Source organism: Nomascus leucogenys, chromosome 15 (genome assembly GCF_006542625.1).
Source record: "Nomascus leucogenys isolate Asia chromosome 15, Asia_NLE_v1, whole genome shotgun sequence".
Lineage (NCBI taxonomy): Eukaryota > Metazoa > Chordata > Mammalia > Primates > Hylobatidae > Nomascus > Nomascus leucogenys.
This window is the reverse complement of record NC_044395.1, coordinates 79,922,174-80,066,352: the sequence shown is the minus strand read 5'-3', so window position 1 is coordinate 80,066,352 and position 144,179 is coordinate 79,922,174. Positions and strand designations below refer to the sequence as shown.

Sequence of the window (144,179 nt, the reverse complement as noted above, 5' to 3'; positions counted from 1 at the left end):
TTGAGCCATCGGGATTTGGGGAGGAACTCCAGATTTGTCATTTTTAAACTCTAAATGTATGAGGAATTTACAGAATGGAGAACGAAAAGGTACTTTATAACTTCAGTATTCATCATTGCAATTTTAAATTCAGTATCATCCTGATTTAACTCCATGATTTTTCCCTATCCAATATATCTTCTTAATGCCACATCCTTTGTTAGCCTCTGTAAAAACCTGGAAAAAATGAACTTTATCTTATAGTTTCAAAAATATATAGTTTAAAATATATACTAATTTAATTAATATAGTTTAAAAAATGAAAATTATCTTAGAAAGAAATTCAGTCTCCAATCATGTCAAATGCCCTTTCTGAATTCCAGTTGTTCAAGAATCCTCAGAAATGTTGTAATGAAACTAACAAATTTTATTGTTCTTAAAAATACCTTTTCTCTGTTTATGTCTGAGACAGCTACCAAATCATTAAAAACTAGAAAGATTGTAAAGGGGCAAACCTACCCCTCTTCAAAAATTCCTTAGTTTCATTACAACATTTCTGAGGATTCTTGAACAACTGGAATTCAGAAAGGGCATTTGACATGATTGGAGACTGAATTTCTTTTTAAGATAACTTTTTACCAAATTGGCAGCTTATTTATGGGATCTGCAAAATGCTCTGTTTAGGGGGCAAACATTTTGTAAAATTACAAAAGAATTGTCTGTGGGGGGTGTCCAACTACTGATAGGTTAAAAAAAGTGAACTTACATGCACATTTCCTAATAGTTTTAGATGTTAGTCAAATAAGAGAATTACTATTGCTTCTGATAATCTGAGGCAAAGAAAAAGCCTATTCTCAGATCAGCACATCTCAGATGCACATACTGGCAAGGAGCTCCTGTTGGGTCCACCACACTGACTTCCATGTAAGAAGAGCACCATACTTGGAGTAAAAATATCTGGGTTCCACTCCTGTGTGACCTCTCTCAGCCTGCATCTTCTCTTCTGCAAGCTAGGAATGCAGGATTCCGTGAACATACAAATGGAAATGCACTTGATAAACCCAAGATGTCACAACATGTCCCATTAATCCATGTTCTTAAAGTTATTTGGTCTGCCTATTATTTTACTTATTGCTGTTCCAAGCATTTTCTTTAAAATAGATAAAGATGGGAGTAGTGTGTGAAGTCCCTGGTGTCCAAAACTGGAAGGAACATAGTCCCCATTAGCCTTATTTATGAACTGCTGTTAATTTACCCTTTTGTCTCAGTGGCTATCCTGCTTCTGCCAGGATCTAGCTTTGTGGTCTTAGGTAGCTGTTAGGTTGGTGCAAACATAATTGCTGTTTTTGCCATTACTTTCAATAGCAAAAGCCACAATTACTTTGCAGCAACCTAATCATTTTACTTCTCTGAGCCCCATTTTCTCTATCTGTAAAATGAGGGAGTGGATGTTCAAAGAGCAGACTTTTCTGGTCAGAAATCCTGCTGTTGGACACTCTAGATTTCCCTGATAAATCTGACCATATGCTATCCGTCACTCTTGTCTCCTTGTCTCTCTGACTCTTCAGTGGTATTTTATTTAGCACCCACTGCATGCAGCCATTATGCTAGGTGGATAAGAATTTCTGCACTGTAGGCCTTTACTTATTACAGTGCCATGAGTAAACAAAAGTCATTTCTAGGAGTTTGATCATTTAACATTGTCAGTCCAATTAGGGGAAGCTGAGTGAAGGGCATTTGGGAACTCTATACTGTCTTTGCTTCTCTTCTCTAAATCTAAAACTATTTCAAAATACAATTAAAATTATAAGTCCTAACTAAAGTTGTTTTTTCAGTGGTTGAAACATAAGGTGAAAATATTTATCCCTTATTGCAAAATTAAAAATGGGAAATGTAATTATTAGAATTGACAATACATATCACATGACCATTAGAATACAGTTATTAATTTCCTCAACTCTGCAATCTCATTAGACATTTTTTCCTTGGCATGATTCTATTCGTTATGCAATTTCTAGAATCCAAGCTGTCTGATAAATCCAGTTTTACCATGGATTTAATTATTTACATTTTTTAAACCAGGAAAATCTCTTTTGTGAGCCACATAAAAGGGGACTAATGAAAACACCTCTGAAAGAATCCACCACAGCAAATATCGTGTTGGCAGCGATCCAGCCTGACTTTGGCCCTTTAACCACACCCACCAAGCCCAAGGAAGGCTCTCAGGGAGAGCCGTGGACACCGACAGCCAACCTGAAAATGCTCATCAGTGCTGTGAGCCCTGAGATCCGCAACAGAGATCAGAAAAGGGGTTTGTTTGACAACAGAAGTGGATTACCTGAGGCCAAAGACTGTATACACGTAGGTTTTCAGAGGACTGGTTAGAGGCTGGGGAATTTGTTGCGGGGGGTTGTAGCTATTACAGAAGTGCCAGCAATTTAAAGCATCACCACCCGAAGGCTGTTACTAATTTCCTTCAGAGCACCAGAAAGGTTTGGACCCCAAGAAATACAGCACTGGGAATTCTGAACCTTTGCGTTATTTTCGTTTCAGGCTTTCCTTTCAGGTTTGCCAAGCATTTTGTACTGGCCCCCCCAACCTTTTCTCCCATCCAGACTTTGCAGCTGTTGAAGCTAAGCGTGTGTAAGTTGGTGTTAGTCATCAAGCACAGATGCCCCTAATAAATCTGTCAAACTTTATTTTAGAATAAGACATTGTTTACCTTTTCCTTTGTAGGAACACCTATCTGGAGATGAATTTGAGAAATCCCAACCAAGTCGAAAAGAGAAAAGTTTAGGATTATTGTGTCATAAGTTCTTAGCACGGTATCCTAATTATCCCAACCCTGCTGTGAATAATGACATCTGCCTTGACGAAGTGGCAGAGGAACTTAGTAAGTATGCAAAGAACTCACTGAAAGAATTAATAATTAAAGTGGCTTTATGGACTTAACTCTTTCAGACCCCCACTCATCTAGCCAGTGTTTGTAAACGACACAAATAAGGCGACATGGAAATTTTTTATCTCCAAAGCCCTCTTCTAATGTAAGAATGAAGGCAAGTAGTTGCAAATTTCAGCAAATCTTGGAGGCAGAAAAGTCACAATGGAGGTTGCTTCTGACTACAGTTGTCTCTGAAGCTTTAAAGAAAGGCAATATTGTCTTATGACTTGTTTCACAAAGTTACAACTGTGAACTTTTGCCTCATTGCTCTCCCTTGCTGTTCTTGAAGAATCAGGCTAATGAATGGTTATCTTCCTAGCTGACGCTGAGGATCAGCTTCTGTGAGTGGGAACAAGACCTATGCGCTCCTGGACCTTCAGCACTATTCTGAGGACTAGTTTTCTGAGTGTTTTGTGTGGGGCATAAGTTATTCCTCCTGCCCCTTTTTTACTCCTCTGTTCAAAGACCTGAATGTATTTGGAGCTAAAAAGGGGCCTGTGGCAAATTTGGGGTACTTTCGGAGTCATGTGGGTATCTTAATCTAAACCTGTGAAGTGATGTGCTGTGCAAGACAATACATTTTAATACAAAGCAATCACCCCATGAAGAAAAGTTGCCCTTCTAATACATTTGTAAATATCAACTTTATTTCACATTTTAAGAATATGCCATTTAGTTTCATCTACTTTTCATATGTGCTTAATGGTAGCTGGGTAGGATGTACCTGTTAATTCAGCAAATATCTATTAATCTTCTACTACTATGTGTCAGGCAATGTTGTAGGAGCCTGGGATACATCCATAAACAAAAAGGGCAAAATCTCTTCTCTCTTAGAACCTGTATTCTAGTGGGGCAACAGATACTGAGTAAAGGATATAGGAAGTAAGTAAGGATAATACATGCTAGAAGGTAACGCGCATAGTGGAAAAATAAATTGTAGATCAGGATCAAGGGATCAGGAGTGCTGGGGAGGTGCTTTGCCATAAGTGGTCAGATCAGGCTTTGTTGAGAAGGTGACATCTGGGCAAGGACTTGAAAGAAGCAAGGTAGGGAGCTGTAAGGACATCAGGGAGAGGGGGTTCCAGGCAGAAGAACAGCCAGTACAAAGCAAGTGCATATCTGGCAGGTTCCAGGAACCACAAGAGGTCAGTAGGATGCACCCTTATTAAAATAGTGTTTTATTGATCACTTTTCCAGAAAGGCTGATCTCATCAAATATTTAAATTGAAATTAAGTTTCTTGAACGAAGAGAATTCTAACATTACAGAATATTGAAAACCCAATTTAAATAGATAGATGACAGTCACAGAATTACTAATATCACATTGTTAATGATAGCAAGAAAGTAAGCAAAATTAGACCCAAAAAGGCATATTTTATTTTTATGTAAGTTTTTAAAAACTACATCATGGTTTTTGTACTTTCCTGAAATCTCAGCATTTTGTTTCTATCGTATGATCATTATATGGGTGTGTGTGTACGTGTATGTATTGGAAGTGGTTGGAAAGTGTGAGATGTAGAGTTTTAAAGACTTGGTTTGCTACTTGCTAGCTCTTTTGGGGTGAGCTACTTAGCTGGTCTGAGCCTCTGTTTTCTCATCTTTTTTTTTTTTTTTTTTTTTTTGAGACGGAGTCTCGCTCTTTCGCCCAGGCTGGAGTGCAGTGGCGCGATCTCGGCTCACTGCAAGCTCCGCCTCCCAGGTTCACGCCATTCTCCTGCCTCAGCCTCTCCGAGTAGCTGGGACTACAGGCGCCCGCCACCACGCCCAGCTAATTTTTTGTATTTTTAGTAGAGACGGGGTTTCACCGTGTTAGCCAGGATGGTCGCCATCTCCTGACCTTGTGATCCGCCCGCCTCGGCCTCCCAAAGTGCTGGGATTACAGGCGTGAGCCACCGCGCCCAGCCTTTCTCATCCTTTTTAAAGTGCAGATCATAATACCTACTTCACAAGTTTAGGGTGAAAACTTCCTAAAGCTGTGTAGCACGTCTTACGCCCTCATTAAATGTTGCCTTTCTAATTCATATGATTTGTACCCTTGGAAAGCAAGGACATGTCTTTCTCACCTTCACAGTATTTGTTGAGTATGTGCACTTGCAGTTAGGAAAGTGATATTATCCAGGACCTACTGACTAATAAACCATGGAAGAAAAAGCTATTCAATTCTAAACATGTTACAAAAATCTGTAACACACAATTGCACTTTCTTTGTAGATGTTGAACGTCGACGCATTTACGATATCGTGAACGTCCTAGAGAGTTTACATATGGTGAGCCGCCTCGCCAAAAACAGGTACACTTGGCACGGGCGACACAATCTCAACAAAACCCTTGGCACCTTGAAGAGCGTCGGGGAGGAGAATAAGTACGCCGAGCAGATTATGATGATCAAAAAGAAAGAATATGAGCAAGAGTTTGACTTTATTAAGAGTTATGGTATAGAGGATCATATCATCAAATCAAACACTGGCCCAAATGGACACCCAGACATGTGTTTTGTGGAACTCCCTGGAGTGGAATTTCGGGCAGGTGAGAGATGGTAGTGAAAACCCCAGGCAGCATGGCATTTGTCCTCTGTCTAAGGAAAAGGTTCTCTGGAGAACACGGCTCTAAAGCTACTGCTGCCTTTAATGTTCAGATGCCACAGTTGTCAGCTGTATGATCAGGTGGTGGTATTTTTAGCCTTGTTACTTTAGAAGTCACTTGTCCCTTTATGAATTTTAATTCTCTAATCCTCATCCTTCTCTAAAGCTTCTGTAAACAGCCGCAAAGACAAGTCTTTAAGGGTAATGAGCCAGAAATTTGTGATGCTGTTTTTGGTGTCAACGCCTCAGATAGTAAGCCTAGAAGTTGCTGCCAAGATTTTAATTGGGGAGGACCATGTGGAAGATTTGGATAAAAGCAAGTTTAAAAGTAAGTGTCATGACTGCCATGGATTTTTGAACCTATTCTTAAACAATAAAATCTGTCATAAACTCATTTACAAATTAGGAAACATAGGTGCATAAACAGATCTTCTCTAATTATGTTTTATGTTTTTATATCTTCACTTCTCCCCAGAAGCCATGATAATTATTGATTTAGCTAACTTGTTATGATACATAAGTATCACTACTCTTTTTTTTTAGACGGAGTCTCACTCTTTTGCTAGGCTGGAGTGCAGTGGCGAGATCTAGGCTCACTGCAACATCCGCCTCCCGGGTTCCAGCGATTCTCCTGCCTTGGCCTCCAGAGTAGCTGGGATTACAGGCGCACGCCACCATGCCCGGCTAATTTTTATATTTTTGGTAGAGACGGGGTTTCACCATGTTGGCCAGGAGGATCTCGATCTCTTGACCTCGTGATCCATCCACCTCGGCCTCCCAAAGTGCTGGAATTACAGGCCTGAGCTACCGCGCCTGGCCAAGTATCACTACTCTTATTTGACACATTGCTTCATTTGATATTGTAACATTGTTCTCAGAAGTAAGCACGGCCAGGTGCGGTGGCCGAAGCCTGTAATCTCAGCACTTTGGGAGGCCGAGGAGGGCGGATCATGAGGTCAGGAGATCCAGACCATCCTGGCTAACGCAGTGAAACACCGTCTCTACTAAAAATACAAAAAAATTAGCCGGGCGTGGTGGCGGGCACCTGTAGTCCCAGCTACTCAGGAGGCTGAGGCAGGAGAATGGCGTGAACCTGGGAGGCGGAGCTTGCAGTGAGCCGAGATCGCGCCACTGCACTCCAGCCTGGGGGACAGAGCAAGACTCCGTCTCAAAAAAAAAAAAAAAAAAAAAAAAAAGTAAACACTAGAAGAATCTGTTCTGTGTAAGCTCTAAATGAGAGTAAATTGTAAAGTGGGTCTGCACCCCGGTCTCCTTCCACTGATGCTGATATAGAGGGTTTCTAAATGACTCATAAAATTGTCCCCAGAAGTGACCTGCAGCACAGGTAGTCTGCCATTTTGAAAGAATGGTTTTAGCTAGATTACCTGCTCAAAATTGGGAAGGGACTGTAGATTGGATTCCTAACAAAAGAGCTATGCCCTCACCATTACACCAGACTTTGCAGGAAGGGTGTGGAAAGAAGTACTCGGAGGATAGGGAGGGGCACTTGGTTCGGGAGATCGGGAGATCCGCAGTTTCAGAAAACACGTCCTGATACTACTGAGGGGTTACTTGCCTTTTGTGAGTCACCGGATAGTTTTCATCTTTGTTTCACTGGTTAGTCATAGCCTTGAAAACTATTCCAGGAACTGCAGAGGTGTAAGTTACTGAATCCCCAGGGAATTCAGAACCTTCTGGTATGGCTAGGAAGGAGACTCGATTTGTAATTTGTACTATCAAGATGGCAGTAAAAAACAGACTTTTTGTAACAAAACTCTTTAAGACATGTGAGGTTTGTCAAGTTCACAGATCTATGTTTTGCATGTTACATAAAGACAATATTAAAAAATTACACATGTTGATGGGGTACAGAATTTTCTATGCTGCGATAGTAAATAAATTTTGTTATAAGCTATTATAAGCAGAAAAGCAAGACATTTATCACAGATACTTTTATTTCTCTGTTCATAAAATTCTTCTGAATCCTCATTAGAAGATACCCAGGAATGGTGACTTTTTATTTTTGAAACAGTCTGTAACATAGTTTCAGATAGGGTGATCTCATCAAGTCGTTTTTCCTTTGTCAACATATGCTATTGTCATTTTAACACTGAGTACTAGCAGTAATTGAGTCTTTTAAATGTTTAAAACTTTTTTATCTTAATTAAAGCTGTATCACCAGAAGAACTTAAAAGGAGGCAGATGTTTGTCTGTCTGACATTGATGGTTAAGACAGCTCTTAGAATATACATGAAGTCCTTCTGAAGGAAAATTCTTTGATCTTTTCATTATTCCATTAAGTGGTATATATACTTTTTTTCCCAGCAAAAATTAGGAGGTTGTATGATATAGCTAATGTTCTGAGTAGCCTGGATCTTATCAAGAAAGTTCATGTTACAGAGGAAAGAGGCCGAAAACCAGCTTTTAAATGGACCGGCCCAGAAATCAGTCCAAATACCAGTGGTATGTATTTTTTTCTTTCACCCTTTGCTTTATTATTTATGTGTGTGTGTGTTTTTAATTTTTAATTTCCAGTGTGTGTTATTCCCCTCCCTGTGTCCGTGTGTTCTCATTGTTCAACTCCCACTTATGAGTGAGAACATGTGGTGTTCGGTTTTCTGTTCCTATGTTAGTTTGCTGAGGATGATGGCTTCCAGCTCCGTCCATGTCCCGCAGAGGATATGATCTCATTTCTTTTTATGGCTGCATAGTATTCCATGGTGTATATGTACCACATTTTCTTTATCCTGCTTTATTATTTTGAATTAATGCACATTGGGAGATATTTTCCCTTCCCCTTCCTACTCACAACCCCACATGGAAAAGATATATATGATTGAAAAGATGATTCAAGATGAATGGCAATATAGAATGTTTGGCTACTGGCTCCATCAGCAAACCAAGATCCATAACAACCTCCCACCCTGTGTTCAAGAAGTAGAATCTGTATGTGAAAGGATTCGGAAAGTTGAAAGCACCACAAAGCATAAAACACTGTTGCTGCTATGCGGCACAGTGACCACAACAGAACCTGTGCCCACTGAGAATATGAAATGAGTTCACTCTGGTTTCAAAGTAGATATTTCTAGTCTTCATCTTAACTCTGCAATGCTGACATTTTGCATTCTACCAAAGATCCCCACCCAGAATCATTGAAAATGACAAGAACGTGGGCCATGGAGACAGAGGGAAACTTAAGTTCCATTCCCAGCCCTGCCACTCTGGCTTTGCAGCCTGAGACAAGCTACTTCTTTGAGGATTAGTTTTCTCATTGGTGAAACGGGAAGAACAATAGCACCTCAGTGGAGTTACTGTGATTTTGGTATAATCTCAGAGAGAGGTCCTTTGATGCAGGAATTTGGAGTGAAAGTTCTGGGGCCATATTGACCAGGTTCATATCCCAGGCCCACATGCTCCCAGTTGAGAGAACTTGAACCAGTAGGTTAATGTCTGTGTGGGTCAGAGCTCTCATCTCCGACACAGGGCTGCATGTCTTGAGGAACAGTTACTTCATGGAGCTGTGAGGATCACCCATATTTCATCAGATCTAAGACTCCACTGATTGTAAGATGCACAATTCTTTCTATATCACTAAGAAAGAAAAATCACTAATAACTACACTCTAGCACACCACTGATTATCAGATATAGTGCAGTTTCAGAAATGCTAATGTAGGAAATATTGTGTCTCAGAATTCATTTAATAAGATAAACAAGGCTTTCTCTATAAAGCCCTTAGAACAGTGATAGGCACATGGTCGGTGCTCTGTAGCTTGTCACTTTTATTCCTAAAATTGTTTTATTTCATATCCCAAAAGCAAACTGAGCCATCCAGGTTTTAATACACAGACATTTTCTGTTTCAGGCTCCAGCCCAGTCATTCCTTTTACTCCCTCTGATTTGGAGGTGAGACGGTCTTCAAAAGAGAACTGTGCCAAAAACCTCTTTTCCACACGTGGGAAACCAAACTTTACTCGACACCCATCTCTTATCAAATTGGTAAAGAGTATAGAAAGTGATCGGAGAAAGATAAATTCTGCGCCCAGTAGCCCTATCAAGACCAACAAAGGTATGTTTTCAGGAATGTCAGGGATCTGCTAGGCAGAATTCCCTTTTATCTCATTTTTTCAGCTTACTTGATCCTTGCAATAGTTGTCAGAGAATTATTTCAATATCTATATACCCAAACCCTCTTGAAGCCTAACTAATGTATAAATTTAAAAAGTCATTTGTGGGGTTTATTGTTTAATCGCTATGCAACTTTGAGCAGAGGTGCACTCTCTGTTCCTCTGACTTCAGTGAGGTTTCATCTGTGTGAACATTTGTTCTTTAGCTTTGACCGATGCTCTCTTCCTTTCTATTTTACCAGCTGAGAGTTCTCAGAATTCTGCACCCTTCCCAAGTAAAATGGCTCAGCTCGCAGCTATTTGTAAAATGCAGTTAGAAGAGCAATCAAGGTAGGTTGGCAATGCTCTTTAATAACAGGATGAATTACTTTTACATTACATTATTAGGATTACTTATTTTATGTGAGAAGAAGCACTAGCCTTGAACTGGAGAGCTAATCTTTTCTGTATCTCATACTCCCTCATTATAGAAATTATCTGCATGTTCCATAAAAGCATGGCTTCAATATGAGGCTTAAAGCGGTAGAACAGTTCAGAAAAAATGTATATCCATCATGTCGTGTATTAAATCTTGTCTTTTAGTGAATCCGGACAGAAAGTGAAAGTACAGCTGGCAAGATCTGGACCCTGCAAACCAGTAGCCCCTCTGGACCCCCCAGCGAATGCTGAGATGGAGCTGACAGCACCATCCCTCATCCAGCCCCTGGGAGTGGTTCCCCTGATCCCCAGCCCATTGTCATCAGCAGTGCCCCTGATCCTACCTCAGGCCCCTTCAGGCCCATCCTATGCCATCTACCTGCAGCCTGCTCAAGCCCACCAAAGTGTGACGCCACCCCAAGGCCTGAGCCCAACGGTGTGCACCACCAACTCTTCTAAAGCTACTGGATCAAAAGACTCCACAGATGCCACCACTGAGAAGGCAGCCAATGATACCTCAAAGGCCAGTGCCTCTACCAGGCCTGGAAGCTTGCTGCCAGCACCAGAGAGGCAAGGGGCAAAGAGCCGAACCAGGGAGCCAGCTGGAGAAAGAGGCTCAAAGAGGGCAAGCGTGCTCGAGGACAGTGGTTCCAAAAAGAAATTTAAAGAGGACCTAAAAGGACTTGAAAATGTCTCCACAGTAAGTACAGCCTTGATCTGCACAAAGCTTTAGGAATTCCCTAGTCTATTACAGGAAGATTGGTGGCTTGTGAAATTTACCGAAGAGCGTTCTCTCAGAAGACAAGGAACTGTTCCTTAGCATCCCATAATCCAAATGAGGCCCTCAACAGCTAATCCCCTGGCTAGGATGACGGCAGGGACATTTTTAACCTTTGGAGGAAGGGATTATATGCTTTTTAAAGTACCACGGGTGGTTGTCCTTAAGTCCATTTCTCCGTCACACACTGGAATGCAAACACCTGTCACGAAAGTCTTAAATAATTTACAAGCAGACGTAACCCCAAATGAACGTGTGGATGCATAGGGTTCCTGTAACTCCTGCTTTCTGAGTCATTACCCAATGTTTGTTTGATGTCATGTAACAGGCATCTGTTGCCTAGAAGATAAATTGCTCCCCGTTTTTACTTTATACCTAAAATTTAAATCAAAATTTCTATTTTATGTAAATAGAAAAATCAAACTGATCTTGGCAAATTGTAGATATAGTTCATGTATTGGTTTCTAGAGATTTTGACATGCTAGATAAATTTTTTTCCTAAGTGGAGATTAGTTCAGGAAGGAATTAATATTTATTGGATGCCTACCCACATATAGCAGACATAATAGATATTAGTCACTTTTACATACAGTATCTCATTTTTCTCCCTTAGGACAATTATATATGAGAGACATTACTGTATCATCCAATAAATACCACTAAATGTGCAAGTAAAAGTTAATCTCTCATTTTGCCCCTGCTCTTGATACAAGCTATTTTATTTCTCTATGTCTTATCTTTCCACATCGGTAAAGATTTTATTCCATCAGTTTTTCCTCATCACCTACTGGATATAAAGCACTGTGCTCTGGATCAAATCTAACCCAGCACCTGCCTTTGGTGGCAATTGCTTTTGGGTACTTGCCTGTGGGCATATTATAGCTTTTGTGGGGTTAAGTGAATTTATTCCATGATGATACACATAAAAGGGTTTGATCCTTTTAAAACATGTTATAAGCTGAAAGGTATTATCTGTTACTGTTGTTATTAAAGAGGAAGCTTAGAGTTTGTCAAATTTTCCCATGAGGATGGCCTCATGGTAACCATTCAAAACATCTATCATCTTACATAGTATCCTTTTGTATTTAATGTATATGCTAAGTGGGAAATCACAAGGTTTCAATATTCTGGGAGGTCCATGACTTCTTTTGGCCAATGGGTATGATTTAATAATGGTCTCCTGTTGCTGACATAGTTATTCAGGATTAGAGTTTTCAGTGGATAGATTTTCCATATACTCCTGCTTCTTTTTTATATCTCTGAAACTTTAACCATTTCTTTTTCCTTTTGAGACAGGGTCTTACTCTGTCACCCAGAATGGAGTGCATGATTTTAGCTCACTGCAGACTTGACCTCCAAGGCTTAAATGATCCTCCCACCTCAGTCTCCCAAGTAGCTTAGACTACAGGTGTGCTGCCATGCCCGGCTAGTTTTTTATTTTTTTGTGGAGACAGGGTTTTGCCATGTTGCTCAGGCTGGTCTCAAACTCCTAAGCTCAAGCAGTCTGCCCACCTTGGCCTCCCAAAGTGCTGAGATCACAGGCATTTGCCATCATGCCCAGCCCACTTTAACCATTTCTTTTTAGTATGGCCTGAGCAAAACAAAAACGATGAGAGATTCATGTGTTAATTCATTCAACAAATTTTTACTGAGAATTTATACTTCTAGGGGTGGAAAGAAGATAAGTATGCAAATAAACACAAACATATCAGGTAGCGAATGATAGGAATGAAGATGACATGATAGGAGGAAGGGGTGGGAGGGCTACTGTAGGCTAGAAGAGTTCAAGTTCAAATATGTCAGATTCATTCTGCAATTTAATAGTTCTAATTATTTTATAAAAAGGGGAATTGGCATTATCGGTTAAAAGATTTTATAATGAATATAGTTTGTTGGAAATTTAAAAATTATTATTCTATTACTATGGGTTTTACTGAAGACTTGAAAGAGTTAAACCAGCAATCAGAATAATTTGTACCATGAGAGAATGTAACTAAAGCTAATAGAGAGCAGGTCTTCATAAAGCACCTAAATTTGCCCCTTAAAAATTCTCTCTTCCTGCAGTTTTCAAGGCACCTACTAGTAGAGATTTTGAGTGGGACCAAGTACCTAAGAAACAAAATTAAAAGCTTGTAGTATACTTTTAGTTTTGTGGATTCTGAATTTCCTGGTTCCCAAGGAAAAGACCTATTAACAACTAGATTAAACTTGTTTTGACAATGGAGAGAAGAAAGGTCTGAAGGAAGATAAAAGGAGGTCCCTAGTTTGTAAGAGCAGTTTTTAGCTTTTGCCAGTCCCACTCATGGTAAGGCTAAAGCAGACTTTTCATGCAGTTCAGCCACCCATGTAAACCTTTTCTGTTTGGAAAAGTACAGTGACCTAACAGGCATGTTGGGAGGTACATGCAACCCTACCCTTGGGCCTTTTCTAGTTGCGATATAACTTTATTGCCTAAAGCTTTTGCTCAATGGCATGTGCATCTCTAAAATGAATTAATCAGTTCTCTTATTTGTAATTTTTTTAACTCTGGTGTACTTTGCATATTTTAAGACTGCTTGTTTCATTAGAGCAAGCAGTACTAGAAAGAACTCTTTACTTATATAATTTCTGTTTTAAATCAGGGGCCAGGAAACATTCTTTAAAGGGCCAGGTAGTAGACATTTTTTGGGTTTTAAGGCCATATGGGCTCTGTTGCACCTATCAACTCTGCCATTGTAGCAGGAAAGTTGCTATAGGCAGTACATAAATGAATGAGTATGATTGTTTTCCAATAAAACTTTATTTATAAAAACAGGCAGGGAGTGGGTATTGGCCCATGGCCAATAGTTTAGCCCCCTTTCTCTAAATCAATGTCAGTTAAAGTGTTTCCTTAGAATACTAGTCCTCCTTAATTGCCTACTGAAAATATAGTTGCCAAATAGTTTGGGAAATGCTACCTGCTGTGCACCCCACTTGGAGATTTTTAAGGCATGACACCGTTAAAGTCTCTTGGAAATTCTCTAGTAAAGACACCATTTGACTTTGTTTAATTCAGTATTTTCCAATTATATTTGACCAAGAATCAGGTAATGCCTGTTTGCAACCCATGGACCTCAGGTCCCTCAGAATGCCCTTTGGGAAATACCGTTCTATGTAATTCAAGAACCATCAATTACTACTACATCATACCAAGGAGTCCAGTAACAAGAGTTAGGTTATCAGTGTAAGAGTGGTGTGCTGGATGAATCCTTACCCCTAAGCAGGGTCAGTGCCAGCATCCAAAGGTATCCTAAGACCACAGGTGGCATTTAAGAAACATGTTCTGTATTATTTGGGGCAAGCATTGGAAAGGGTGGGAGGGTATTCTCCTCTAGGAGCCAGGTGGCCAGCCTGCCTGCAGCCCACACCGCTGGAGGCTTTGGTCCAATGAGGCAACCACCAAGGGATATTTAGTCCTGAAAGAAGCACGTGGCCATTTTTCTTCCTGCATTTGTGTGTAAAATAAACTCTTCCTCCTTGTTTTCTAGACCTTGTTCCCATCAGGATACCTAATCCCTCTCACCCAGTGCTCATCCCTGGGGGCAGAGTCCATTTTGTCTAGTAAAGAAAACTCAGGTGCTCTTTCCCCAAACCACAGGATTTACAGCTCCCCAATTGCAGGTGAGTGCACATAAAACGCTAACCAGATGTGGGCCGGTCTCAAGTTCACTTAAGCCTTGTCAACTTCTTGGATAAATGCCTGTGCTTTTAAGATATCTTCCCCCTTTTCTTTCCAGGTGTTATTCCAGTGACATCATCTGAACTCACTGCTGTTAATTTTCCCTCTTTTCATGTAACACCTTTGAAGCTAATGGTCTCACCAACTTCCGTGGCAGCCGTACCTGTCGGGAACGGCCCGGCTCTCACTTCAAGCCACCCTGTTCCCATCCAGAACCCAAGCTCAGCCATTGTAAACTTCACCCTGCAGCACTTGGGACTCATCTCACCCAGTGTGCAGATGTCTGCCAGCCCTGGGCCTGGAATCGTTCCTGTGTCTCCAAGAATAGAGTCTGTTAATATCATACCAGAAAATGCAGGCACTCAGCAAGGAAGGGCCACCAACTATGACTCACCAGTCCCAGGCCAGAGCCAGCCAAATGGACAATCAGTTGCTGTGACAGGGGCACAACAGGTGAGAGGCTTTCTACTTAATTTAATTTTTCCTGGAATTATTAAGCCCCAAGTATCTGTGTCGTAAGAGATTTGCTTTTGCTTTTCCTCTTTGGAGAGGGAAAGGATGGGAGAGTCAGGAGATTGAAGGCCTACGTTTCTTCCAGAACCCAGGAAGAGTGTCCAAGGCATCCATATTATTGGGTTATCATGAGATTTTTGTCTCTCCTCTAACAAAAATAATTGAGAATGTAAAACTCACCAAAGCTTCCCTCGCCAATTTCAAGATACACCAGTTTCCCAATGTGCAATACATTCATCCAGCCCAATCTTCCAAGTCTGGTAAGACTATGTATCTGTTGACTTCTTTTGTCCATTCTTCTCTTTCCAATCAGCCTGTTCCTGTGACACCCAAAGGGTCACAATTAGTGGCCGAAAGTTTCTTCCGTACCCCAGGTGGACCCACCAAGACAACCAGCTCATCCTGCATGGATTTTGAGGGTGCTAATAAAACCTCCTTTGGAACTCTCTTTGTCCCACAGCGAAAACTGGAAGTCTCAACAGAGGATGTCCATTAATCAACAGATGTTGACTTAGTTTAATTTTCTAAAGAGTTGTTTAATGGAGAAAATGTACACAGACTGATTTGGAGAACACATTCTCTGAAAATACTGTAAATACGTTGGGGATTTGCTCAATGTGAAATCAGATACTTGTTTTCATACATATATATATATATACACACACACACATATATTTGTATAAAGCTAAGTTTAGCTTTCAGTCCTACAAAATAAAAGTAAAATGTTGAACTCTAAGATATATTAACTTCTAGGGGGAAAAATCCATTATTTTAGCTGTGCCTATACTATTATGCAAAGTAACTGTATTAAAGTTTACTTCCCTCTAAGTAAATATGTTTGTCATGCCTAACACAGCATTCCCTTAAACATTTTGCACAAAGAAAACGCTGTGTGATGTATAATGTTGTGTTTTTAAATAGGGGTGTAGCTATATTTTTTGTAATTTCTTTCATCTGTTGTTGCAGTGTATCTTTTTGTAAAGTTTGCAACAATCCTCAATCAAGTCTATGGGAAAATTATTTATAAAATGTATTTTTAATCATAAGTTGTTCAAATTAAAACTTTTCTAAAATATAGTTTGCATTTTCATTTGGCCAGTTAGGGCACTGTTGGGAGAAAATTAAAATTTACCTAATCACAGAGGCAAATTCTTAGTAAAGATTATCCATGCTGGGTTCCGTTAGATATGCAAAGTTTATAGAATGTTTCTACATTCCATCCCCCATTTTGACCCTTGAGATTGCTCCACTTTTGCAGAAGTAAAATTGGCTTTGGAGAGGCTGTTGCTTGGCCAAGAACACCTAGCTAAGTCCCATGTGCTTCCTACCACACTCCAGGAGATTAGAAATGAAAGGTAGGCACCTAGGGGCCCTGGTGTGACCAGCATCTGTCCCACGCTTCCTGCTCTACGCAGAGGTGGGTCTGTACCAGCTCTCTTAACATACTTCTTGGATGGCCCAGCTCCAGGGATGGGAAAACAGCAGTAAGGATTCTAATGTCCTCCACACCTGGAGAACTACTGTACCAAACCCCCAGGAGCTCCAAGAGAAGGGACGAGTTCCAGTGTGTTAAGTATGCATCTCTTTGACCCGTTTGTTATGGGAAGAATTGCACCTTGAGAATTGACAAGTGCTTTCCCTGGTGAGGGTCTTAAAGGAGCATCATAGTATCTATTTACTTCATGTTTACTATATGTAGACGGGGTTACACATTTTAAATGTATCATATCTATGAGCTACAACTGAGGCTCACAGGGATTAAAGCAACAAGTCCATGGTCACACTGCTAGCGTATGCAAGTACTCAGCTCATGTCTATTGGACCTCATTATCCATTGCCCATTTACTTCTAGAGACATGCCTAGCAGCTCTAGTAGGAATCAAGCACATTGATTCAGGGTAATCTAAGCATTAATAAAGTCAGCCCTTTCAAATACACATGTTTTGTTTGCACAACCAAGTACAGCTAGGAGAGGGCAGATTTTCACCTTGACCTAGAAACCCCTCTTCACCACTAGAGAACCAATATGAACTATTTCCTCCAAAGTACCTTTGCCTTTGTTTTTATCCTTCTTGGAGAACAGGTGAATGGTCTCTGATTTAAGAAATGGCCCCTGCCTTCAAGGTGCTTATAGTTGAGAAAGATAGTATGTACACATGAATAAATAAAGCATTTCCATGCAATAAAGAGAAAAGATAAGTTGCCAAGTGGTAGATATAGACAAAATATATAGTTCTGTAGAGGCTACTAGATTTAATTGCTTACACAGAACTATGAGAGAAACACCAAGACAGACAGCTGCTGTGTCTCTGAGGAGGTTCTTACATCTCCCTCCCACTTCTCTGTGGCTGAGCTAGAGATTGGAAGCCAAGGTTTTGTTTTGTTCCCCTCATCAATTCTCCAACATAAAGAATTATCTTCCTGGGGAAATCAGATGCATAGGAAGAAAGGAGGTGTTGGATTTCCAGGCAGCTCTGGACACTGTCCCACCCAGTACTGCTTCTCTGACAGGTTTGTGAGGTTGCCCCTTGATCCCCACCTCCTGGTGTTCACACCCTTGTGTTCTCCCCTCCCCTTGAGTATGGTTGGGACCTGTAACTTGCTTCTAACCAACAGGATACCGTAAAGGTGATGGGGTGTGTGATTGTGTGTGTGGTTATGTGGTCACATGTCATAAGACTGTGGTGCTCATCTTGCTGTAGTCTCTCCCCCTTGCTGGCTTTGAGGAATCAAAGCAGCCATGTCAGTGGGCCCAAAGTGGCAAGGACCTGTGGGCAGCCTTTGAGCAAAAGGCAGGCTGTAGCCAACAACCAGCAAAAAACAAATCAGTCCTGCATATGGCCACAAATTCCACAAACAACCTGAGTGAGCTCAGAGTGGTTCTTTCCCTAGTCAAGCCTCAGATGAGACCACAGCTCCCAGTTCCACTTTGATTGCAGCCTTATAAGACCCTACAGAGGACCCAGACTAAGCCATGTATGGTTTCCCAACACACAGAAACTATGAGACAATAAACACGTATTTTAAGATATAAGTTTGTGGTAATACTGTTATACAACAATAGGTAACTATTATAGCCACATAAACCCCCATTGTTCACAAAAGTCTTCCAGTTTGTCCTATTATTGTTCATTGGTTTCATAGGCATTCATAGACGGAAACATCCCTAAGACGTGGTAATTCCAACGGCTTTAATGGGAGAAGCACTCTCCATTTGTTTTCAAAGCTGGAAGCAACTTTAAAGATACTAGGTAGTAGCACAGTAGTGGACAAAGTTATCTGGCCAGCATGCAATGGGAAAAGTTTCTTTTCCCAAACTGCCTCCTTATTTCCTCTAAGGAATGACATTTTCCATGTTGGATGGAGCCCAGTGGACTGTAATTGGGAACCCCACACACATCTAGCAAGAGTGGATTTGTCATCCAGGCTGGGCCAGCCCCCCGGGATTGGATGTTCCATCTCATCCTAGCAGTGTTGTTCTTGCTGTCTGTCCCTGCTGCAACTGTTGCTGAGGCTCCTGCTTCCCAGCCTCTGAAGTGGCCATGGCACCAGCCCGTCTTCAAACCAGATTTTCAGCCATCCGCTGAGTCTGTGGGCCTTTGCTATCCTTCCAAAAGTTTCTTTTGCTTAATGTTGCCAGTCATTTCTGTGGCTGGTAGCCAAAGGGCTCTTACCAGATCACAGAAGGAAACCCAGAGCAAAGGCTTCCTAGTTCTCAGACTAGATTTTCCCTGTTCCCTGGGCCTGGCAAAATTCAGCCAAACAATGAATAGAAAAGGCCTTCAGAAATGCTTATCTCACCAGAAAATGCAAGCAACTCACCTATGCTCAAGTGGATGTGAAGTACAATTTCAGATACCAGAAAGGGAAGTAGTTGAACTAATAATAGATTCAAGAAACCTAGGAAACTCAAGCAGTAGAATTTGATGAAAAAAAATTTTTTTAATCGACTTTAAAACAAGTTCTCTCAGTCTTGTCCTTCCCAAGTAATTAGTGTTTCTGAAGATAAAGGACAAAGAGATTTTCAGAACTTAAAACAGATAAGCTGCCTGAGCAATCCTACTAATTATATAAAAGAATGTGAGTTGACTGCAGATTCTTTACAGTACTTATCAGTAGTAGTTTTCATATCTTGAGGGCTTAAAATAAGAGATAAGCTCAAAGGAAATGTATTATTATTTTAGGTTGACAAAAGGTATCAATCTCTTAGTCAACTTTTTAAAAAGTAGTTTTACATTGTAGTATCCCATTTGAGTGAAGGCAGGCCAGTGACTTACTCAATCAAATCAGCAGCTAAATGAGAACTTGTTATGATTGTCAACATTTTGTAGAAAAATGTAGGTAAGGAATATATTATCGTGTCCTCCACAGTCAAGTAATCAGGTGCATTTTTAAAAGGCCCTGTATATACTGAATTCTTTTTCAAGTATTTACCAGTTTTTACCATATGCTCAGCACTGTGTTGTGCAAAACAATGCCTATGTTATCCTACTTTGTTTAATAAAAATATCCTCTATGTGTGAATCTTCTAGAAGTTCATCCTGAATAAGAACAATTTTGTTACTACGAATTAAAATCTTTCTAAAATGATAATATAGCTCCCCATTTCCTAAATAGAGCACTGTACTTTGACTACAATTTAAACTTTTCTTCACATTTCAGAAATTCATGAGCACTGTTGCTTTGTTAAATTCAAATTCAACAAACACAGTTTAAGCCACCTATGATACTGTAATGCCTTCAGGGGCTAATAAATGTATAGGTCCACATTTTTTTCAAATTAATGGCTCCAGAATATTTTCCTTTCCAAGTTCTTTTTTTTTTTTTTTTGTGGTTGTCTGTCTCCAACTTTGATATCAACTTCTACTTGTCTCACCCCTCTATCCTACCTTATGTATTATTTATATCTCAGATAGACATGTATATGTATATATGTTTTTATATGACTTTAAGTACATATATCTAAAAATATTATACATAGTATCTCTTTTGCTTTATATGAATATATACAGATATGTATTTATATGTAGAGATTCATGAATACATATATATATGTTTGCTTCCCTCCCATATGGCAAAATACCTTTATGGAATGGTAATTTATCTCTTCTGACCCAGGAAAATTGAAGGATCCCCAGGGAACTCATGTCACCAAACTCACTTGTCTAAACCAATAGATCTTGCACGTCCAAGTCAATAGATTTTAGTCTAACTGCCTAAGAAGCACTCCATACCTCTCCTGCAGGAAAAGGCTATAAATTGATGGCAGATGTTTCCCTTGCCAATCAGTGTTTTTTATCACTATCCAACAAACTGGAACTTGTTGATACTTGCAATCTAGGACCACGATGAAATGCCAGGAATGCTAAATATAAATTACATACCTACATTCATTATCAAAATTCAACACTTCCAGCGGTGTCCAAGGGAGAGAACACACTCATGGGCCCTTAGTTTCTATTTCTAGTTGAACCAGTAAAGCCCCTTTCTCACCCCTCTTTTCTGCTTATCACTAGAGACAGAAACTAAAAACCATAGCTTCAGGCTGCTAAAAGCCTAAAACTAAACAAAACAGAACAACAGCAAAATAAGGCGGGTTGAACAAGTTGGAGTTTGATAAAGTCATTTATACCTGGAGACATTCTGAGAAACAGGACAGGTCCTATACGACCCAGGGGAACAAGTGGCACTTGGAAGAGAAAAGGAATAATTTTTATTGAGCATCTACTATTATATCTACTTCCAAAGAATATTGTGAGGTAGTTATTACTGGCCCTGTTTTGAGGAAGTTAATTTCAGAAAGCTTGAGGGACAGACCCTGTGCAGCGCCAGCGTGTGCGTGCAGCTGTGCCTGGAGCTGAGGCCCACACTCCAGAGCTCGGGCCGCCTGGCACCGTCATGCGTGTTCAGACTGTGGTGAGGCAGGCTGATTCCAGATTGTTCATGGCAAATGAGAACAGTGCTTCCATGGCATTAGTCCCAAGGCGTGACCGCTGTTGCTATTTCAAGCTCTATACTTGAGGTGATTTATTCCGTATCAAGTTGCTTAAGCCAGAACATTTCACAAAAACCCCTTCATGTTACGGTTGTGATTTTGAGCACCAAAGAGGAGTTTGCACACCATGTTGGAGGGAGAAAGGAAACAACCACCATTCCTCTCAGAAGGCCAGGGCAATGTGATGCAGTGACGACACAAAAGTGCCCCTGACTCCAGCTGCCTGGCTGTCCTCCAGGTTTTGTCCACCGCCTCCTCCTGAGGGCGGGTCCTGCTGATGAGCAGCGGCTCCAGCGCTGTCACCAGAAGCTTCAATGCAGACCCACAGAGGCACCAAACCCCATACATTCATCTACCACAAGCTCCTCCCACACAGTCCCTCTGTGGTGGCTGGACCTGCTCAGCTTCTCAGATTGTCCGGTTTGTGACTCCGATCTTCCAACGAGCCCTTTCCAACCTTTACTCCCCCAGTTTCTCTCACAATTGTGTAAGATCTGATTTCTATAAGAAATCATGTACTTCATAACTCATAGAGATTCTGCTTCACCTGATTAAACCCTGGCTATAAATACCATGTAGCACTTTTGAGAGGAAATGGGGCGAAAAAATTTCCAGAGAGAGCCAAGGGCCATCCACTTCCCAGTGCCCAGAGAATAGGATGTGCCAGCAAGTTGGCACTTTGCAAGTTCTGAGCCATTTTAGTTGCCGGTATTTTCATAGCTGCAAATCCAGGAGCTGAAACATTTTAGGTCAAAGCACCCTTTACAAATGCCTTGCATGGAGCTCAGCCACTGCCAACTGCAGCTATCTGACCTGTTATTGTTAACATGCTAAGAGGCTCTGCATCCAACATCTCACTTGACTCAACTCAGAGAAGTAAGACATGCACATCCTAGGAGCCAAAATCCGGCTTCAAGCCCCAGTTCAGACTCGCTAATAAGGCACTCCTAATAAGGCACTTAACCTGTCAGGGCTGGTTTCCTCTTCCATCCTTATAGAAGTGATCCCAAGGAGATGATTTCTGAGGTCCTTAGAAATAAATTTTTATGAAAAGCAAATTCAAACTCTCTGGTGATTCCTAGCACATAAGCAGAACCTGTGCTCAACCAAAAGAATTTTGTCAAATGTACGGGAAAGAGCTGATCCTAGGGAGGAAAGGAGGCTCTTAATGAAACCACTAATCTTCAGACTTGAGCACACATGATATTCCTTTTGGCAAACACTATATAAGGCAGATTTAAATTTTATTGCCGCTATTATTGCAAGAAGTTGTTATTTCCATGAAACTAATCTTATACAGATTGGGAGTCCATCCATTCTCCTGTCAGTTTTAATATCTTGACCTTGCTATCAGTTACATACTTTTAATCTTCTCTGGGACCTTTGTCAAGATGACCTATGTGATCTATAGCTTCAGCTGAAATTTTGAGAGAAATGAATAGAATGGCACCTCATTAACAAGCATCTTTGTGAATGGGATATTCTGAATAACATACAGCCTAAGGATCTCAGGGTTGGAAAGGACCCTGGAGATCATCTTATCCAGGGGTTCACGAACTTCCAAGCTTAACCCTAACTTTGGGCCCCCAAATCAGTCCCAGGTTGGCTGTATTAGAAACACCAGAAAGCATCTTTGACAGATTCTTGGGCTTCTAATGGAGATGGGTCTAGGGTGGAACCCTTAAATCTATATTATTTCAAGCTTCCCAGGAAGCCAGTCATGATAGCTTACACCTGTAATACCAGCATTTTTTGTGTCCGAGGCAGGAAGATCACTTGAGCCCAGGAATTTGAGACCAGCCTGAGCAACATAGTGAGACCCCATTTCTGCAAAAAATATTTTAAAAATTACCTGGTCATGGTGGTGCATGCCTGTAATCCCAACTACTCAGAAGGCTGAGGTGGGAGGGTCACTTAAACCTAGAAGGTAGAGGATACAGTGAACCACGATTATACCATGGCACTCCAGCCTGGGTGACAGAGTAAGATCCTGTCTCAAAAATAAATATGTAAATAAACAAAGTGTCTCTGGTAATTCTGACTTGTTGCTAGGTTTGACGACTAATGATCTGGGAAAATCACTATCCAATATTTAAATTGCCATTACAGAACTAGTGCTAAACAAGACAAAGTAAGCCCATTACAGCCTATCTCCTCCACTGATTATAACTAAAATCTCTGGGCAGAATACAAACACTATTACCTGAGAGAAGAATAGCTTGTATGCCAGGGAGCTTACTGGGTTTTTCTTTCCTTCTTTACCTCTTGGCTTTGACATTGGAACTACCATCCTCAGAAGGCAAGACACAACTTGTGGTATGAACTTAACCAGCCTGGTTGCCTACCAAAATAAACAAAAGTCAACATTCTCCAGATGATTTTAACAGCACCTTTGACTTGTTTCCAGAACATACAACAAACTCTCAAAACTCTACAATAAGAAAACAATCCAATTTTTTAGATGGATAAAAGATTTGAACAGTCACTTCATTGAAGAGGATGTATGGTTAGCAAAAAAGCACATTAAAAAATGCTCAACATCAGCCGGGCGCTGTGGCTCACGCCTGTAATCCCAGCACTCTGGGAGGCTGAAGCGGGCTGATCACAATGTCATGAGATCGAGACCATCCTGGCTAACACAGTGAAACCCCGTCTCTACTAAAAATACAAAAATTAGCTGGACGTGGTGGCGTATGCCTGTAATCCCAGCTACTTGGGAGGCTGAGGCAGGAGAATCACTTGAACCAGGGAGTCAGAGGTTGCAGTGAGCTGGGATAGCGCCACTGCACTCCAGCCTGGCGACAGAGAGAGAGAGACCCTGTCTAAAAAAAAAAAAAAAAAAAAAAAAAAAAAAAAAAAAAAAAAAAAGCTCAACATCATTATTTGAGAAATGCAAATTAACATCACACTGAAATACCACTACACATCTGTTAAAATGGCTAAAACTTAAGAAACAGCTAAATAAGATTGATCACAGCAAATGCTGGTGAAGATGCAGAGCAACTGGACGTGGTTGGTGGGAAGCCACAGGCACTTTGAAACATGATTTGGGAGTTTCTTATGAATTTGCACATAGACTTACCACATGACCCAGAAATTCCACTCAGATATTTACCTTCAAAAATGAAGAGTTATGTTTACAAAAAACAATGCTGTGTATTAATATTTGTAGCATATTTATTCATAATTGCCCCCAAACTGGAAACAAACCAAATAACAGCCCTTTATCCTGCGTGGTGTTCTCTGAGCTTCCTGTATTTGCAGTTTGGTGTCTGACATTAATTTTGGGAACTTTTCAGTCTTGATTGCTTCAAGTATTTCTTCTGTTTCTTTTTCTCTCTTCATCTGGTATTCTCATTGTATGTTTTTTAAATCTTCTATAATTGTCCTATAGTTCTTGGGTATTATGTTCCACTTATCGTAAGTCTTTTTTTCCTTTGCTTTTCAGTTTGGGTAGTTTCTACTGACATAAGCCTCAAGCGCACTGATCCTTTCATCAGCTGTGTCCAGTTGGCTAATAAGCCCATCAAAGTCCTTCATTTTGATTACAGAGTTGATTTCTAACATTTATTTTATATTCTTTCTTAGTATTTTCATCTCTCTGCTTACAGGACCTATCTGTTCTTGCATAGTGTGTACTTTTTCCACTAGACTCCTTAATATATTAATCATAATTGTTTAAAATTCCTGTTCTAATAATTCAAACATCCCTGTCATTTCTGAGTCTGCTACTGATGCTTGCTCTGTCTCTTCAAACTCTGCTTTTTGCTTATTAGCATGTTCTTGTAATTTTTTGTTTAAATCCAGCTATAATGTACTGGTTAAATTAACTCAACACTAGTTCCCACTGAGATTTCTGCTCCAGTAAATTGTGGGTTCTTTGATCCACTGTCTGCCCAAATTGTGGAGAGCGGTTTGTTCTGTGATTTCAATTGTTTCATGGAGCTAAGAAGAACTGTTAGTTTTCAGTTCAGCTTTTTACTTGTTAGGATAAAGTGATGACTTCTTTTTTTTTTTTTTTTTTTTTTTTTGACAGAGTTTCGCTCTGTGGCCTTGGCTGGAGTGCAGTGGCAGGAGCTCAGCTCACTGCAAGCTCCATCTCCTGGGTTCACACCATTCTCCTGCCTCAGCCTCCCAAGTAGCTGGAACTACAGGTGCTTGCCACCACGCCCAGCTTTTTTCATTTTATTTTATTTTATTTTTATTTATTGATTTTTTTTAGTACAGACGGGGTTTCACGGTGTTAGCCAGGATGGTCTTGATCTCCTGACCTCGTGATCTGCCCACCTTGGCCTCCCAAAGTGCTGGGATTGCAGGCATGAGCCACCACACCTGGCCTAAAGTGATGACTTCTAATCTCCTAAAATGTTGGGCTAGAAGCAAGAAGTCCCCTGAGTATTCTTCAGCTGGTGAATGAATGGGCGTGATGGCACAACCATACAATCCACTACTACTCAGCAACAAAAAGGAACAAATCACGGATGAGTCAACAGTGTGGATGAATCTCAAATGCACTAAGCTAAGTGAAAGGAACCTTATTCAAAAGGCTAGATACTGTGTGATTTCACTTATATGGCCTTCTGGAAAAGGCAAAACTATAGGGATAGAGAGCAGATCAGTGGTTGCAAGAGCTTAGGAATGGGAATAGGTGTGACTACAAAAGAGTAGCTCAAAATAATTTTGGGGTGATGGTAGAACTGTTCTGTGTGTTGATCACAGTGGTGATTATGTGAATCTGTGCATTTGTCAAAACTTACGAAACTGTAATAAAAAGTACATACATTTAAAGGCATTTTAAAATTGCCATTACAACACCCCCATCCAGGTTGTTTCCAGGCTCTACTTGAAGGATTCCTAAGGTGGGGAATTTACTATTTTCAGAGACCAGCAATCCCATCAATGCAGAGCTTCCCAATCACTGTGCTGGGAATCGGCTACAGGTTGGCAAGATATTAATCATCTCAGCCCTTAGGCAGGTGGGAACCGTTGTGCTACTCTTTTTCACCATGGGCTGTAAACATTATTTCATTTTCCAATTGCTGTAAATTGAAAAAGGATGCACTACCTTCTCAGACACTAATTTTCCTTTACATTGAAACAATATCAGTCTATCTATCTGCAATGTCTATTGGTCCTAGTTTTTCCCTTTCTTGGAACAAATTTCTTCCCTCCTAATATATATGACAGTTCATTAGATATTTCAAAGTTTTCTATAAGTTTTCATATTCCTACCATCACCAATTCATCTCTGAATAAATATGCCTGGTCCTTTGGACTATTTCTCACATGGCGTGTATTTAAGATTATCAATCCCTGGAACATGATCTTCATTTTCAATATTTCTGCCAATTGCCATAATAGAACATGATATTCAATTTTCCTAGCCTATGCTGGGAAAATTTTTTAATGAAGGTTATTTCATGATTTCTGCTTTCACAGGTCTAGGAGAGTATGCATAATACAATCTTTCTTTACAGACCGAAAATATTATAGGGTCTGATGGTTATCAAGTTTTGTGGTCTACCTGTACTGGCCCTATAGCTTCTGGAACTTCTTATTGTGCTTTCAAATTCTAGCATTTGGAGACAACTCACTAGAAGAAACTCATAGAGAAACATCACCAAACAAGTCAACAATAACTATAACACAGCCTCCAGCACCATATCTCAGCCTCTATAAAAGGGACCACATATATAAAAAGATCCACAGTTGTCATACTCTATACTTGGCCCCTTCCCAGCACCATGTCATCCTGTGACCAGAGCTCCTTATTGCCTTAACCACTTTCTCACAAATACTCATGAGGCAAAATCCTCCCATCTTCTAGGAGACAGGAAACCTTTCTTAGGTTCCAGCTAATCTTCTCAGGAAAGTGTTCCTCACTCACACACACACACACTTAGTTCCTCCGACTAAGGACCTCACCATCTACTTAGTCTACATTCCAGCTGGCGAACGTTGCCGTAACAGTAGGTATGCTCGGTGAGAAATAAATGTCATATCCTATACATTTATGGGATATTAGTTGAAGTCCCTTAACCTATGGCATCAGATATAGCAAAATTTAGGAAACAGGGTTGAAGTCTGCCACCCCAAGACATTCCCTCAATGAATATTTGAAATGCACATTCAAAGTTATAACTCAAATTTGAACACAGCTGATTTTTCTAACTTCTATTTCTACTAATTCATAAGTTCAGGAAATACAAATAAAACAAATCCTATTTCTGTGGACTGGGAAGATATTTCTGGATAGTTAATATTTCTGCTAAAGCAATTTAAAAGTGGAATTTAGCTTGAAAAGGTATATTTTAAAAAGGAAGAACATTTTTGCAGTATTATGCAAAAAAACCTGTAAGAGATGCTGTCAAGAGAATGGGAAGACAAGCTACAGACTGGAGAAAATATGAAAATATGCAAAAGGCACATCTGATAAAGGACTGTTATGCAAAATATAAAAAGTACTCTTAAAACTGAAGAATAAGAAAATGAACAACCCACTTTTAAAAATGGTCAAAAGACCTGAACAGACACCTTACCAAACACATACAGGGAGGAAAGAAGTAAACGAAAAGATGCTCGATATCATATGTGATTAGGAAATTGCAAATTAGAACAACAATGAGATACCACTACACATGTATTAGAATGGCATCATATGTGATTAGGAAATTGCAAATTAGAACAACAATGAGATACCACTACACATGTATTAGAATGGCATCATATGTGATTAGGAAATTGCAAATTAGAACAACAATGAGATACCACTACACATGTATTAGAATGGCATCATATGTGATTAGGAAATTGCAAATTAGAACAACAATGAGATACCACTACACATGTATTAGAATGGCCAAAATTCAAAACACTGACAACACCAAACGCTGGTGAGGATGCGGAGCAACAAGGGCTTTCATTTATTGCTGATGGAAATGCAAAATGGTACAGGCACGTTGGAAGACAGTTTGGCAGTTTCTTACAAAACTAAATGTACTTTTATCTTATAATCCAGCAATCAAACTATTTGGTATTTACCCAAATGAGTAATGTCTGCACAAGAACTATGTCCTCATGAAAATCTGCACACAAATGTTTATGGCAGCTTTATTCATAATTGTCAAAACTTGGAAGCAACCAAGATGGTCATCAGTAGTTGAATAGACAGATAAACTGTGGCACATCCAGGCAGGGGAATATTATTCAATGCTAAAAAGAAATGCACTCTCAAGCCATGAAAAGACATGGAAGAACCTTAAGTGCACATTGGTAAGTGAAAGAAGCCAATCTGAAAAGGCTACAATCCTATGTGGTTTCAACTATATGCTACTTGGAAAAGGCAAAACTATGGAGACTGTAAAAAGATCAGTAGCTGACAGAGGCTAGTGGAGAAGAAGAGATGAATAGATGGAGCACAAAGGATTTTTAAGGCAGTGAAATTATTCTGTATGATGATACAATGGTGGATATGTGTCATTATACATTTGTCCAAGCCCACAGAATGAACAGCCATAGGAGTGAACTCTAATGTCAACTATAGACTTTGGGAGATAATGATGTAACATTGCAGGCTCATTGATTGCAACAAATGTACCACTCCCGCGCAGGGTGTGGATAGTGGGCGGGGCAATGCTTGTGTGGAGGCAGGGGATATATGGAAACTCTGTATCGTCCACTCAGTTTTGCTGTGAACCTAAAATTGCTCTAAAATATAAAGACTATCTTTTTGTTTTTGTTTTGTTTTGTTTTTTGAGATGGACTTTCACTCTTGTCACCCAGGCTGGAGTGCAATGGCATGATCTCTGCTCACTGCAGCCTCCGCCTCCTGGGTTCAAGCGATTCTCCTGCGTCAGCCTCCTGAGTAGCTGGGATTACATGCATGTGCCACCATACCCGGCTAATTCTGTATTTTTAGTAGACACCGGGTTTCTCCATGTCGGTCGGGCTGGTCTCAAACTCCCCACCTCAGGTGATCCACCCGCCTCGGCCTCCCAGAATGCTGGGATTACAGGTGTGAGACATCATGCCCGACCAAGACTATCTTTAAGAAATTGGAATACAGCACTTCAGAATATTGGGGGGCTCTCAGATTTCTGCTTATATAAAGGGTAATTGTCACAGCATCCATTAAGGGGCAGTGACACTGCTGCACACACCACCTTGAAGATTCTGATTTTCTTTGGACCTGTGTCACTTTGTAGAATGCATTCCCTGAGGACCCGAGTTTTAAACTCGACATGCAAGCATCTTCTCCTTTTACTCCAAACCATCTTTCGGGGGGGCTTGACCACTTTATTCTCTCCTTCATCTTTGTGAATACAAAAGATCAACTAATCTTTCTGAGGTCTTTTTCTCCTGATGTGAGGCCTTCTAACTTTAAAGGAGCAGAACTCTGATGTTTTAGCAATAAGGAATTTTTTTGTTTGTTAGCTGTGTCTGCCTTTTTCTGTTTTTGTTTTTCCCCATATCAGGAGTTCTCACTTCATAAAATACCTTGTACAATTTCTAATACCCACATTTTTTGGTAATAGGGTCATAGTAGGACAAAGATGTTTTTATGACAATGTAGAAAGTTTACTCTTTGTTGGTTAAGGTCCACCATGCTCAAAGGGAAGTAAAGACTTAGTTTTCCTAACTGGAAAACAAGAATTATCAAATTAGAAAGCACCGGCCGGGCGTGGTGGCTCACACCTGTAATCCCAGCACTTTGGGAGGCCGAGGCGGGCGGATCACGAGGTCAGGAGATCGAGAACATCCTGGCTAACACGGTAAAACCCCGTCTCTACTAAAAATTAGCCGGACATGGCAGAGTGTGCCTGTGGTCCCAGCTACTCGGGAGGCTAAGGCAGGAGAATGGCATGAACCCGGGAGGCGGAGCTTGCAGTGAGCCGAGATCACACCATTGCACTACAGCCTGGGCGGCAGAGCGAGACTCCATCTCAAGAAAAAAAAGAGAGCACCTTAGGAATCATTTGCCTCACACGAATATTCTATAAGTAAGGAACTAGAAAGGAGAACTGACTTGTCAGAGGGCACACAGCTAATTAATAGAAAAGTTAAGACTAGAAACCCATAACTATTCATTCTAATCCAGTGTTATTACACTATAGACACAGCACAAACTTATCGGGAAAGCCAAAAAAAAAAGGCTCCCAGCTATTATAAAAATGCATCCAATCTTTATATTTAGATGGAGTGGCTATAGACTTAAGTAAGTAAATGTTTTTTGCTGAATTTGTGCTTTATCTCTTGCAGCTTATCTCAGGTACGGTAGGAATTTAGCCCTTTCAAGACCTCTCAAAATTATTCAGCTACATGAATAAATTCAACTTCAACTTCCAAATGCCTACTAGGTGCTAACATTGAGGACCCAAAGACAAATAAGATGCTCTCTTTTTCACAGAGGAGTTCACCATCTAATGATCCAAAAAGACACACGTACAACCAAAGTTCCCCATAATGAGAGAGTGTTTTAAGGTCCCAGTGCAGAGTATCACATCCTACCTGGAAAGGTTAGGGATGGGGGCTTCCCCTGAAGAGGCCATCTAGGCTGTTCATTGAAGGATGAGGAAGATTCCACCAGAGGGAGGAGGTGAAGGAGGTGGAGGACATTCCAGGCAGAGGAGGGAGCATGAGCAAAGCATAGAGGCATGAAAGTACTGGCTATTTTTGGAGAACAGTGATTAGACTGAAGAGGTTGGTAGATAGGATAAAGGAAAGTGGGATGGTGGGAGAAGAAGTGGGAAAGTTAATTTGGAGCAAGGTGAAGAAATTTGAAAACGATGTCAAAATTTTTAACATGATCTTATAGTAACGGGGCACTAACAGAGGTCTGCGAGCTGAAGGGTGCCATCATCAGATCAGGTTGGAAAGATGACTCTGGTGGTGGTGTAACAGATGGAAGGGAAGTGGGAAAACTGGGTGGGGGGCTTCTGAAAAAGTCTAGGCAATACATCTGAACTGGGGCAATAAGAAGAGGAGGAACAAAGGAAGGGCTAAATTCAAAAGACATTGAAGTGCCTGTTGTTGACACAGGTGAAGAGTCATAAAGACTACACAGCCCATGGAAACACCTCCTAAGACAATCCCACTGATCCACTCCAAACCTGTGCAGTTTGATTTACATCTGTGGATTTGCTGGTCCTGTGATACCCACTTCGGGGACTTGTGCTGCTCCAGGCTTCTCCTAAAGGCTTTGTACCAGCTGAATAGCAAATGTAGGCACAGCCTCTTCTGAATCTGTCGGACTGTTTTTGTAAAACCCTGCTAATCTCTCAGTGCAAGATAAAGTTAAGTTGGTACTTTGGCTGTGCAGGTGCTCAGCCCCACCGTGTCCTCTCTCCCAACCACATAATGCCAACTAGATCAAATTCTGACTAAAGCAATTCTACTAGTTAAAATTTCCATCAGAGCATTGGCTCTGGAACAGAGAATCTGGGTTCAAGGTTTGAGTTTGCCATATACTAGCTGTGTAACCTAACTTCTCAAACAAAGTTCTTCATCTATAAAAAGGGGATAATAACACCTATATCTTCCCTTTGATTGGGAGAGAGGCAGAAACAGAGATAAAGGGACAGAGAGGAGACAAATTGCACCCAAGAGAGAATCAAACACATCATAGTGCTTTTAAGCTGAAAACACTGTTATCACAGCAAGCAGTGAATGGCCATGAAAACAAGGAGGGCAGTTTTTAAAAATCTGGATGATATAAATAAATGAGCCATTTGTTTCATCAAGTCTCACTTCATTTCAGTAAAGATGACATTTGTTATTATTTCTTGGAAAAAAAGAATCATCTTGATGCACTTATGTGTTGCTTTGCCCATTTCCATGCCTTTCACAGATGGAATGTGTGGTCAGGAGGAACCTCTGAATGGTAGGTTAGAGTTAATTCTCTTTTTGAAATAAGAGCTAGTGACAAATATCAGACCACTGGTGCATAGAAATAGTGAAAAGCCCTAGTTACTCAAAGAATGCGGCTGACATTGAATACATTATGGTCCAATTATGTTTCTTTTCAGAGTGGTTTAGATGAGCAGATGGAAGCTGAGATTCCCAAGCCTGCAAGTCCCTCTTACAAAATGTTCCCTCTTTCATGTGGCATGGTTTAGATCAGTGGTTCTCAAAGTAAGAGGTGGGGAGCCCCCTAGGAAACATGTGAAATAATGGTAGAGTATGAGACAAAAGATTGAGACTTGTATTCTATTTATTATCTTTTTAGTGCATCATTATGAATGTTTTATACATTCATAAACCTGTGTGTGTGTTTGTGCATGTGTGTATTGCTCAAAAATGTTTTATGAGGGGACCATGAGCAAACAAATTTTGGAACCATGTTGTGGAAGGGTTTTGGGTTAGATCTGGATTTGAATTTCCTCATCACCTTTGTGATATGTGTTTTCCCGTGACTTACTAATTTTTAGTTATCCTAGGGAATACGAATGAGGAAGCAGTGGATTCTAGTCCTAACATCGCCGTGAACTTCCCGTTGACTTAACTATGTGGTGTAAGAGATTTAGTTCATTTTCATGGACTGCGTTTATTTCATTCCTCATTCATACCGTGGGAAGAATAACGCCTTCTTGACAAAGTTCTTGTGAGGATTAAACAAATCACTGTTTCTAATGGAGCTCTCTTTTTCTGATTTGGAGTATAAAGGTAGTGTTTTAAGGCATGTGTTTTCAGGTCGCCCTCACTGTCCTGGTTCACGCTTCTGCCTGGTCTCCTTCATGCCCTCTGTTTCTCAATGGTTCACTCGTTTATGGTAATTCTGGGAACAATGAGGCAGAAACAGCATGTGCACAACACAGGCTTACTGTCGTCTATTCCTCATAGCATCTCAAAACGGATTTAGGAATTTCTTCACTTTTCAGATGCAGAAGACCTAGAGCAGTGCTGTGCAAGAGACCTTTCTGCAGTGATGGAAGCATTCTATAGCTATGCTGTTCACTGTGGAAGCACTAGTCACATGTGGCTGTTAAGCACTTGGAATGTGGCTTCTGTGACTGAGAAACTGACTTTTACATTCTACGTATCTTAAATAATTTCAACTTATATAGCCACATGCGGTTATGGCTACTGTGTTGGACAGCACAGTCCTGGAGAATGCCGACAGACCCTAGAACTCCAGAAAGTGATTTAAAAGAAAATAAATTAGAGAGAACACTGAAAACAACACCATAAAAAGAAGTGTCCATTAACAAGTGAGAAACTTTGAAGAATTCCAGAGAGAAAGCAGAAAGCTGTGGATTAACAGAGCAAGAAGGCCTGGCCACAGGCAGTGTAGCAGCGTGTGGCGAGGCACGAGCTGTCCTGGGACATCCCAAACTTGGAATCAGAGGACGTGCAGAGTGGGAGGCACCCTGGGCTATCACAAGGGTGACGGATAAGAAGATGGGTCCAGGGCTAGGAGCTTCCCTCACATTCCAGTGTGGCTCCAGACTAAGGTGCCAGAAATCCCAGGGAACTCCCCATAGAACCAGTGACCTCCAGAGGGAGTGGGAGAGCCCACACCCAGGACACACACCGCCACTGCACACACCTGGTAGCAAGCTTCATCCCTGTCCCACAGTCCCTGCCAGAAAGCTCCTTTAATCAGAGGTGGTATCTACCAAAATGAAAACAGAAATTCTCAAATGACATGGTAAACATATAACCAAAAATCCCAAATATAGTTGAAAAACCAGCACCATGAAGGTGAAACACCAAACTCAACACACAAAAGAACAAATATCCAAGAAAACAGAATTGATAGAGCAAAGACGACTTCCCCCAAGTTAGTATAATGAATATCCTCAGAGAGATGCAAGATGATATGTCATTTATAAAGCAAGGATGGGCTATATGAAAAAATCCGGTATCTTAAAAATTATAAATGTAATTATTTTAAAATCAGTAGATGAGCTGAGCAGAATGTATGTGGAGGAAATGCAAATTAGTTCCATGTAAGATTGAGCTAAGGAATTCTCCTTTAATAAACATAAAATGACAAAGAAATTCTAACTTCTAATGAGAGTTTCAGCAAGAGGAAACAGATTAAATAGAGGCAGGGATTAATGAGAGAAATAATAAAAGGAAATTTCCTAAAGCAAAAAAAGTGAGTTTTCAAGTTGAACTCATCCACTAAATTTCAAGCAAAATAAAATTTAAAAGGCCCTAACGCAGGAAATTGTCATAAAATTCAAGAGAAGATCCTGAAAGTTTCTAGAGGAAACAAGACAAGTCAATAAAGGGACATGAATATGACTGGCACCAGAACTGTCAGGTATGTTACTAAAAACAATTGAAGAAATTTTTCAAAGGTCTGACTGAAAATTATTTTGGATAGAGATTCCTAAATTTAACCAAACTAGCATTCAAGTGAAAGCAAAATGAAGACTATGAGGGGCGGAATAGTGTCCCTCCAAAATTTGTTATGTTGAAGTCTTAACTCCCAGTAGCTCAGAACGGGACTGTATTTAGAGATAGGGTTCTTAAAGAGGCAATTAAGTTAAAATGAAATCATATGGGTGGGTCCTAATCCAATATGACTGGTGTTCTTGTAAGAAGAGGAAATTAGGACACAGATACACAAGGAAAACGGTGTGCAGATACAGAGAGAAAACAGCCATCTACATTCAGAAGAAATCAACCCTGCCAGCACGTTGGTCTTGAACTTCCAGATGCTGGAATTGTGCAAAAATAAGTTTCCGTTGTTTAAACCAGCCTGTCTATGGCGTTTGTTACATTATGTGATAAGTAAGTTTACAGCAGACTGTCTCAATGAATTCATCGAGAATGATTTACCACACACACACACACACACACACACACACACGCACACACACAGAATTAAAAATGTAAGATACAAAAAGTAAATAAAGAACAGTAATTGGGAGGCTGAGGTGGTTGGATCACCTGAGGTCAGGAGTTTGACATCAGCCTGGCCAACATGGTGAAACCCCGTTTCTACTAAAAATACAAAAATTAGCCAGGCATGGTGTTGGGCGCCTGTAACTCCAGCTACTTGGGAGGCTGAGGCAGGAGAATCACTTGAACCCAGGAGGCAGAGGTTGCAGTGAGCTGAGACCGCGCCACTGCACTCCAGCCTGGGTGACAAAAGCAAAACTCCATCTCAAAAAACAAACAACAACAACAACAAAAAACAGTAATTGAGTGAAGAAAGCACTAAAATTTATCATTAGGTTTAAGTAAGTACTAGCCCATAATGAACAAAACCAATTACAATCCAAAACTGAAACTACACATCATGTTGTGGGGAGGTGTGTAAAGGCAAGTTCAGAATGTGCAAAGAGGGCAAGACGTGATGGTCAAAGTGCAGCATTCACTTCAAGCAAGGAAGCTCCTTTTATTTTTTAATGCTTAATTATAACTTTATTTTTTCCTTTGTTCTTCTAAAAAAAAAAAAAACAGGATATATGTGCAGAGTGTGCAGGTTTGTTACATAGGCATACGTGTGCCATGGTGGTTTCTGCACCTATTGATCCATCCTCTAAGTTCCCTCCCTTCACCCATCCCCCACCCCACAGCAGGCCCTGGGGTGTGTTGTTCCCCTCTCTGTGTCCATGTGTTCTCATTGTTCAACTCCAACTTATGAGTGGAAGCTCCTCTTTTTTCATTTATTTATTTATTTTTTAATTATGTTTTAAGTTTTAGGGCACATGTGCACAGCGTGCAGGTTAGCTACATATGTATACGTGTGCCATGTTGGTGTGCTGCACCCATTAACTCGTCATTTAACATTAGGTATATCTCCTAATGCTATCCTTCCCCCCTCCCCCCACCCCACAACAGGCCCCAGTATGTGATGTTCCCCTTCCTGTGTCCATGTGTTCTCATTGTTCAATTCCCACCTATGAGTGAGAACATGCGGTGTTTGGTTTTTTGTCCTTTCGATAGTTTGCTGGGAATGATGGTTTCCAGCTTCATCCATGTCCCTAAAAAGGACATGAACTCATCATTTTTTATGGCTGCATAGTATTCCATGGTATATATGTGCCACATTTTCTTAATCCAGTCTGTCATTTTTGGACATTTGGGTTGGTTCCAACTCTTTGCTATGGTGAATAGTGCCTCAATAAACATACGTGTGCATGTGTCTTTATAGCAGCATGATTTATAATCCTTTGGGTATATACCCAGTATTGGGATGGCTGGGTCAAATGGTATTTCTAGTTCTAGATCCCTGAGGAATCGCCACACTGACTTCCACAATGGTTGAACTAGTTTACAGTCCCACCAACAGTGTAAAAGTATTCCTATTTCTCCACATCCTCTCCAGCACCTGTTTTTTCCTGCCTTTTTAATGATCGCCATTCTAACTGGTGTGAGATGGTATCTCATTGTGCTTTTGATTTGCATTTCTCAGACCTAAAACCATAAAAACCCTAAAAGAAAACCTAGGCAATACCATTCAGGACATAGGCATGGGCAAGGACTTCATGTCTAAAACACCAAAAGCAATGGCAACAAAAGCCAAAATTGACAAATAAGATCTAATTAAACTAAAGAGCTTCTGCACAGCAAAAGAAACTACCATCAGAGTGAACAGGCAACCTACAGAATGGGAGAAAATTTTTGCAATCTACTCATCTGACAAAGGGCTAATATCCAGAATCTAAAAAGAACGCAAACAAATTTACAAGAAAAAAAACAAACAACCCCATCAATAAGTGGGCGAAGGATATGAACAGACACTTCTCAAAAGAAGACATTTATGCAGCCAAAAAACACATGAAAAAATGCTCATCATCACTGGAAGCTCCTCTTTTATCTGCTTTAAATACTGATGTTCCTCTTAAGATTATCTACAGAAAAAAGTATTTTGATGCAAACACACACACACACACAATTTTAAGCTACTGTTGGTTGGCTAGGTACAGTGGTTCAAGCCTGTAATCTCAGCACATTGAGAGGCCGAGGTGGGCAGATCACTTGAGCCCAAAGTTCGAGACCAGCCTGGGCAAAATAGTGAAACCACATCCCTACAAAAAAATTAGCCAGGCGTGCTGGTGTGTGCCTATAGTCCCAGCTACTCAGGAGGCTGAGACGGGAGGATTGCTTGAGCCCAAGAGATCGAGGCTGCAGTGAGCTGTGAGCATGCCACTGCACTCCAGCTTACGTGGCAGAACAGGGCCCTTTCTCTAAACAAACAAACAAACAAATAAAAGCCACCATCCTAGACGATTTCTAAAGTCCTTTCTAACTTTAACTTTCTAAAATCCTCATGATTGCCTCGTCTCTATGATGAAGATGCCATTCAGTGAAAACACAGACCAAGGCTATCTCACAGGAGGCTATGCTATGGCCATCTTTGTGAAATTGCCACAACCTTCTTGACAGTGAAATATTCTATCATTCAACAATTGCTTTGTGGGCAGGTAACCAAAGGGCTAATATCTGATGTGAAGCCTGGATCATAAACCTCCCGGTTGGGTTCTACATGTACCTTACCTCAACATCCAAGTCAACATGAGTGGAGGGTGCTTGGTGCCTCAGTTTCCTCATCTATAACATGAAGAATTGGTCTTCACATCTCTGAACCTCTTGTCAGCTTTTCAGTGCTATAATTTATATCAGTCCCTGGTGCTTGATCAAATTTAAACTGTGTGAATTCCAGACAAAGAGAAATTAGACCTCCAAAGAAAATATGGGTCTACAGAGACATATCAAGATGTTATAAATATAATGTGATGATGATAAATATGCACTGCTGTATCGAATTCTTAAATAGAAAAGGATAATAACAAAGTAACTCAAAACTTTTTAGAGAAAACTTTGTTTCCTAGGATAGATGGAGTGACAGGTCCCAAGTGATGTGCCAACCTTTTTTCCCCCAAGCTTCTTTGAAGAGATTATCTAAGTATCATTTCAGACACCCATCACCCTTATTTTTAGCTCTGAGTTCTCTTCACGAGTGTGGTGACCTGTGGCTCTAAGTTCCAGAGGCTCCCAGATATGGCACATGACTCATTTGCAGGTACCCTGCATTGATTTCCAGGAAGGTCAGGGGGGTGGGGGCCTGGAGAAATGATTTTCGATGTTAAACCCTTAGCTCTTGTTCCTGTTCCAACCACTTGACCAGAAATGACACACTTCATAAATTGATCCCTTGGTGCCATAAGCAATTGGCAGTGAAAATAGAACCCAAGTGATACGGTTCTCCAAGAGGCTCACAGCTGGCTGGGGGGTTGGGGGAGACAAAACTCAGGGCTTTGGTCACAGGCTATTTTCAGCCTCTGATAGCAGTTGTGTTACTCACGTCTCATTCACCCTCTCCCTCGGCCTCCCTCCTGCCCTTCCCCCAGCAGGCCAAGGCTGGTGACAGCCTTCATATATTTAAAGAGGACAAGAGCCCCTCAGACTCAGTTGAGCTAAACGGAGACCACACAGGCAGGTGAGTGAAGCGAGGCAGACATTTGAGCTGGAGGTGGGTTGGTTCTGTGGCTGGTCTGGACTATCCCATAGAGTAAGGGCGCATTTTACGTCTCAAGTGCCAGCACCCTCTCTGGTTCTGTGCAAGGAGGCTCAAGTTGTACTTGACTCTGGTGTGGATCTAGCAGGTATTAAAAAATTCCTGCAAGGATGGTTAATATTTGGGGGGCTTAAGGGACCTCATAGGCAGATAAATGAGTAAGGGATTATTCTCATTATAAAACTACTTACGTAGTGGAATTACATTTCCTGTCGTCTTAGTTGGAACAACTAGAAAGCGGGAGGAAATAATGGAAAGTCTGCTAACCTTCTAGTCCTACAACCACCACATAATTCACGGATGACAGACTTTGAGAAGATTCCTGCCCTCAGGGGCTTGGTCTCCTGTTCTGCAAGGATCAATATAAATTGGCGACATTTTTTCCAAACTGTAAAGTACTGCACAGATACAAAGCGATAAGCGATTGTACTAGAAGCAATATATAAGACAGCTTTCCCATGCTCAATTTACCCGGAATTGTGTTATTCAAAAGGTTGTGGTGAATGACTGAGATTTTGGGCTTGTTGATTTTAAATAGACTTTTGTATCCCAAAGATATTCAGCAACAAGTTTGCTTTTAATCATTTGAAATTAATCAAAACTGGACCCCAAAAAGACATTGCTATGTTGAAATATAGTAAAAGCTCTATTAAATGGGAGGATAATTCATCCAGTGGTCAGGATTCCCACTGTTTCCTCTAGGTTTTAGTCAAGGACTTTTTAAAATATCCCAGTGAATGACAGACATAGGTGTGATTGAGAATAAGAAGTGGTTTTAAGCAATGGTCTGAGTGGAAATGCTGCTGAAAGATCCAAGCTGCTGCCTCTAATTTCTGCCCCGTTCCTAAGCCAAGGTGGTGACTCCTCCAAGAAGGAGGAGTTGAGTTACTGGTCTGAGGAACCTTGTCTCTGCAATACAATTCAATGTAATTTAATGAGCATGTACGGACCATCTCCTATGTCAGGGCTGGAGGGAGGTAGAGGCAGCTCTATGCAGGGAAGGGTGTAAGTGAACAGCACGAAGAGTGGGAAATTGGGGATGGCCTGTGTCCTCAGTTTACATCTGGGATTGAATCTCAATGCTGGGTACATACAATTCATCACAATGCATGTAGAACTGCTTTATGACCCAGAAAATGTGAGGGAGTCTTATGACTTGGCTTTGGTCCCTTTCTGAACAACTCGGTCGTTTGTGGTCAGTGGCAATGAGCCCAGGCTATTGGGCAGGAGGTGTAGCTGAGCCCCAGGGCTTGGTGTCCTCCCTGGGGTTCAGGCAGACAGGTGCTCTGCAGCCTAGATACACGTGTCATCCATCAGAGACAGGAGACACAGGGCAAGGGGCCTCCTCCTTCGAAGGAGAGAAGGAGGGAAGGAAAGAGAGAAGGAGGGAGAGAGGAAGGGAGGAAGAGAGGAGTGAAGGGAGAGGGAGCCGCAGCAGCATTCAGCCGGCAAATAGCCAAAATTCCCTTGGAGGAAGTGGAGACAGAATCTTGATAGAATAGAAATTCAGAAATCCTGGGATATTCAAGAAGAAAATAAAGATAATCGGTTATAGAGCCAGTTCAAATTATAGCTCTGAATATCACTTAACTTCTCTGAGTTTCCATTTTCTGAACAATAAAATTAAGGGTAGGCTACCTCTATCAAAGGGACTTGTGAGAATTGAATGAGATAAAGTATAGGAAAGTACTTTTTTAAAGTTTAATATAACCGTACAAATATGTGAGGCCGTTGGGAAAAGGCATACAGCCAAACCCAATGGGTTTTGGGAGGGTTTCCTGCTAAGTACAAGCGTGCTGATAAAAGTCCAGAGGTCAGAGTGGGTAAGAAGCTGACCAGGAGTTAGAAGATAATTAATTTGTTTTACAAGAGGAAAGACCCAGGGCTAGGAATATAATACACAGGAAATACAAGTCCTGAGGCAGGCAGATTTCCACTTACAAGTGTGCTGTTCAGATATCTGTGAATAAATACTGTATAGAGGGTTGGGCTTCATACACAAAGAGAAATGTGATGCCTGCAAATGTGAAAAACTGCAGTTATTCATCCCAGTGAAGAATGGCAGGAAGGGAGACAGTAATGGTCTTAAAGGGCATGGAGGATGGAGCCTTTTCTGAGCTTTACTGTGGGAAAGGGTTGATTATGATTTGATGGTTGTTTATGGCCCTAGGCAGGTGTGGAACAAGTACTAGCTTATTTAAAGGTCACAAGAAGTTCTGCAAAACTCATTTTTCAGAGGAAGAAACTAAAGTTCAAGAAAGCTTAGGAATTGCCCAGCATCACATGACTGAGAAAGCGGCAGAGCCAGGAGGTAAACTGGGATATGATGTGATCTTTAAAAGTAAATTGTGGAGGTCAAAATAGAACAAAGAGTGAGTTTTGGGGAGGAAAAGTTGGCCATGCTTCAGATATAATTTCGGAAAAGGTGTAAGATGCCCATGTTCTACAGCTTTCATTTAATGTATGTCTACCATGTCTGAGTTTAAAAGGGGGTGAGAGCCAACACTCTGGTTTATTTCCATGCTGGCAATGAGCAACCTGTTCTTCCTGGGCTTTGTGAAAGGGCCTCTGGCTGGAGGACGTCATATATCTGGGTTCAGAAGCTCAGGAGGAAGCAGCCACTGACCTTGAATGTCCTACACTGAGAACTGAAGGGCATGAGCTCCCCCAGGCTACAGAGCCCCTGGCTGGGCATGCTGCCTCCAACCCAATCCAACAACGCAAGGGGGCCGACTCTCACCCTGACCTGGGCACACCTGTCCTGGGGCATGGCACACTCTGAAGGCTGAAAAACAAAGCTGATTCACAGTCTGAACCAGAAGGGCCATGGAGAACAAGCAGGGAGTGAGTTGGTTGTTCTAAAAGAACAGACTTGAAAACTGGAGATAATGTAATAACAATAATAGCCATGATGCAAGTAACTACAATTATTCAATTCCTGCTATGTATTAAGTAATTCTTTATGGTGTCTTAGCTATCACTATCTTCTTTAACCTGAAAACAACCTTCACAGACAAGCCTTCTCATATTGTCTTTACATGAGGACATGCATTGAGGACACTGGGTCGGAGAATTTGAGTAACTTGCCCAACGTTCAACCATTAGTGTTTCTGAACTTAAGCTTGGTTCTTCCAAAGCCCATGGTTTTCACTATGGCTATGTCATCTTTCTTACCCAAATTAAGAGCGAATAAAGGAGAGGGTTTGAGAGGGCACCCCATTGGGCAGCTTTTCTGCAAAGTGAGGTTTCAATCACTTTTCAGATCCTTAAATCTGTCTCAGGGCTTGAAGGACCCTTGAAGGGACTTCACTGTATAGCAGCTACTTGGATGTCTGTCCCCACCTTAGCTGAAAATCAATAGTGCGGAAGAACTCTCCAGTTCCAAGGAAGCCCTTTCCATGTTGAACAGCCATAACACAGAAAGTCATCGATTTCAGTGAATGAATTCAGTTTCCCTGTTAGTCCCACCCTTGAGTACCCTCTGTGTCCCATGGAGAGACAATGGATTGGTCACATCTCAATTCCCATCAACTGGGAAATCTGGGTGGTGGAGATGCTGACCCTTGTCCTCTCCAGTGTTATAAACAGGAGCATGAGATACAGAACCAGCTTAACTGGGGGTTGAATGGCAGCTCTTCCAATTACTAGCTGTGTGACCTTGGAAAAGCTACTTAAGCTCTCTCTTCAGTTCTCTTATCCACGAAAATGGAAATAAAATTTGCTCTGGGCAGCTGTTGTAAGTATTAAAAAATAATATATGTAAAGCAACTGACATAAAATAATATATGTAAAGCTTTGGAGTCAGAGAAACATAAGTTCCAATCTATTCATGTGACACATATCAGTCCCATGAACTTGGACTAATGTAATTTCCCAAAGCCTCCATTTCCTCATCTGTAAAGTAAATGTTATAATAGTACCTACCTTGAAGGGTTGTTGTGAAGATTAAATGATACCCAAGGGCAGTGCTCCAGGCATGTTAACCTCAATAATAAAGTTAGAAATGACTATTACTATCGCTTAGATTCCATATATATGTGTTCCTATGATCCAAAATCTTTGCTTCAGCCAGCGTAGAAAATTTAACTCACTGCAGGAAATCAGGCATCTAGTAGGATGACCAACTGAGCTAGCACTGAGCTGAAAACGGTGGCATTGTGGCACTGTGGCTTGAGGTCTCTGCCCAAAGTCATGGCCTAAAGTTCCCTCCTGGGTGCTCATTTTATGTACCCACCACTTTTGCCCTAACTCATCATTGTTCAGCTTTATAGTTGGTAGTGAAAAGAAAGAAAGAAAGAGGAAAAGAGGGAGAGAAAGAGAGGAGAGAGGAAGGGAGGAAGGAAAGGAAAAAGGATGGAAAGAAGGAGGGAAGGAAGGAAGGAAGGAAGGAAGGAAGGAAGGAAGGAAGGAAGGAAGAAGGGAGGGAGGGAGGGAGGGAGGAAGGAAGGGAGAAATAGTTGGATTAGGAAGAATGTGCCCAAGATACACAGTTCAGTTATTCTTTTGAAAATTCAGATTGATGAATGACAACTTAAAATTGTGGCAGAACCTAATTGGTTCTTACATTTTACATTACTCTACAATTTACAGAATGATTTGACAGTACTTGAGCTAATAGGGTCCTCTCAGCAATAGTGAAATAAAAATGATTATCGCCCTCATTCTAGTGAAGACACTGAAGTTCAGAGAGATAGAATGGTTTTCCCAGATCACACAGCTTCAAAGAGGCGAAATGGAACTAGAACTCCAGCCTCTGGCACCTGATCCAGTGCTCTTCCCACTGCCCCACTGAAGCACATTCCTAGTATAATCTCTTCTATGGTATTAGTTAAATCTTAGTTTAAAAGTGGGCACAAGGTAGTCTCTCACTGGGATCTCAGTATCCAAATCTGGAGTCCAACCTCTTCCAAGTTGATGTCACAGGGCTGTTCATTCTATCTCATCCTCGTAAATTCCAGACAATCCCCCATTTCAATCTTGACCCACGATTTGTCTGTGACAACATAGTCATCTCAGGGACTGGCCCAGAGAGTCGTGCCAGGTGGTATGATGGAGATTTTGACCCAGGTGACAAACAGGGCTGAGTGACGGGCAAGCCTATAATTGGTATCCCACCTTCAATGACCCTTGCCAGTACCAGGCAACGCTGATAAACAAATGGCCCATCCTTGGTACCTTGCCAGGGTAAACTAACATTCTGGGACTGTCTAGGGGAGTGTTGGGACACAAGAATTCCAGAGCAATGTGGGAAGCTGAAAAGGTTATGTTCATAAGCCAGGACTTAACTGGGATTTCAAATCATAGCTCCTTAATTAGCACATTGGTGCCATTTGAGTAACCTAAAGTGGGAAAAAATAACTTCTCAATACTGCTTTAAATTCCATCATATTTCCATGACCTTCACAATGGTCCTGTCCAGGAGATACTATTATCAACATTTTTTACCCAAGTTCAAGGTCGAGATTAGAATCCATGTCTCTGGATTCCGAATGTCTTTTTTTTTTTTTTTTTTTTTTTTTTTTTAGATGGAGTCTCACTCTGTCACCAGGCTGGAGTGCAGTGGCGTGATCTCAGCTCACTGCAACTTCCACCTCCTGGGTTCAAGTGATTCTCCTGCCTCAGTCTCCTGAGTAGCTGGGACTACAGGTGCATGCCACCACGCTCAGCTGACTTTTGTATTTTTAGTAGAGATGGGGTTTCACCATGCTGGCCAGGATGTTCTCGATCTCTTGACCTTGTTATCCACTCGCCTCGGCCTCCCAAAGTCCTGGGATTACAGGCGTGAGCCACCATGCCTGGCCTGGATTCAGGATGCTTTAAAATATCCTCTACCTTTTGGCCTGTGAGACATCTTCTGTTTAGCCTCCATGGTTACATTCCCATCTTCAGAAATGGAACTGAGCATCATTAATATAATACTTGCAGATTTCTATTTTAAATTTCAAGTCCTGATGATATATGTATGTCAGATATTTATGATCACTTAAAAACAACCAGTGCTGGGATACATAGTTTGTGAAGGAGGTATTATCTGTAATCTTATTCTCATTTTGAAAATTATGCCTAGGCAATGAATCCACACACACACACACACGCACACAGACACACACAGAGATATATATGTATTTTTTTCTCCCAAGAGGTATCTCTGTCTCCTATTAACTTGCAAGACATGCCAATGAAATCTCCACTGCAAATCTGAAATGAGAAATTTGACCTAAGGTTGTTTTCATTGAAAATTTCTATATCATTAATTTTACAAGTGTCACTACCATGTTCCTGGAGGAAATTTATTATATTTCTCCTCTATTTTATACCATGCTGAAACTCAGGATCAAAATGAACATGAGCAAAATTATGTGAGTCTATTCCTTTCTAGAAAACGTATCATCTTTAATGAGAGAAGAATGGATTGTATAAAAAGAAGTTGGCTAAGAAAAATATCCCTAAATGCTTACTTTTAAAATATACCTTGGTTATAAATGAGAGGGTCCAGCAATCTTAAAAATCTATTCCAGCCCTGAACGTCTATAGTTTAAATGGAGTCCAAAATAAGCAAATTTGGGCTATTTTAGAGGCTATTTAGGCCTCTATGCCTTTCTGCTTACTCTTTTCTCTGCATGATTTCATTAGCATTATTCCTTCCCTCTTTTATGTATCTGGTGAACTCCTATTCACCCTTCAAAACCCCATTTGAATGTGATCTCTTCTGTGACCCTGCAACAGTTCACTGCCTTCATCCCCAGTCTAAATGTGGGAAGCCACTCCGTCATTTGAGTTTCCGTAGCATGTTTCACAAGACTCTTGTCTGGTACACAGCATTCTGAGTCTTGTCTATTTTTCTCACTACAACATGGGCTTCTCAACGCCAGGGGTCACAAAGTACTCATTTTTATAAGTTTTCCCCCTTTTGTCACTGAGTACCTAGTGCAGTACTTGACACATGATAGGCAGGTAGTAAATGCAGGGAGAATGAATGAATGAACGAATGAATGTGAGTTTTAATTCTAAGCCTTTCAACTCAAAATCCATTACTCTTTCTAGTTTCCTAAACAACCTGAGCTATAGAAATAGAAAAACCACATGCATCTATTTTTTAAGAAATTCTTATTTATTTATTTTAGAGGCAGGGCCTCACTCTGTCATTTAGGCTGAAGTGGAGTGGTGTGATCATAGCTCACTGAAGCCTGGAACTCCTGAGCTCAAGCGATTCTCCTGCCTCAACCTCCTGAGTAGCTAGGACTGACTACAGGAGCACGCCACCACACCAGGGTAATTTTTTTTTTTGGTGGGGGGTAGAGATAGGGGCCTCACTATGTTGCCCAGGCTGGTCTCAAACTCCTGGGCTAGTGATCCTCCTGCCTTGGCCTCCCAAAGTCCTGGGATTATAAGTGTGAGCTACCATGCCCAGCCCAGTGTTTCCTTTTTTAAAGTTCTTTTCTAAAATTTTACTGAATTAGCAGAAGATCCTACTTCTGTGAGAGGAAGGATAGGATGTTCCTGGCTAACCTCACAGTTTTTCTAAGCAGGAAAAGCTATTTAGGGGAATACTTAGATAGAAACATTCCTTCTAGACCTAGTATCAGATTCAGTGGTCTGTTTGCTATTTACTTTCTGTTTCTTAGCAAAAAACTGCCTTTGTTATGAGACTGTGAGATACAATCCGGACCAGTTGACCCAGGAAGGCTTAGTGTTAATCGCCAACTATTATAAGAAGGTGACTGGCTTCCCAGAAGGGAAAGTGAAGGTCAGAAGCAGCCACTCAGAATGGCTGGATAGTGCTCCGTGTCATGACACACTAGGCTTCTTAGAAACCAGAGGATCCTAGTAAAAATTCAGTTCCCCTGGGCAGCTGAATTTCAGAAATTTCATTTAACATCAATGGCTTATTTTAGTTCTGCTTTGAGGAAACTGAAAACTTGGATTCATACTAAAAACATATGCAGATGAGGACAATTATTATTATTATTTATTTATTTTTTGAGATGGAGTCTCGCTCTGTTGCCCAGGCCGGAGTGCAGTGGTACAATCTCAGCTCCCTGCAACCTCCGCCTCCTGGGTTCAAGTGATTCTCTTGCCTCAGCCTCTTGAGCAGCTGGGATTACAGGTGCATACCACCATACCTGGCTAATTTTTGTTTAGGCCGGGCACAGTGGCTCATGTCTGTAATTCCAGCACTTTGGAAGGCCAAGGCGGGCAGATCACTTGAGGTCAGGAGTTTGAGACCAGCCTGGACAACATGGTGAAACCCCGTCTCTACTAAAAATACAGAGGACAATTACTTTTTTAAATAATTTTCTTTGGTTAATATCTCTTAAATGTAATTCTGTGGTGAGGAGACAATGACAGTCCTGGGGCTGTGGCCATTAGCAGCTCCTTGTAGCTGAATGTCTCCAAGGGTGCAGGAGGACACGTCGGCACCATGGTCTGGCTCCCACTGAACACTGTGAACTCTGTGGGACCTTCCTGCACATCATGTCATTTGATTTTCTAAAGGACACTGAAGCAGCAGGGAAAAGAATGACTGTATAGGCGGGAAAACAGGGATAAAGTTAAGCTATGTAGTTCAGCCTGATATGCACAGCAGGTAGAGGGTAGCCCTGAAAGCAGAAAGCAAGTTTCCAACTACTGACCTAGTGTACTGCCAATATATCTTATAGCCTGGGTGACTATATTCTTAAAAAGGAATGTATGGATATGAGGAATAACTCTGAATAGGAGATTTTATATATTATTAATATACTTTTCTATCAGCAAGATAAGCTAAGAATTTGCTACCCAAAATGTAGTCCACTGCCAGCAGCATCAATATTGCCTGGAGTCTGTTAGAAATGCAGAATTTCCTGCCTCTCCCCAGATCTACCAAACCAGAATCTGCATTTAGCAAGGTCTAAGGTGATTTGAGAAGCTCTTAGCTAGACAAGAAGAAAATACCATCTTCATAGACGATTCCCACTTCTGATGGGATAATTTTTTAAACTTGAGATGAAAAAAAACGATATTTGTATATACTTTTATGGACATGAAATTGGCCTATTCATTCCTTCCAAAAGCCCTCTGAAATACATAGGAACAGATGTTATTGAAATTTAACAGGAGAAGAAACTGAGTTCCCAAGTGGTAAAGTGATTACCCAAAGCCATCTAAGTGTCTGAACTTATTTAATGACTAGCACACAGTAGCTGTTTGCTAAATGAATGAATAAATGAAACACTAAAAAAAAAATTGGGCTGGATCCTGGTCTTCAGACCACTGCACTATTAGAGATTGGTTCACTCCTGGGGCCACTTCAATGTAGGGTATTTGCTTTTGTCCCCTTAGACTTGACCTTGACCAGATAGTCGTCAAGATGCCAAACTGGGGTGGAGGCGCAAAATGTGGAGCCTGTGAAAAGACCGTCTACCATGCAGAAGAAATCCAGTGCAATGGGAGGAGTTTCCACAAGACGTGTTTCCACTGCAGTGAGTTGGGTGGACACCCTGGGGGCCCCTCAGCATCCGGACAGCATCACAAAATTCACATTTAATCGCAAACACTGCATGCCAGTGGTTCTCATAGTGTGGTCCTGGGACCAGCAGCATCAGCATTACGTGGGAACTGGTAGAGATTTAACTCTTGGGCTCCACCAAGAAAAGATGGTGCTCTCCTGAATACCCTTGCTTCAACTACTTGCCCAGCTCAGAGGCCATTCATTTTCCTGTAGCTCAAAGTCAGAACAAACTAGCCTGTCACTGCTCTCTGTAGGGAAAACTTTGACCCCATGGCGACGTTGACAACATGTGACTTGGCAGAGAGAGGAAGCCAGCACTTATCTGGAGCCAGGATGGATTTGGCTGTCTATGTTGCCCCTTCTGGTCAGCTGTGACTGAAGCCAGCTGTGACTGGTCTTGCCTGAGAGAGAACCTATGTCAGGCAGGGGGGCAACACATGCCAACTCTGTATGTAAGAGTCAGAGAGGGAAGCATTTCAGGGCCTGAGCACCAGTAACTACATGAAAGAAATCCTGACCATTACCCGCCAGACACTGACTCACAAATGTCAAAAATAGGGAGAACCTTGAGACCTTGTGGTCCTCTGTGAGTCTGGCCCTGCCTGACTCATGTGACTTTGGACAAGTCATTTCTCACATCTAAGCCCAGGTCATGTGCCTCTGTGGTAGAGTCTTATACATGCACCTCTACCTTTAGACTCCACGTCCAGTGCTCTTTGACATGACTGCATTCTATACTGTTTCCTGGCAGCTAGTCCTGTTTGGGAGAAAATTGGCCTTGGTTTTGAAATGGCCACTTACCTTCTCTGCTTCCCTCCAGGAGGTCTGGCTTAAGGGCTAGCTCTGCTGGATATTTGGCGAGCCCCCTCCCCGACTAGTCCCCACAGCCACGCCAGCACCCCCATGCTTCAGCCCGGTAGCTGCAAGGCAGCCATGCAATTGAAAAGAACTCCAAGGGCTGAACTCCATCTGTTGGGGCTTTTGTCTAAAGAGAGCTAGCATTCTTTGAAAAACAGGATTAGGAATATTAGAAAGAATACTAGAATTAAAGTAAAAGGGACTCGGGTTCGAGTCTGGGCTCTGCCATGTACTCACTGAGATTATGGGCAGGTCATTTCACCATGGTGAGCCTCAATTTCTCCATTTATAAAACAAAAATGATTATACCTATGCACAGGTTGTTACAAGGAGAAAACTGGGGAGTCTTGATCTGGAAATCCAGCCTTCTAGGCCTGTGTTCTCCTTTGATCAACTTTGGTAACTGAGTGGGAACAGGAAATTGTAGGGAAGCTTTCCGTAGTAGGGGGTGTCTTGTCTTTCCCAGGTAGCAGGAAGATGCCCTGTTCAAAGGAGTCATAGTAGAAAAGATTTGAGCATTTTTTGGTACATCCATTTTAACCCTTTGATAGTTCCTGAGAACTCATTGATGGGATGAGGATTTGAGCGGCATACATTTCAGGAATGATGGATAGAAGAGCCCCAGAGAGGAGCACGCTTTTCTATATTACTACCACAAGATAATCACCCGTCCGCAGGCAACTCTGTAGCTGCTGGAAATGGCATTCAGAGACGCAGGGTCTACCTTACATTGTGCCCAGGCCAGTGTTCCCTTGACTTCTAGATAAATCTTCACAATTAAATCTCTAAACTAATCATGAAATCTAGAAAGTAAGTTTGCTGTCCAAAAAAATAAATAGAATGCAAGCAACATATGTAAATTTAAATGTTCTAGTAACCATAGTTTAAAAATGGTACAAATAAACAGATGAAATTAATCTTAAAACATTTTATTTAACTCAATATATCCAAAACATTGTGATTTCAATGTATACTTCAATATACAAATGATCAGTGGGATATTTTACATGATTTTTGCATTTGTACTAAGTGTTTGAAACCTGATGTGCATTTTGTGCTTACAGCACAGCATGTGGCTGTGGCCACAGCATTGGACAGCACAGTTCTCCTTTGTCTGTTCACAAAAGCTCATCAGAAGCCAGGGAGTGGCTACAGAATTGGCCAGGGCACGATAGGGTATAGGCAGTCTTGGAGTGACGGGAATGAGCACTGGACTAGGAGTCAAAAGAGCTGAGGTAAGCCGTGGCTCTGCAACTTACTATTGTATAATTGTGAACAACTCACTGATTTACATTGACACATTCATTCATTCATTCATTCATGTACTCAATAAATGTTTACAGAGGACTAATTCTGGCCCAGGCCTTGTGCTAAATTCTGGGAATATTAAGACAAAACAGGCTTGCCCTCAAGGAACTCAGAGTCTAGACCATCAGCAAATATGCAAGCAGTTGTTGTGGAGGTTGGTAACTGACAGTAACAAGAAGGGTAGAGGCAAGTATATACCTTCTATGTCTCAATATAAGGCATTCTTGCCCTAAATTAATCTTCATAAAAAAGATATGCCTTGTGTTTAAAGCCTTATAAAGTCTCTCCTGCTATAAGACATTCTTCCAATTATTTTATTTACTGATTTAAACTTTTTTTTGGTACAGATATTTTTTAACACATACAATGTTAACAGAATAGTCGAATAAAGTCCCTGAATAAACTCCCTTGCCCCACACTCATCAGCCCCTGGCTAATCCTACCTCATCTACAACCTTATCTTCTTCCTCCACTCCCATATTCAGTTACTTTATTTTTTAAAAAAGAAAATATCATTTGAAGAAGGCATATTAGCCTGAAATAACCTCATTGAATGCTGGATTGCTTATAGGGATCATTTGATAGAAATGGTTTTTTTTTAAAGGTAAATACATTTAATGCACACATATTATTATTCCTGGGGATATTATCTCCCTATTATAAGCACTGAGCATCACTATAAACAACCTTTAAGAATCATTGTTGCAAAGCAATGTAGTAAGTCATTACATGGTGGAAATTCTATATCTTTTTAAAAATCTGCCCTAATGCTATGCTAAAAGGTCCTTCTTGTTGAGATGCAATTTCTAGGTGACAACCTCCTACTCATGTATAAAACAAGGCTGCCTCTTAAAATGTACAGATAGAAGTGAAGGTGAGCTGCTCAGAAAAGCTGGGCCAGCTGCCCCCAGAAATGATTCTGGTGGTGAGGGAGATGCCGATGTTGAAGATGCAAAGACAGAATTGGAGACAATTATTCCCTGAATTTATGTGAGATTAGAAAAAAGTAACCTTTCCAAATCAATATATTGTTGATTTATATTACTAAATTAAAATTGTAAGTAGATATTTGACATTTTTATTTATATCTTTAGAAGCTTCTTTTTAAATTTGCAAAATAAATCTTTCTATAAATCCTCTCTTTGGAAAAATAAGGGCTTGATTGCCTTATATTTGAGGATACTTTACATTAGGTAACATACAGTAACCGGGGGCTTCAGCCAATAGAAGCCTAAGGAGTTAATAAGGCAAGTCTACCCCCTTCCCCACCTCCTCTGCTTCCAGAATTTGACCAAAATTAGCCTTAATGGCAATTGTCTGCTTGAATATCAGTGTCCTTCAAAGGCTATAGTAAGTACAGAAAGTGCTCAATCCTGATTCTTTTATGATTAAGAAAAAAATAAGTTTCTCTCCTGCCCTAACCCGCCCCCACCAATGCGCGCGCGCGCGCGCACACACACACACACACACACACACACACACACACACACACATACACTTCCCTGATGTCATTTGGGAAGACTCAGGGATGCAGTCCTTAGCAGGTCTGAGACTATATATCCCGTTCTAATGCTAGCTTCCACCCTTTTCCAGCTGGGAACCATTGAACCAATTTTGTCATCTGTGAGATCGGGACTGTCTTGGAGTGCACAACTCAGGACAGATGCTCCGCTCAGGAATCAACATTGTATTCTTGGCTCAGGGGCCCCTCGTGCTGGGTCTCTGGCCCCGAGCATGGCACTGGGGGTGCAAGGAAGGGGAGAAGGATTTCAACTCCAATCCCATGACCCTTCCTTTTCCTGGCAGTGGCCTGCAGGAAGGCTCTTGACAGCACGACAGTCGCGGCTCATGAGTCGGAGATCTACTGTAAGGTGTGCTATGGGCGCAGATATGGCCCCAAAGGGATCGGGTATGGACAAGGCGCTGGCTGTCTCAGCACGGACACGGGCGAGCATCTCGGCCTGCAGTTCCAACAGTGAGTTACTGCCCTGCTCCCACTTGCCTGTTAAAGTCTCCAATTATCAGGACAGTTCATTTCGTTCCCATAGCAACGTTTTCTGGAAGTGGGAGAATGGACTCTATTGTTGACTTGCCAACAATAGGAATACTCAGTCTGACCAAGTTCGAACAATGTGTCATCTCTCCAAAGACTCTCTTTAAATTATCTGCCGTTCTAAAGGGCAATTACTTTTACACCATGGCTCTTGGTTTGCATGTCAAGAGAAAACCCAGGATGTACAGATGTTTCATTGTTTGACCTTTGCAAAACTGCATGGAGTCTCCTTTCTTCCCCTTTGAGAGTTTCTGTGTAAATCACATAAATATGGCAGGGCAGCAATGGCCATTCTTTGTGTGCCTGTCATGAAAAGATTTCTTCCCTTGGATTGTAAGATGACAAATGTCCACATGGCAGGGGGAGTATGTCTGCAAGGATGGGCAGACATGATTGTTCTGGGGGTTCCCTGACTGCCTGTTGCCAATACAGTGCTAGAGTTCCCGCCACATTATCCTAGGGAAGCTGGGACTTCACTCTGGCCACCTCCATCCACCAGTCTGGTCCCCTGGGTCCACTTTCTTGATAACCACATTGACCTCCAGCCCAGAATTGAGGAAAGTCTGATGGCCACTGGCCTGACACTACTGTCTGGCCAGCTGGCCTCCAGGCTCAGCTCTGCACTGGGACTGGCCAGAAAGGCCCAGCCCAACCAAGGAAGTGTCCCATGGAGGGCCTCCCCCAGAGAGCACTTATGCCATCTGAGGAATCAGCTGATCCCTTCAAAAGAGAGTAAGCCACAGGAGAGCCTGGAAAAGTGCAGAGATGTGTGATTAGTCATCTTAGAGAGAAGACTTCTTTTTGTTAGTTTTTCTTATTACTCAATCTCAAATGGAGACTCTTGTTAAGGAAGAAAATATACCACTGCATTCTCTGCCTCGCATTGACTGAAGCTCACTTTTCAACATTAGGGCTTCCTAGTGATACTGCTCAAAGAGTAACAAGGTCTGAAGACCTAGGATTTCCTCCTAGTTCCATCAGTCATGAGCTGCCTGGCCTTGAGCAGTCACCCTCTGATCCTCACTCTCCTCCAACCAGCCCTGCCTCCTTTATAGGGTTGTGGTAGAGCTCAAGTGATATAATATACAAGCAAACACCAAAAGATACAAACACATGAGAGGCTGTTATTATGTCTCTATTTTGGACATTGTTCTCCTGGGACAGGTGATCCTTGGAGGCAGGACGACAGCCTGGCTTGTGATAAGGAATGCATCGGCTCATGGACTGTGGTTCATCAGGAACTGATTAGCACCCACTGTCAAAATCCCACCTTGCTCTGTAATTTTCATAGCTCTCTTTACAAAGGAAACAAGTGGCCTTGCAAATGGTCCAGAATAACATAAATAAGCACAGTAGTAATAACAACACAACAACAACAATAACACAAGCTAACATAACTAGAACATTTGCTAAGTGCTTTACAACAAAAAGGAAAGCTCTAAACCCATTTTAGCTAACATTTATTAGCCCTTACTACATGCCAGGTGGGAACTGTTCTAAGTGCTTTACAAATGTCACTTCATTTAACCCTCTCAACAACACTATGAGAAAGACACCATAATTATTCCCATTTTCCAGATGAGGAGTCTGAGGCACACAGAAGTGAGGTCGCTTTCTCAAGGCCACACAGCTCTTCTACTGTTTGCCAAGGGGAAATCTACGTTTCATTCATTTGTCTATTTCCAACAGGTCCCCAAAGCCGGCACGCTCAGCTACCACCAGCAACCCTTCCAAGTTCACTGCGAAGTTTGGAGAGTCCGAGAAGTGCCCTCGATGTGGCAAGTCAGTCTATGCTGCTGAGAAGGTTATGGGAGGTGGCAAGGTAAGACCTTCTGTATGAGCCAGACAGAATTTGCTCATCTCCACCAGGCCATTTGGGAGGAATGAGAGAAAAATTGGGAGCTGCAAGCAGCTGTCATTCTCTCTAGCTCGCAGAACCACTTTAGAAACCACACATCCTCAGCCACTTTCCCAGGCTGGAGCTGTCTGTCATCTAGTGTTGCCCTTTGAAAGCTGGAACTGGTGCAGTTTGATGCAGCAAGCATTATTCTACTAGATGGAAGGCACCCAGCTGAAAGTTCTGGGATACAAAGCAAAAGCCCCTCTACCCTCCAGTGTCAACAATCCCCCCAAAAGATGTCAGCCCCAGACCCACCACTGCCTAACTCAACCTGTTGCTGCCACCATGACCAATGGATACAGCAGACGCCTCACAGTAGTGAGAAGCATCCTCACTTACGAACTTCCTGGCTCTCAGGAAAGCCATCAGATGTCCGAGACACTCATACATATGTGCTCTGCATGTTCCAGTTTCAGGCCCAAAGCCTGGGTACTCACCAAAGCAGTCAGACCTGAGGAAAGAGAAAAATTATGTTTATACCACATGGTGGGAGGAAGGGCCGTGGAGAGCATCTAACTTCAAACACAAGGGCAGGCTCCACCCTAAAACTGGCCATTTGAAGACATATGAGCAGCCCTGGGCTGTACCTGGTAGACACGCAGATGTGCAGGAGGATGGAGATCTAGAACATCTAAATTATGCAACTCTGCCATCAGAATTACACAGAGGAATTAAACCAGAGAGTTAAAACAAGGTTGAATTCCCTGAACAATTGCCTGATTTCTTTATTTTTTTTCCTTCTCTAACTTTATATTCAACATAAACATCACCCAGTGCCCCCAGCCCAAGTCTTTCTCTGACCAGTTCGTTCCTTGAATCTTTTTGGCCCGGGGAAGCCCTTTCCCGTTTAGTCTATTCTGAAGGAAAACATATGCAAATCACCATGACAAATCCATTTTCAGGCTTCTGAGAAGTGCTGGCTAAGGCCATAGCATCTCATTTTCTCCAAACCCCCGGAGAAATTATAGGGGCCCATTAGGTAAGCAAATGGTTAAGACGTGTCACTCCTCTGGATGCTGCTGGTCAGGGACTTGAAATGGAAACAGAATGTGTTGCCTACCTCACTAAATATGCAACTTTTCTGTGCCCCTCAGCCTTGGCACAAGACCTGTTTCCGCTGTGCCATCTGTGGGAAGAGTCTGGAGTCCACAAATGTCACTGACAAAGACGGGGAACTTTATTGCAAAGGTGAGTGATTCTGGAGACTTTCTTGAAATGTGTTTTCCCTAAAAGGGCCCCTGGGAGAGGAAATTATGTTCACACCTGGAGGTCTTCCCGTGTCTTCCAGGAGGTATGGCTGCTCAGCCTGGGCAGCGTTGGATTCTCAGGAGCAAAACTACCTAAGGGGAGGGAATCTCCCACCTGACCCAGCTCTGGTCCTCTGCATTGGAGCATCTGGCAGAGACCAGATGCTTTCAGACGCTCAGTGGTTCGGGAAGTTAGGCACCTGGGGGAGAGAGGAGGAGGAGGAAACAGTGCCCTGCCTCTGGTCTTGGAAGAGGCCTCAGGCCAGGACAACTAACGCCACACCCCCTTCCAAAAATCGAAACGCCATCTGTTCACCTGAGTGGCAGAGGGGGTGACTGAAGGAGGGTGAACTCAGTTTGGCCTCACTGGAGTTTATCACGACATATCTATCTCCCTCCTGCCTACCCCCCACTAACAGTTCTGTTGTTGATGTTGCACATTACTTAGTGATCATAGGGACAGATCTGGTTTTCCTCCTGGTCCTTGCGGCTCTGCCCCTCACTGCGTCCATAATCCCTTGGTCTTGTGGAGAAATAGTAGAGGCTTAGCTCCTTCTTGACACTATCAAAGGAAGGGATGCCCTAGGGCCAAGGCAATGTGTCCTCCACCCCTGAGCCTAGGCCTATTCTGTTGCTCAGTGGAGTTTCATCACTTAATGATGGTGTCTCAAGAATCTCCAAAGGAGTATGTTGGAATGAAGTGAGAGGAGCAATGGAAAGGGAGTTAAGAGGGAAGACTTTAAAAGTCATAACTGTAGTTGCTGTATTAGTCTGTTCTCATGCTGCTAATAAAGACATACTCAAGACTGGGTAATTTATAAAGAAAAAGAGGTTTAATGGACTCACAGTTCCACATGGCTGGGGAGGCCTCATAATCATGGCAGAAGTCAAAGGAGGAGCAAAGACACACCTTACATAGCAGCAAGCGAGAGAGCAAGTGCAGGAGAACTGCCCTTTATAAAACCGTCAGATCCCGTGAGGCTTACTATCTCGAAAACAGCACGCCCCAATGATTCAATTATCTCCCACTGGGTCTGTCCCACAACATGTGGGGATTATGGAAGCTGATCAAGATGAGATTTGGGTGGGGATACAGCCAAACCATATCAGCTGCCAAAGATTTTCCTGTGATGATACAGGATGGGAACCAGCCCACTATCTGACAGATGGTTGCTGTCTCCTGGCAGTAGAAGACATACGGGGTCCTCAGCCTTCATAGCTCGTAATACCCTAAAATATTGCTGAAGTCAGTAGGGAAATTAACATGTAAATGAATAATTGCATTTCAAAGTGCAAAAAAAAATCTATAGTAGAGAAACATTCACAATGCAGTCACCTAAAAGGAGAGGAACCAGCTTGGGGTAATGGGGAAAGCTTCTCACAAGACATGCTTCCTCTGAGGCTTGATGGGTGAATGTGGGTTTGGGAGGGGGCACTCCAGGAAGAGGGATCATTGATTACAAAGACACTTAAGCTGGGACATCATGGTTCATTCCAGGTACTGCAAGTGGTTCTGTGTGCCTGGAATGTAGGAAGGGAGGCAGAGGCGGGAGGCAACAGGGGACGAGGCTGGGCAGGCAATCCTCAAATGAGAAAATATCTGCAAACACATTTAGTAAAGTGGCAAGAAGTGTAAACAATTTTTATTAACAGATCTAAGATAAGTATTGTTCAATTTATTTTAAAAAGTTAGCTCACGCATAAATTTTTTTTATTATTATTTTTATTCTTGAGACGGAGTCTTGCTCTGTCATCCAAGCTGGAGTGCAGTGGTGTGATCTTGGCTCACTGCAACTTCAGCCTCCCGGGCTCAAGCAATTCTCCTGCCTCAGCCTCCCCAGTAGCCGGGATCAAAAGTGCACGCCACCATGCCCAGCTAATTTTTTGTATTTTTAGTAGAGACAGGGTTTCTCTATGTTGGCCAGGCTGGTCTCAAATTCCTGACCTCAGGTGATCTGCCTGCCTCAGCCTCCCAAAGTGCTGGGATTACAGGCATGAGCCACCATGGCTGGCGAACTTATGCATAAATCTATCAAAAGGACGTCTCTAATAATTAAAAGAACTGTGCCCAGACAGAAAGCCCTGAAAAAAATGGCACTAACCAATGCATTGTCTCTCCCTTCATCCTCTTCTCATTCACAGTTTGCTATGCCAAAAATTTTGGCCCCACGGGTATTGGGTTTGGAGGCCTTACACAACAAGTGGAAAAGAAAGAATGAAGAGGTGCGCCATTTCTCAGAATTTTTGCGAGCCTAAAACACTTGCCAAGTAATCCTGCACAGATGGATACCTTTCCCCAAATAGTCTCTCCTTTGTAGTTGTACATTATATGTTTCTCCTCAGAAGTGATCACGGTCTTTACTGAATGTTAGAAGAGGCCTTTGGAAGAAAATTATGTAAAGTTTAATCTATAACAAATGCTTTATTATTTATAATGCTTGGAGTGGGAGAGGCAATAAATACATGTTTTAGTGCTATCTTGTATGGCTCTGGATCTTTTCTTTGAGACAGAAATTTTCAAAAAACATAAAGCTAGTTCAAAAAACGAGCTGCAGAGAATATAATAAATTTGGATGTCAACTGAGAAAGCAGCGAGAAGGAAGAAATAATGGGCAAGGGAAAGCAGTCTTTCAGAATCTGTCAGCCAAGTGTCTTTCTAGTTACTGCTAATGGAGAAGAAAACAGGGGGTCTGGGAGAAAATAGAGAACATGATAGCAAAATCTAAAAGGAAAATCAAAACTAATAAAATTGCTGAAGAGTTGATCCTTTTGTCCTATCATGGGGCTTCGTAATGTTACACATCTCGTGAAAACTCAGAAATGACAACAAAGCGTGGCATTTGCCTCTGTATTATAAATGACACGAGGATGATTTCTTTTATTCTAGGACAATTCCCTGGGGTTTAGCAATTTTCTTAAGACTTCTACGTCAAATTTGCCAGCCTTGCAAATGAAATGCAGCCAATTAGAAATGTCTTTCTCTGCCTCTTCAGCAAGTTTCAGCAGCTCAAGCACTTCTTGGGCTTCTGCTTTTAACAACCACAGCACTTCCCCCAGCACTGTGCAATTCTGAATTATTTGGAATACATGAAACAAGTGAAAATCTAGTGATAAGAACTATAAAATACTTGGCTAAGCCATGGGTTTTTGCACGCTCCAAGTCCCCTGGGAAAGGCTTTCTTTGAAATGAGCATTTATTCAGTGCTGTTTATGTAGTGTCTTGGACAAGGCCCTACATGAGCTTTAAAAGCAGTATACGATCTTGGCACTATGCATGGGATTTCCAGGTTTGCTGAGGGGTAACACATATTTGAGAAATGACCACAGGACAATGAAACCTCCTCCTCCTCTGCTGCGTTTCACAGTGACTCGCCCCACCGTCCATCTACCCAGGAAATCTGAAGCTAAAAACTTTAGCCATCCTTAGCTTTGCTCTCTTCCTCACCCCACCTTGCCTCACTTCTCAAGTCTCCTGGATTCCGACTCCAAATGTCTCTAGAATACATCCCCTCCATCCCTCTTTTTAGGATGTGTAATAGTCTGTTAGGGTTGCCATAAGAAAGTACCACAGACTGAGTGACTTAATAGAAACGTGTCGTCTCACATTTCTGGAGGCTGAAGTCTGCGATCAAGGTGTCAGCAGTGTTAGTTTCTTCTGACACCTCTCTCGTTGGCTTGGAGATGGCTGTCTTCTCCCTTTGTCTTCACACGTTTTTTGCTCCGTGGGTGTCTGTGTTCTAATCTCCACTTCTTAGAAGGACACCAGTCATATTGGATTAGGGACCACCTGAATGACCTCACTGTAACTTAATTACCTTTCTCAAGGCCCTATCTACAAATGCAGCCATCATATTCTGAGGTACTGGGGGTTAGGACTTCAACAAATAAATTTTGCAGAGACACAGTTCAGCCCATAACAGTGTATCACATAAAGACTTTCACAAATTGGCCTCGGCCTTACCCCTTCAACTTAGCTTTAGACAATCTCTTCCAGACAAGTTCCAGCTACACTCAAAGACTCGGAGCTTTCCAAATATGCCCAGAACCCTCACCCCAGCATGTCTTTGCTAATGCTGTTCCTTCTGCCTAGAATTCCTGGAAGATGGGAACCTCCCTCCATCTCTACCCACTAATCCAACTTCTTAGCCTGGTGAACTCCTAGTAAGCAAGTCACAGGTCAAATGCCGTCTCCTCTGCAAATTGTTTCTGAACTACCTGGGCAGAATTAATCTACCTCTGTACTCCCATAGCCGGTATGTAATCAGCATAGCACTTTTGTCATGGTATTGAAATTTTGAATTGCTATTTGCCTGCTTGTTAGAATGTGACATGTCAAGCCATTCACAGTGCTTGACACATAGTAGACACCTAATAAACATTTGTTGAGTGAATGAAACAGTGGAGAGTACAGGCCAGGCTAAATGCAAATGCTGCTAGAATCTAAAAGTTTATTACATACTGGAGTGAAAGAGTATAGAAAAAAACAAAACAAAGGAAGAAGCTTATTGTGGTTCAGCAATAGTTGTATTTCCCCTCCGCTTCTTGGGCATGCTGTTCCACTACATTTCCCAGGCTCCCCTACTGTTCACTGAGACACATGACTGAGTTTGGCCAATGAAGTCCTGGCCTCCATGACCTTTCAGGAGAGTCTCCATTCTTTCTGTATGTCTGGATGCAGAAGTCCAGTGGATACTGATGCCCTAGGAATGGTGGAGCCACTAGATGGGAAGCAGCTTGAGTCACTGCATGGAAGAACACCTGCTAACAGCTAAACAGACCATGACATGAGAAAGAAACATTGTGTGAAGCCACTGAGATTGGGAGGATATTTATTATTGCATGAGCTCCCGTGACTACTACACACCTGAAATATAGACTGTGAGACATCCAAGTGATTCCACTCATGGCACCAGTGTCCATCCTAAGTCACAGGGTGATCAAGATTTTGCTTGATACTTACGAAAGAGATTCAAATTTGTTGTCTCCAATGTGGCTATATAGATATTTGAAGAAAGGAATAAAGTTATGGCAAAATAGCATAACAGTCACATTTCCCTGGCCCTGAAAAACATGATTGGGTTTGTCTTGGATTTAAAATAAAACAAAGACTAAACCTTGCTATTATGCCACAAGCTACTGCCGTCTCCTCTCTCCTTTCAGAGCCAAGCTGTAAGACTAGATTCCACTTAGTCCTTAGTCTTTTAGACTCTTTAGTCTTCCTTGCCTCTACTCTCCATCCTCAATCACCACTAATAACTGAGGCCACTAACAACCTCTTTTTTTTTTTTTTTTTTTTGAGATGGAGTCTCGCTCTGTTGCACAGGCTAGAGTGCAATGGCACTATCTCAGCTCACTGCAACCTCTGCCTCCTGGGTTCAAGTGATTCTCTTGCCTCAGCTTCCCAAGTAGCTGGGATTACAGGCGTGTACCACCACGCCTGGCTAATTTTTGTATTTTTAGTAGAGATGGGTTTTCCACCATGTTGGCCAGGCTGGTCTCGAACTCCTGGCCTAAAGTGATTCACCAATCCCCCATGCCCGGCCCTACTAATAACCCCTTAATCACAAACTCTTTTGTCTTTCGTCTGCTATTCTCAACTTCTGCTCAAGCTGCTCCTTAGTTCCTGCCAATTGATTGCTTCCTCTCTGAGATAAATCCTCTCTTGATTCTATGATACTATCATTATTATTATTATTATTATTATTATTATTATTATTATTATTTTGAGGTGGCGTTTCCCTCTTGTTACCCAGGCTGGAGTGCAGTGACACAATCTCGGCTCACCGCAACCTCCACCTCCCAGGTTCAAGCAATTCTCCTGCCTCAGCCTCCCAAGTAGCTGGGATTATAGGCATGCGCCACCATGCCCGGCTCATTTTGTATTTTTAGTAGAGATGGGGTTGCTCCATGTTGGTCAGGCTGGTCTCAAACTCCCGACCTCAGGTGATCTGCCCACCTTGGCCTCCCAAAGTGCTAGGATTACAGGAGTGGCACCGTCTCTGGCTGACACTACTTTCTCGTCCTCCTACTCGATCTCCTTTTAGTTACTTCTTCCTTCTCCAGCTCCCTAAATCCATTTTCCATAAGCTTTTGCTCCTGCCCTTCTCCTTCCTCTCACACTTTTTAGTCTGTCTGTTCGCATTAGTTGTCATCTTGGGTATCTTTTTAGCATTCATCTTTCCATTTGAGGAAGGTGACTGTCCATTTTCATCTATTTTCTATCTCTCCCCTGTGACAATCTTATCCATCTATGCAGATGATTCCCATCCATGTCCTGGCCTCTTTCCAGTTGCCTTCTAGACTTTCCCACTGGATAGCCTGCAAGTACCTCAAACTCAGTAGATCCCAGCCACCAAACTCATCACCTAGTCTCCCCACACTGTGTTCCTTATTTCTCAGGTAGCATCTTCATCCTCTCATTCATTGGGTTCAACATTTCAAAGCCATCTTTGACTCCTCTTTTTCTCCCCACATCCACTCTGTGATCTGGGCCTGCTGGGTCTCCTCTGTGCCACTGTCATCATCTTGCTTCAGGTCTTCATTACCTCTTGCCTAGACCATCATTAACAGCTTATTTCTAATATTCTGTATCTGTCAAGTTTCACCAGAAAAATAGAAACCACACTAGTCATTTTAATAAAGAGATTATAGTAGAGAGAATTAGCTAAACACGTGCTATTAGTTTTGAAAAAGTAAAAAGGGAACACACTGATTTAACACAGATAGTAATTGCTAGAGGCACCTATCACTCCTGGGAATAGAGAAACTAAGAGAAGAGATGGGTTATCATAATTCAGATGCCCAGAGAAGAAGTATCCCGGGGCAGAAGTCAGATGTCAAAGGAGAGAGCCTGCCTGGTTATTGCTAGTACTTCTAATGGGGCACAATGAAGTAGGTTTTGGGAAGAAGAAAAGTTAGACATTGGTTCCAAAATGTCATTGCAGGGCAAAGGGCCATCGTTGGAGCAACACTGAGAGGAAGAGCTGGCAAGAAGAATGGGATAAGTCCCTTTTCTGCTCCTCCTTGCGGTCTACTGGCAGACTTTAACAGGAAGTCATCTGGCAGGGAGACTGTGGCTTGCAGAATTCTAGCCCTAGAACATACAACACAGAGCACGGAAGGCTGGATTTGGTGCATTTCTCTACCTCTAGCTTATCTTTCTCGTTAATCAGTTTTCTGTTAGACTTCTCAATTAATAGCCAGCATTTATTGAACATTTACTATATGCCAAGTACAATTCTAAGCACTTTTAAACATCAACACATTTAATTCTCATAATGACATTTCAAATTGTTTACTATTATTATCTACATAATCCACATGAGGAAACTGAGGTTCTAGAGATTTATGTCATTTGCCCAAAGGGATTAAAAGTAACTTATGCAGTAATTAGTAGGTCATAGATTCAAACCCAGGGTCCCTAGAATCTGGTCTCTTTACCACTACAACTGCATACCTATTAAGCAGTGATTCTCAAGCTTAAACTTTTCACAATGTCTAGAATGATGAAGGTAAGGTTCCTTAAGTAAATGATTCTCAAACAGTAGTGTGCATATGTAAGAATCATTAGGATTCCAGCACTCTCTCCCCAGAGACTGATTTGAAAGGTCTGAGATGGAGAAACTAAATTTTAAACTGTGAGCCCTAGACACCCACCCTATCCCTGTGACTCTGATCTAATGTCTCTGGACCATTTGGGCCACGATACTAACTTAGTAGGAGTTGGTGAGAGAAGAAGGGAGAAAGAGAATATACCTTGAAAAAGCTCTTCTGTACCCCAATTGAGAAGCACAGTCTTCAAACACAATTCTGATAGCATCATCTCTTGCTTAAAACCCTGAAATTGGTTCAACAAATTCTAATATTTTTTGAACAAATATTATGTGTCACGCGATATTCTAGGTGACTGTGACTGTAAAGTGGCAGCCCCATTTGGTATCTCTGTGACCCTGGGGAAGATAAAAACTTCTTTGGCTTTAGTTTCCTTATCTGCATCTCTTATCTCGGGTAGAAGAAAGAATGGATCCTTGAAATGAAAGGCCAACATGATTAGAGTACAACATGATCCACTGACACTGCTAAACAAAACAGGATTATATGCTTCAAGGCTTTGTAGGTCACAATGAGAATTTTTGCTTTTACCCCAAGAGCAACAGGAACCCGAGGGAGGTTGCTCGGCAGGAAGGTGCCATGCCCAGGAGTGTATAAATACTATACTAAAGTTGAATTAGCATTTCCTGTAGAACAAGGGAAATTAGTAATTATAGTCATACCAGTCTAATATTTTGAGGGTACTCAGTAAAGTTGTAATTAATATTTAAGACTTTCTAAGTTCTATTTTCTAAGTAAGATGAAAAACCAAATTAAATCTTGCTTACTGGTATTAATCATAATCTCAACTCATTCCTGGAATTGTGAACTAATTTGTGTCCTATGTACATCTTAATTTAAGACTCTAGAAGTGTTAAGTGTCAGAAACCAAGTCTCAACTACAAAAAAAAATTTTTTATTAAGTGTGAAAGCAAAACAGGTACATCTATTTAAATATTTTTTACATATTTATAGATACAACAAAGAGAAATAACTTAGCAAAAATTACAAGTTTAAAGAATAGTACTATTTTGAAACAGCCAATATAGTATCTGAAAATACTCCATTTTATCCATAATCAGTGAGTATTATTTCCAAAAAAAGTAACTTGCATTTTCTTGTGAAAAATACGGTTTTTTTTTTAGATGTCTGCCAAGATTTATCAGAAAAGTCCATCTTTCTAAACCTAAAAAATTGTAATGCCTTTATTGAGAACTTTTTTTACCTAATGGCTTTAAAAACCACGTGTTTTCCTTTGGACTTAGGTGAACTCTAAATCTTCACTTCACTTTCAAACTACAGGGCATCAACATTAACAAAAACAAATCAGATTGAGAGTTTTGGGTTGCGTTTCTTCATACTGAGCGAAGAACCTTCTCCCTGGCTGGGTGAAAGACCATGGTGTACTGTGATGTCCAATCTACCATACAGGGCTTCACCAAGCCAAAGCAGCCACACTGAAAGAAATCTGCCAGGTTCTGCATGAATCCAAGACTGCCAAGAAAAAAAAAAGAGAACATGTCTTACTATATTTCCTGTGTAGCTGGACAAATATTTATGGAGAATCTATAATATACAATGTCCTTTGAACATCTTGCAGAAATCCAGGGGTAGATCAGATAGTTCCTGGGCTTCTGGGACCTTAAAAACTGAAGTCTATTTCTGGACCTGAATCTGTATTTTGAGATTTCCTGGCTTCTGCTCGCTCAGCCACTTAATTGGGTTTTTCGTCGTCACTTCATTTTGGATTCCCCACTTAATGGACTGGCCACTGACATCAATAAGTTTCTTTCTTTCTATTCCTACTTCCTTAATTCAGACCTTGATTACCTCAAAGGCCACATAGGCCAGAACAACTGTAATCAACAAGATGGGATTTTCCCTAAACCTTTTTTTTTTTTTTTTTTTTTTTTTTGAGACGGAGTCTTGCTCTGCTGCCCAGGCTAGAGTGCAGTGGCGTCATCTCGGCTCACTGCAAGCTCCACCTCCCAGGTTCATGGCATTCTCATGCCTCAGCCTCCTGAGTAGCTGGGACTACAGGCGCCCACCACCACGCCCGGCTAATTTTTTGTATTTTTTTTAGTAGAGACGGGGTTTCACCTTGTTAGCCAGGATGGTCTCAATCTCCTGACCTCATGATCCACCCACCTTGGCCTCCCAAAGTGCTGGGATTACAGGCATGAGCCACTGCGCCCGGCCTCCCTAAACCTTATAAGTAACTCTCTAAATGAATTCTCTGTCTCAATTCCTTTTAATTCATCTTGCATATTGCAGACTGTTGTCCTCCAAAAACCCTGAAACAGTCATAGCCCCTCACCTCCCAATCAAAACCCTTTAAAGATACTCCTCTGCCTAGAGGCTCCAATAAACAATCCTCCTCTTTGTATTTAAGGCTCTATACAATGTATCTCTCAAGTTCTAGCTCCTCTGTGCATCTTTATGAATCTCCTGCTCCAGCTACTCTGGCTCTATTTTTCCCACGATCATAGCTGTGTGAGCCTGGAACGCACACTGTGCTCTGCACTTAGCTCAGGAACCCCCTTATCCTTTCAAGTCCTACCAGTTCTCAAGGCCCAGGCCAACGTCCACATTTCCACTGGAGCTTTCCTGACTACACTGTCTTAGGCATCATTTTTTCTCCATTAAATTTCAGAAGTACTACTATCTATTCCAGTTATGAGAAATGCTCATTTTTACGCATATGCTCCATCTTTTAAGTGCCTAACCCAATCCCTTACACACATCAAAACACACCTGTCCATGAGGGTGACTGCGTTGCTGTTCAGAAGATTGTGTTCTGCATGGGGATGATGGCATTGCTGCCAGTAAAGGACCAACACTATTCAGAGGGCAACTTCCTGGGAAGAAGGCTATGTGGAGTTGACGGGGTGGCAGTGGGGACACATGCTAGAAATTTATAGGGCCTGGCTGAAAAGCTAGTTAGAGTAGTGTCTCCTTCCCCTTGGTTTCAGTTTCAGTCACCCGTGGTCAACAGCAGCCCAACAATATTAAAATGAAAAATTCCAGAAATAAACAATTAATAAACTTTAAATTGCATGCCGTTCTGAGGAGCATGATAAAATCTCATGCCATCCGGCACTGTCTGCCTGAGACATAAATCATCCCTTTGTCTGGTGTTTCCACTCTGTCTACACTACCTGCCTGTTGGGTTATCAGACTGAAATAACATGGTATATACAGAGTTCAGTACTATCTGCAGTTTCAGGCATCCATTGGGGATCTTGGAACATATCCCTCATGGAGAAAGGGTGACTACTGTACTGAGTAAAAGTAACTTAGGGGAGGAAAACAAGTAAAATCTTTGGTTTGGGCGGGACTCAGGTTTTCTCTTGAGTTCCTCCAGTTGATGCTGCCATCACTCAGCAAACGTGCTCTAGTGCTCTCATGTGTCCCTCTATTCAGACTCTTCTCTAGGGCTTGGAATGCCCTTCCTCCCTCCCAACTCCATTGTGCCCTGCCTCACATCTCTCAAGGCTCAGCTTCAAATTCCAACTCTATTACAGGCTGCCATAGTTTAGTGGAGTAAATATTTATTTCTCTGGTTAAGCTACAAAGAAAGGGACTTTATTATCACTGTCAATGTGAAACAATGATCACAAGTTTACACTCCTCTCCACTCCCCATTGCTTTAGCCATCTCTTCCCAATTAAGTCAATTTCTTTCCTCTCCTATATACACATTGTAGTCATATCCCAGTCTCTGATCCCCTTGTCTAACAGCCTAACAGTTTCATCTTGTACCAAGAGCATGCTTTAAAATAGACTGCTCATGAGATATGCAGCGGGCGTTCAAATTCCCAGAGGGCTCTGGGTCACCTCTGCAGCACTCTCAGTTTCCAAGACCCTGCCATAAGTGGCAGGGAGATAAGCTTCAAAGCCCGATCTTTCATATCATAAGACGAAGGTCTTTCTACACATACTCTCATTTTCAACTGAAAACGTGTTTTATACAACCAAATGCTCCAGGGGGAACAAATCCAAACCTGAAAAATTGGCTTCTCCCTGGTACAAGTGGGCACATTCAACATAGGCCTAGAAGAATTACTGGTGATAGAAAGGCAGGCTGAAAATCCTGGCAAAGCACACAAGTGAACGCTCTCTACAGAGCACCTTGTGGTTGGCTCTCTCAGCCATACACTTAATTATCTCACATCGACTCCATGTCAGCAACAAACAACCTTGTGATCATGTGGCTTGACTGGAGAGATTCCCCACCTTGGCAAAACTTCAGTCACTTACTATTTGTGCTGTGTCCAGTAAACTAACTCTCGAATTCTTACCACCTTGGGGCTCACGACTTTACCACTCACCCCATTGCTAAAGCTTCTCTAAGAAAAGGGGGGTCAACTGTACTAGATGGCAAATTATAGAACAGCAGCACGGCCATGGGTAGGGGCACCAGCTTAGGAAACCAGTAACTAGGGATCTTCCACAGTACTCAGCATCCAAACAGGTCTTACTTACTTATATGGTGTCTTCCTGAGGGACAACGTCTGTTTCATATGCTTGCTCTGCTTCTGCAGGCTGATTCTCTCATGGGAGGTCAGGCCCAGAAAGGCAATCTGAAAAAGAAGGGTGGAAGGTACGTGAAAAATACCACATCGTAGCTCCCTCACTCTTCGCAGTACATCACAGGACACTGGCAAACATTTAGTAGTCCCCTTAAGACAGCTTTCTAACCAAGGATCATGGTGATGCAGAGATTCAGCAGCCTTAAACTATACTCTCCCATATAAATCTAGTAGCTGGGCATTTTGTATTTTTTTAATTGTCTAATTTTTATTAACCTTCAAGAAAGTACTATACATTGACTTAGAGTTGTGAAATAACTGCTATATTAATTCAAGCTATGGCATATGGTAATGTTTAATTTTCAGCACATTCGGTGTGCAACTTTTAGATAAATAAAACAATATAAGATCAGTATCAGTGCAATTATCTCGATTTGTGTGTTCTCTTTAGTATCTCCTTGAAAAGGGCCAAAGAAAAAGTTAATCAGAAGTAAAAAACATTTAATTCCAAAAACATGGGGAAGACTGAGAATTAAGGTAACTTACAAATTCTTAAACCATTAAAAACCGTAACTACTCACAGAGTTATCTCACTTAAACCTGAAGTTCCTTATCTGTAAAACAGCTCATCATACCACCCTCATCATATTATTTTAAGGATTTGAGATAATCTATTTAAAATACCTAACGTGGCAGAGCACAGTGGCTCACGCCTGTAATCCCAGCACTTTGGCAGGCCGAGGCAGGTGGATCACGAGGTCAGGAGTTCGAGAGCAGCCTGGCCAACGTGGTGAAACCCCGTCTCTACTAAAAATACAAAAATTAGTAGTGGTGGGCACCTGTAATCCCAGCTACTTGGGAGGCTGAGGCAAGAGAATCACTTGAAACGGGAAGGCGGAGGTTGCAGCGAGCCGAGATCCCGCCACTGCACTTCAGCATGGGCGAAAGAGCGAAACTCTGGCTCAAAAAATAAATAAATAAATAAGTAAATAAAATCAAATACCTAATGCAGAGGATTAGAGAGATGAAGTAACTGATTCAAGGCCACACAGCTTAGAGTGGGAGAGCTGGGACTGACTCCTTGGTCAGTGTGAGACTAAAGCCCATGCTCCTAACCAACACCTAGACACTCAGCTTGACTTGCTACAGTCAAAGCCACGACTACCCAGAGCACTCAGGAAATGAACGTTTGCAAAGAACTGGATTGTTTGGTTCATTAAGAAAACAGCTTTGTTCTGAATTCTTCCTTTTGGAAATTATCTGAAACTTTGAGTCCATTTTTTGCCTTATTGATCTTTTTCTAAAAAATTAAGGATATTATCATCTCATATACTTGTACTTATTCTAAGATTCCAGAAAAAAAGAAAGATAATTAGAAATGATGTCTCAAAGCATTATAAATACTAGGTATTATAAATGATAATATTAATAATCACAGATGCTAGTATCTATTCTTGCTGCTGGAGTCTATTGAAGTCAGAGTGATAGGAGATTGAGAGGAATGTTCAGAAACCTCAGTTTAGTCGTTAGTCGATATTATTAACTCGATTTCATCCCTAAACATTTTTTTCTTTTTTCTCTTTAATTTCTTTCTTTTTCCCTCCCTTCCTCCTTCTCTTCTTGTTATTATTATCATTATTATTATTTTGAGATTGATTACCACAAAAGTGGAATATACTTTGCTTTGGTTGAGTAATGCTCTAATTATCTGAGGTCTAATTATCAATCAGTAATTGATTCAGACTGATGACCACCTGCTGTCCATTCCACGTGGGCAGGACACAGCAGTAATGAGAATTAGGTTAGGCTCATAGGGGATGGAAGCCAGCAGGGAAGGGACTAAAGCTTTGGAGAAAGCTGAAGGTGACTACTGCCCTGGAGCTTGAACTTTCTAATGGTCATGGCCTTCTCTGAAAATGTAATTACTATGACCATTCGTTAGTGATGTATTTTTCATTTCTTACCACTCTCATCCATTTAAACACTGCATAGTAATAAGGGTAACAAACAGGGTTGGAAAAACTGAGGGAAAACAATCATCTGACGTTTGCATGATGGTTTACAGTTTATACTATGCTTACACACAACATATAATTTAACTGTACAATGGAAAAAGCCCTTGAATGGGACTGTCAGAAGACCTAAGTTTCCAGTTCTGATTTTGCCACACACTGGGTGACCTTGAGCAATTCAATTTACCTTTCTGTACTTCTATCTATAAAATAAAGAGGTCAGATTAGGTAACTCCTAGGTCAAACTCTAATAATTTATTATGCTAACCTTTAAACCATCTTGTGGTTTAATGTAGTAGACAGGTGTTATTATCCTCATTTTACAGACAAAATGCCTAAAATTCAAGTGTGGTTAAATGACATCGCTAGACCCACAGAGTCAGTGACAGAGGTAAAAACAGAATGTACATCTTCTGATTTTAAATTCAAGTCTATCTCACTACAAGTTTTAGAAATTTTACTCAAAGCCATTATAAGAAGAGAAATAAATACCTGAAAGAGTTGATTGAATAATAAAAATGTTGACCATGAGAAATGGAAAGTTGCTAGCATCAAGATATATAAAACCCAAGGGGAACAGGCCACAATCTGATTGAGGTAAGTCCACAATCCATCTTCTTTGAATGTTGTGGCACAATGACTGGACCAATCTGTGAATTCACCAAAAAAAAAAAAAAAAAAAAAAAGGCAATAAACTAGTTATCAGTCTCCAAGAAGATAAAATCACTGCAGTTCTGTATAGGGAGAAGAGAAAGTATGGCACAGATCATGATTCAATTTTAGGATTTCATTTTCCACATGACAGCTCAAAAACTAAAGATGACAAAATGGTGGCTCAATGTTAATTGAGGCTATGATAACACTGTATAAGTAGTTGACAGTAAAGGAACAAAGCAAAAAGGGTCCATAAAATCTTTACTAAAATCAGCATTCAGTATAAGATATACTAGCCTGAAGTTAATTATTTGTTTAGAACATTCCCTATCTTATTCATGTTTATAGCAACTATGGGCCTATTACAGGACTGAATATAAACTCTTACTAACGGTTCAGATGAACAGGCCATTGCTGTGGGCACAAGATATCCCATAAGCACCTAGATGTCATCAGAATACAATCTAATAGCATGCAGGGAGCTGGGCATGGGTATACATCTGCACTGATACCATAACTAAATCTGCAGAGGAAGAAAGGCCAGATGAAGGGACTCACAAGACAGATACTCCTGGGAAAAGAATATAGAGCAAGATTCAGATGGTCACAGCTCAGTTTCTCCCCAGGTGTGCCAATTAAAGAACTTTACTATGGCCTCTCATATTAACCTCCTAATCCATGTAGCTAGGAGCAGCAATAAGGAGAAATATACACAGGAAGCAGGAGAAACAAGGGAACAGATCTTCAAGGTTATGTAAATCCATTGACTTTTACAGGCACCCTGGCCATGCATAAAGGGTGAATTATTTTTAAAAGATAATTCTGTCGATTTGCACCTTGAGGTTTCATAAATGCCTCTGACAATTTGATAGTTTTGGACATTTCCCCAGTGCTGCTCTGAAGAACTCCAGAGACAGGAAGAAAATGAGTCCATGACTTTCCTGTCAACTGTCCACTTAAATCCTAAAAATCTACTTTTTTTTCTCTTTAAGTCTCTGATTCCCAACCATCTTTCATGAATATATGCCAGAAGCATTCTAAGAGCAATCACCACAGAGTAGCAATCAAGGTACAAGTTAAGGCAAATTACACTCTCTCTAGAGCGTCTCATTAGGGCAGCAAAGAAAGATGCATCCCATGCACCTGATATCACAAAAAAGAATATAATTTCCAACAGTAGGTGGAGAAAACAGCTGTTGAGTGGGAAAGAATGTCTATTTTCTTTCAGCTTATGGATTTCTACTGCTCCCTTCTGGGAATTCTTTTGATAATACAGCATGATCTCACACTGAAGTTTTCAGAATACTGGTTTTCAGATTTAATATCAAAGATACGACAGCAAGTTGTCACGTACATTATCTTATGCAATGTAACACTTTAATTTGTGCTAATACATTCTTATTAGCTGGCCAGTGGCTATTGGTAGGGAACTCACATCATTCCAGGTCAATTGTTTTCATCTTTAGATGGCTCTGACAGTTACAGAGTTCTTCCTGATGGTAATCTTTCTTTCTGTAACTTGTAGGATGCTGACACTTTTGGAGTCACTTACTGTCCACCTTGTAAACAGACCTTACAAAGGGTGAAATGGATGGAGGCTGTACAGAAATAGCAGCTATTGGATCACATGAGAAGGAGAGTATAGAGCAGGGCTCCAGTAATACAGCATTAATGGTAAACAAGGGAGGTGGGATGACAGTGAGGCCTCATTAGAGAAATGGAGCACAAGTTCATGTTTTGTCTGTGAAATAACAATAAATGACACAATGCCCTCATTCAGTGTAAAGAAATATTGCTGGAATATAAATGGAATAAAGGTAACAAAATACACTCAGCTAGTTTATACAGTTGTAAGTGAATATAAGGTGGGACTGTTCTTATGAAACAAAATGTAATATGAAAATTGGTTCACAGCCAGAGAAAAAAGACAAAGAGGAGGGAAGAATCAACATGTGTAATAAAAAAAACTAACTTGGAAAGACTGAATGTGATGGAAAATCGCTTCTGTCCTTATCAATACAGTCTTATGCTGGTCACAGATGCCAAACAAAGGTGACTATTTTTAGTGAGGAGAGAGAAGAGAGGAGAGGCAGGAGTGGTGTAAACTCTGGCTCCTCTCCCATAGGATCCAGTCCAAGAGACAAGTTGGTCCATGTGCCAACTTACAAAGGTTTTCCAGGAATATGCTTTACTGTCAGGCCTTGAAAGGCAGCTTTCTCAATAGAACCAAGCGCTGTCCAAAACTCTTTTACTTTTCACACCATAAGACATAACCTAAGAAGTTTTAAAAATCGAATGCTGGCCAGGTGCAGTACTTCATGTTTGTAATCCCAGCACTTTGGGAAGCTGAGTCAGGAGAATCACTTGAGGCCTGGAGCTTGAAACCAGCCTGGGCAACATGGTGAAGATGCCATCTCTACAAAAAATTTAAAAATTAACTGGGCATGGTGACAGGTACCTGTAGTCTCAGCTATTCGGGAGGCCAAGGCAGGAAGATCACTTGAGCACAAAAAGTTATGGCTGCAGTGAGCCATGATTGTGCTGCTGTATTCCAGTCTGGGTGACAGAGTGAGACCCTGTCTCAAAAAATACATTAATAAATAAGCAAAAAACAAACAAATAAAATTAAAATTAATTAAAATAAAAATAGAATGCTCAGGGTTACTGGTGGCCTTTGACAAGAACTGAGCTCAGAGATTACAACCTTCTGACTATTAGACCTATTTAAAATGGTGACAGTTAACAGTTAGCTACAAAAGCATTGCCTAGTGATCAAAGACACCCAAGGCGTCAGGTAGGAAAGGGTCTGACAAGGTAACTGAAGCCCTCCATGCCTATGGCAGGGCAAAAAATAACTCATTACACATAGATACTAGTTAATAATCTCTAAAAATGAAACCCCAAACAAAACAAAATTTGCAATACTTGATATTTCTAGGGAGGGAAACTGGGAGCCTGGGGGGCAAGTGTACAAAGAATTGCCTTTCGAAAACTAACAAAAATTTTATACTAAAGAGACAGAGAGGCACAGAAGAGAGAAAGAGAGGGAAAAAATGTATGTGTATTGGGCTTAGGATGCTAAGGGGAAAATAACTTTCTTAATGTTTTTTGGAATTACTCCAGACTTCAGCTCAAGCAACAAACTAGTACCCTACTGGTAAAGTCTAAGATTTGACCAAGAACGTAACAGGAGGGTGGATGGAAGTGACGCCTCTGTGTTTAGAGCCCAATTCTCCCAAAGCCTTAAAATAAATAAATAATAAATAGTTAAAGTCCAAATAAATAAACTACAAGCACTATAGGTTTTTCCAGTTAGGTAACCTATTTCCAAGGTCTGAAAAACATAATCACGCAATTCTTAAGAGATAGCCAAAATCTTTCTTCCTTCAGTATAAACCCTGTTCTTCTTAGTCAACCACCTCAGAACAGCTGGCTGTCATTCCCTATGTGAGATCCCTATATACTCTTTTAAACTGCTACTGAAAGATTTTTTCCTTCCTCAGGGCTGCAGAATAAGTGATCTAATGTTTTCTTCCAAGTTACTATTTCTAATCTTTTAACTGTTAGTATTCCCATCAGTTCTCAGTTTCAACTTGATACTTACCAAACGGCATGTGCTTTCAGAGGTTTGTTCCTTAATGACTGGACAACTATCCCCCAACCTCTCTACCACCAACCTTTTTTTTTTTTTCCTGTTTTATTCACTTATCACCTCCAGCTTTGTACTTCAGCAGCTGAATTTCCCTCTTCACTGGGGAGCAAATCTGCACTTGCCTTAAATGAATTTCTATTTTTGACCACTTTTCAAATTTATCACATTTTTTTCCTAAAGTACTGAGAACTAACCTCATCTTGTATTTCTTGCAGCTTCCCAGTGCTGAGGGAGTCTCAGAGGCATTTGCTCTGTTTTTATTAGGAGTATGGTTTATAGTCACCCAGCCAGAATGTGATATACAAGGGTTTACAAGGAAAAGTAGAAATGGGTGTAGGTGTACGTGCTTGTTGTAAGAAAAATTTACACTTACAGATGAAAGATCCATATATAATCCAGCCACATACCATGGAAAGGAAAAACAAGAAGAATATGTAATAGTGATGGTTGCCAAAACCTAAAGAAAAAAGAAAAAAAACATACTTAATATTTTCGTTTCTTCTGATTTTCAACATAAGACCGCCTTAACCACTTTCCTGTCAAAAGTCTTCACCAAAGTAAAACAGAAATAAAGCTGTTGCTTTGCTTTTAAGTACCATTAAATCAAACGACACATTTCTGATATGTCACAGTCAACTGTCCACGTTAACTGAACTAATTATTTATTCATTGCTTACTTAAAAGAAGATACTTTTTTGGACTAGAATAAAGTTAACTAAGCAAACACTGCTCTAGGCTGGCCTATCCTGTGATGCAAGGAAGAGAAGCAGGCAGGAATTTGGACAAATCATACCCTGTCTCTTTCTTCCTTCCATGCAACATGTTTGTAAAAGTACAACTTCTGGAATAGAATAAAGTTAACTAAGCAAACACTTTTCTAGGCTGTCTTATCCTGTGATAGAAGGAAGGGAACCAGGCGGGATTTTGGACAAATCATACCCTGTATCTTTCCTCCTTCCATGTAACATGTTTGTAAAAGCACCACCTCTAAATATCAAGGATTGACTTAATCAGGGGGAACACAGAAAACGAATCTGAGGAACAGCAACAAATTTACATGTTGCTACTGGACATGCAAAGAGTGGCAACCCACAATCTGAGAAACTTCTACAGAAGGGAAGAAAGCGGGAAGGGCCAGGCAACTAAGTCTTCTCTTGCACACGCTGCCTTCTCAGTGCTGGAGATGGGAGCATTTCAGTGCTAATGACACAAATACTCCTCAGCTATTACATCATGGTCCGACCTTCTCCTGGAGCAGCAAAACCCGGCAGAAGGAACAACACCCGTTGGAATCAGGAGACCTAGGTTTATGTATTACTAGTTGTGTCACTGTAAGTTAAGTGTTTTAACTTCTCTGATCTAGCGTTTTTACAAGTAACATGGAGATAATAATTTTTCTGTCTACTTCACAGGCCTGTGGCTACCAAACAGAATGATGCATGTGCAAATATTATGTTACCTGTAACATAATAACGATGTATGGGCTCATTGCTATTGGAATACTGGAATACTGAAAATGGAGCCCTAGGATGCCCTTCCACTTTTTCTGTGAGTCATAACTAAACATATGCTTAACTTCATAGTAGTAATTGAAAAATTAAATCTCTCACCTACGCACCGTCCAGTCCACAGGCAATGTTGATCATATCGAGCCACACAGGAGTTGCATACATGGCAATGGAGTGACCTTAATGGCTTCCTTATCTAAGTGGGCAATTAAGAGAGGCCTAAGCAAAAACCATTGTCTCAAAGCGGCAACAAATCGCAAGCAAAATTTTAACTTTAGGTCACAAAGGCATTGGCACAAATCCTAAATAGACCATCAATTCACACAGAGGCTGTGGAATGCCTTATTAGTATTTACTTCCATATGTCTACTTTAATTAGGACATCACTAAGTGGGATCTGAATTCCAGAGCCTGTTCACACTGGCTAAGTGGAAATGAGGCAGTACCACAGAGCAAAATAAGCACAGAACTAAGGGAAGGAAACCCAAGTTCCATTTTTAGCACCACCAATAATTTGGGAGAATTTAATTCCTCCCTTGATTCCTCAATTGCAAAATGAGAGGTTTTCACTAAGTGGTTTCTAAGGTCATTATGAGCCTCTGATTTGACATTAGTTCTAATATATGCTTCATGACAGAGAAAAGCAAATAAAACACACGATGGATAATTCACAGAGAGATGTAACCAGAGACAACTTCAAGAGACTATAAACATCATTCTGCCATATGTTCAAGACAGAAAGCTGTTCAGACAGGAATGTAAAATTAGAAATGGGTAAAAACAAAGGTGTGTAAATATACCATGAAGATCTGACAAATGCTTACAACAGCAACGTTACCAAGAATTTGCTTTCACTATGGAAAAAAATTATATAGAAAAAACTCACAAGACATGATGTACAAAATGTTCTGAAGTCCAGAGAGCCAGTTTCTGCAAGGGTGATGATATTCTGAAAGACATGAAGTTTGACCTATTATCACATTTTATTGGAAAATGTATTATGCACAGTTATACACCATTCTCACAGTTCTCGCTCCAAACTCAAGTAGTTAGAAAAGCAATTTGGAATACTTGCCACCAAATCATTCTGTGCTTGAAATGACGTGACTCTTCAAGGTTGCATTTTCAACCAACAGCTAATAAATTAGGATGCATAAAAATTATACCACCCCACCATTCCTGCCTATCACCTCATCTCTGTGAATGGCAATCATCTCCCAGTTATGATCTGCTAGAGAAAAATAAATATGCACATATACACACACATTAAAAAAGAAAAACCCACCAGTATACATCAAAACTGAAAGTTACAAGCACCAAGGGCTGGGTCTTTCAGGAACACTGGCTTTAGGTAACAAAGACAACATTCTCCAACTTCTAAACATTCATGAGCAACGGGAAACATGCCACGTCATCTGACAACTTCACATTTGAGGAAGAGGAGGGGTATCTGCTCAGCCAATAAGCAGAAGGACTCTCCCTGGTCACTGACTAGTTACTCTCCATTTATTAAGTGGGGAAATGTAAGCTAAATGACCATTATGAAAATGTTATTACAAGGAAGTAGGAGATCATATTCCTAAAAGGAATCACATCTGAAAAAGTCTTGGTGGGGTATTACTTCAACAGAAAATAAAAATATGTGTTAAAACTTTCATATACATAAATGAAAAAACTGTAAGAGTGGAAATCTAATTTTTGCTATATCACCCCACATGTCACGCAGCCATAACAAAAAGCAACACATCTGCATATGTGCATGTAAACTTTCTAAAGTTTACAAACCCTCCTATTAAAAATATCAGTAACAAAGAAATCTCACCACTTTCTTTTCTTCTTCAGAAGCCTTAGTGAAGCCTGGATCAGTTGCCCAAGTCTTATAGAAAAAGTATAGAAAGGCTACTATGCTGAAAATGAAACTGAAATAGAAAGGGGCTCCTGCTAAATGTTAAAGCCAAGTTAAGGAATACACCAAACTTCCTTTAAAAATAATGTAATTATGATGTAAGCAAATTTCATCATTGGTGCCTAAGAACCTCACCTTCCTTATGCACACATGTCCCTGCCCCTAAATCTGTTCCCATCCTACATTCTAGTCCTACTGGAATTTGTTCCTACTTGGCTAATAAATACTGTTTCCTTATTAGTTGAAGCTCATAATAAATACTTGATAGGAATAGTTGCAACTTATGAGGAACATCCTGAAAAGTGACAAACACTCAAGACCAAATAAATTTATCTCTAATGGTGTAATTGTGGCTCTCCTGTGAGCATCTAGAAAAATATTCTTTGATCATTTTAACAAAATCATTCAAAGAAACAACCTTGTTGATTCAGAAATTCCAAATAAAAGTATTTCCCTATATATTAGATACATGTTTGCAGAAAGACACTATTAAAGGTACATAGGGCAAGATCCTTTGTTAAAGAATCACATCATAATTTTTTTATGAAATCTTGATCGACACATGACTCAAAATATATACGTTCAGTTCTCAAAAATATGTTCAGTTTCATAATGCAATGATCCTGCATGCTGAGCTGACTGAATCTTCCGCTCCTATTTTGATTAACTTACAAAACAAATGGCAGGGGAATCATTGGATCCCCACTCTCCAAGTAAAGTGAATTGCACCCTAACACCTCACATAGAAGCTGAAGATGTTCCTTGCTTCGGTGCTCTTGCCTGTGTGGTTCACTGACCTAAAATGTCCCCTACTTCCTCTCATTTTCTTCTAAAACCACACTTTTAGGGTGTCCAAGTCCTAACTGCGATTAAAACCTAACTTATATTTTCCCTCCTTCCTTGGAATCTTTTCTGATTCCCTGGAGAGAATCATTCTCTCCCTTCCCTGAATTTAAGAATGCTTTATCTATGGCACTCAGACTTGGACTACAGTTTATAGACACATAGCCTTCCCAGTAAGCTGGTAACACTTTTGCAGTTAAGTCTCTCAATATGGAGCTAAAATTTGCCTTTCTATAACTTCAACCAACTGATTTTCATTCATTAGATCCTTCAGATCTGCACTGTAGCTGTCTTTTAGACCTAACCTATATAAGCTTATCCCCTCATTTGTTCAATACGTTTTTATTGAGTGCCCATTCTACATAGTGCATTGGCTTCCAAATGATAGACTTCCAGACACTTGAAATTGGAAGACAGTGATCATACCTCCAAGATAAATAGCAACACTGTCCTTATATAACATTTTCCTGGTCATGTTCCTCTGTTCATGCTCCCATTTGTCATTCTCTCTTTTAAAAGGATATAATTCAAAACAGAGCAAACACCAGTGTAGAGGACAGAGAAGCTGCTGCTGTCTTTTGCTTGGACACTCAAATCCTTGTAATACTATGTGAGAATATACTTGCTTTCTTGACAGCTGCATCACTAGCCACACTGAGCATTTAGTCAAAGCTCCTTGTTCCTTTGCACTTGACCAGAAGCTATGTCATAGCTCACCATAACATGCACTTGTACAGCTGATTTTCTGAAACTCAGTATGGGACTTTACATGCATTTATCCCTCTTAAACTTAACTCAGTTAGTTACAGCCAATATCACAAATGTAATATTCAGTGATTCACCATTTCTCTCCTGAGTTTGAATTTTACCTTCAAACTCATCAATAAGGTTCTATTTTATTGTACTCAATCCCCCCTCATACAAGCCACAGACATTACTTGCTGAACTTATAAAAGGTACCAAAAGAAACTGATCATCTGAGAAGCCAATCTAGAATTGCCCTTGAAATTAGTTTAAACATGCAGCCTTCCACATCAATTTTATTCATAAGAATAATTAATAATAAAATATTAGGTATATTTATAGAATGCCAATTTTGCTATGGGGACTGTGGTGAGCACTTTGTAGTAATCCTTGCAGCCACACAATGAGCTTGTTTCTGTTATCTCCAATTTACAGAAAAATTAAGGCTTGGTGAAATTATGTACCTTGCCCCAATGGTGCATAACTAGTCTGAAAAGAGCTAAAACTCAAAATCGTTTTGTCTTCTTCCATAGTGCCCCAGAATGTCTTCCCCTAGTAGGCCAGTATCTGTGGAAGCAGATGCCCTTATTCAATCCAGACGGCAGCCTGAGACAAAGCTAGCCTAAACCCAGGGCGGCATCTCAGTTCATCCACAAGGCAGTTCCAAGATTTAAAATTTAGTTTGAAGAACATTGTTCTGATGGTGAAGTATGCCACCTACTGATTTATATGCCCTCACAAGTAGCAGGGTCATATGGTTGCCTAGAACAAACGGCTTTAGGTTGTACAAGCAAATAAAATCATCCATCTTGTTGATTCCAACATCTTAAGATTCTGTCTAGCTATGGAAATCAGTTCTCTTTTGTTAATTTTAATCACAGCCCATTTAATTCTTTCACGACCCACTAATGAATAGCAGTCTGAGATTAAAACAAAAACAAACAAAAAAAACTCATCCAAGGAATAGGATTATTACTTAAGGATCAGGGCCCAGGACCAAGTCCAGCTTAGGGGTGTGTTGTTCTCTTAGTGTTGGCCAAGTCTTGTCACCTAGAGGGGTTACTTGGGCTGTAACCATTTATGACTTTGATTCTACAAATTTGAAATAATTCAATATTTGTGCAAAATCTGGCATGTTTCTCAAATTTTAAAAATTTATCAAAAAAACACATTTTTAAAATTGTTTTATTCCACTGCCATATGGATTGGTAAACAAAAATATCAGCTATCTTTCCTTCCTCAGTATCATGTCAATTACCCCAGAATTTATGAGCGTTAGGTCCTCTGCAAGTGATTTTCTTGTATCCTGTGCTCTTATTTGATGCACTCATGACTACTTATAAAATCATGTATTTTTCTATCACAATAATAATATCATCCAAGTTTTCATTAAGTGGTGGTAATAAGGCTAGTGCTTAAAAAACTGCCACCAAATCAGTAATTATGAGACAAAGAAGAGATAATAAAATCTTCTGAAAAAAGCCAAATGGCCCCCATGTATGCTGTGCCATTCATTTAAAGAAATCTGAAAAATTAAATTAGAGATAATGCTCTGAAATAAAAAGCAGCATAAAGGAAAAACATGCTATAATGGATGTAGACATATGTACTTTGAGAACTCATATGGCCATCTCATTTCACATTTATTCCTATGGAAAAATATTCTTGAATTCAGTTTATGCATGTCTCCCATAAACATTCTGTTCTTTCTCACCGGAAATGCTATTACCAGAAAGAGAAGTAATGTGGAAGTTTAAATGAATACACTAAAAGGTATATTTCTATCTACAACATTCCTTCTCCTACTCCATAAGCAAAGCAAGGCCATCAGGGCTTCCCAGGGTCCTTGGAAGGGGAGAAGGGAGTCCGGCAAGAGGTGAGAAGATTGAAAATGCCTTCCACCTACCTGAAGTCATAAATAGTTAGAGCCCAAGTAACCCCTCTCCCCATTTCTAGGTAACAGGACTTGGCCAACACTAAGAGAACAACACACCCCTAAGCTGGACTTGGTCCTGGGCCCTGATCCTTAAGTAATAAACCTATTCCTTGGATGAGTATTTTTTTTGTTTGTTTTTGTTTTAATCTCAGGCTGCTATTCATTAGCAGGTCATGAAAGAATTAAATGGGCCATGATTAAAATTTTTTAAAAAGGAAATGGGATGAAATAACACCATAGGGTAAAGCATACATTAGGAATACAGTCTTTGTTTTACATATATGTTGAGTGGCAAAGTAAATTTATTTTCACCGTGGATTGAGAATCATTGCCTTAGATAATACCACTAACACTTACCATTACTGAGGAAGCCATATTTTCCCCAATATCCCTTTCATGCAGTCCGTCTTAGCACTCAGAAAATGTATTAATTAACTGTAACTGCTGACCAAATTATGAGAACCATCTGACCTTGAAGGAATCTCAAGACAATCCAACAAATTATGGTACAAGTAAAACAATAATACATTCTACTGTTCCCCTCCTATGAGTAATAAATACTAGATACTTACTGTTTCCATAATGTACTCCGAGACTACTTTTAGAATCAAGTACATTTTCAACATTAAACATCTTCATCCAGAACCATTAAATGAATGCAAATATAAGTTGCATTCCCTGGGCCTTTTCCAATACCTAAATTCCTAACAATAACATTACTCTTTTTTAAAGGCAAAATGAAATATGCATCAAAATTGATGCTTAAAGGATATCAGGAAAAAATAAGATGAACCAAGTCATAAATATCCAAAAAACGGAACTTAGCAGAAAGGCTGTTGGTAAGTATACAAGGTTCTTATACCCAACCAAGAACCTAAAAGAAAAAAGATAAATATAAGTTATTAGTATGACTTGTATGAATTTTAGTTCTAAATTTCCCTAAATAATAATGGTAGTAATAATAATACCAGCAGCAACAGTAATAACTTTCACATACTGAGTGCTTACTATGTGTCACTTTTCATGTGGTAATAGAGTTATGCAATATGATCCCCCCATTTCACACACGAGAAAACTAAAGCACAACGACTCTCAAGAAGTGTATGTTCTAGTTCTTCTAACCAACTCATACAATATTTAATTCACAACAATTTAATATATGTTTTCAATGAATCTTGTATTTCTACTGAGATATATATTTTTATTTCTTTTTTGGCATGTATTTTTAAATACACTATAATGCAAAAATTTATATACTTAGAGATTCACCTTTACATTTAGCAAGCTTTCTTCCAGAGACTAAAATGATATTTGTTAAGCATACAGATGCACACGACCTTAAGCACATTCATCCTATAATCAGCCTGAGAAGTAGACACTTCATATAAGAAGACGCACAAAGGCTAAAAATGATACCAGTATTCAGAACACTAACAATCTCACTTGGGTCACAGGCAACTTGAGGTTCACATATAATTTATCCAAAATACTGCAGTTTCAAAAGAAAATGTCTTTTACACCAAATACTCACCACAGTCATCTTATGCATGAATATAGTTTACCTGAATATATTTTAAAATTTATTCCAGGAAAAAACAATGGTTAACAGTAGGTATGAAGGGTTAAGAAAAATTAGCTACCAGGATCATAACCATAATAACGATAAGTTCATATTTGAGAAGAACTAAAGAGTCCAAACTTTAGATGCTCAACATGCTGCCAAAATAGGCCAGAGGAAACCCTTGCAACCTCCAGGGTATGGTCTGTCGGAGATCTTGCAGCAAAAAATGCATTTGACCAATTAGGTAATGCAATGAACTACTAATTTACAAGAGCCTGCTACCACTACATGTCCACTCCTGACAGGTGTCAGGTTAACAGCCCAGATCAATAAGCAACTGCCCTGTAATAATAATAGTTTACAGTTGCTTTCCTCCATGAAATTGGGACCCTATAGAGGAATACAAGAAATAAAGGATGTATGAATAAAGTTGTCATATGCATTTGACTCACATTTGAATTGTGTCCATTTTTATAATGTAGGCTTCAACTACATTAAACAAACAACCAAACACAATCTCAAATGTTCCTATCCTAGGGGAGTAGATATTACCAGCCCTTGCTTCCTCTCTGAAAAAGGAGTGATGACTCTGATCCCTACTGATTTGGCTTAAAATTTATTTAAAGCCCAAGTTAATCCAATTAGTGGAAAGTGAATAAATATCTCTAAGTTACAAGTTGTCTGAATAGCAGACAATTTTAGGCATTTTGCTATTTTTCAGAAATTTGAGTTTTCACATTACATTTAAATTCTAATTCATTCCCAGCCAATTGTCCTGCTCTTGGGTGATACAGTAGTAAGATTCCTCTAATACTTCATTTGCTCTTATGACAAAAGTAGGACATGCTTATGCCAGAGAATGCTGGCAAGCGACAGAAAGACAGAGGAATACTCGTAATCATAATCTGCAAAGAGCAACCCTGTATTTCCTTTTAGATTCTTTTCTATGGATCATCATCATTACATTTTTCTTTCATTCAGTGAATGAAAATGTTTAAGAGCAGAGACAAGTTTCCTGCTTTTATGGGCTTTACATTGCAGGAAAGTGATTAAGTGCTACAAGAAAATAAAACAGGGATGAAGCAGCATCAGTCAGGGACGGCCTCACTAAGCAGGTGACAGCTGAACTGAGGCCCGAATGACATATCCAACTATGAAAAGATAAGGTGTCACAACACTTCAGACAGAGACCCAAGCAAGGGCCAAGGCCCCAGGTGGGAATGAGCCTGATGTGTGAGAAAGAAGGTACAGTGCAGTGAGGAGAAGGGGAAGAGAGGAAGTCGCTGGGGAGGGAATGAATCACATAATATCCCATAGGCAAGGAGTCTGGATTTTGTTCTGAGTACAAGAAAAAGTTACTAGAGGGCTTTAAGCAGGGAGAAAAGAAAGAACGTATCTGCTTTTTAAAAGACTCCCTTGATTGCTAAGTGGGGGTAAACTCTAGGGAGATAAGAAGTCAGGAGACCAGTGAGGAGACTTGGTCTAGGATGAGAGTTGTGGAGATGGAGAGAGGCAGGTAGGGAACACTTGGTAATGGGTTGGACATGGGAGGTGAGGAGAGGATGACAGTAATCCAAGCGTGACACCCATATTCATTTGAGGAACTGGATGCCATTTTATTGAGAAAGGAAAGAGAGAAGAAGAGATGGGGGGTGATATGATTATTGAGTACTATGTGTCAGCTATAGTTCTATGTGTTTACATGTGTTAACCATGAGGCAGGCATTATCACAACAGTTAACCCTCATTTTATAGCAACTTGTTCAACGTCAGACTGTCACGTGGTAAAGCTTGACTTGAATTCAAGCAGTCTGACTCTTAACCATTAACTATATATAATCATGTATAAATACTGTCCTAAAAATAAAACCATGCCGTATTTACTATTTTATAACCTCTCACAATTTAACTCAACTAAAAATGACTGACAGCAAAAATAACTAGCTTAAAATAAATTTAGAAAAAGGAAACAATTTCTGAAAAATGAGCAAAAATGCTTCAAGATGATTACAAAATCTTGAATAATTATGAAATGATTACAAAAATCTCTCCATCATTCACCAAAAATAACAATTAAAACATGACCCAGCATATTTATTTTCCACCAATTGTCTAGTCTACCAAGTTACTGGGTTGAGCAATTTGCTTTCAGCCAAATAATATGCTACCAGAGCCCTTTCCTTCCATCCACCCTCAGGATGCTGTTATATGGTAAGTAATATTTACAGCAGGATAAAAATCTGTGACTCCAGCTAATCAACAACAGAAGTAGGAAATAAAATCAGAAACACAATAACCAGCCTTGCAAAAATTAACATACACACCTTGGAAACAAAGATGTCAGAAAAAACAATGCTACTAGAAGACATCCTTTTAAAAGCCAAGAATCTGAATTGAAGTCCAATATGTATCCAACAGCCCACATGGTAATCACAGAAAGCATCAGCAGCAGGAAGAGCTATGAAGAGATTCAGAATTTTAGAACTTTATGGATTTCACCTCTTAAGTATCTAATAATAGTGCAATATAAGAACTACTTCCAAAGGGTATAATAACAATTAATACAACAACAAAACTAACACAAAGTTTTCCTCTAAAATTGCTGATTGATACATTTGAGGTTTGAGAGATTGTACATCTTGGAAACAATCTTTTTTTTTTTTTTTTTTTTTTGAGATGAAGTTTCATTCTTGTTGCCCAGGCTGGAGCACAATGGTGCAATCTCGGCTCACTGCAACCTCTGTCTCCCGGGTTCAAGTGATTATCCTGGCTCAGCCTCCCAAGTAGCTGGGATTACAGGCACCCACCACCATGCCTGGCTAATTTTTGTATATTTAGTAGAGACAGTGTTTCACCATGTTGACCAGGCTGGTCTTGAACTTCTGACCTCAGGCGATCCACCTGCCTCGACCTCCCAAAGTGGGAAACAATCTTTTAAAAGCCCTACATTTTATAAAATGTTGCTTAAACATATTTTGTTTTGCTTTTCTTCTCTGCAAGAAGTGGTGGTCTTTTAGAAAACTGTTAATGAAAGCTAAGATTTTTCAAAATAACTTCTTGCAAACAGTATTCTGTATTGGAAAGCACAAAGCAAGCTCAAGGGACTACGTAGAAATTAATACAAAAGACTCAATGAGGGAACTATAAGAGCTCCAACCTGGGCACTGCACCATGCCATCCCTAATGCAGAAGGTCAGATGCAATAGGTCTGCAGAAAAGATGAGCTATGTTTGGAGAACGTAGAATTTTAAACGCCTATGGACATCTAGGAGACATCCAGCAAGCAGTCAAAAGTAGGTCTAGCATTCTGGAAGACTTAAAATTTATCAGTACATAGGTGGTAAAGCCATGAGTGAATAACATCCCAAAGACTGTGTGCAGGTAGAAAGGGGGCAGAATCTTAGCCAAAACAAACACTTGAGGGGAAAAAAGCAAAGTCACCAAAAATAACCAAGAACAACTGCCCAGAAAGGCAGGATGAGAACCGGCAGAAAGAAAGGTTTCAGGGAATCCAGGGAAGAGAGTTTCGAGAAGGGGGATGTTCTCAGTGTCAAATGTCACATGGAGATCAAAGATTGAAATATGTCCTCATGATGCTACTAATTCAGGTTTATTTTGGCAAAGTTAAAAGAATGAAACTTCTGTGAAACAAAAGTCTGACTGAATTGAAGCTGGGCCCCATGTTTGTGCAATGCAGTCTTTAATGACAAGATATGAAACCTTGAAAGCAAGCAGGGCTTCCTTCTTTCTTCTTCCATTTTCACCTCTCTAAGCCGTATCTAGGAGTGGGTAATTTCAAATGACATTAAATCTTTAAAATGCTTCCAATTCCAATTGGCATGATGACACAAAATGGGCTAGTTTAGATTTTTTTAATGTAAATTTAGAATCTCCTAGCAACATAATCTCAGAACAGAGATAAGAATTAAATATGGATCTCAAAATTCTAAATCCTAGATATAACACTCTTACAGACATGCTGCCCTATTCATTCAACAAATACTTGAGGGCATATTATATGCAAGGTACTATTCTAGGCACTTGGGACACATCAATGAATTTAAGATCTTTTTCTCACTTAAATTCTAGCTGGGGAAGATAGACAAATAAATATACTAAGTGAATTTTATAGATATAAAAACCTGGATGACAAAGGGCCTTATAGGCCATCATAAAGACTTTGCTTTAACTCTGGGAGAAATGAGGAGACATCATAGGAATGTGAGGTGATAAGTGACATGACCTGACTTACATTTTAGGAGATTCATCTGCTGAACCAACAGTGGTAGAGTGGTAAGAAGGGGTCAGATTCTGGATATAAACTGAAGGCTGAACTAGTTAACCCATCTTTCTAATGGACTGCATATGTGGTATGACAAAAAAAAAAGGCAAAGACAGAGGAATGCTGGGGTTACCAGCTACTGAGATGAAGAAGGCTTGGCTTAGCCAGGGGAAGGGTGGGGAGGGTATCAGGAGATGCCTATTAGACATCAAAGCGGATGAGTCAAGTAGGTAACTGGATATATGAGTATGGAAAGGTCTAGACTAGAGAGACAAATATGGGAGTTATCAACATATAGATGGCATTTAGGGAATGAATAGACAGCAAAGAAGTTCAATAACAAAGTCCTGGGGCACCCTACCAACAAGAGATAGGGGAGAAGTGGAGGAGTTGGCAAAGGAGAATGAGGAGTAACCACTATTTCTTTCTCTCCCCACTCCACATGCCTAACGCAAAAGCAGTGTAGCATTCATAATGATCCTCTACATAAGAATATGGTGTCTGTTAATTTAGAATCACTCTGAAAGTACAATTACTAATTATTATTAATAAGATGATGGTATCATATTTGAAAACACTAGAAACAGTGGAATCAATCCAATATTCCATTTTAACAATTTAAATAGTATTCACTTCTATGACTTAGATTTTCTTAGCCATTCATGAGAATAAGCTGAAGTTTCTAACGTTTTCCATTATTCAGTTCATTTTAAAGTTTAGAGCAACACCACTCAAGAATTGCTAAGCTAAAAAAACAAATAAAATTTGGATTTCATCTCTCAAAATTCCAGTGTTTTCTTTTATGAAGTGACATCATATGCCTAAAGTTTTCAACACTATCATTTTTAAAGTCCTCATGATTCTAAGGAAACATTGTAAATGTTATTATTTTCTTTTCAAGAAATAAAATTTTAGTAAGGAATAAACTATTCCTACAAGCTTCTATAAAACTCCTTGCAACAAGGTGTTTTTCCCATTGTGTCTCTAAAAATCAAAACCTTTTGCATTTCAATACGTTCATTAAATAAATGTGGAAGTACACAATAATAGTCATAAGGTAACAAGCAGTTTTAGAGCATCTAGTTGAGGGCCAACAATAAATAGTCAATGAAAGCGCCAAATTTCCAACTTTGGGTAATATAGGATGTGGGGGAAAGATACAGTCAGAAGATATAATGTAGCAAAAAACCAACTCTCTGGTTTCCTCTGATACCTTAATAAACAAAACCAAATGAACAAAAAAAGTCATCTATCCCATAGAAAAGACCCCATATGAAAATACCTCGCATTTCTGCAGCCACCTCCAAAGTCTGAACTTTTGGTTGGCTCTCATTTTGGCTTCTGTTTTTAGCATATGAATAATGAGCTGATTTTTGTTCTGTAGAGCCATATCAAGAGGTGTTTCTCCCTTAAAAAAGAGTGGGGTAAAAAGTTTAAAAGCATTTTTAATATATTATGAGTGCTAAACTTTTTTTAAACACACCAGAATCATAGACTCAACACATTATTCCAAGGATAGCCAGCTATTATAATTTATATCTATCTTGGGGTAACTGAAAACAAATATATAGCTTATCTTTACGTTAATTTATCAATCTTCTAACTCAAGATATAATAAACTAAGGGAGATAAATACCTGGCCATACCTTAACATTCTGGATATCCAGGCTAGAACCAGCTTCCAAAAGCTTATCAACTGCATTAACATTTCCTGCTGCAACTGCCCAGTGAAGTGGAGTGTTTTGGTGTATTTTATCAACCACATTGAGAGAAGGATTAAACTTTAAAAGAAATCCAGTTGGTTCTGGCCTGTCTCAAAACAATAAAATACCAAGAGGCATTAACAGAGATGATGACTTAAGGAGTAAATGCAAATTATGAATCTTTTAAGATAATGCCATCAATTAACCATTCAGTTAAGTATTCAGAACTGAGAAACTTCTTTGTACTGAGTTCTATTCTAGGTACTAATAGGAGATTTAAAAAAAAATGACGACCTGCTATATAATTTTAACAATGCAGTGGAATAACTGCTTTTGTTTTTCAAACTTTTCCTTTCATATTGTTGTTCTATTGGCTAACACTTTTCTTTGAATATAGATTTTTTAGCCAATATTAAATGCTATGCTATTTATTCAATTAAAGACTAAATATGTCTTAGTTGAGGAGCTAACTTCATACTCTCCATCAAATCAACTGTTAAACAAAGCAGGTATAAATTATGTCCTAAAATAGTTGTATATCTTAGAAAGTTATGGACTAGAAGACAGAATTCAGTAAAATATTTTTACTTTACCAATACCTTTCCTTCCTTCATGACCACTAAAGAGATTCCTTTAATAAAACAATATTCTACTTTATTTATTCCATCAATATGTTTATAGAGATTATACCTGACTTCAGATTTACCAGCAAAGAGAAAATGCTTTTTAATAAAATTTTACCTCCAGTCCTATCATTCCATGAACAAAAAGGAAATAGCATTAGAACTAACACAGTTCCTGGAAAAGAAGTCCTAAGTACAAGCAAAATCAGAGATTCAATACAACATAGAAACAAACTGCTAAAGTGAGAACTGTCACAAGTATCTGCTTAGATAAATACCAGAAGTTGAACTATACAGTGGTCATTAATCATGTGTTTATAGAAATAAATACATAGAAAAAGTTAAAATATGTAAGTGCCTGATCTGAACATACAGACTCTTTTCAGTTAATGATATTTGCAAAGTAGTCAAGAATGATGTCAGAGAATCTCAAAATTTAATATTTTCCAGAAAGCAGATTTATCACTTAGATTTCAAATTATGAGAACATTTAAAATTATAGCCATTTTTTTAAAGCCGAAGGAAGAAATACAAGTCATGTTAACAAGTATATTTCAAGGTATATCTACTTGTTAGGTAAGGAAATTTTTTTCTTATTAGTAGCTTTCAAACTTTTTGCCAAAGCTATCAGAAAAGAGAAAATGTATTTCAAGGCTGCTTTTCTAACTATAACTACCTTAAAAGTCGATTATCACAGTCTCAGTGTGGAAAATCTTATTTTCTTCAATGTACTATCATCTCACATAGACAGAGATACTTAAAATTACATACACAGAAAAGAAATAGTTGGGACCAAGAATCAGATTGAGGAGATTAAATTAAACTCACCCAATTACTTTGTGAGCTGATAACATGAGAGGTGTCTGCCCATTTACATCTGTCATATTCACACTCTATTCAAAAAGAAGACAATTAGCATAACTGTAAATACACTCAAAAGTCTATTTGTTCTCTTAATAGAAATATCTCTTTAATACATTCAATACTACCATTATTTCTACATAAAAGGCTCAAATATCATTAGATAAAAAGAATGTTCTGCTCACTTCCATAGGGTAAAAATCCATGGATTTCCACAAAATATTTTTAAAAAGAAAATCTGAATATATAATGTAAAGTGTTATATGATGTGAACACAGCTAAGGGAAAGAGTAAAATGTTGATAGCTACCATCAAATACAAGAGATGGTAGAGACCTTAAAAGTCACCTAGTTGAGACCTTAGTTGGCACATTAATTCGCATTATCATTTCTTATACAAAGGCATTCAGTATCTACTCAAACACTTCCAGTAAATAGTGAACTCCCTATCTTCTGAGGCAACTTGTCTTTCTGGACTTATCATATTAAGTTTTAAATAGTAAAATATGAAAATTTCCTTTCTATTTTCTGGAACACAGAAAAAAAAGGAAATCATATTTCCATGAGGATATAATCCTTTTAATAAGACAGGTCTAGGTTTAAGGTATACAGCAATGGTTTCAGCTAAGCCAAAGAAAAACAGTTTCAGCTTCTGAAGATTCTTATGGACCTTGGGGGAACAGGACTTGGAGAGGCACCCAAAGAGAAGCAGACAGGACTCTTCCTCATATATTTATATTTTTCCAACAATGAAACCTAGGAGGTTATAATTCTACTTCAATCAGCTAAGTCTGAGAGAAAGTGCTTATTTAAAGGGAGCACAATCATTCCAACAGCATTTGTGCCAACACGTTTTCATGCCTTTTACAGGCAAGTCTGCTAATACATAAACTACTTTGCTACCAGAAAACATATTCCAGGCGAGTATAATTGACAGTGAAACTTACAATAACCTATAATTTAACATGTGCCTCTCAAGGCAAGTCAATTTTCATGGAATTACTTTAGAGAACAATAAGAAACATACATTCAAATTGGCCTCCCATTTGGGCTCAAATAATGAAAGCAAATGATGGGTTAATTTAGTGATTTGACTACCATTTTTGTATTCAACTAGAAGAAAAATACAGGCTTTGAAGTCATGTTTTTGAGAAACTGCAAATTACTGGGTTCATAAGAAAAACTATTACCAGCTTACAAGTTTCAGAAACATTTATTATACATTACTGAGCTAAATGACCTATCCTTTTCCCTCCAATGAAGCTGAAAAGCAGTATTCAATAGCTAAACGTACTAAGGCTAATATCTGAATATCTGGATATCCATTAACCTCCACTTTAAAAAGAAGAAGAGACTACTACTAATAATTTCCCCAACCTCTTCAGATGATAAAAGCTGGAGTATAAGACACATTTCAGAACATACCTGTCCCTTTGAGATGAGATATGCTATAATAGGCATGTGTTGAAACAATACTGCCAGGTGGATGCTGCTGAATCCCTCTCCATCAATGAGAGTGGGGTCTGCACCATGCTGGAGTAATAATATGACCATAGGTAAATGTCCTTGTCTGCAAATAGAAGACAAAATGCCATTCTGTAGCATGCAGAAAAAGCAAAAAGTCAGGGAGAGACTGATATTCCTAAGACATGAGGGATTTTGGTTACATATAAAAAATATTTCCTAACAGTAAGATTTTTGAAACAATGGTGATTGTCCAAACGTTTTTAACTTAGATGCTGCAAACTTAGAACTACATGGATAATCATTCTCGGGTTTTTTTTTTTTTTTTTGAGATGGAGTCTCGCTCTGTGACCCAGGCTGGAGTGCAGTGGCGCAATCTCGGCTCACTACAACATCTGCCTCCCAGGTTCAAGCGGTTCTCCTGCCTCAGCGGGGACTACAGGCGTGTACCACCACGCCCATCTAATTTTTTGTATTTTTAGTAGAGATGGGATTTCACTGTGTTAGCCAGGATAGTCTCGATCTCCTGACCTCATGATCCGCCTGCCTCGGCCTCCCAAAGTGCTGGGATTACAGGCATGAGCCACCACGCTCAGCCTGGATAATCATTCTTGAGTGCAAGTGATAAACTTGATAACTTCCCAATCTACCTTAAACCTTACATTACCATATGTGAAAAATAATTTTTTATGACATGGTAACAATGAAGATTCTAAGACCACTTAGACGTCACTGTCATTTTAAAATAAAAAAATCGTAAGCCAGATATACAGAAATACAATATTCATAAACTATGGGTTTACTGTGATAATATTAAGAGCTATATATTCATATGCTTTTCTTATGCTTGACTATGGTTCATTTTTCATGTAAAGTACTGAACCTCAGTAGCTTAAAGGGCATGAATTAACCCTAGAGCTTCAAAACTCTTGGCTATGGAGAAAAGATTCAACTCCTTGACTTACATGAACAATTATTCACTTCAGTTTCAGATTCCTGTCAACCCCACCAACTACCAAGAGTGGAGTTTAAATTAATAAAAGAAACTGGTAAGTATTCAAGACTTATTAACTTCAGTTTCAGATGGCCAATATACAACAGAGAAAAGAGGAGAGTGACCACACAATATAAATGTTCTAAGTTGACCTACTCAAAATTTCTTGTTAATCCTGAAACAACTTTTAAAAGAGTTGACTCATTTGGCCCTAAGATATAGAGATATACTTTACATTTAAGAGGAAACTCACCTCTGAAATAAAATCATAAATTTCTAAATAGACATCTGTCATAAGCCTGAACTGATTGAGTTTGCAGTTCACTGAAATACTACTTTTATTTATGTTACCAAGTATGAAAATTATTAATTCTAATTACAAAAAAGAAACTGTAAAACACATATTTGAGTTGGATAATCATAATGAAGCCCTAAATTAAATATCGAAAACATCCTTTCTGCAAACTCTTTAAAGCTGAAATTTATTTTTAAATAAAGGGGGGAAAAAAAGAAAAGACAGCCTTTCAAATCGTCTATAACTGATTTTCGATATGGTGACCACTAGCTACATGTGGCTATTTAATTTCAGCGTTCAAAGAAACCTTACCGGATGGCCCAGTGAAGAGGAGTTGAATTTAAATCTCCACCCAACTGATCTACAACAGCACCTTTTGAAATATAAAACCTGTTAAAAGCAGACACAAATGAAAATAAGATTTGAAACTTAAGCTTCATATTGAGAAAGAAAATACTAATTTTTTCATAGTAATAAATATGTTGGAGAACAAATTATGATAGTAATACTCCCTAAAACACCCACATCTGTAGAAACATGAAAAGTTCACATGGCAGAATCAGACAAATCCCTGATGAAACATTCTTAGGATGTAAGTAATTAGTCCTGCTGTAATTAGCATTCCATTATAACTTACATATCAAATACATCATAACTACTCTCTGCATAGTCTAACTACCGCAGCACTCTTGACATTGTTTATATTCAAAAGGTTTAGGATCAGACAGATATTCTTACTTGACCGGAAGGAGAAAGGTAAAATTATGTCGCCTTCAACAGTTTAAAAGTAGAATTACTATGTGGGAATGAATTTTAAAAGTAAGTAGTAAATAATTAATTTAAAATCCTTTTGGAAAAGTTAGACATTTTGAATGTTTTGCCCTGTATTTAGGGGAAAGAGATGAGAGGCACTGTATAAGATGGACATATAAGGTAATGAGACTGATTTTCTTCTATGGTTTATAGGAATTAGTCTTATTACTTCAAAGTTGAGCTTCATACATCATATTATCTAAATACCATGCCAGTTTATTTCCACAGAAGAGGAGTTTGCCTGTGAGTATTCATGTGTGTTAGAACATTTTAAACCTTAATAAATTTCTTAAACTTTGAAGATTTTAAATATCTAATCCTATAACACAAAATATACACACATTCACATACACATGTACATTTTACATGTTAAGCTGTTTAAAAGAAACAATGGGTAGGCAGTAGTGCTTTATGAAGGGGAAATATTTTATACAATCCAATACATGCCCACTTAAAAGTACATTCCATATTTGGTTTTTTTAAAATTTCCTATCTATCTATTCTTCGCAGTATTAAAATGTAAAATATTTCAATGCTTCTTCTAAACTAGATGAGACTTCCCATTCTATTCTGAAAAAGTTTATTATACTTTTCCTTTTTTAAAAAATGTTCACTTTTACTTCCTAAACTTTATGATTGGCCCCCTTGGCTTTATCTCTAATTTTCCTTTTTGGATCAACCAGGCATGGTCTCTAAGGTCCTTTTCAACTTTATAATAACCAACGTGTGTGGCAGAAAAAGTTTCAGGTGTTCTTTTACACGAGGATTACACATGGTTCAATACTCAAAGAAAAAGATAAATGAAGGAGAGGTCTAAAATTATAAATACACAATTAACACACATATCCCATCTTACTTTACAAGATCCAGTCTGTTGTTAATAGCAGCCCAATGAAGAAGCGACACATTTTCTTTATCTGGTTGCCTGACATCATATCCTGCTTCTACCAACTCTTTACATCGTTCAAAAATCCCGTATCTCAAATAAGAAAAAAAAAAAAGCATAATTGACACAATTAAAATCATTTCAAATATCAAAATTTCTTCATTTTACTATATCTTTTCACTATCCAAACTGCCTTTCAGTCAATACAGAAATATAATAATTAACAAAGACATGCACAGAGAGGACACAGTATAAAGCCAAAGAGCAAAAGGAAGCCTGGTTTACATACTGATCAGATTAATCTCTTTGGAGTTGAACTTGATTTTCTTAAGTAAACTTTAAACTTACATTGCCTTCCTTCAGTAAGTTTCATCTGATCTCCACTATGTGCCAGAAACACCTGGTGCCAATTCTTGACAATAATCTTACCCCTGAATCAAACCAAGCCCATGCAATAATCTCACAATAAGGGATAAAGACTAAAAGCCAACTTGGAATGGGATAAATTCAACAACAAAATGTGGAAAGAATATAGGTATAGGAGAGGAACAAATGATTAGCCCTTCCTGAAGGAGATGAAACTAAGCTATATTTTATAGGCTGACAAAAGGCATTTCAGGCAGAGGAAGCGGCATGTACAAAAATCAGAAAGGTGAAACTACATGGATGTTCAGAGAAATAAAAGCAATTTAACATTGCTAAAGCATAAAGCATGAGAGGGAATAGTGAGACATGAGGTCAGAAGCAATAGGCAAAGATCACATGGGCCTTCTGTGCTATGCTGTGAAGTTTAGACTTTATCTACAATTCAATGGGAAACCAATAAAGGGTTTTAAAGAGGAAAGCACTCAGACTTTGAGTTTTAAGAAAGATCGCATTGGAGGCAGTATGGAAGCTGCTTAGAGCAGGGTGAGGACAGAGAGTGAAATACCAGTTTAGAGATTATTGCAATAAATACAGGTGAGAGACAATGAGAGCCTAAAGTAAGAGAGAAGCAATAGGAATAGAAAAGGAATGATGGGCTTGAGAGAGATTTAACTGTTAATCAGTTAAATAGTATAGCATTAAAAAGAGGTATTTCATAGAGAAATTATTATAGCATTAAAAAGAGGTATTTCATAGAGAATAAAGAGGTAAGTCATTCATTAGCAATATTTCTTTTTTTTTTTTTTTTGAGATGGAGTCTCGCTTCGTCGCCCAGGCCGGAGTGCAGTGGCGCAATCTCAGTTCACTTCAACCTCCATCTCCCGGGTTGAAGCGATTCTCCTGCCTCAGCCTCACAGGTAGCTGGGATTACAGGCGTGTGCCACAACACCAAGCTAATTTTTGTATTTTTAGTAGGTTTCACCACGTTAGCCAGGCTGGTCTCAAACTCCTGACCTCAGGTAATCTGCCCACCTCGGCCTCCCAAAGTGCTGGGATTACAGGTGTGAGCCACCACACCCAGCCTATTAGCAATATTTCTATGAAGTCCCAACCGACCCTTTAGCACTTTCTTTAAAACTTATTTCTGTTTAAAAGTACCTGAAAGTTTCAATAAGCCCGCAAGGATCAAAAATCAAACCAAATTGCAGAATTGTCTGCTTCTCACACTGTAAATTAGAATAATTTCTGCCTTACCAAAATACGTGTGTGTGTGTGTGTGTGTGTGTGTGTCCTTTTGGCATTTTTAAAAGAGTAAATTTTTGAAAATGACACACATACATTTACACTCTCCATCTTTTAAATGTCAACTTTAACATTTTACTGGAAAATAAATACTCCCTTTATTTTAGAAACATAATAAGAATACACATTAAGGTTTTGCTGGTTTAGAAAACACACACACACACTCCATAGCTCTCTATGCCCTTCCCGGATACTACCTACAGGTCTCCCCACAACCACTTGAGAAGGTCCAGGATCTGAAGAAAATTTTAGGAAAGACATAAAATGCGAGTTTTTACTGAGATTCCCTCTAAAAAGAGCCTAATTTCTGACATTTATCGTAAGAGTTTTATGGGCAACAGGGAAAGATTTAATGTTTCCATCCTAATTAAAGCAAATATTTACCTTAAGAATACGCTCATCTTTGTACAAATAAAACATAAACAATATCAAATAATATTCACCTAAAAGAGTGGTTCCCAAGGCCTCTAGAGTTAATATAAATTGGTAATTAGAATACTCAAATAATTGTCAATATATTTTTTAATTAACATAGACAATACATTAGTCTATATCAAGCCCAAATAGGCTAATTAATCTCCAAACATCTTTGCTTCTGATAGAAATTAAATCAAGTTAGTATGGTAACATTAGTTCCCCTCAGGCTGATTAAATTGGCATGATTTATATTTCGTAGGCAATCTGCTGGGCAGATTTATGTTTGATTACTACAAAAATGGATTACTACTTGATGTACTCTGATGAACAAAATACTTCAAAATTTGCTCAATGTCAAGAGGTGTGATAGATGTTAATAATCAACAAGATCCAAGAAGGTGAAAATGTTGGAAATAATTGACTTAATGCAAATACCCACATATGGAGATCTTAAGGGGAAACTTTCAGAATGTACTTCCATGTCCAGTGCAAGTAAAACAACACACTATGTGTTTCAAGTGGTCAGAGAACATATTTCCACTTTACCTTACCATCTTTCTTCTAGTTAATCCAGCACAACAAGCACATGGAAAGTACTCAAGAAATAAATGATTTTTTAAAATATCTGTAAATGTGTAAGTTGGTATTTTTCATTCCATCTACCTGTTCAGGTTGTAGTATATTTTAAAAGACTTAGATTTGTGTTTCAAATAAAGAGTTTGGCTTAGTGTCATTTAAAATCATCCATTCATTCAAGGAACATTTATTGGGTACCTTATACAAGAAGGAACTGTGCAAAAGCACTGGAGCTACAAAGATGAAGACACCCTTTTGCTAAGAAGCTGCGTACAATCTAATGGGACGTCCTGGTACATAAACAGCTCAGGTACACTGTACTAAGTACTGTGGTGTTGGTATGACAAATATACTTGGTGCTGGTGTTAACTACCATTACGAAGTTAAGAGAGGTAACCATACGAAGCTCCACGAACTACACATACATTACTATTAATTCTAGAGAACGTAAGGATAAACCAAAGCATTTGGAAGACTTACTGAGTAGCTTTGACAATGTCACAGTTACTAGAGTCCTCTATAAGAGGAGGAGCTTCTCTTGTATTGGCAAGTTCTTTGTTTTCATGTGCACAGATGCCGTATCGACCAAATCCTGGAGGGTGGGGGCCATGGCTGTGATTCCTGCACTGAAGAGTAAGAGTCATTTGACAAAGCATGAGAGAATTAATGTCACACTCAATTACATAATGAAGCATTTGCTACTATCAACAATATCTATATTAATAAATCACATTTTTGGAGTCTTAGAAGTGTATTCTGAGAATGACTTGAACGCAGGAGGCAGAGGTTGTAGTAAGCTGAGATCACACCATTGCATTCCAGCCTGGGTGACAGAGTGAGACTCTGTCTCAAAAAAAAAAAAAAGAAGGCCGGGCGCGGTGGCTCACGCTTGTAATCCCAGCACTTTGGGAGGCCAAGGCGGGGGGATCATGAGGTCAGGAGATCGAGACCACGGTGAAACCCCGTCTCTACTAAAAATACAAAAAATTAGCCGGGCGTGGTGGCGGGCGCCTGTAGTCCCAGCTACTCGGAGAGGCTGGGACAGGAGAATGGCGTGAACCCAGGAGGCGGAGCTTGCAGTGAGCCGAGATTGCGCCACTGCACTCCAGCCTGGGCGACAGAGCGAGACTCCGTCTCAAAAAAAAATAAATAAATAAATAAATAAAAGAAAAAACAGTGTATCCTAAGGAAGATTTTCTTTATCTTAATTCTGTTCAGTAGAAAAGATGCCTACTATTACAAAAAATCCAAATTACATATTTTGTTCATAAAACAAAGGTCATCTAAAAAGGCACAGATGGACCTTGTTACTTGTAGTGGGCAGAGGACCATTGCTACTGACTTGGTAAGAAGTTTGCCAGGCCTCTACTTTTTGGAGTTGTGGTGGACATACCCTAAGAATATCCCCAAACCCCCCAATTAATCAAGTTCTCATATAATTCCTTCCTCTTGAGCACAGGCAGAACTTGTGACTTGTTTCTAGGCAATGGAATATGGCAAAAGTGATGAGACAATTACACCCATGATCATGTTATATCAGACTCTGTCTTAGCCAACTGAAGCAAGAGATTTTTCTGCTGGCCTTGAAAAAGTAAGCTGCCATGATATGCGAGGGCCTGTGAGAGAGCCACATAACAAGGAACTGTGGGCAGTCTTCAGAAGTGAAAACAGTCCTTGCTGACAACCAGTAAGAAAATGAGACTTTGATCATACAACAGCAAGAAACTGAGTTCTGCTAATAACCAAATGAACTTGAAAGAGGACCCCAAGCTCAGCCTTGATGTCAACTGTGAGAGACCCTTAGCAGAGGATCCAGCTAAGCCATGCCTAGACTCCTGATAAACAGAAACTATGAGATAATAAATAGGTGTTACGTGGTGGCCTGCTAGCTCAGTTGGTTAAAGCATAGCGCTAATAAGTAGGTGTTGTTTTAACCCACTAAATGCGTGGTAATTTGTTATGCAGTAATGGGCAACTAATACAGAAGTGACTGCAGAATTTGGGAGGGTAAAAAGAATGACTGCCAAGATAGTCCCATTAGCTGAATCAACAAATGTTACATTCAGATCACCTATTAGAAGCAGCAGCAAATGGCAAGCTAAAAAATTTTTCTTTAAACAATTATCTCAGATTTGTCATTCAAACTAATTTGAGTGTTTCTAATCTCAAACACTGAGCTTAGACCTTAGCAGAAAACCAATACAGGATTGGCTAATATTAAAAAAAAAAAACCCACAAAAATCTAAGATCAATTATCCATTCTGTGGATTATGAATGCATTTTATTTCTCCTTTCCATTACCACAGCCTTTTGGGTTCATTATCACCTCTAGGGCAGATGGGTAGATGATCAATTAAGATGAGCAATTTTGACACTTGTTGACAACTTTGCTAAAATATTTGGTGGACAAGCAGGCAGGCAGAGGGAGTTAAAATCTTTAGCACAAATGATGCTCGCTAAATCACTTTAATATCCCCAAAGACTTAGTTTTACTTGAGAGAAGGACTCTTGCAGCTAAAGATGTGGGATGCTCAAAGTGTCTGTTTCCTAAAAGCACAAATATACCAAATGTACATATTATTTACATATATTCTAAATACATTTTAAAAAGACTCTACAGTGTGACCCTAATCACAGTGATATCTTTGACTACTCATTTACATACTAACCAATCTTCTAAACTCATAGGCTATTCAGATTTCCAAGTAGAAATAGATTCATGTTAAAGTAATCAACTTTAATAAAGCATATTATATTGCATTCTCTAAAGAAATGATACCTTAAAGAGAAACCTCCCTGAATTAGTACTTTTTTAAAAAATGTATTTATTTATTGGGAGGGGGTCTTCCTCTGTTGCCCACGCTGGAGTGCAGCAGTGTGATCATAGCTCACTGCAGCCTCGAATTCCAGGGCTCAAGCAATCCTCCTGCCTCAGCCTCCTAAGTAGCTGAGACTACAGGCACATGCCACCATACCCAGATAATTTTTTTTTCCTTTTTAATTTTTTTTTATTATACTTTAAGTTCTGGGATATATGTGAAGAACGTGCAGGTTTGTTACATAGGTATACACGTGCCATGGTGGTTTGCTGCACCCATCAACCTGTCATCTACATTACGTATTCCTCCTAATGCTATCCCTCCCCTTGCCCCCCACCCCCTGACAGGCCCCAGTGTGTAATGTTCCCCTCCCTGTGTCCATACATTCTCACTGTTCAACTCCCACTTATGAGTGAGAACATGCAGTGTTTGGTTTTCTGTTCCTGTGTTACTTTGCTGAGAATGATGGTTTCTAGCTTCATCCATGTCCCTACAAAAGAAATGAACTCATTCTTTTTATGGCTGCATAGTATTCCATGGTGAATATGTGCCACATTTTCTTTATCCAGTCTATCATTGATGCGCATTTGGGTTGGTTCCAAGTCTTTGCTATTGTGAATGGTGCTGCAATAAACATAACGGGTGCATGTGTCTTTATAGCAGAATGTTTTATAATCCTTTGGTATACCCAGCTAATTTTTTAGTTTTTATTTTTGTAGAGACAGAGTCTTACTATGTTGCCCAGACTGGTCTTGAACTCCTGGCCTCAAGTGATCCTCTTGCCTCTGCTTCCCAAACTGCTGGAATTACAGGTGTAAGCCACCACACCTGACCTGAATTTGTGCTTATAAGCAAATTTAGTTACCTATCTACAACTTAAAAAAAAAGATTTTTAAATAAATGTATCAGAAATTATATCTTCAAAATAGTCTCCTCAGGAGATTATTAGTTATTCCAATAGCATTGCCTTGAAATGTTTTCAGAATTTCCTTTCTGAAACTGTCCTCACAGCCATATAAAAGAGACTCATATTTTTAAACTCTGAATATCTGAAAATATTATGATTTATTATACAGAGTGAAGTATATAAAACATATATGTATATATATGGACTTCTTCTTTCGTAAAGAGTAAAGAATAAATATAAAATGAACCTCCATGAAACCACTACCTAAGTCAAGATATAGAACTGGGCCAGCACCTTAGAAGACTGCCCGGACACATGCTACGCTCCACCACATCCCCACACTAAAAGAACAGTTTCCTGACCTCTGTTACAATCACTTTTTGTTTTTCTTTATAGTTTTATCTCTAATGTATGCAACCCTAAAAAGTACAGTTCAGCTTTGCATTTTTTAATCTTTGTACAAATGGAATCTATCATATGTATTCTCTATCATCTGTTTTGCTTAACATTAGACTTACAAGCTTCATCCATATTGTTATGAAAGCTACAACAGGTTCAATTTCATTGCTGTATAACATTCCAATACAGTAACATACTACAATTAATTTATCAATTTTACTATGGCTGGATATTTGGATTGTTCCCAGTTTGGGGCTATTATAAAAAAAAAATATTGCTATGCATATTCTTGTACATGTCTCTAGGTATATATATGTTTGTGTGTGTGTGTATATACATGTGTGTGTGTGTGTGTGTGTGTATATATGTAAACAATTCTCAAAAGCATATATCTGGAAGTGGAACTGTTGGCTTTGAAGATATGCTTAACTCATCTTCAAAATGGTTGTACCAGTTAAACTTTCCCCGGCAGGGTATGAGTGCTTCTGTTGCTCTAATCCTTACCAACACTTGGTATCAGCAGACTCCATAACTTTTGCCAATCTGATGAATGTGTAAACATATCCTGTAGTGATAATAATTTGTATTTCCCTATAATTATCAAGTTGTATATTTCTTCATGTTTACTGGACATTCTGAGTTCTTTTATAAAGTACATATTTAAGCAATTTGTCCATTTTTGTGTTTTTACTGGGTTTCTCTCTTTTTCTTCTTGAATGGTAGCCCTTATACATTCTGGTTACTCTTTGTTGGCTATATATTAGTTAAAAATGAAGTAGAGCCTTCTACTTCTGTGCATGATGGAATAACTAGGATTGCACTTAACCTCTTGCTTTCTTGCTATAATAAAGAAACCTAGAAAAGTGAACAAAATATATGAAGTAAACTGTATTCAGACTTTGGACAATGAGAACAGTAAGACTGTGATTGCCAAGATATGAGGAAAAAAATAACAAAACAAAAACACAAGGTGAGCCTCACCATCATCCCAGCAATTTTGCAATCATGGGCACTGAGAGGAAAACTCTTCATTTTAGAGCCCAGGAGCCTTGCTAAATTGAGGAGACAGAAATTTGAGATCAGAGAGGCTGAGATAGATGGCAGTTGTGGGCACATTTCAAGAGAGAAGTGAGCCAACCAGAAAAAAGGGGGCTCCAAAAAATCTGTATAGGAGGCCCATTGAGTCTTTGCAGAGTATTAGGACAAGCTATGTATAGAGGGAAACTTGACAAGGATAGGCAAAAAAATGACTGGAGATTTGTAAACTGAACAATTACTGGAGTTTATACGCAGCAGGAAGATGTTCAAACTCTGATCAGCCAAAATGGAGAGTCTTTGATGATCCCTTGGGTTATTCAGTGGAGATATCAGAGGGCCACACCTTAGAAAGAGGGCCAAACTATATCTGGAAAAAGGCTACCCTAGAACCACTCTAGAGAAGCCTAAAATCAGACTTCAAAGGACTCAAATTGAGCAACATTAACTTTACTGCCTGCCAAACAATATCCAATAGTCTTTAAAGAGAGGCAACAAATACCAGATACTCATCAACATGCATTCACAAAGTCCACTATCAAATCAAAACTCACTAAACATGTCAAGAAGCAAGAAAAATGTGATCCATAGCCAGAAGAAAAGAACCAGACCTTGAAACTATAAAAATGACAAAATTAGCTGAAAAAGACATTAAAACAGCTAATATAAGTATGTATAAGTATTTAAAGGAAAACATTAACAAAATGAGCAAAGAAATTGAAGATATGACAAAAGATCTGGTTAGAATGTCTGCGGATAAAAATCAATCTCTTTGTAATCCCAGCACTTTGCCAAGGCAGGCAGATCACCTCAGGTCAGGAGTTCAAGACCAGCCTGACCAATATGGTGAAACCCTGTCTCTACTAAGAATACAAAAATTAGCTGGGCATGGCGGCGCATGCCTGTAATCCCAGCTACTCGGGAGACTGAGGCAGGAGAATCACTTGAACCTGGGAGGCAGTTGCAGTGAGCCAAGATCACGCCACTGCACTCCAGCTGGGCACCAGAGTGAGACTCTGTCTCAAAAGAGAAAAAAAAAATCAATCTCTAAAATACAAATTACACCAGATGAGATTAACAGCAGATTAAACAGTATAGAAGAAAAGACCATTTAAATTGAAGAAACAACAATGAAAAGTATCCAAAATGCAGCACAGAGAGAAGATGACTGAAGATGTATAACTGGAGTTCCAGAAGAGAGGGAAGTTTTTTTAATATTTGAAGAAATAATAGTCAAAAATCTTCCAAATTTGGTGAAAATTATAAACTCACAGTAACTAGAAGTTTAATGGATCCCAAGTAGGATAAGCCCCGAAATCCTACACCAAGACATATCATAATCAAATCACTAAAAACCAGTAATAAAGAGATCTTAAAATCAGTCTGGATGCTTTGGGAGGCCGAGGCAGGCAGTTCACGAGGTCAGGAGTTCAAGACCAGCCTGGCCAATATGGTGAAACCCCGTCTCTACTAAAAGTACAAAAAATTAGCCAGGCGTGGTGGTGGACGCCTGTACTCCCAGCTACTCAGGAGGCTGAGGCAGGAGAATGGCGTGAACCAGGGAGGCGGAGCTTGCAGTGGGCGGAGATGGTGCCACTGCACTCCAGCCAGGGCGACAAAGCGAGACTCCATCTAAACAAACAAACAAACAAAAATTAGCTGGGCATGGTGGCGCACACCTGTGGTCTCAGCTACTCGGGAGGCTGAGGCAGAAGAATCACTTGAGCCCAGGAGGCGGAGGTTGCAGTGAGCCAATATCGATCGCACCACTGTACTCCAGCCTGGGCGACAGAAGGAAATTCCCTTTCAAAAAAAAAAAAAGTCTGGAAAAATCAGACACATATGTTCAAAGAAGCAAAGATAAGAATACACTCAGACTTCTCATCAGACATAAGGCAAGCCAGAAAGCAACAGCACAACAGTTTTAAAGCGCTTACTATGCAACCTAAGCAGTGTTTACAGGGAATTTGTAGCTTTAAATGCTTATATTAGGAAAAAAAAAGGGGCCTACAGTAAGTTATCTAAGCTTTCACGTTAATAATCTAGAGAAAGAAAATTAAACTCGAAGTGGATACAAGAAGAAGAATATAAAAATAGAAGGAATTCATTAACTATAAAACAGAGAAACAATACAGAAAATCATTGAAGCCAAAATCTGTTCTCTAGAAAGAATAAGTCAATAAAAGTGATAAACCTTTGATCAGTTTGATCAAGAAAAATGAAAAAGTATCAATGACAAATATCAGGTTTAAAAAAGAGACATCACTACAAAAGCCTACAAATTTTGAAAGGATAAAAAGGGAATATTTTGAACAATTTTATGTCAATAAATTAGCAACTTAAGTGAAATAGACAAACGCCTTAAAAGACACACATTATCAAAATGGATCTTAAAAGTAATAAATAACATAATATCTATTAAATAAATTTGATTCATAATGAAAACCTTTCTCATAAAAAATTCCAGACCCATATAACTTAACTAGTTAACCCTATCAAATATCTGAGGAAGAAATAATACTAACTCCTTTAGAAAACAGAAGAGATAATGCTTCCCAGCTCTTTTATTTTTTTTTATGACGGAGTCTCGCTCTGTTGCCCAGGCTAGAGTGCAGTGGCACAATCTCGGCTCAAGGCAAGCTCCGCCCCCCGGGTTCACGCCATTCTCCTGCCTCAGCCTCCCACCTCCCGAGTAGCTGGGACTACAGGTACGTGCCACCACATCCGGCTTTTTGTATTTTTAGTAGAGACGGGGTTTCTCCGTGTTAGTCAGCGTGGTCTCAATCTCCTGACCTCGTGTGCCGCCCGCCTCGGCCTCCCAGAGTGCTGGGATTACAGGCGTGAGCCACTGCGCCCGGCCCCCAGCTCATTTTATGAGGCAGAATCACTACATACCAAAACCAACAAAGACATTACAAGTAAAGAAAACTATAGGCCCAGTATCCCTCATGAACACAGATACAAAAATCCTAAACAAAATATTACGGTGAATCCAGTAATATATAAAAAAAGACTGTACATCACAACCCAGCTTAAACATTTGAAAAGAAATCAATGCAACCCACCATATTAATAAGATGAATATTCATATAAACAGAATAAAATATATATTCAAATATATAACAGTAAAAAATATATATTCATCATAGTAGAATAAGGCATTTAACAAAATTCTTTATATGAAAATTCTTTTTGTAAAGCATATGACAAAATTGGTAAAATCTTTCAACACAAGGGAAAAGAAGGGAACCTCCTCAATCTAATAAAGAACATTTACAGGAAATCTACAGCTACCATCACACTGAATGGTACAAGATCATTTTTACTCCAAGACTGGAAACAAAGCAAAGATGCTCATTATCACCACTTCTAATTAACACTGTACTAAAGTACCAGACAGCATAATAAAGAAGGGAAAAGACTAAAAATGCATACAGATTAGAAAAGAAGTAAATCCATTTTTACTTGCAAAAACATGATCGTATGCATAGAAAATCCTAAGGAATCTTTAAAAAAATGTTTACACTAGCATCAAAAACGTAAAATACTTTAAATGATTTTATACTGTATCCTGAATTTTTTGGTGTGTTCAGTGGGAGGGTTACATCAAATATAGCCATGCTTTCATTAACAATGAGGATATATTCTGAGAAACATATCATTAGGCTATTTCATTCTTGTGCAAACATCACAATGCGTATTTACACAGACCTAGGCAGTACAGCATATTACACACTTAGGCTAGATGGTATAAACTATTGCTCTGATCAACATTGTATGTGTGGTCTGGCATTGATTGAAACATTATGGGATGTATAACCATACCTAGAAAATTGCTATAAATGAAAACTGACTTATTATTTTATAATCTCATCTTGCTTTTTACCATCAATAAAGTTACCTAGCTTTCACCTACCTTATCACCAAACCTATTTCTGTGAACTTTTCAGTTTAAAAAGAAAATCATTCTCTAAGGATGAACACACAATTGAGAATAAAAAATTGAAGACATTTGAAATAATGTGCCAAAGTCAATTCTCCAAGAGTTCCAAAAAGTTTTAAGAATGAAAGTTTTTTAAATTTCATTTTTTAAAAGACAGTTTTTAAATTTCTTTTAGAAATTTTTAATTTTAAAGAAAGTTTTTACAGGACAAGGATGCCTGCTCTCAGCACTTCTATTCAACACAGTATTGGCAGTCCTGTCCAGAACAATCAGGCAAGAGAAAGAAATAAAGGGCATCCAAATAGGAAGAGAGGAAGTCAAGCTATCCCTGTTTGCAGATAACATGATTCTATATCTAGAAAACCCTACAGTCTTGGCCCAAGAGCTCCTTCAGCAGATAAACAACTTCAGCAAAGTTTCAGGATACAAAATCAACATACAAAAATCGCTAGCATTCCTATACAACTATCAAGCCGAGAGCCAAATCAGGAAGGTAACCCCATTCACGACTGCCACAAAAAGAATAAAATACCCAGGAATACAGCTTATCAGGGAGGTGAAAGACCTCTACAATGAGAATTACAAAACACTGCTCAAAGAAATCAGAGAAGACACAAACAAATGAAAAGACATCCCATACTCCCAGATAGGAAGAATCAGTATCATGAAAATGGCCATACTGCCCAAAGCAATTTACAGATTTAATGTTATCCTTGTCAAATTACCAAAGACATTCTTCACAGAACTAGGAAAAAACTATTTTAAAATTCATATGGAACCAAAAGAGAGCCTGAATAGCCAAGGCAATCCTAAGCAAAAAGAACAAAGCTGGAGGAATTACATTACCTGACTTCCAACAATACTACAGCACTATAGTAACCAAAACAGCATGATACCGGTACAAAAACAGACACATAGACGAATTGAATAGAATAGGAAGCCCAGAAACAAGGCTGCACACCTATGACCATCAGATCTTCAACAAAGCTGATAAAAACAAGCAATGGGGAAAAGACTCCTTATTCAATAAATGGTGCTGGGATTACTGGCTAGCCATATGCAGAAAAAATCGAAGCTGGACCCTTTCCTTACACCATATACAAAAATCAACTCAAGATGGATCAAAGATTTAAATGTAAAATCCAAAACTATAAAAACCCTAGAAAAAAACCTAGGACATACCATCCTGGATATAGGAATGGGCAAAGATTTCATAACAAAGATGCCAAAAGCAATGGCAACAAAAGCAAAAATTGATAAGTGGGATCTAATTAAACTAAAGAGCTTCTGCGCAGTAAAAGAAACTATCAACAGAGTAAACAGACATCCTACAAAATGGGAGACAATATTTGCAAACTATGCATCCAACAAAGGTCTAATATCCAGCATCTATAAGGAACTTAAATTTACAAGAGAAAACCAAACCCCATTAAAAAGTAGGTAAAGAATATCATCAACAGACACTTTTCAATAGAAGACATAAATGCAGCCAACAAGCATATGAAAAAAAGCTCAACATCACTGCATTAGAGAAATGCTAATCAAAACCACAAGGAGATACCATTTCACACTAGTCAGAATGCTATTATTAAAAAGTCAAAAAATAAGAGATGCTGGGAAGGTTACAGAGACAAAGGAATGCTTATACACTGGTGATGGGAGTGTAAATTAGTTCAACCATTGTGGAAAGCAGTATGGCGATTCCTCAACGAGCTAAAAGCAGGACTACCATTCAACCCAGCAATCCCATTACTGGGTATATATTCAGAGGACTATAAATCATTCTACCATAAAGACACAGGTATGTGAATGTTGACTGTAGCACTATTCACAATAGCAAAGACATGGAATCAACGTAAATGCCCATCAATGACAAACTGGGTAAAGAAAATGTAGTACGTATAAACCATGGAATACTATGCAGCCATAAAAAAGAATGAGATCATGTCTTTTGCAGGAATACAAATGGAGCTGGAGGCTATTATCCTCATGCAGGAAAAGAAAACCAAATACTGCATGTTCTCACTTATAAGTGGGAGCTAAATGATGAGAACTCATGAACACAAAGAAGGGAACAGCAGGCTGGGCATGGTGGCTCATGCCTGTAATCTCAGCACTTTGGGAGGTCAAGGCGGGTGGATCACTTGAGGTAAGGAATTCAAGAACAGCCTGGTCAACATGGTGAAACTCCGTCTCTACTAAAAAAAAAAAAAATTAGCCAGGGTGGTGGTTTGTGCCTGTAGTTCCAGTTACTTGGGAGGCTGAGGCAGGAGAATCGCTTGAACCTGGGAGGCAGAGGTTGCAGTGTGCCGAGATCACGCCACTGCACTCCAGCTTGGGTGACAGAGCAAGACTCCATTGCAAAAAAAAAAAAAATAGAAGAAGAAGGGAACAACAGACACCGGGGTATACTGGAGGGTGGAGGGTGGGAGGAGGGAGAGGAGCAGAAAAAATAACTACTAGGTACTAGGCTTAATACTGGGGTAATGAAATAATCTATACAACAAACCCCCATGACATAAGTTTGTGTATATAACAAACCTGCACATGTACCCCCAAACCTAAAATAGAAGTTTTTAAAAGAAAGTTTTAAAATTTTCAGTTTTACTTAAATGAGTCCATAATCCCTCAAGGGGTTATTTTGAAGGGGCACTGTTTTTAAAAAGTTAATTTACAGTAAAATTAACTTTGGTATACAGCTGTATGAATTTTAACCCATGTATGTATGGAGTCATGTAACCACCACCATCATCCTTTGTAGTCATACCCTCCCAACCAACTCTTGGCAACCACTGATCTGTTGTCATTAATTCTGTCTTTCCCAGAATGTCATATAATGGAATCATACAGTACACAACCTTTTAGGAGGGGCTTCCTCCACTCAGCACAGTGATGCTGAGATTTATCCAAGTTGTTGTATGTTATCAATAATTCCTTCTTTTTTATTGCTGTGTAGTATCCCACTATATGGGTGCATCACAGATTATCCAAACAATCTGCGTGGGTTGTTTCCCAGCTTTTGGCAATTATAAATGGAGCTGCTAAAAATATTCACGGACAAACTATTGTGTAAACATGCTTTCATTTCTCTAAGAGTAGGACTGCTTGGCCATATGTTAGGTATATTTAAATTTATGAGAAACTGCTAAACTATTTTCCAGACTGGCTATATCACCTTGCATTGCCACTAACAACTATGAGAGTTACAACTGTTCTGCATTCTCACCAGCACTTGGGATTGTCAGTCTAATAGATGTATAGGGGCATCTCATCATGGTCTTAATTTGCATATCCTTAACGGCTAATGAAGTTGAGCATCTTTTCACGTGCTTATTTGCCATCTGTATATCTTCTCTGGTGAAGTGTATGTTCAAGTCTTTTGTCCATTTTTTAATTGAGCTGTTTGTTTTCTTACTGTTTTCAGAGTTCTTTATATTATATATTCTAGATACACGTCTTTTGTCAGATATGTGATTTGCAGATATTTTCTCCTGGTCTGTACCTTACCTTCCCATCTCTTAAAAGTCTGTTTCATACAGCAGAAGTTTTAAATTTTAAAAAAGTCCAGTTTATCAATTTGTTCTTTTATGGATTGTACTTTTGGTGTCACGTCTAAAAACTACTATCTTGGGGTCACAATTCCTCTGTTCAGAGAGTTCTCTCTCAGTGTTTCTGGTGCCTCTGCTGCCAGGAAATCCCTTTGCAGCTCCTTGAGCTTTAACTAGATAGCTTCTCATAGAGCACTTGTTGTCTGCACTGATACTTATTTCCAGGGCTCAAGTTAAGGCTGGGGGCAAATCAGAGAGATAAAAGGTAAATCAGCTACTGATTTGGTGGTTTTTGAATTCCGGTCTTTTTCTACTTCAGTCCACCTGCTTTTCTGAATAGGTAAATTCTGATTTATCTGGTAAATAACCAATACCCTCCCACACACACAGAATCACACACAGCTAAAAGTAAACATGTAGGTAGTTAGATTAAAATGTAAATAACAACATTACTTTAGGATGCTTTTCCTGATATCACAGTAATTATATTCAATTGGAAGAAGGCAAAGGGTTGAGGAAAAGAACTATACTCGAAATTTCTAGAATCTTAATAAGTAACAGGTATAACAAAAAGTACAGCTAAGATTGACAAAAAAAATCAGTGTATTTTTATATAAAAAAAATTTTACTAGAATTTTAAAACTACAGAATGATACATGTTAATTTTAAAGATCTAGCAATACAGAAGTGAATATAGGGTTAACAATCTGGACTCTTTCCTCTTTAATACTGTACCACCAGAGATAACCACTATAAAAACTGGGTGCATCTTCCCTCATTATGTATATATATTTTAACATATATAATATTGTGCTATATACATACATACATACACATTTTTAATCATTTTCTTCTTATACTTATTGAACAAAGAATAGGATCACATTATACACATTATTCTTCAACTTGCTTTTCTCATGTAACAATATATCATGTACAGTCCTGCAGTTCAGTAATATTTTACTATTGTTCCATTGCATATAGATCTAGCATAATTCATTCAACCATTCCCCTTTGGTTAGAGACACAGGTTGATTTCAGCCTTTCACGTCTATACACAATCCAGTCAACACCCTGGGCATTCTAATTCTATAGGATTGATTCCCCAAAATAGGACTGTTGAGTCAAAAAACGTGCATTTTAAACATAAGTAGATTCTGACCAAATACTCTCCCCAATTCACAGTGCCAATAGCAAAGTATATACGTATTCTTTCTGCCTACAAACCTTCCCAGAACTGAATATTATCAATCTTTTTACAACCTTGACAATTTGATGGCTAAAAATGGCATCCTATTTTTCATTTGTACTCCCCTAGTTGCTAATGAGTCTGAGTGTTTTGTTTGTGGTTGTTGTTGTCATTGTTGTCAGGTATACTGGCTCTCCATATTTCTCTTTTGTGGATTGCCTTTTTATAGTCTACTGGTTTTTCTAATGAATTGTACATATCTGTTTCTCTTTGTAGGTTAGAAGGAGTAATCCTTTTTTGTTTTTGAGATGGGGTATTACTCTGTCACCCAGGCTGGAGTGCAGTGGCACCATCAAAGCTCACTACAGCCCTATCTGCTGGGCTCAAGTGATCCTACCACCTGACCCACCCTGTAGGTAGGACTATAGGCAAGCACTACCACATCTTGCTGATTTTTTTGTTCTTCTGTAGACAGGTCTCGTTATGTTGCCCAGACTGGTCTTAAACTCCTGACCTCAAGTTATCCTTCCGTCTTGGCCTCCCAAAGCACTAGGGTTACAGGTATGAGCCACCACACCTGACCCTGACCCTTTGTTTATACACAGATTTTTCATCACGGAAAATTGACTCATTCTAGATACAAATTTGTTGCTTCTCATACTATGTTAAGGCATTAAGGACAACAGCTTTATTTTTCATGTACAAAGTTGAGGAGGTTTACCTGTTTTAATGTGAAGAATATCCATAATTAAGAGCATTTGTTTAGTCAGCAATTAATTACTGTGTATTTACGATGTACAATTATGCTAAGGGCATAGAAGACACGGGTGTCTATCCTCCAGGAATTTAAGTCTAATAAGGGAGATATGTCAGAGACAGAGTAGAAAACAGGAGATATCTTCTGTTCATGTCATCGTTGTTTACCCAAATCCAGATCAAAGTAAAACCTAAAAATGACTATATTCAAAGCTTGTGTTTGAAGTCAATCACCTACAAAGTGAGGAAAGTACACTCAAGGCCATATATGCAGTAACCCACTAGGTGATGTGAGAAAATGTTAAAGCTTCTATTATAATAACTTTTTATCTTTTTACTTAAAAATGAAAAATAAAATTTACAAATTTGAGTTTTTAAAGCTTTACCAAATTTATTTTTTCTTTTTAGCACATCTCTGCAGGCAGGAAAGCTTTACTAATTTTTAACAACGGCAGTCTCATTTATCGGTATGCCAAGCAGGTCACTCCGTATACTCTGTTTACAAGGTAACCTGGGGGCAGAGAAAGCTTCCACAAACAGAGAGTTGACAGTAGGACCTTCAGCATTTTACAATATATATTAGATTATTTTCAAATTATACTGTTAAATTTTAACTAAATGACCTCTCCCAAAATGAGCAAGTAGCTTAAGCTGATTTCTACAAAGAAGCCATGAATTGAGGTAATAATAATAATAAGCACAAGCAAATAAGAAAATAGCAGATCAGGAACTCTTCATCAGACACATGAAATATAAACAAAGATGATCTCATCCAATCTGACAAGTCAGTACCCCCTTGGAAAAAATTCAAAATTCTCAAGAGGCTAAATTGAGGCAGATTTATAACCACCATCTTTAATTCAAATCTTGCCATGAACATACACTGAGCTATTAGTTAATGAATATAATTTAGAAATATATGTCAAATCTTACAATAACATGACCCATGACAATATGAAATTGGCCGCCAGCTCCTATCCCCATGTTCAAACAGAAGAGAGCTGAAATTTTTATTTTCTGTGAAGTTTTCTGTGAAGCAAGGTCAGGAAAACGAGGACAAGGACATGACAGAGAAGAAGACAGGTAACCTTCAGTCTCAAAAGATAGGGAAGAAGACACATTGAGTCCCTGCTTCCACAGTATTCTCTCAGCCTAATCTCTCCTGATTGCACTGATGACACGGGCCAAATAACCAGATTCCTTGTACCGCCACATTGGCTGTATGATTGTGGCAAATCATCTACTCTATTTTTGGCTCATTTCTACATTTGTAAAATGAAAGGGATATATCAATACACCCATAAAGCTCCTTCTAAGTCTCATGTTGCATGGTCCTAAGCAGAGCTGTTACAATAGTCACTATTGACTTGTGAATTGGTCAAGACTTTACTGCATGAACAAACACACTACATGGATAAAGAAGCTTAACTGCTACATGGCTGCCTACAATGTTAAGGTAACAGAACAGACTAAGCAAATTCTCATGATGCCAGCCAACTCCCAAGAGTTTTCATTAATTATTCATTCAGGGAAATATAAAGAACACCTATACAAATCACAGAAGTAGGTAATCAGGGATAAAAAATGAATAAGACAAAATTCTTTCCATAATTCACTCATTCTAGACATTTACTGAATACCTACTATGTGCTGGGCACTATTGTAGACGCAGCAATATGGCAATGAACAACAGACAAGGTCCTTGGTTTTCAAGGAACTTATATCCTAGTTAGGGATATACTCCCTTCCCCATTTTCAGAGCAGAGTAAAATACGGACTGCTCCTCAGACCTTGAACTAAAGAATGGGTGGATTCCAAGTGGCAGCAAACAATCAAACAAGATCATATCATGACTGGACCACCTGAGTAGCAATGAAAATGCACTGCATCAGGAGCCCTGACACCTGGGCTCTGCTAACTTGCTATGAACCTTTGGAAAGTAAGTTATTATTTTTGAGTCTTGAATTCATGGGAAAAGTTAAAGGGCTAGACTAGATAAATGGTTCTCAAACCTTCCAAATGTCATGGACCTTTTTGAAAATGTTACCAAAATTAAGGCCTCTCTACTTAAGAGAAATGCACAACTGCACATGTAAACTAACTTCAAGATGTTCACTAATTTCAAGATGTTCACTAACGCCCTGAAGCTTATCCTATATGCCAGTTTAAGAATCTCTCAACTAGGTAATTCACTGAAAAGCCTTCCAGCTCCAAGTATTCTATGATTCCATTCCATTTGACTTCCTCTAGTCTTCCTAGGATTCCAGTCTACAATTGCCTCAAGATACTAGAATAAAATGGTTTTTTTTGTTTTTGTTTTAATTAAGATACACAGGGAAAAAAAATTTAAAGAAGGAAAAAAGAGGGATACCAAGAAAGAGATATGTAGCTAGCTCACTGTCCTCCACAGAAGAGTGAAAAGCAGAACAAGATATTATGAAAATTATCTGACATATGAATACATGTGTGGTAATTTTTACAACATAGCCTCAAAATTATTTGCTACTTCTCCATCAAGAGGTAAAGGTCTATGTCCCTTCCTCTTGACTCTGAGCTTTGTGACTACCTCACTAACAATATATTTCAGAAGTGATGCTGTGCCAGTTTGCAGGCTCAGGCCTTAGAAACTGGCAGCTTCTTCTTCCTGGCTCTTTCATTAGGTGGTCACTAATGGAACTCAGCCACTACACTGTGCAGATGCCCAGGCCACGTGTACGTGTCTCTACTGAAAGTTAACTGCCAGATGTAAATGAAGACACTTGTAGATACTGGCCCCAGCTCTCAAGTCATCTCCAGCTTATGAGTCTTTGCAGCTGAGGCTCTAGACATGGTGGAACAGAAACAAACCAATCCTGCTGCAGTCTCTCCAAGTCCCTGACACACAGAGTCCATGAGCATGACAAAGGCTGTTTTATACCACTATGTTTTGGGGTGGTTTCTTACACAGTAAATAACTAGGGCATCTTTAAGCTCTGAGGGATCGTGTAATACTTCTCACACAGAGATTTCATGAATGAGATTATTTTTCCAAATTGTATATAAGAATTGTTAAAGTTACAGTGGGCATTAATTTAGGCCAAAATCAAGATTTAGAAAACCACACTCAAACTCCAATGACAGGCATTATCCTGCCAGATTATCGAATAAAAAGAGAGTGAGAGAGAAGGAGCGAGTCAGTGAGAGAGAAATATGTGACACTCATTAAAAGTTCTCATGTCACTAAAGTTCTCATTAACAGAAGTACCAGAGTTTAGTTTCCAAGTTCATTCATTGACAAGTATTTACAGAGTACTCATCAGTGCTAGGCATTTTTCCAGATGCCAGGCACACATCAGTGAACATAACAGACAAAAATCACTGTCCTTATAGCACTAACATTCAGTGGAGGAGAAAGAAACAATAAACAAGACCAGTAAGTATGTTAAATGGTGTTAAATGCTGAGGAGAAATCTAAAGCAAGGAAGGAGGCCAGGGAGTGTTGCTGGTAGTGCTGATGATGGAAAAGGCTTGCAATTTTATTTTTTTTTTTATTTTTTTTTTTGTACACTTTATTTATTTATTTTTTTTTATTATACTTTAGGGTTTTAGGGTACATGTGCACAATGTGCAGGTTTGTTACATATGTATCCATGTGCCATGTTGATTTCCTGCACCCATTAACTCGTCATTTAGCATTAGGTGTATCTCCTAATGCTGTCCCTCCCCCCTCCCCCCACCCCACAACAGTCACCGGAGTGTGATGTTCCCCTTCCTGTGTCTATGAGATCTCATTGTTCAATTCCCACCTATGAGAGAGAACATGCGGTGTTTGGTTTTTTGTCCTTGCGATAGTTTACTGAGAATGATGTTTTCCAGTTTCATCCATGTCCCTACAAAGGACATGAACTCATCATTTTTTATGGCTGCATAGTATTCAGGCTTGCAATTTTAAATACGGGGGTCACAGAATGCCACACAGAGGTGACATTTGTGTCAAGACTTTAAAAAGGTGGGGGAATAAGCCAAGTGGGCACACAAGGAAAGCATTCCAGGAGTAAGTACGAAAGACTCTGAGGCTGGTGTGGCTGGGGATGACCAGGCAAGCAAGACAGTAAAAGATGAGGTCAGGCTGGGAGCGGTGGCTCACACCTGTAATGCCACCACTTTGGGAGGCCGAGGCAGGTGGATCACAAGGTCAGGAGATCGAGACCATCCTGGCCAACATGGTGAAACCCCATCTTACTATACAAAAAATTAGCAGGGCGTGGTGGTCCGCACCTATAGTCCCAGCTACTCGGGAGGCTGAGGCTTGAACCCGGGAGGCAGAGACTGCAGTGAGCCAAGATCGCGCCACTGCACTCCAGCCTAGCGACAGAGCAAGACTCTGTCTGAAAAAAAAGATGAGGTCAGAAAGGAAACTGCAGACCTGATTGTGTAGGCAAATCCTGGCAAAAATCCAACAGCACGGATCTTGGAATCAAAAGAACCAAATTCAATGAGAGCAGTAATGTTTTTGTCTGTTTTGTTCACTAATTTATCACAGCACCTAAAACGGTGCCTGGCAGACATTCAAAACACATTTGCTGAATGAACGACTGAAGTCTTGGCTCTATCACTTAGCAGCTATTTGACTTGTAGCAAGTGATTCCAGTTTTCTGAGCCTCTGTTCTCATCTTTTCATCTAAAATCAGATTAGATTTCATCTAAAATCAGAATAATCATTTCTCCCCACCTCATAGGATTATAGTGAGGATCAAAAATGGGGAAGTATTTTGCAAACCGCAAAGCAGTATATGTAGGTAAGGTCTTCACATTATTGAAAAAGTGAACAAGAGCAATTATTATTAACAACGACAATGATCTCTCTACCTTTCCCTACTAAATTCAACCACCAAATCATTCTCTCCCTCTCTATAGGCCACGGAACTGGGACAAGGCTAATCTTCCCTTCAGCATGAGAGAGTGAACTTTAAGCACTTGAAGGCTTCTGTAAATGAATGGCAGTAATTAAGACATAATAGTTACTCCTACCAACTTTGAGCCTCTCTGAGAAAAAGAATGAGGCGCTGTTTCCATGTGAAGATTCAACACCCTTTGGTAAAATCCAGTCTGCCTGAGAACTATTCTTTTTCTGTCAAAATGCAAGAATAACCAATAAGAACACCTTGACATTTCCCCAGACATCTTGTCCCTCACTTAAACCTACACAAGACCTTGCTGAAAGAAGGGAAAGGGAGAGCATGAGGAATACCCTCGGGACTGGAAAAACGTTTTTAGAGATCAACTAATCCAATCATCCCAAACTGAGAATCTACCGCCTAACTCGTTCCAACTGAAGACAGCTTTAGTGTTCTCATCTGTATATTGGGATAATATCTTCTTAAGGATGCTTCAATTCTGGAATAAAATAATGCATATGAAAGCCTCTGGCATGGGTTATGCACTCGCTAAAACTGGCTGAATCTGGAAATTCTGCATTTGTTCAATGAATATTAAGTGAACGTCTACAATATACTAGTCAGTACTCTAGGCACTAGGAAAGGGCCATAAGCAAAAAGCACAATAATCTTGTTCTCTTGGAGACAACATCTACCTCCTGTAACTTCCCCGACTGGCCCGCCTCGCTTCTTTGAAACTCCGTCTGGCTTTTATATAACACCTCCTCCATGGAATATTGTCCTTTGAGATTTTGCAGATGGCTATGGTGTACCTCCCCTCTCCACGCCCCTTTCCTCCATCCTAAACAAGCAGCCTTAATTATTTCAAGGAGTAAGCAAGGATGCGGAAACAGGAGCGAAAACTGGACTGGGTGGGGTGAAGGCGGGTGCCAAGGCGCCAGGGCTGAAAAAGAAATCAACAGAACCGCTCCGACTCCGGGCCAACGTCAAGACGGGCGGGTCCGAATCAGGTGTGTCACCTGACACTTCTCCCGGGAAGGGCCATCCTCCCCTCCCCAGGCCCACAGAGGTCCCCGCCGGGCTCCGGGTACCGGCCCCAGGGGGCGCCCTGGCCAGGGATGGAGGCTGGAGGCGCCGACTCGGGCCCTCACCCGTCAGTCCTCGCCTTTTCTTCCCAGTCACCTCAGAGAGAATTTTCAGCATCGTTCTTGGTGTTTCCAGGCTCCCGCTTCCCAGACCCAGGCCCCGCCGCTCCCGAAACCCCCTCATCAAGCTGCCTCTCACCCACACCATCCTTTCCTCCACAGCTGCAGCCGCTCTCTCGGCCCCCGGGACAGCCACCGCCCGGCCGCACTCACCTGCGAGCCCAGCCCCGGTCCCTCCATCTCCCCAGGAGCCCACAGCGGCTGAGGCTACTAGGCAAGTAGCGACTGCCGCCAGCCGGCCAGCCCGCCTTGGGCCGCCTCTTCTCCCACTTCCTGCTGGCGCCCTCACCTCCGCCGCTGCGGTCCCCGCTTGTGCCCTGAGCCGTCAATCGGTCCCGGAGAACCAATCCCAGCCCTCCATCGGCTAGGGGCGGGACTTTCTCGCCTCCAGGGAAGCCCACTGTGAAGAGCTCGCCAGAGGCTCCACCCCCGGCCCGCCCGTGCCGGTCGCTCCCCCAGCCTCAGCCCAGGACCGAGCGCCCCTGCCCCAGGTGCCACGGGCCCCAGATGTGCGTCCAGGGTCAGGATCAGACTGTTATTCCAACGTCAACCACCATCTATTGAGAGCAAATCTGGACTTGGCTGCTTAATTGCTAGATGACCTTGTGAAAGTCTCTTATTTTACCTCAATTTTCTCATCTGTGAAATGAGGAAAATAAGGGTACCTACTTCATGGAATTATCAGGAGGATTAAATGAGAAAACGCATGTAAAGCCCCTGAGCCAGTGCGTTACGCGTTACATATAAAAAGGAATCAATAGATGTTGGCTGTTTAAATGTTTTCCACTTCATTTGTGTGATCTTGGGCAAGTCACCTCTACCGGCTGAGGTTCTGTTTCCTCAAATGAAACAAAAAATGAGTTCTACGGCGCAGGCTAGATGGGGAGTGGGCGAGAGCCTCCCACTTGAAGTGCACCTCTCCCCTGACCTCCACAACCCTTTGTGGAGGGCACTGGAGGAGCTGGCATTTAAGCCCTGTCCAGCTTGAAGGTCTATGAAGCAAGCGTTAGGGATGGCTCCTTCCCTTGGGGCATTCCAATGGGGCAGTGGGGCTCTCCTACCTCAGCCCCGAGTAAACACTGGGGTTTTTCTAGCCCAGCACTTAACACAGTTCTTTGTAATCGTTCCTTAGATGTGTCTGTTGCCAGGTGGAACCAGATTAAGACCTTTAGAAGCTAATTTGAAAACGATCTGAAAACATTATGACTTCCTTATTTTACAAAAATAATACTAAATCATAAAATAAATATCTAGAAATCCAACAAAGTGCTGGGTTTTCCATGAAAAATATCGCTATGATACAATAAAATCGTAGATGTATTACTATTGCTTTAGCGTCTGTGTCCTTTGGGCACATCAGCCCTGGCTTGCCCCCAAAAGCCTAAGCCCTTTAAGGACAGGACCCATGTCAGATCCCCGTGTCTAACACGGCACTGGGACATGGAAAATGCTCAGCACAATTTTAGTGAATGATGGATGGATGTACAGGCGTCTCATCAATACACGGACAAATGGAGTGACAAGTAGAAGTGCAAGCAACTTCCACCGAAAGCCAGAGGAAAAAGCAATTAATTCCGACAGGTTAGGATGAGGCAAATCCCAGCACTTTGGGAGGCCGAGGCGGGTGGATCACGAGGTCAGGAGATCGAGACCATCCTGGCTAACACGGTGAAACCCCGTTTCTTCTAAAAATACAAAAAAAAAAAAAAAAAAATAGCCGGGCGTGGTGGTGGGCGACTGTAGTCCCAGCTACTAGGGAGGCTGAGACAGGAGAATGGCGTGAATCCGGGAGGCAGAGCTTGCAGTGAGCCGAGATCGCGCCACTACACTCCAGCCTGGGTGACAGAGGGAGATTCCGTCTCAAAAAAAAAAAAAAAAAAAAAAAAAAAAAAAAAAAAAAAAAGCTTTATTTATTCATCACTTACTATGTGTTGGCACTGTGCTAGTGTTTTCACACATTATGTCTCATCCACGAGATGGATGTTATTTTCCCCATCTCCTGGGAGGGAGAAACTGAGGTTCAGGCTGATTCCATAAACCCCAAGTCACTCAGCAAGTAAGTAGTAAAGAGAGTATTCAAATCCAGGTTTCTTACTGCAAGCATTTTGGCTGAAGTAGTTTGTTTCTTTCATTTTCAAAGTCTGATTTAGAAGATGTTGTTGAAGTTGAGGGAGGCTTAAAATCTGTTTCAATGCCTCTGCACTGATATCCCAACACATTGGAAGATTTTGGAGCAACTAAATCTGAACACCCCACTCCTTAGCCAGGCTCCTGGTTTCCCTCTGCTCATGTTTTATGCTTCCAGTGAGCTATTTCAGATTAAGCATACCCATGTCTAATGGCTATATGAAACCAAACGCAGTGATAGCCTCTAACTGCCACCAATACCTCTCAACTTTGAAAATACCTTTGCTGGGATAGACTGAATTAAGAAAATGTGGCACATATACACCATGGAATACTATGCAGCCATAAAAAATGATGAGTTCATGTCCTTTGTAGGGACATGGATGAAGCTGGAAACCATCATTCTCAGCAAACTATCACAAGGACAAAAAACCAAACATCACATGTTCTCACTCATAGGTGGGAATTGAACAATGAGAACACTTGGACACAGGAAGGAGGACATCATACACCAGGGCCTGTTGTGGGGTGGGGGGCTGCAGGAGGGATAGCATTAGGAGATATACCTAATGTAAATGACGAGTTAATGGGTGCAGCACACCGACATGGCACATGTATACATATGTCACAAACCTGCACATTGTGCACATGTACCCTAGAACTTAAAGTATAATAAAAAAAAAAAGAAGAAGAAAATACCTTTGCTGGTAGACATAGCCTGCTAGAATAGTATGATGGTAGAAGAAGCAGGCTCCTGGAGCTGACTGCCTGAGCTGGAATCCCAGCTCCAGCACTTAGTATCTGCATGCCCTTGGGCAAGTTGTGAAGTCACTTGTGCTTCGGTTTCCTCATCTGTAAAAATGAGATAATAACAGTACAGTACTTACTTCACGGTGCTGTCAAGAGAATTAAATGAGCTAATGTATGTAAAGTACTTAGAGGAGGGTCTGGTACATACTAGGCATGATATATATGTTAGCTATTCTCAGCATTGCCATCGTCATCCTTGTGAGTGGGTGTTGGGGAGGGCACTGACTATACCAGATGGGTGCTGTCATGCCAAGGGCCAAGGATAGAGATTCAGCAGGCCCGACTTCTAATTCAAGATTTGCCATCACTTTCTGTGTGTATTAGTTTCCTAGCACCGCCATAAGAAAGTACCACAGACTGAGTGGCTTAAACAAAAGAAATTTGTTCCACAGTTCTGGAGACTAAAAGCCTGAGATGAAGGTGTTGACAAGGTTGGTTTTGTCTGAGGCCTCTCTCCTTGGCTTGTAGATGGCCATCTTCTCCTTGTATCTTCACATGGGCTCCTTCTTTGTGTGTAGCCATATCTTAACTTCCTCTTTTTATAAGGATACCAGTTATATTGGACAAGAGCCCACCCTGATGACCCATTTTAACACTATTACCTCTTTAAAGTCTCTATTTCCAAATAAAGTTACATTCTGAGGTACTGGGGGTTAGGACTTCAACGTATGAATTTAAGGGGGACAAAATTCAGCTCATTACACTGTGTGACCCTGGGCAAATCACTTTCCCTCTCTAATGACAGTTTGTTTGTAAATAGGGATGAGAACAAAGGCTGGAAGCACTAATTCTACAGTTCCTCTCAGCTCTGATCATGTCATTTCCCAGCTGAGACTAAGCTTTACCTCTCCAGTCCCCCCAGCACTTTTAAGTCTCTTTTAGGTGACGCTATTTCCCTCATTCTACAAACATATATTGAGTTCCTTCTATGGACCAGGCACTGTTCAGCATTGGGGATTCGTTATTGAGCAAGACAGACAAAACTGTTTTGTGGCTTCCTGGGGCTTACTCTACTGTCTAACAGTAAGAGACAGACTTTAGTCAAATGGGGTCACAAATATTTACTTTTTATAGTCAGCCTTGTAGTTCTTAAGTAGATCCTCTTTCCTCCACTTGACCACCTCTTTCCTCCACTCAGCCTCCACTTGGCTGCCGGTGCACTTCCATTTGTCCCCATTATGTTTTGCACAAGGTCTGGCACATGGTAAAGTCTAAAAAGACGCATTTTCAAAATAAATGAAGAAACAAATGAATCCAGTTGAAAAAAAATAGTTTATAAGATGACATTAAAGGCAGCTCAGCTCCATAAATCACGCTAAGATGTGCTGATTTCACAAAGTTTAACCTATTGGATTTTAAAAATTCCATATTAAGGTTTGCTAATCCTCCTTGTCACAATATGAGCATCAGCTGACTTTGTTATGACTAAACTTTTGATTCTGGCCTTGCTTCTTCCATACCTGTGGAAAGGACAGGGATGGTTTTTGAACCAGGGACTTGCGGTTGTAATCATTTTGATGGCGGCAACAAAATGACCCTTTGGAATATCCAAAAACTCCACACATCTGTCAGCAGAGGGCTTCTCACAAACACCAGGTAGGAAATCCTGATGCTCTGTGGTATCAAGCCAGAGGGGCTGGGGAGGTGAGTGCTTGCTGTCTTTTAGGTAGTGAGTGTTTGTTGAGCTCTGAATGTACACCAGGTCCAGGCTAAACATATGAGTAAAGTGGTGGACACCACAGCCTCTGCTCTTCTGGAATTCAGTCCGAGGGAGGCAAAAACTGATAAAGATAAATAAATAGATAAAAAGAAATAGAGACAATGGCAAGTGCTACACAGGAAAAGTGCCAAGAATATAATACAGGAACCCACTTTAGCCTGGGGAGATAGTTGGGGTAGAGAGTCCTCTTCAGAAAGTCATAAAACCAGCTCAAAAGGACTTTCTCAACTTCATTCACCCATGGAGAAACTGAGGCTCAGGGAGGGAAAATGACTTGAACAATGCACTTTCCAAAGTAGCAGTGAATATAGGGCTAGGACAACTCTTCTGACCCTGCATGGCTCTCTCGCCAGCCCTTGGGCAGCCTCAGCTTTCTAACTGTAACCCAACTCACAGATGCTCCGGGCTGGGGATTGGGAGATGGACAGGGATTACTTAGGAGTCTTGCTCAATCTCTTGTCTTCTACTCATGAAAAAGCTTCAACAATGAAAGTTGAAAACTCATTTTATATACAGATCACCAAGATCTAGTCATGAGATATTTTAAGAACCACAGTTACTATCTGTGTTAGGAGCCCATGGTGTGCATTTTATATTTTACTTGCCAGATTAACCAGATTTATATGGTGGTGGTGGTGTGTGTGTGTGTGTCTGTGTGTGTGTGCATGTGTCTGTGTGTGCATGTTTATGTATGGAAGGGAGGTGTAGAGAGGGAGAAGGTGAAGCAGGAAGTATTCCTACTACTTTCAGTAGTTACTATTTTGAGTCTTAGTCATCTCCTTGCAGTGATACATTTAAATATCTATGGAAATTTTCTATGGCTATGTCCAAATTGTGACAGCAACACTCAGAATTGGGTAATAAATCTACCTTGACTCTGATACAGATGTGGCAAGACTCCCTTCTCCACCTTCTATATCCTGCTATCATAGTTGTGTATTTATTGGTTTATATACCCATCTCCCCATAGTCTCCGTGCTCATAGCAGACATTTAAGTATCACTTCCCGAGGAAGGTCTTCCTGTACTCCTAGACCAGGTTAGGATGCCCCGTTAGGTGCCCCATAGCACTTTGAAATGCTGCTATCACAGCACCTGCGGAACATTATTACTTTGCTGCATTCAGGTTGAGAACATTTATCTTCTCTGCGTACCATAAGCAGTGAACACAGAACCTGGGCCTGTCTCAGACACAGATGCATTGCCAGTGCATAGCACGGTACGTGGCCCATGGGAGCTGCTCAATATTCAGTTGTTGAATGAGTAAACAACCATATGTCATTCATTTTTACTTGCATTTCTAGCACCTAGCACAGTTCCTAACACAAGCTAAGTGCTCAAAAATGTTGACTTGCGTTAAAGAATCTCATTTCTGTCTCTATACAGTTTGCAAAACACTTTTGCTTCCACTGAGATTGAGATTTGTAACAGCCTTGTGAAGTAGTCAGAACAGGGATTAGCATCCCACTTTGTAGACATGGCTCAGGAAGTTTAAGCAATTGGCTGAGAATATCAGGCTAGAGAATATTGAATAGCTGAGGCCAAAAATACAATGACAAGGACAGTGATGTTTCCTTGTAAATATCGCCACTGACAAAAATTAAGTTCACAGCCCAGGAACTAGCCACAGATTCAGGGCATTTCAAAACTTCATATGGCTACTTTTTCGAAGACATTTTCAAATAAGCCCACTTGGGGGAATCAAGGTGGGTCATGGGTTTTAGAGGCTCACTTTCCGCATCTTCCCAGGAAGAGACTGTACCACTTTGAGCTTCCATGTTCTTATCTATAAAATGGGAATGGTAATAGTACCCACTTCATAGAGGATTCAATAAAAGGGTTAAACAAAAAAAAATGTATATGATGTGCAGTACAGTAAGTGCTCTACAAATGTTGGCTGTTATAAAGGCAGCTGAGAAAAACTGAAATCTTAGGGAAGACTTGGCCTTAACATTGATCCTTATGACCAATTTAATCCAGAGCCTGGCTCTGGAATATTCATGACTTTACAGGAAATACAATGACCAAGGATCCACTCGCCAAAATTTATTTCTAGTTTCAACAGGTGACATTAAATGAGTAATTGTTCTCTTTCCATCACCAGCCTGCCCTACACACTAAATTATTTGTGCTCATGAGAAAAGCTGCATTCCCCTCAGCTCTGCTTTCATGGGAGAACAAGCACTGGTTTAATCTCTTGTTGGCTGCTGCTCTAATTATAGTGATAGAGTGGTGTCCCTGGTAATGGGCCAAGCTGGCTGGCCGTGTTGCAAGTTGTTCAAGATACAGAAGGTGGCACCATCTGAAGCCAAATGGTTACCTTTCATCTCAGTTTCTACATAAAATAATTCTGCATTGTGCTTTGCACAGATGGTGAAACATGGCAAAGTCAGGATTTCCCAAGCTGAAGGCACTGGGATCATTCCCAAGGCTACTGAGTTGCTGATGTATCTGATTTCTGGACATGTGGATTGTTGTAAGCAAGGGCAATAGGCAAGATGGCAGGAGAGGCAGAACACTGAATAAAATGATAGATTGGAATTCTGCAGGAAGAGGAGGAGGAGAAGAATCGGATGCTACCCCTTGTACAAAACGTCCCGTTATCCCTGGGGCTGTGGTAACTGATATCCTCTACACCCCCACAGCATTCTGGCATGGTGCTTGTCTTGCTGTATTGTAACTGCCTGTTTACTCCTCTGCCTCTGCCTCCAGCTTGTCTGTGAGTTAAGGTTTCTTTCTGTTCATCATTGCATCCCCAGAGCCTAGTACAGAACATACACAGGTAGGTATTTTATGAATACTTGTCGGGCGAGGGATAAAAATTGTCAGGAAACTCATTCTTACGACATAGTTGGGTAGGAACGGAGAAGGAAGCACTAAATTTGAGGTTAATCAGGGCATAGTGGCTCCTAATTTCAGTTAGTCATATGACTCATTTTCAAATTTCACACATCCTGCCCCCACTCAGAGTTGGTTCAGGAGCAGGGTGGCCCACCAGTCACCCTCTCTGTGGGAAGCTGGGGGAGCAAGGGTGGTGCTCATGGCACAGGCACTATCAGAAACTCAAGGGTCCTGAGGCTGTGGGGGCCACACTTGACCCCAACAGGAAGAGCTTTCAGGCTGGCGTGTCCCCAGGATGGGGCAGATTAGAAAGGAGGTTCAAGACACAGTGTCACTAGGGACTTGGATCCAGGGCATCAGCGACCAGCCCTACAGCTGTGATCAGAGCTGGGCCACATTAAAGACCCACAGAAGGCCTGTGGCAAGAACCCACCTTTTCTTGGCTCAGCTTCATCCTCTACCAGCCTGATGGGAAGTCGCACATGGAGAAAGAACGTGCAAGCAGTGAAAGGAGCAGGGGGCTGGGCATCGGGAGGCCCAGGTTTCAAGTCTTTACACAGCATGACCAGCTGCCTGACCTCTGGCAAGACATGGAATCTCTCTGGGTCTTGGTTTCCTCACCTGCAAAATGGAACTTGGGACACAGTAGCTCCTCATATGCCACAGATGAGAAAGAAACTAGTCCTTAGCTCGAAGGCCGAGTTAGTTTGATCCCAATTCCAAACATCTGTGGACACTTACAGCAGATTGTCCTGTTGGACAGTTGGACTGCTGTCTCAGGAAGAGAGAAACAGTCCCACATCTTCCCCTTAGCACAAAGCCTGGGGTGATAGACCCATGGGCGGGGTACAGGGAGACAGAAGGAAATGCCTCCAAGATGCCTCTCAGAGCATGGGCACTCCGCCCTCTTGTCAGCCCTTCACCTCATGCCCCAGCCGGGTCCTTTCTTTCATGCAGCACTCCCACCAGCCAAGCTCTCCCAAGACAACCTCGGAGGAAGGAGGAAGGGCTCTATCTCCCATTTCATGTAAGAGCCCAGCCTCAGAGCTGCATGCAGGGCAAGGCCACATACGGCATATGAGGTGGTGCTGTTAGGGCTTGATCCCACGTGCCGAACGCAAGCTCGACTCCTGTTGTAATTCACTTAGAGTCTGAGGCAGAATATTAAAATCAATGAAAATATTTTCAAACAAGCGGAGTCATCTTAATTGGATAAAAATGGAGTATTTTTAAAATGATAAACATGAAACTAAAAACTCTGGAAAAGCCTGAGACAGATTAAAATGCTTAAAGATGCATAAAAATGTACAACATGTCCTATGGTATGTTCATATTATCAACATATTTTGTTTTGTTTCCAACCAGCGTGTCTTTTGGCTTAACTTTTTTTTTTCTTTGAGACAGGGTCTCACTCTGTTGCCCAGGCTGGAGTACAGTGGCATGGTCTCAGCTCACTGCAGCCTGACCTCCTGGGCTCAAGTGATCCTCCAGCCTCAGCCTCCTGAGTAACTGGGATCACAGGCACCATGTCTGGCTAATTTTTCAACTTTTTGTAGAGATGGGATCTCACTATGTTGCCCAGGCTGGTCTCAAACTCCTGGGCTCAAGCAATCCTCCCACATCAGCCTCCCAAAGTGCTGGGATTACAGGTGTGAGCCACGGTGACAGGGCTTAACTTAAAAAAAATCAGTTTACCCTCTGGAATTGATCCAGAATCTTGAGTCAGACTTGCAAGGATTCTAACTTGAGGAAATAGGGTTAGCAGAAAGCAAGGAGTAATTTCATAGTTGTAGGATCTTTAGAAATCCTCTACCCAATATGCTCCCTGAGTCAGAGTTCTCTCACTCTCCCACACCCGTTAAAAGCTGTTGTCACTATCTCCTTGAATACCCACGGTGGTGGGATACTCACTACCTTCTATCATACTGATTATATTGAACAGAAGTATCCCTCACTTTTTTTTTTTTTTTTTTTTTTTTGAGACAGAGTCTCGCCGTATCCCAGGCTGGAGTGCAGTGGTGCGATCTTGGCTCACTGCAAGCTCCACCTCCCGGGTTCACGCCATTCTCCTGCCTCAGTCTCCCAAGTAGCTGGGACTACAGGCGCCCGCCACCACGCCCGGCTAATTTTTTTGTATTTTTAGTACAGACGGAGTTTCACCGTGTTAGCCAGGATGGTCTCAATCTCCTGATCTCGTGATCCGCCCGCCTCGGCCTCCCAAAGTGCTGGGATTACAGGCGTGAGCCACCGCGCCCGGCCAACTATCCCTCACTTTTATGTTTATAGTCAGTCCTTTTTTCTTGGTTATGACGCCACAAAAATTCCAGTGAATTCTCTCTTCTAATTCACCGCCCATTAGATACTTGAATGGATAATGGTACCCCTAAGTGTGTTGTGCCCCTGATTAAACATCCCCAGCTCTTTCAACCATCCCTTAATTGGAGTGGAAATCAAGTGGAGAAAATGCTGCTGTTGTGGGAGCCAGACAGAGCTAGCTTTATATCCCGGCTCTTGCCAAGTAGCCTTGGCTAAGTCACACAATCTTTCTGCAATTCTACTACTATTTTGTAAGGCTGTTAAGAATACTAAATGAGAGAATGTGTGTAAAGCATATGGTATGGTGTTTGCCTTAGGGTGGGTGTTTTGTATAGTGATAGGTGCCAATATTGTTATGGGACCAAGGACAACTTATCTGCCATCACTTCAGAAGAATTCTACATAAAAAAAAAGAATGAGGTTGAGATATCTGGGAGTGAAAAGAAAGCTGAAGCTGGGGTGGCCTGGCTAAGGGAGCTTGACAAAGAGGGACTTGAAGTCAAAAAGAGAAGAGACAGATCATAGGAGGCCAAAGATTCTATATAGTGAGGATGGGGATGCCAACTTCATAGTGGCTGGCATTATGAGGAACAAATTGTTTCATGTATGTGAAAGGACTTTGTAGAATAAATGCTTCCCCCTGCTCCCAGAACACCTGGCACTTAACCACATTATATTAGGACAATTTTTAAATCATTTCCCCCAAGACTGTAAGTTCATTGTGGTAGGAAAATTTCTTTTTTGTCTGCCTATCTTCCATTGGGGAAGTGCCTCTCCCTTACCCCAAGTGGTTTAGGTGGGGCTGTCAATTGCAGTACCCTGCCTGCTATGAGCCGTAGGGCTGAATCCCTGAGCCAGGCCTGACCAATCAAGGTACACCATCATTTTGCCCAGGGGGATTGTCGGGGTGAGGTAGGGGGAGCATGTGCCCAAAACAGGGCCAGTAAGAGTACCTTCATATAATTTGATCTATTGATGCTGTAAAAGCCAAGTTTCTTTCTTTTGAACTATGAATTCTAAGAATATAAACTTGGGGCTAAATTTTGCCTATTCAACAAGTATTTATTGAGGATCTAAATATCAGCCAGGGTTCACAGGGTCCAGTCATGAGAACACATATCTCTCTAGATATTTTAAACAGAGGGAATTTAACATAAGAAAGTGCTTACACAGCGTTGGAAGGGTTGAGAGAGCAAAGAGCTATTTTAAATGGACTCAGAGCTTAGTAACTGCCGAAAGAAGCTTCCATTCCTAAGGTTGTGGGAACAAAAGAGTAGAGGTGTTGTTACCAGATCTAGAACCCAGGAGACAGGAAGGCCTGGGCTGATGTTTGGACCACAGGTGGCTGGTGCCAAGACCATGGTGGGCACTGTGCAAGTTGATTGGATACCTGCTTAGGTTCTGAGGAAGTAGCTCCATTGGTGGATGCTAGAAGTGCCCAAAACACCCGTTGCTCTCTGTGCCTGTTGGAAGGTTGCTAACAGAAGTCTGAAGCAGGACAAGAGCCTCTTCTCTCTTCCTCTTGTCTTCCAATTTCCCACCGGTGCCTTATTAGGCTTATAGAAGGCCTCACTGGCTTTCTATCTGAAAGATGGTTGGCAAGAGAATCCAGGGAATGTAACTCCAGTGTCCAAGCCTCCTTAAAACCCATAGCAGAACAAAGTAGTGGAAATGAAATTTGAGAGCAATCAGGCAAAAGACAACCCATGTGCAATGTGCTAGGTCTCATTCTAGGGACTGGAGGAATAGTAGTAAGCAAGACAGACAAAAATCCATTCTCCAACGACTTGCTTCTAGAGGGAATGAGAGATAATACAAAAGCAAGCCTATACGCAAGCAAGTTACAAACAAGGATACCAAGCACCATTTGTCTCAGTGCAGACTCCCTAGAAGCTGAGCACCAGATGAGGATTATTATGCAAACACCTTATTAAGGAAGTGCTCTCAGGAACACCTGCTAGGAAGTGAGGGCATGTGATGGTTAATTTTATGTCACTTTGGCTAGATCACAGTGACCAGCTACTTGGTCAAACACTAGTTGAGACTTAGTCAATGTTTAAAACCAGTCGACTTAAAGTGAAGCAGGTTACTTTATACGGTGTGAATGGGCCTTATCCAATCAGTTGACCGCCTTAACAGCAAAGGCTGAGGTTTCCCAGAGAAAAATGAATTCTGCCTTCAGAGGGCACCATAGAAATTCCAGCCTTCATATACAAGACTGCAACATCAACTCTTACTTGAATATTCAGCCTCCAGCCCACTGACTTGCCCTATGGCTTTCAGACTTGCCAGTCCTGACAATTGCATGAACCAATTTCTGAAAATACGTCTGTTGTCTTTCCTGTTGGTTCTGTTTCTCTGTAGAATCATGACTAATACAGGGAAGGGGGAAGAACCAAAAAAAAAAAAGGATGTGATTTCAGTCCAAAGCATCTCAGCCTGATGCCATTGGAAGCTCTGGACTGTAAACTGCACCACAGAGTTTGCCATTTCTTGAGGCAAAGGAGGTGAGCTTCATACATCTGCACCAGTCAGTCCCTGGAGCAGGTTATACACATACTTTGACTATCGGGAATTTCTTTTTTCTGTTTTTTCAAGGCTATGGTATTTTAATTCCAGGGGGTCAGAGATACTCCTGGAAGGAATAACAGGAATAAAGTATGATTTCTTCATCATCCACTGACAAATTAGAAGGATTTTCTTTAATTAGAAAACTTGAGAGTTATAGGGCTTGGCTTAAGGAATTAGCAGTGTGGATTTAGTTTCCAGGTTGGCTAACTCATCATGTGACCTTAAAAAAAAAGTGCCCACCTTCTTTGAACTTTACCTCCTGGGTATACCAAAGAGCTAGCCAGGGTAGTAACTAGTTCTACTCAATCCAGTTATCCCACTTACACCCCCACATCCCTGCCCTGGTAAATAGTACTTCCTCTGGAAGCTTCCCTGATCTCTCCAAGAAGCCATGACTTCCTTCTCTGTTCCCCCTTTAGGATTCTGCATGCTCCTTTATTATATTATTGCATTTTTCTGTAATGAACTCTTTACCTTGTAGGTGGCCAACCATCGCAGCTTTCCTGAAACTGAGGGGTATCCTGGGAGACCAAACTTTCTTGGGTTTTTGTTGTTGTTGTTGTTTGTTTGTTTTTTCAAGACGGAGTCTCACTCTGGCACCCAGGCTGGAGTGCAGCGGCGCAATCTCCACCTCCCGGATTCAAGCAATTCTTGTGCCTCAGCCTCCCAAGTAGCTGGGATTACAGGCACAAGCCACCATGCTTAGCTAATTTTTTTGTATTTTTAGTAGAGATAGGGTTTCTCCATGTTGGCCAGGCTGGTCTTAAATACCTGGGCTCAGACAATCCACCCGTCTCAACTTCCCAAAGTGCTAGGATTATAGGCGTGAGCTGCTACACCTGGCTGTGACACCAGACTTTCAATGCTAAAACCAAAGCGAGATGGTCACCCTATTTTTCTTTGTCCCTCAATGAGAGATGGAAATATGGGATCCTGTCCTACTCAATCTGATGTTTGTTCTTGCATAGTTCTTACATGAAGCATATGCTTCATTGTTTTCAGAGTTGTGGGGGTCAACAAATAATACCTTCTTTTCTCCATCCAAGTTCAGAACCCATTAGGATACACACACACAAAAGTCAGACATAAAGGGATAAAAACACCAGCTTCATTAGTGATGAAAACCGATATCAGGGAAGAGGCTTAGGTCTTCTAGCCAATAGGCTTTTAATACTTCACCCCTTAATTAGAGACTTACCCAATCACAATTTCCGACGGTCTTGGACCACTGCAAGTATCTGAGTGTCCGAGTGCGTGGAATGGAGCAAAAGGTAGGCAGATCTCAGAGGTAAAAACAGCAGGCTGATTTGAGTGTGAAAGCTTGTCTTCCAAACTGTCTTATAAGTCTTTTCTCCTCTTTTTGGGGTGAGGGAGAAAAACAGGGAGGGGGAAGTAGAGAGTGGAAAGAAGTGTTACTTCAAACTCCCTCCACAAAAAAACACAAAGCCAGGAGAAAGGAGAATTCCCAGGAGGATCAGTTGAATGAATGAATCAATAAATAAAATTCGTTAATGCTGCTCATTCTTCCTCTACAATTTGATCATTTATTGGGGAGTCTGGAGCTGCAGCAAGGTAGAGGCTCTCCACTATAAGCATCATCACCAGGCCCACCATCTAGTGCAGGGAGGACACTGGTGACCACTTACTGAGATAATGCCCCTCCCTGCAATTGTTGATTTGATTACATGAGATCCTTGCTAAGCACTTGCTCTGTACCCACCTGAGGGACTTCATCAGCTGTACTTACCCCAAGACTTGCCAGAACCACATTGAAAAAGTAGCCATCATTGTTTTCAGGACTTTGCAGCTACTGAAATAAGTCACCCAGTCTCAAAAACAGGATACCTACCCACATGTTGGGTATAATATTGCATTTACTTAGGATTGAGGAGTTTGATCATGTTGAGGTTGAGGTAGTAATGAAGATGTGTGATGCTTCAGCTCAGGTGAGGTTCCTTTAGGGTTTCTGTATATAAAGACAAGAGTGATTTGAAGTTACGTTAGACCAGAGAGGACTTGGTTCAACCAAAGGACTACTGAAGTCCTCTCATTTCCAGATGTCCTGGTGCCCCAGTTCAACTTGAACCTTGTTTCCCAAGAGTAATGGGTAGAGTCTAATAAACCAGATAAACACATTCTAAATGGCACTTTTTTCTTCTCCAGCCAAGTGTCAAGTGGCTAGATTCTCAATTCCACACAATAAACACCTGTTATAGATTAACTTGATTCAGCAAGTACACAAGGAAGGCTGGAGATAAGGCTCATACTGGCTCTGACAAGGTGAGCAGGGGTGTGTGTGTGTGTGTGTGTGTGTGTGTGTGTGTGTGTGTGTTGAGGGGTGTCCTAGGAGGCAGCATGGTGAATGGGAAGAGGCATGGGCCCAAGAGTAAAGTTTTTCCACACACTAATTCATTACACACCACTGAACTGAGGTTCTCCGAGCCTCAGGCTCTTCATCTGTGAAGTGGGGTGGGGGGTGGGGAAGAGTTGGGTTAAATACATTTAAAAATCTCTTCCAGTTCAAATACAGCACCAAGAACTACTAGCTATCAAGCATGTCTAAACTGGTAAAAATCTTCACTGAAGCTCTTCTGACAATGATTTTTTTTCTGACAGCTCCATGTCTTCTGTGACTTCTTGCAACAGGTGTTTTCTACTGAGTAATGTATGTGTAGAATATTTTTTTTCAAGTGGCTGGCCCGGTGACTCACAATCTAATATTTGCATTGTGATTATCTACAACAGCCATCTCCTGAATCCTCAGATATTATCATTCCAAACCTCTCCGAAGCCACATTTCACAGCTTCCCCAACATCCATCCATCCATGAATAAGATTTCATTATTAAGAATGTCATTTTTCGTAATGGATTTTCTTTTCTAACTCAGGCTCCATAGGCAATGAGCTGAGATTACATGATTTATTGCTTTCAGTTTGTTGGCCTTGGACTTTTCTGCCTGTGTACTAATTTTATGGCACACTAAACTTCTGCTTATTTACCAGCTTCTTCCTAGAGGAAGAAAACCGCAGCCCTGACACCTTCAAAATGAAAACAAGCAAATGAACAAACAAAAAACGTCCTCCAGGATGTGGAGGCAAAGCCTTTCTCTTAGAATAGAAGGCTCACATTTGTTCATGATGCTGCTCTTCTATCTGTGGGCTTGAAAATGGACTGAACAAAGCATCAGACAAATAATTGTACTTGTAGGAAATGGAGCAGATAGATTGATTCTTAATTAGTACCCATGTAGAGTAAACATCTTCATGTAGCAAGCATCTAAGCACATTCTTAGTAAGCATTTGTTTCTACTTAAAACATTTCGACTCATCATAGAGGTTTTTCTTATTGTTAATGGAATATATATGGAAACACATATTATTTGTTATATAATGCGTGATATAGTTTAGATATTTGTCCCCACCCAAATCTCATGTTGAATTGTAATCCCCAATGCTGGATATGGGACCTGATGGAAGGTGTTTGGGTCATGGGGGCAGATTCTTTATGGCTTGATGCTGTCTTCTCGGTGTTGAGTGAGTTTTCACAAGATCTGGTTATTTATAAGTGTGTGCACACCACCCCCACTCTCTTGCTTGCTCCTGTTTTTGCTGTGCAATGTGTCTGCTCCCCCTTAGACCTATGTCATGACAGTAAGCTTCCTGAGGTCTCACTAGAAGCCAAGCAGATGCCAGCTTCCTGTACAGCCTGCAGAACTATAAGCCAATTAAATCTCTTTGCTTTGTAAATTACCCAGTCTTAGGTATTTATTTGTAGCAATGCAAGAACAGCTTAATACAACATGTTTGTGTATGAGTGTGTGTTTTATGGAACTCAGAAAGATTGTGAAAGGAGGGAAAATTAACATTTACTGAGTGTATTAGTTTCTTGTGGCTGCTATAACAAATGACCACAAAGTTGGTGACTTAAAAGAACAGAAATATATTCTCTCACAGTTCTGGCACCTAGAAGTCAGATATCAGTAGCACTGGGCCAAGATCAAGGTGTCAGCAGGGTTTTGCACCTGCCAAAAGCTCTGGGGTAACTCTGTTCCTTGTCTTTTCCTACTTTTAGTTAGTGGCTGTCAGTATTCCTTAGCTTATGGATGCATCTCCAAATCTCTCTGCTCCCTCTTCAAATCAAATCAGCTTCTCTGTGTGTGAAATCCCTCTCTGCCTCCTTCTTCTATGTATACACATGATTCTGTTTAGGGTCCACTTGGATAATCCAGAATCATCTCCCAACCTCAAGAATCTTAATTTAACCACATCTGCAAAGACTCATCCCCTTTCTTTTGCCATATAAAGCAATGCTCAGATTCTAGGATTAGAACATGGATGTATTTTGGAGGGCGATTTTTCACTCCACCACACTGAGCATTTACTCTGTGCCATTTCCTCACCTTGATCTACATACCTGTGCCTCCTCCCACAAGCCTTCTGTGAGGAACATGCAGCAAGAAAAAGACCTTGGGCAGGGAATCAGAAAACCTGAGTCCCTTAACTTGCCAGCGTGCATGCCATTATCCTCCTTTTCTGTGCCCAAGGAAGACATTGCTAATTGGCCACAGCACTAGTTTTGCTAAACCCCTGGACTTGACCCCAGAATCCTTAATATAGTGTTTCAGGAAGTAATTGTGAATTTAACCCTATTTGACACCCCTGTCTTGAACTCTTAGTCTCCTCATTTGTAAATAAGAATAGTCCATGCACATCTATCTCTTAGGGACAGTGTAAGGATCAAATGACATAGTGGATGGAAAACACTTTATGAATCCTAAAGCAGATGACTACATAAAGAAGTTATGTTCCCAATAGGAATTCATGGGGAGACTGTCTGGGAGACCTCTGCTTAGAAAGTTAGAGGGCTTCTATTGCAAGGAGATTATGAAGGTCAGGTTCAGGATGGTGAGCGAGCCTAGGTCTGAACTCTATCAAGCTTGTCCAACCCCTTCTTATTTAGTTGTTGTCATTGTTGTTGTTGTTGCTGTTTTGTTTTGTTTTAGGCTTTTAGCAGCCTGAAGCCATAGTTTTTATTTTCTGTGTCTAGTGATAAGCAGAAAAGAGGACTGAGTAAGGGGCTTTCCTGACTCAACCAGAAACAGAAACTAAGAACCCATGACCGTATTCTCTCCCTTGGACACCCCTGCTAGATGATAATTCTTTCCTTTATTCACCGAATAAAATAACATAAGCAAACACAATCTAAACATTCAGTAAGGACAGCTTAAAAAATCACATCACTAAGCATGTAAATGGTGCACCACTGTCTTGCCTTGCTCATAATAGCCATCTAGTATGTGTCGGCCTGATGTCAGGACTATACACTTGCCAGGTATCCAGGCACCCTCAACTCCGTCTGTCCAATTTTGTATCGATCCTTTGAGGATTATTGAAAATGCACCCCTCTAGGAAGTCTTCCCTGATAGGAAGTGCATTTCCCCAACTCTAAACCTCAGTACACTTTACATATGCATTTCAAATGCGTGTGCAGGAACAGGGACAACTCCGTCCCTGTCTCCACAGATATTTTATGGACTCTTGCCAAAGACTCTAAATGAATACTATAAATTCCCCTCCCAGATTTCAAAGTGTCTCCTCTTTTCCTTCCTGCCTTTGAAGTCAGAAGGTACTCCCTCAACCTTTTGGTACCTGAAATGACTCTGGCTTGGCTGCTTTTACTGGGATCTGGTTGCAGGCGTGGTCCTCCTACAGACCAGCTGTGTGATCTTGACATGTTCTGAGACTCAGCTTCCTTCTCTGTGAAATGAGAAGGGAGTAGAACGCTTGCCCCTTCTGCCTCTCGGGGTTGTAGGCAATGACTAAAAAACACAGGCTTTGTTGCACACAGACTAGTTAAAATCCCAGCTCATTCACATGCCAGCTGTGTGACCTTGGGAAGGCTGCTAAATCTCACTGAGCCATTTTTTTTAACCTGGAAAATGAGAATGCTAATACCTGCTTTCTAGAATGATTAGTAGGGATAATAAATGTATAATGTTCAGCATAGTACCTCACATCTAGTAAGTGCCCAAGTTAACAAGAGTTGTTATTTTAAAGGAATTGCTTTTGTTGAAAGAGATGGTATTGTCAAACCAGAGGCACACCTAGGCAGGACAGACGGGGCTGGGACCAGGCAGGGAGCCCAGCAGCATGTGTGAAAGTCTAGCAGTTGGTCTAGGAAGGAAGGAGTGTTTGCAGGCTAGAGTTCAAGATCAGGCAGGTTGTGTTGGAATGATCATAATGATAACAGTCAACATACATAACAGAATTGTCCTAGGCACACACAACTTATTTAACCCCTCAGCAATCCTATTGGTCAGGTATTATTATCCTCCTTTTACAGATGAGGAAAAGGGGCTCAGAGAGGTCACATGACTTTCCCCAGGTCACATAAAAAGATCAGGGCTTCAAACTCAGGTCTGTCTGTTGTCATAGCTCTTGCTCTTAAGTGCAAGGTAAAAATGGTATGTATAATGTTTCTAGGACCATGCTGGGTACAGAACAGGTGTTCATCACTTGTTCTTTCCCTGCCACTGGTGGAAGAGCAAGATTATGACTGGTACCGTGCTGGGGCAAAGCCACATTCTAACTTCATGGGGGGAACCCTGGAGTGGTGGATGTTCCATACGGCCAGTGATAGTGAACACGTTAAAAGTATGACCTTTTGAGTAGGAGGTGAAATATAAAATGAAGCCATTCTGGTTTATCTGGAATTAGCTAGTAAAACCTTGTTGAGAATGAAAACCTTCGGGTGTCCCATTTTCTAAGAAGCCAACCATTCCCCACTCCTGCAGGATTGATTGAGAGGGACCAGGCAAGCAGAACCAGCATCATCTCATATCCTGCCATCACCACCCCAAATACACACAAGATAAGAGGAAGCCTAGGATCGAGGATGGGGTTGGCTTTTGGAGAGTGCAATGTTTGAAAAGAGAGTTTAGGCTCTTTGCTCATCTCCCCATGGGGAGGTGAACAAGGCTATTGACTGGATCATCCTTCTGCAGTGAAGGGAGGGAGACCACATGTATTGGTTGAGAATGCATTTGGTTGCAAGTTACAAAAAGTATGACCTGAAGTGTTTTGAGCTGGTATTGCTGTGTTGGCTCACACTGGGCATGCTCAATTATGCCATCAGGGACGCAGGTTCTTTGTTTTTGTTATGCCATACATGTGTGTTGGTTTTCATGGGAGGGGGAAAGTCTTGGAGACTTGGCCTTCTTCCCCTGTTCCCTATATATACTTCTTGTGCTTCGTTGGTCAGAACTGGGTCATTTGCCTGTACTTTGACCAATGAATGGCCAAAGGGCATGAGGGTACTGTGATTGGCTTCGATCAATCAAGAGTCATCCTCTAGAGATGGGGTAAGGAACTACTTCGTGAATGACATGGGGTCTCTAGCCACTATCTATGGAAATTGAAGAAAGGGAGATGGGAAAGATATTGTGCAGGCAATGGACAGTATCCTCCTCACCTCAAGAGAATCAATGGAAATATTTGATGACTACTAAAATGGGGAGACTGACATCCCATCCCTTGACTGGACACTCACTAGGTCTCATACTTGCTTGCCTGCTCTAGTGCTATCTTATTTGGAAAAAGGACTGAAGGGAGTTGGGGAAGGCCAGACAGAAAGTGTGCAGTAACCACTCCCTCAAATTCCAGATTTTTGAGAGATCAGGAAGATGACTTCCACTGATGCACAAGTTTCTAAGGGATAGGGACCAAAGAAGATAGATAAGATTGGAAGTTGTGGGCTCACTGGGGACCATCACTGATGCAGCAAGGAACCAACCGGCATTCAGAGAATGCAGTGTGAATTGAGACTGCATGATCAAAGAAGTTATCATGTGTGGAGGAAGATGCAATTTTGAGAGCCTCTACCCTTTGATTAACACCTCTGTGTCTCAGTCATGCTTTCATACAGTGTGCTTCAATGCTTTTCCATCACAGTTTTAACCACCATCTTGTCAACATAGTACCTTCATACTAGGGCATAATTATCTCCATTTCCCTCACCTTCTACCCCAGTCTCCAGCTGTGTTTCCTAGACCCATTTGATAGGACAATTTGGACAATGTGATTATCAAGTACAAGGCAGAAACCCAAACTGTAATAGCAAGCAAGGACTTGTTGTTAGGAACTAGACAAGACCCAGGTTGTAAGAACAAAGTCCAAGGTCAGCTTCTTCCCCACATTAAGACAGCAATTCCATGCTGAGGGTCAGGCTAGAACACGTATCGCTGTAATGTGAGGCCAACTGGGATAAATGCTCTAACAGAGGATAACTTTATTTTATAGATGAAGAAGCTGAGGCTCCAAGAAGTTAAATGACTTGCCTGAAGGTCATTTATATATAAATGACAGAGCCATCCATCACAACCAGGTCTCTTTAAATCTCATCCTTGGCCCTCTCTGCCACACCATGCTGCACTGAGATTCCAGGAAAGAAAGAGGTGGTCTCGCTCCACTCCTACCCCACTCCCAGTATTTTCTGTCTCTAAAGGGTTTACCATTTAAGTTGCACTGTTCAGCCCATTTGGCACCTCTGTGGGGTGGGGGGCCTCATCTTACCCTGCAAACTTTTTCCACTGGAGAGTCCTTATTACTCACCAGGAAGCTAGGCAAGGAGGGGAACGGCCATGAGGTCAATAAGAAAATTTGGGAGTTTTATTACTAGAGGTATGCAAATTGGGACACATTTTCTTGGGGAATTTGTAGCAATGTGCAATAATCCTAATACCATATTTAACTTCTTTTTTGTTGTTTGAGACAGGGTCTTGCTCTGTCGCCCAGGCTGGAATGCAGTGGCACGATCTCAGCTCACTTCTATCTCCAACCCCCAGGTTCAACTGATTCTCCTGCCTCAGCCTCCTGAGTAGCTGGAGTTACAGGCATACACCACCATGCCTGGATAATTTTTGTATGTTTAGTAGAGACGGGATTTCACCGTGTTGGCCTGGCTGGTCTCGAACTCCTGATCTCAAGTGATCTACCCGCCTCAGCCTCCCAAAGTGCTGGGATTACAGGCATGAGCCACTGCGCCTGGCCATAACATGAATAAATTTTAATGCAGCAACTCCACTACTAGGAATTTATCCTGAGGAAATAATCCAACAAGTATATAAAAATGCAAACAAGCACAAAACAAAACAAAAAGTCTAACAGATCTTAGTTGGAGACAGGTAAAGATGCCATATTCACACAATATGCAATCATTTAAAGTGATTATGTCAGTTATAGTTATGGTTATGTCAATAACATAATAAACAAAAATGGGCTACATGTAACATGCAATCCCATCTTTTGTAAATAAATTTTGAGTGTATATGTATTTATATAGAGTGTGAACTCTCCTAATCGACCTCCAACCACTTAGTTGACTCACCAGTTGATCAGCCTTCTCCCTTCCACCTGGAAAGCCTGACGCTTAGGCCCATGGAAGGCTCTGGAGGGAAGGCTGTGAGCTTTCACACCTACCCACTTTTGCTCCCAGCAGGGAGCTCACATGCTTAGCAGGAGTCAGTTGTATAGTTGTCTATGAAGCTCTCCTCATGCCAATTTACTTGCTACTGTAATTACATAGTTAAATATTATGTACAGTGAAAAAGGAGATAAGACCAAAAAAGCTATAAAAAAAAAAACTAAGTTGAATGTTTTGAAGAACTAAACTCAATAGCTATTGTCTTATGGGTAGTAGGTAAGGTGGCTAAAAAGGATGGAGGTGAGATAATAAAAATTCAAGGTTCCCCTCTCAGAGTGCTTCACAAATGTTTTTAAGTTCTCTTTCTTATTCAAAGAAGCCAATTCAAGAACTTGAAAACAAAATATTATGATATCTTTATAAGAAATACAAAGGTGAACTCCCTTCAGCAGACTGACACTCTATATTAAAGAGTAGATTAAACCACTGACATATTTTAAGTTAAAATACAAGATTTAAAGTACACATATATTTTATTATTATCATCGTTTCTTATTTAAACTAACTTTTTGCTTAACCTGCTAAATACTGGCCTCTGTACTTACAGATATGACATAGGTCTGGAAAAGTGAAAGATATAGTGATATAGCTGGAAGGATATAGTGAGATTCTGGTTGATTTTTACTCTTTTCTATATCTTTATATGCTTTAAGAAAATAAGTGTGTCTATTACTTTTATAATCAGAAAACACAAAGCCATTGCCATATGGGGAAGGGAAAACAGAAAGAGAAACTTCAGGATTAAAGGAATGGTGTGCTGATGTTTTAAGGGTGCTGTGGGGAGGCCCTGTCTGTCTTTCCTTGATGACTGGCACTGTTTGGATTATTTTGTTACACATCCTAATAGTGATCATGAGTTTGGCTCCCTGGTTCCACCCCATCCTGAGGGTCAGGTGACGTCTTCACATAGACATTGCAACACACTTAATTACCGCGGGAAGAGGGTATGGGACTGAAGCAGGTTAACTCTCCAGGGAGGAGAGATAGACACCTCCCAGTTGACAGCACAATCTATAGGGACCATGAGTCAGACAGACCACAACCAGGATACAAAACGAAGAGGAACACTTCTGAGTACCTCTAATTACTCTCATTCCACAGAGGTTGCAGTGAGATGCCAAGAATGTCTTTATGTTTTACAAATATAACTTTCTTTTCATGGAAACTTTAAAATAAGTATTCATTCTTGACTTAACAATAGAAATATTTGTTGAAAACCAACTTTTAACTATAATAAGTAATTTTAAAATTTTAATAAAGCTGTCCAAAGTCTTATGTAAAGAAACAAATGGAAACAAAAATAGGCTTTTGTTGTTGTTTTTTAGAGAAGGGGTCTTGCCATGTTGCCCAGGCTGGACTCAAACTCTTAGGCAAAAGAGATCTTCCTGCTTCAGCCTCCCAAGTAGCTGGGGCTACAGGCTAATGTCACGGTGCCTGGCCAAAAATCACTTCTTGTTCCAATGCCTTTCCCTGATACCTTCTGCTTCAGTGACAAAAAGGCTGGGACAATCTGAGAGAAAAAAAACAAAACTGAAACAAAAACTCTGACAGGGTCAAAATCTTGGCCTTAGAAAAAGGATTACTAATTGCTCTAGGACATTCTGGGGACATGGAATTAACAGGGGCTCAAAGAGAACAGGGGGAGGAGGGCTATAGGGCCACATGGTACTTAAATTCTAGAGGTAGCATTGGCTTTGTGCAGGTTTGAATTCAACTTCATCACTTACCAGTGTGTGATTTTCGACAAGCTACTTAACCTTTTTGAGATAGACTGTAAATATCAAAAAGGTGGTAACCTTTTGTTTACTTTTGTATTCCTAGGCATAGCACTGTATACAGAAGGCACTCAATAAATGCACTGAATAAATGAACACACTTAAGACACCTAGCACAAGTTAAATATATAAGAGCTTCCTTCACTGCCTCTATCCCAGACTACTTTTTAAAGATTTTAAAATAATTTTATATTCACAAGAAATCATAAAAACAGTATAGAGAAGTCCCATTGACCCATTACCCTGCTACCTGCAATGATGACATCTTACATACCTGTAATGCATCACCGATCAATTGGCACAATACAGTTTCACCAGCTGCTGCATGCACTTACTTGTTTTGTATATCTGCACATGTATAGGTTGGTAGAGCCACCACCATAGTCAAGACACAGAACTGTTCATCACCACAAAGGATCTCTCTGATGCTGCCCCTTTACAGTCACAGCCCTCTTCCCTTTCCCACACCCCTGACAACCCCTTATCTCTTTTCCATCTCTATAATTTTGTCATTTTGAGACTATCTTATAAATGAAATCTTTTTTAATATCTAATTTTTTGAGATTGGCTTTTTTCACTCAGCACAATACTCTTAGGATTCATCAGCTTGTTTCATTGTATCAACAATTCATTCCCTTTTTACTGCTAGCTACCATTCCATGGTATGGATGTACCACAGTTTGTTTAACCTTCACCCATTGGAGGATTCTTGGGTCGTTTCCAGTTTTTGGTTATTACAAATAAGGCAGCTATGAACATTTGCATAAAGGTTTTTGTGTGAACATAAATGCTCAGGATTTTGATTGATGGGTCATATATTAGCCTGGTGCAAAAATAATTGTGGTTTTGCCATTACTTTTAATGCAAAACTGCAATTACTTTTGCACCAACCTAACAGTACATATATGTTTAACTTTTAAAGAAATGCCAGACAGATTTTCAGAGTGATCACACCATTTTACATGCCTACCAAAAACATTTACAAGATCCAGTTTCTGCATTCTTGCCATCATTTGTTTTATTAGTATTTTTTATTTTCATGATTTTAATAGGTGTGTAGCATCATCACTAGTTTTCCATAAAAACTAGTGATGTTGAGCACCTTTCATGTGTTTATTTTGCCATCTGTGTACAGTGGCAGCCACTATATGCAGAAAAACTATAGCCACTTTTTTAGTGAAGTGTCCAAGTTTTCTGTTCGTCTTCTAATTAGATTGTTTGTTGAGTTTAGAGAATTATTTCTTCTGAAAACAAGTCCTTTGTCATATATGTAATTTGCAAATATTTTCTCTCAGTTGGTACTTTTCACTTCATTCTCTTAACTGACTCACAGAGCAAATGTTTTTAGTTCAGTGAATTCATTTTTTTTTTTTTTTACTTTTTGAATTGTTCTTTTAGTGCCATGTCTAAGAACTCTTCTTCTAACATTAGATCACAAATATTTTCACCTATGTTCTCCTCTAAAGATTTTGTGGTTTTACATTTTACATTTAGAGCTGTGATCTATTTTGAGTTCATGTACAAAGTGTGAGGGGCAGATATTTTGTTGGCTCTTGATGATCTCTCTGTTGTTTCTGCCAAATGAGGTAACACCAGGTTCTATAGGAATCACAGAAGTAAGACAACATACAGGGACACAGGATGTCTGTCCAGCCCCTTGCAGGAATTAATTACCCTCCCATGTGTAGAATGAGCTTCATGCTATGGAAACCAAACATTTCACCAGTGAGTCTTTCTTCTGTAATCATATTGTTCAACCAAACACTGTTCATACTGGATCCTTGAGGAAGCTCCTACTTCCCCTTGCATTATAGCCTGGAGCGAATCTCTGAAGCAGGAAGTGAACATGGGAAATTCCTGTTACACACGGTAACATATCATTTAAGGTAGGAAAAGCTGTGTCTTACAGCCTCAGGAACCCGGAGGTGGAAAGGGCCCAAAGCAGGAGTCACTTATACAGCCTCTCTGCAAAGAAGAACAATCTTTTATTCAACAAATATATTTTGAGTAGTTACTATGTGTCAGAAACTAGGCAATGAAGGTGAGAGAGAACGAAAAGACATGGTCCCTGCCCTCTAGTGGGAGAGGAAGGGTGGAGTACAGGTAATAATATGGGCACATATAATACTGCACACCAAAAGTTAGTGATAGGTTGCTGAGGGAATATACTGCAGGGACACATAACCCAGACTTCAGGAATCCAGGAATGCTTCCCAGAAGAAGGGACACTGAACTTAAGACCTAACAGACAAATAGCAAAGAGCTAGGTGGAGTGGAGTGGGTGGGGTGGGGAGAGCGGTAAGAAATAGTCTTCCAGGCAGGGAGAAACAGCACATGGAGGCTCAGAGGTGAGTGTGAGCATGGTGGGCATGGCATCTAGAGTCTCCAGTATTGCTGGTGTGTAAGGTGCAAGGGAAAACGGAATGGGATAGGCTGTCCAGGTCAGGCCATGAAGGACCTTGAAGGTCACTGTAAGGATTCATCCACTTACTAAGGACATCCAGAATCCACTGGAGGATTTGAGCAGGTGTATAACTGATCCAGATTTGTATTTTAGAAATCTCATTCTGGAAGCCTAGAGGCAGATTGGTGGGATTCTAGGTGGCAGGCTGGAGCACTGGTTAGACTGTTGGAGACAGTTGCCAGAGATGACAGAACCAGAATGGGGGCTGTGGCAGTGGAACATGGTTGATGCATTTACACTGGGGTAGAATCTGAGGCTTAAGGAGGAAGACGCAGTTTTAAAGATGGCTTTGAGAAATGGAGTGAGAGAATCATGCAGAGAAACAGAATTGAGGGCTGTGTTGCAGGAACCATTGTGGTTGGAACCTTCACTTGGACATTCCTAATGAGCAAGGGCCAGCTCATTCCTTCCTTCTTGTTACTCTTCCAGGTTTGACAGTCCTGCTTGAGCAGAACTCTGTTTCCTGTAACTTTGCTGCCTTGGACCAACTTTGGCCCTGACAGACCATACAAAACTGT

At 40.4% G+C, this 144,179-nt stretch overlaps 3 protein-coding genes across 8 annotated transcripts in view; 2 read left to right on the top strand and 1 right to left on the bottom strand.

The window, feature by feature from the left end:
• E2F8 (E2F transcription factor 8) overlaps positions 1 to 16,111 on the top strand; it is a 17,575-nt gene extending 1,464 nt beyond the window's left edge. For all 3 annotated transcript variants that reach the window (XM_003254312.1, XM_004090686.1, XM_003254311.3), the window contains exons 2-13: positions 1 to 89; positions 2,062 to 2,340; positions 2,716 to 2,872; positions 5,133 to 5,447; positions 5,670 to 5,831; positions 7,829 to 7,966; positions 9,368 to 9,571; positions 9,872 to 9,959; positions 10,212 to 10,746; positions 14,331 to 14,463; positions 14,580 to 14,974; positions 15,348 to 16,111. The exon at positions 1 to 89 is cut by the window's left edge and continues 35 nt beyond it. In XM_003254312.1, the coding sequence (XP_003254360.1) occupies positions 75 to 89; positions 2,062 to 2,340; positions 2,716 to 2,872; positions 5,133 to 5,447; positions 5,670 to 5,831; positions 7,829 to 7,966; positions 9,368 to 9,571; positions 9,872 to 9,959; positions 10,212 to 10,746; positions 14,331 to 14,463; positions 14,580 to 14,974; positions 15,348 to 15,530 (2,604 nt within the window). In that variant the 5' untranslated portion in view covers positions 1 to 74 and the 3' untranslated portion in view covers positions 15,531 to 16,111. The remainder of the gene's footprint in view (positions 90 to 2,061; positions 2,341 to 2,715; positions 2,873 to 5,132; positions 5,448 to 5,669; positions 5,832 to 7,828; positions 7,967 to 9,367; positions 9,572 to 9,871; positions 9,960 to 10,211; positions 10,747 to 14,330; positions 14,464 to 14,579; positions 14,975 to 15,347) is intronic.
• A 22,221-nt stretch (positions 16,112 to 38,332) lies between these two features.
• CSRP3 (cysteine and glycine rich protein 3) lies at positions 38,333 to 58,222 on the top strand. 2 transcript variants are annotated; one of them, XM_003254310.4, is made up of 6 exons: positions 38,333 to 38,427; positions 47,827 to 47,966; positions 51,968 to 52,136; positions 53,904 to 54,036; positions 55,209 to 55,302; positions 57,504 to 57,977. In XM_003254310.4, exons 2-6 carry the CDS (start codon positions 47,855 to 47,857, stop codon positions 57,578 to 57,580), a joined length of 585 nt encoding a protein of 194 aa, XP_003254358.1. In that variant the 5' UTR covers positions 38,333 to 38,427; positions 47,827 to 47,854; the 3' UTR covers positions 57,581 to 57,977. The 2 variants fall into 2 exon arrangements, with proteins under 2 accessions (XP_003254358.1, XP_030685508.1); XM_030829648.1 differs by lacking the exon at positions 51,968 to 52,136 and having other exon boundaries at positions 38,404 to 38,427; positions 57,504 to 58,222.
• Positions 58,223 to 63,846: 5,624 nt separating this feature from the next.
• ZDHHC13 (zinc finger DHHC-type containing 13) lies at positions 63,847 to 117,853 on the bottom strand. Of its 3 annotated transcripts, none has more exons than XM_003254308.4 (17): positions 117,711 to 117,853; positions 97,360 to 97,505; positions 94,189 to 94,311; positions 92,832 to 92,909; positions 91,192 to 91,336; positions 89,735 to 89,799; positions 88,227 to 88,389; positions 87,863 to 87,988; positions 84,623 to 84,756; positions 81,511 to 81,611; positions 77,131 to 77,255; positions 76,195 to 76,257; positions 75,411 to 75,504; positions 74,174 to 74,257; positions 69,987 to 70,144; positions 67,436 to 67,533; positions 63,847 to 64,445 (listed from the first exon to the last, which is right to left on the bottom strand). In XM_003254308.4, exons 1-17 carry the CDS (start codon positions 117,735 to 117,737, stop codon positions 64,307 to 64,309), a joined length of 1,869 nt encoding a protein of 622 aa, XP_003254356.2. In that variant the 5' UTR covers positions 117,738 to 117,853; the 3' UTR covers positions 63,847 to 64,306. The 3 variants fall into 3 exon arrangements, with proteins under 3 accessions (XP_003254356.2, XP_003254357.2, XP_030685403.1); XM_030829543.1 differs by having other exon boundaries at positions 63,852 to 64,445; positions 97,360 to 97,500; positions 117,711 to 117,816; XM_003254309.4 differs by lacking the exon at positions 97,360 to 97,505 and having other exon boundaries at positions 117,711 to 117,836.
• Positions 117,854 to 144,179: the final 26,326 nt, after the last annotated feature.

What these genes read in the sequence shown, in the direction of transcription:
- ZDHHC13 (XM_003254308.4), bottom strand. Translation starts at nt 117,737, where the DNA reads ATGGAGGGACCGGGGCTGGGCTCGCAG. An exon ending in CCTCTTCACTGGGCCATCCG is followed by an intron (nt 91,337 to 92,831) that starts GTAAGGTTTCTT and finishes TTCTATTTGCAG; the next exon opens with ACAAGGACATTTACCTATGG. An exon ending in CTGAAGAAGAAAAGAAAGTG is followed by an intron (nt 76,258 to 77,130) that starts GTGAGATTTCTT and finishes CATGTCTTTCAG; the next exon opens with AATATCATCACCCTTGCAGA.
- CSRP3 (XM_003254310.4), top strand. Translation starts at nt 47,855, where the DNA reads ATGCCAAACTGGGGTGGAGGCGCAAAATGTGGAGCCTGTGAAAAGACC. An exon ending in CTCGGCCTGCAGTTCCAACA is followed by an intron (nt 52,137 to 53,903) that starts GTGAGTTACTGC and finishes TATTTCCAACAG; the next exon opens with GTCCCCAAAGCCGGCACGCT. An exon ending in CGGGGAACTTTATTGCAAAG is followed by an intron (nt 55,303 to 57,503) that starts GTGAGTGATTCT and finishes TCTCATTCACAG; the next exon opens with TTTGCTATGCCAAAAATTTT.